The sequence below is a fragment of the Pinus tabuliformis genome, chromosome Q, assembly GCF_031772625.1.
Source record: "Pinus tabuliformis cultivar Carrire ecotype Pingquan chromosome Q, CPIR1, whole genome shotgun sequence".
NCBI lineage: Eukaryota > Viridiplantae > Streptophyta > Pinopsida > Pinales > Pinaceae > Pinus > Pinus tabuliformis.
The window spans coordinates 682172523-682316701 of record NC_142296.1 but is presented as its reverse complement, the minus strand read 5'-3'; the positions used below and the strand labels follow the sequence as shown (position 1 = coordinate 682316701).

At 38.3% G+C, this 144179-nt stretch overlaps 1 pseudogene; it reads left to right on the top strand.

Moving 5' to 3' along the window:
• The first annotated feature begins 29819 nt into the window (after positions 1–29819).
• On the top strand, positions 29820–143846 carry LOC149221383 (alcohol dehydrogenase-like 4; annotated as a pseudogene).
• The last annotated feature ends 333 nt before the right edge of the window (positions 143847–144179 follow it).

Below are 144179 nucleotides of genomic sequence, written 5' to 3'. Positions count from 1 at the left end.
TATTTTAGATAGAAATAGGAATCTCGCAGCCTTGAATCATAAATTACTCAAGCTATAGATCCCGATAACTAACTATCGTGGTCAACAATGGCTTACTATCCCTCATTGATGCGTTCCCAAATAAATTGAGCAACCTATATCATGAAAAAACCCCTCTCACTCCTTGGTTCCCCTACACTTGAGTGTAGTGTTCTGCAAACTTCACTTTCACCATAACACCTTGAACTATTGTATGACTACACAAAACCATAAATTTTTCCGCATCAGAGATCCATATAATCATGGTAAACAACTATAGACATAAGGCTTTGCAAACAACCACAACTCTACTCAAACCGTGGACCCTTAGTCTCAGGAACACACCATAGCTTTCCCCTTAACACTACATTCCCTAATGCACTTTATCCCCTACTTATAGTGGTCCAACTGTAGGGAAATTCCCAACGGGTGCATTGGTGCAAAAAAATTGAGCACGTGTCCCCTGAGGACCAAAAATTCCATAATCTAGAAAAATAAATCATTGAAAATGATGAGTAGGGTTAGGCCACCTACTTGAAAGTCATAGATATAAATTCCAACGTATGGTTTGTTCGCTATGAGATCACCAAGGTTTAGGTCCTTCTCCTCCTCTCCAAGTTCTCCACTAGCCAAATCCACAAATGAATTGTAATTGGAGGGAAGATGCCTTAAATAAGAAAAAATTTCCATTTTTCATTTGACCATTCCTGGTTCATACTAGCTTTATTTGATGAACCATTAGAAATATTTGAAATATCTTTGTGTTTTATAATGAGTCTATCTTACTATTTTTTGATTTGATACTTCATTCAGAAGCCATTTTTTCCATGAGTTGTCAAGTCACCTCTTATTTAAATCAAATTCCCATATTTTCCATTCGTACTCTTACACTGGCTTGTCTTTGTACTTGTTGACTCATGTGTTAATTATTTGTTGGGTGTGGAGCCTGATTATCTTCTATATTCAAAGGTATCGCCACATAGGACCCCAGTTCGAAATGGGGGCGGCAACACCGCCCGTAAAATATTCGCTGCAGGGGGGGTCCAGGGGGGGGCGGCTGCGACCTTTGGGAGCCCCCCCTGGCGGGGGGTTTTGGGGGTAGCGCCCCCAAAGCTAAAAATAGCTGTAAAATTGCCTTGTAAAAGTATGGTATTTTCTAGTCAATCTGGGTCGTTCATTAGGCGGATGATCTGACAGTAGAACTTATGTTTAGTTTAGGGTTTTTTTTTCCCTAGAAGGAAACCCCTCTCTTTGTATGAGGGTATTGTATTTGAGGCTGTGAGATAGATGTGTATTCTGTGAGCGAGAAACAGAGAGGTGAGACTGTGAGAGAAAACAGAGGATATTACAGCAGATTTGTTGTAGGTTATGTCTCTTCATTTTGCTGGATAATAGAAAGGAAGGACTGGCTGTTCGGGGTGGACGTAGCCCAAAATGGGTGAACCACGGATATCTGTGTCTCTCTTGTTTTGTGCGTTTTCTGTGTTTATATTTCTGCAATATTTTATGTGTTCTATTGCTCCGTAATATATAATTTTCTAACAACTGGTATCAGAGCCGAAGGTCTATTTGGCTGATAAACTCGTAGGAAAGAAGGGTTCCTGGTTCGAGTGGGAGCAATGGCGGAAGATGGTAAGTTTAGGGTCGAGAAATTTAACGGCCAAAACTTCTCGCTGTGGAAGATGCAGATGGAAGATTATCTGTATCAGAAAGATCTATACCTACCATTGGGCGGAAAAACAAAGATGCCGACGGGTATGAAAGACGAAGAATGGAACCTTCTCGATAGAAAGGCACTCGGAACAATACGGTTGTGCCTTGCTACGTCAGTCGCCTTCAACATTTCGAAAGAAACCACGACAGAGGGTTTGATGCAGACGTTGTCGAAACTATATGAAAAACCCTCCGCCTCAAACAAGGTATTTCTTATGAAACGGTTATTTAATATGAATATGTCGGAAGGTGGATCTGTTGCAAACCATTTAAATGATTTTAATACAGTTACAAGTCAATTAAGTTCTGTAGGGGTAAACTTTGATGATGAAGTTAGAGCTCTGTTATTCTTGTGCTCATTACCAGAAAGTTGGAATGGTTTGGTAATGGCCATTAGTAACTCTGTTTCTGGATCTAGTACTTTCAATTTTGATGATGTTGTCGGTGCTATCCTTAGCAAGGAAATGCGACGGAAAAGCTCTTGTGAGACATCGGGAAATGCTTTGAGTGCAAAGTCTAGAGGAAGAAAAATGGAAAGAGGAAAGAGCTCAGGATATCGCAGTAAATCAAGGAAAGGCAGATCCAAGTCCAGATCGGGGATAGTGTGCTAAAAATGTGGAAAGAAAGGACACCTAAAGAAAGACTGTAGATCTCGGAAGGGAAAAGAAGGAGATGCACATCAAGAAAACAATCATGAAGCAAATGTGACAGGTGAAGTGTTACAAGATGCTCTGATTCTTTCTTTCGAAAGTATTATTGATTCCTGGGTGGTAGATTCAGGGGCTTCATTCCATGCCACACCTGATAAGAAATACTTTCATGACTATGTTCAAGGAGATTTTGGACAAGTTCGTCTGGGTGATGATAAACCCTGTAAAATCGTTGGAATGGGTAAGGTTATTGTAAAACAGCAGAATGGAAACCAATGGCTACTAAAGGAGGTAAGGCATGTTCCAGATCTAAAGAAAAATCTGATTTCAACAGGGCAGTTAGGCGATGAAGGTTGTGTGACAACTTTCACAGATAAAGCTTGGGAGGTCACCAAAGGAGCCCTGGTAATAGCAAAAGGTGAAAAGGTTGGTACATTGTATTTATGCAATGGTATTTCTAACTCTGTTAATGCTTTAACTTCCAAAGGAGTAGATGCAGCATTATGGCATCATAGTCTCGGACACATGAGTGAAAAGGGGATGAAGATTCTTCACTCAAGGAATTTGTTGCCAGGTTTGAAGAATGTTGATTTGGACTTCTGTGAGAATTGCATTTATGGAAAACAGAAGAGAGTCAGATTTCTCAGAGTTGGGAAAGAAAAGAAGAATGAAAAATTAGAGCTTGTGCATACAGATGTATGGGGACCTGCTCAGGTATCATCTCTCAGTGGCTCTCATTATTATGTTACTTTTATTGATGATGCAACTAGAAAAACTTGGATTTATTGTATTAAGAATAAATCTGATGTATTTGATACTTTCAAGAAATGGGAAGCTTTGGTTGAGATTGAGATAGGAAAGAAATTGAAGTGTCTTAGATCAGACAATGGAGGTGAATATTGCAGCAAAGAGTTTGATAAGTACTGTTTAGAGCATGGAATTCGCAAAGAGAAGACAGTTCCAAGAACACCACAAGAAAATGGTGTGTCAGAAAGGATGAACAGAACAATCATGGAGCGTGCAAGGTGCATGAGATTGCATGCAAGATTGCCTTTACAGTTTTGGGCAGATGCTGTAGATACTGTTGTTTATCTGATAAACAGAGGACCTTCAAGTTCCTTGGATGGTGGTGTTCCAGAGGAAGCATGGACAAGTAAAAAGGTAAACTACTCTATTTTAAAGCCTTTTGGTTGTGAGGCCTTTGTCCATATTGATAAAGAAAATAGAACAAAGCTTGAGGCAAAGTCAAAGAAATGTACCTTTATTGGATATGGTGTTAATGATTTTGGTTATCGCTTATATGATTACGAAAATCACAAAATCATTAGGAGCAGAGATGTAATATTCAATGAAAAGGTCTTGTATAAGAATCAGTTACAGGAAAAGAAACAGGAAAACGAAAACAAGGAATACGCAGTTCTTGATGAAATCACTGAAAAAGTAAAGGTGCCTGAAAATAATAATAATCAACAACCAAAACAACAACAACCACCACAACAACAACAGGCACCCCAAACACCTGAAAGTGGTGTTAGAAGATCTACCAGGATAGGTAGACCCCCTGAACGATACTCTCCTTCATTATATTATTTATTGTTGACTGATTCCGGTGAACCCGAATGTTATGAAGAAGCAATGCAGGTTGAAAGCAGGAAGAAGTGGGAGGTAGCCATGGAAGAAGAGATGGACTCCTTAATGCATAACCAGACTTGGGATTTAGTTAGGTTGCCTGTAGGAAAAACTACATTGAAGAATAAATGGGTTTACAGGCTGAAGGAAGAAGATGGAGGAAAACAGAGGTATAAAGCTAGACTTGTGCTGAAGGGGTTTGCACAGAAGAAAGGTATTGATTTTGATGAAATATTTTCTCCTATTGTTAAAATGACTTCAATCAAAACTATTTTAAGTCTTGTAGCAGCTAAAGATTTGCATCTTGAGCAGTTAGATGTAAAGACAGCCTTTCTCCATGGGGATTTGGAGGAAGAGATATATATGTAGCAGCCACAAGGATATGAGGTGAAAGGGAAGGAGAAACTAGTGTGCAGGTTGAAGAAGAGCTTGTATGGCTTAAAACAGGCTCCAAGGCAGTGGTATCTAAAATTTGACAAGTTTATGTTTGAACAAGGTTATACTAGATGTCACTCTGATCATTGTGTTTATTTGAAAAAGCAAAATGATGGCAGCTATATTATATTGTTATTGTATGTAGATGACATGCTTGTTGCAGGATCTAACATGCAGGAAATAAATGTGCTCAAAAGAAAATTGGCAAATTCATTTGCAATGAAGGATTTGGGAGCTGCAAAACAAATCCTTGTTATGAGAATAACTAGAGACAGGAAAAATCGTAAATTAACATTGTCTCAGAATGAGTACATACAAAAGGTGTTGAAAAGATTTAACATGCACAATGCAAAACCAGTTAGTACACCTTTTGCTAGCCATTTCAAACTTAGCAAGGAAATGTGCCCAAAGACCCAAGAAGACATGGATTATATGTCTAAAGTTCCATATGCATCAGCAGTTGGAAGCTTAATGTATGCAATGGTCTGCACAAGGCCTGATATTTCACATGCAGTGGGAGTTGTAAGCAGGTAAATGAACAATCCAGGAAAGGAACATTGGATGGCAGTGAAATAGATTCTCAGATATTTGAAAGGTACCACAAATCAAGCATTATGCTTTGGTGGTTCAAACATCTCCCTACAAGGATATGTTGATACAGATATGGCAGGTGACAGAGATAACAGGAGGAGCACTACAGGATATGTATTTACTGTTGGAGGAACAGCTGTCAGTTGGGTTTCAAAAATCCAAAGTGTTGTTGCACTTTCAACAACAGAAGCAGAGTATGTTGCTGCTACAGAGGCTAGTAAAGAAATGATTTGGTTACAAAGGTTTATGGGTGAATTGGGTAAGGAGCATGATATGGGCACGTTATACAGTGATAGCCAAAGTGCCATTCATCTTGCAAAGAACTTAGCATTTCATTCCAGGACTAAACACATACAGCTCAAGTACCATTTCGTACTATCAGTGTTGGAAGATGGAGAGTTGAAGCTGGAAAAGATACACACTAGCCAGAATCCTACAGATATGCTAACAAAAGTTGTAACCAGGGAGAAACTGAGAATATGCTCAGTTTCATTTGGTCTTCAAGGATGACGATGAAGATGAGAAACAACCAGGTCCACAGAGGAGTCATTGTCAAGCAAATGGAGCAGCAGTGGAGTTGCTACAATCAGTCTCCAAGTGGGAGATTGTTGGGTGTGGAGCCTGATTATCTTCTATATTCAAAGGTATCGCCACATAGGACCCCAGTTCGAAATGGGGGCGGCAACGCCGCCCGTAAAATATTCGCTGCAGGGGGGTCCAGGGGGGGCGAATGCGACCTTTGGGAGCCCCCCCCTGGCGGGGGGTTTCGGGGGAGCACCCCCGAAGCTAAAAACAACTGTAAAATTGCCTTATAAAAGTATGGTAATTTCTAATCAATCTGGGTCGTTCATTAGGCGGATGATCTGACGGTAGAACTTATTATTAGTTTAGGGTTTTTTTTTGCCCTAGAAGGCAACCCCTCTCTTTGTATGAGGCTATTGTATTTGAGGCTGTGAGATAGATGTGTATTCTGTGAGCGAGAAACAGAGAGGTGAGACTGTGAGAGAAAACAAAGGATATTACAACGGATTTGCTGTAGGTTGTGTCTCTTCATTTTGCTGGATAATAGAAAGGAAAGACTGGCTGTTCGGGGTGGACATAGCCCAAACTGGGTGAACCACATATATTTGTGTCTCTCTTGTTTTGTGCGTCTTCTGTGTTTATATTTTTGCAATATTTTATGTGTTCCATTTCTCCGTAATATATAATTTTCTAACATTATTTTCATGAGTAACCACTTTTTACTCATGTTTTTATTGTCTCCTTTGGACCCATTCTTTGTGGCACTTCACATATCAGTAACATTACCCCATTCATTACATTTTCCTATCATTCAGTGGATATTATCTTCGGGACCTACACTTTGGTAGGTGGATCAACCCTTCGATATCTTGCATTTTCCACGTATCGAGTGTTATAGTATTCCTCACATGGGCACTCCAACACCATTACCCCTTTTCATTTTGGTGCATATTATGTTGCATCTCCTTCACATTGGGAGTCTAGTTTGGCTTCACACTAAAGCCAACATCATTTATGTTTCTCATTTGCATAACAACAACCCATGTCCCCTTGGACTCCCACCTCTTATAACCTCTTATTTTACCCCAAGAGGGCCTTGTACCACTTGTACTCGGTTTGGTCAGTGGTAACATCATTGACTCGTCCTTGCTCAAAGAATCATATATGAGTCACCATTATGTCCCATGGAGTCTTTTAAAAACCTCATTGCTTCCTATTATAATATATTAGCATCTCCATGTGTTATAACCATCCTACATTGATGGGGTTTGACCTCTAGATGTATTTATCCACATTTGAAAAGATTATTTTTGAGTAATTGATCAACCCATTGGAACTTTTCTAGTTGTTTCTAGATCAACCTTATATGTTATTCTTTGACAAGGGAAGTCATAAGCTCACCCATCAGACCTCTTTCTTTACACCCTTAGTCTCACTCTTCTTTTGTCACATTATCCTATATTCCTCATGCCTTTGTCGGGGACTCGTCATTACCTCATCTTTGGTTGGCCCTCCTTTGTTGAATTCAACACATTTATTTTAGGAGAGTGGCTTAGAGGGTAGTGTACCTTGGATCAAGTTTCTTCATTACTAGGTTCCTTGGATCAAGAAAAGGGACCCATCATTTCCCTTTGAGTTGGTTATTTCTCGGGTGCTCGACTCCAAATCATTTTTTCATAATCGATAATCATACACTTGATGGTACAATGTTTATACCAACATTCTTTGGGCATGTATGAGATGTTCCGAAACCTTAGGAGGGGGTTTCCCTTTAGGTAGTCCCCCACATGCCCGACCATCGACAATTCATGATCCAGCCTAAGATCTAGTTCAGTGGATTTCATTGGCTTGGTTTCCACCATTGGTAGAGTCCATTGCATGAGTTCCCAATGAGATGGTTCATTCAAATATTCAGACCCCTTTCATATTTAGCAGGGCATTTCCAATTTTTACCTTCCCCTCTCATCAATACGGGGACATTTGGTCCTATGTACCCAACTCGACAGTAGTCGTTGTACTAGTCCTAGCCCTTTTATTCCAAACACATGTATATGGGACTATGTGTTTCATTGTATCATTTTCTGGCCCATTAATTTCAGCACATTATGTACTATACATTATTTTTCTCAAACCCACTTTGTTGGGCACACCATTATTCTTTGTACACAATTATCTTAGTGAGTATGGGTATGCCTCCCTCACCTCATTGAGATCATGCACACCCACTTGCATTAGGGTAATTTTGAGGTAAAAAATGGGCCAAAAAATGGAAAATGTACTAAAAAATGAACTTTAAAATAACCAATATGATTGAAGATGATGATGTCATCCCGAAGGGAAAATAATTTTGAGGGAAAAGAATAAAACTATTTTTTTCATCGTATTTTTAACTTATTGCCTTATAGGGTAACTTAAATTTCAAGTGTGTACACTTGTTGGATGAAGAATTAGATTTCACATCCAACAAGTACCCACTCTGCATACTTTTGAGTAAATCCACATCGATAAAAAATCAAAATACATGAAAATTTATATTTGAAACACATTTTTTTTGTATGTTGATTTTTTGTCGATGTGGATCTACTCAAAAGTATGCATAGTGGATACTTGTTGGATGTGAAATTTAATTTTTCATCTAATGAGTGGACACAATTCGAATTTGAGAAAACCTTCAAGGAGATAAGTTGAAAATAGAATTTAAAAAGGTAGTTTTCATTAGTTTCATTAGTTTCATTAGGAGGCCCATTTTAGACCTCAAAATTTCCCTAAAGAATAATTTTCATTGACAAGTGGTATTACTTCCTCCTCACATGGTTCATCTCCTAACAATCGTGGTTCTCTCCGTCTCTCTCCATGACACCTCCATGACCACTTCTTGTGTCTAGTGAAAGGAAAATCGCAATGTATTTTGGTTATATGATGTGCTCCTAAGACTCATACATTGTGGGGTAATCCGTTATCACCTAAAAGGTTATCACTTAGAAATAATATACTAGATTGATTAAAATACACCATTTATAATGGGTTTTACACATTAAAACCTAGTTTCACCTTAGGAAATAACCCAAGGAACCAATTTTCCTAAGTTATTTCCATTTAATTAATTTAGCCACATGAGAATTACCTGTAAATTCATTAATTTTATGTTATTATTGTATTTTAACCTATTAAAGTAAAACTAATTAAAAAATAATTACTCACATTTCTAGTTTTATAGGAATAATTCAATAAATAATTTATTTATTGGTTATTCCTTAATCCTCTAAAAATTCTCATATTAATAATTTATTAAATCAATTTTTAATAATTATTTCTAACTCATTTGACTATTTCACCTCTAAGTAATTTAATAAACCCATTTGTTTATTAATTATTTCTTATTTATTTTACCAATTTTTATTAATTAACTCAATCATTCATTATTTTTATAGTTAGTTATCTAAATAAAGGTTATTGATAGTGTTGTCTAAACATGCTACTTTTTTGTTTTTGGTCGGAACATGACCAAATCAGTTTTGGATTGATCTTAATTTTTGTTGTTTAAAATGGGTTTTCAATTGCATATATGTATTCAACATCCTGAAAAACCCACGTGGCACTCAGATTATGGAGAGTTTACTACTCAAACTTGTGATTCCAAGAAATCCCTGCTGGATTATGGGAAAATGGCTTTTTGAGTCTAAAACTTGGATTAATCAACATGTAAGAGTACTTTTAACGATTGGACCTAGTTTAGATAATTTCAGTCAAAAACTTTTTGGGGTCATTTTCAAGATTTTTTGTGGTAAAATTTCACAATTAAGTGTTAAAACTCATAATGTTATTCTACACTCGGGGGGCCTTCCAACAGTGCAAGAATCATATCAATTGAAGTTTGTATGAAAAAATTATTCCTCTGGGAATGTAACCTACCATGTTTGACCATTGTGGTTTAAGAGAGTGCCACATCAACCCCAATTGTTCTTATAGAAATGAATATCCATGTGCAGATTTGGAAGAAGAATCTAGAAGTATCACATTTGTAACTTTAGTTTAGAGTTGGTGTCAAACTTAACCCTTAGTTGGCTAATAGGCTATGTTATAACTGGGCCACTAGGAGAAAAAAGGGGCTCCATTCATTTTTCGGTTGGATGTTGTTAGAAAAGAAAAACAACTAGGAGTGAGAATGGAAGTGTATAACATATGGGGTTAGTGTTATGTGATATCCTATTAGGTGAAAAGGCTAAGGGGACTCCATAGAGAGTGTCTTCTCCTTTGTACTTACATTGTTTCAACCTTGAAAAAAGAGAGCAGAGCAACCTTCCAATTGGGTTTTCTCTCATAAGGCTTTCCTAGATAGTATTTTTTGTTCTTTGTGGTTGGTGTGTGATTATATTTTGTTATTCTCTAGTTTTCGCATGTTTATCTATTATATGCATAAGCATAAATTAATAAATAATAATTATTGAATCTAAAGAATTTAACCCTCATAATATATATTTCAGTCTATTTTTATCATATCTATTGTAACAATCTATCCATTAGAACATACATGGTATTTTATAGATCATATTGATATCGAAGTCGTGTTTCTTAAGGGAATCTCGTGGGAAGTTGTAGGTGGTTTAGGAAGGTGTTTAAGTAAAATGTTGCAGAACCCTAGCCATGGCTAATAAATATGTTCACAATAACCCTAATTTGATAAAGAATGTATTCTTGAGGATAAAAGCCAAGGTCATGAAAATCAACCATTGTTATAGGCCATTTTTTCACATCTGATCAGTGATCCTCCAAATGGGATCAATCAACATCCTATTCCCCCTTATCACCATCTTGCACAAAACCTTAAGAATGTTCCCTTCATCCCCCAGAATTTCAAGCCTAAACTGCATCATCTAAGCCAGTTTGAGGACCAACACTCCTTGTATGTCTATTGGGGTGTGATCACCTACAAGTTGCTCCACTGTGACCTACGTTGGTCACCAGCACGTTGCTCCCCTTTGCACCTGCATTGGTTTTATAAGTACAGGAGAATGATTGGGATTCTGAAAGCTTCCTCTTCTAGGAGTTTCGAGAAGTTGTTTCAACTACTTACCTTGGATAAAACATTCAGGTCCTATCCTTCCCTACTTTGGAGTTTTCACAACTTATCCTTTGATCATATCCCTCCATCAAAGGTGGATCTAAAACCCTAGATTGGTAATTGAATAAGAACTCCCAACTTACCCTACTTCTCTATATATTCCAAGCCTTGTATCTGGTTGGGGGTTGGCTTTTGGAGAGTGATTCTACCTTTATGCTGTTGTAGTAAGTGGTCATCATCTCATGTATTTAGGGTGATTGGAGGTGCATATTGTGACAAGGAAAGAACAAGTCAACAACTTGGATGAGCTCTTATACAAGATCAACTACTATTTATGGTTGTAATCTCCTTCCATTTATATTAATGAAAATAATTCATTGTTTTCCTATATGTGATGTTGTTATTTCATATATTTCAATACCATGTTGATCTATTGAATGAAGTACTTAGATTATACTCCATAGATCCCGTAGTTTTTTGGCATGTGTTATCTGACCATGTAGGTTCTAATTTTGGCATACAAAGTTGGAATTGGAACTTCCAATCTAAAGAAGGAGTGAAGTGTGTGAAGGATTCCAGGTAGGCCTCACTAAACCATTTATTTACTTTAAGGAAAAGCATCGAGTTCCTCGTCTCTCTGTTGTTCTAGGTTAGCCACTGACCTAGGGGAGATACTTTTGTCCATAATCGTAAATCCCGTATAACAAATTTGTGACTCTACTGGGGATCAAAGTATTCCCTCGATGGATTCCATGTCCATTGTGTTTGATTACTTCATTAATAAGCCTTTTTTGTATCATCCAACTAAGAACATACCTAGGAAGTGATTTCATTGAACCCTTTTTACAATTTTTGTGCTCAAATCCTATTTCCCAGCCCCAACGCACCCCTTGTGCCTTTGAAAGAGCATTGCACCTCACCTAGGCCCACTTTTCACCTACGTTGCAACGCACTGGTGCCTCGTTTGCACCACCGTTGGCCCCTATTTTTGCATGAATTGTGCCTTGGTTCTTGAGCCTCTCTTTGGTCAGCATACTTCGAGTTGAGCTTACCTAAGTCTTGAGTGTCTTGTGGTCTCTCTAAAGCCTCCACTTGGTTCTCATTTGTGTTTTTTTCCTTTGGTAATAAATCGTTTTGATTTTTCTTTGTTCTTATCATTTGGTCTCTTGCAAACTGATTTTGTTTGATTACTGATTTCTTATATGAATTGTTGTTTTAGTCCACATTTTGAAAAGTGCAATTGAATCAATAATTGAAGATTTGCATCTTAGTTTTATCATTTTTAAAATTAAGTGTGGTGAAAAGAAAAAAATTGAATTGGCATTTAGGGTTTTTCATGTGCTTTAGCATAGGAACAGTTGCATTGAAGGGTAAATTGCATCTTGCATCTTGTTTGCTATGTATTGTGTGTGGCATCTTGATTGTTCCTTCCCTTCCTCGGCTAGATTTTCATTGAGATAGAAAAGATTTCTATTTTCTCATGGTAGATTTCCATTTTAGGATATTCAGGTGACATTCACGGTGAGCCCTACAACTGAAACATAATCAAAGATAAACAGTAAAATGTATTGAATCAACCTAAGGAGCATTTGTAACATTAACACAAACATTTAGAGGTCGAGGTTAGGGACATGTTCCAACGTTGTTAAATGTAGGAGGAGTCATTATTTTCCAGCGTTACATACCAGGGGTGAAATCGTGTTCCATGTATGTGAGTGTATAGTATTTTACTCCACAGACCTTTAGGTATATTGGTGGCACTCCACACATGTAAAGTATATGGGAATGATCTCATCGAACCATTATGCATTAGAAAACACTACTACTGACTACACTCCCACTTACCGTCGTGTATATTTTGGGAGTCCCCAATAAGTTGCTATCCATCCATAGGTAACCGAGTTTGGTGCCTTGTATACCGTGATACACTGAACGCAACATTTAGGGAGATTAGATTGTGTACATTAATTCCTTGGTTCGCCAAGGTGTATATTGTATTTCATGCTTTCTTGGGAATCCTTTATGCATATATTGCCCTCTTTTTTATTTATTTCTTTTTGTGTTAATAAAATTTATTAGCCAACGTGGAAGAACAAAATCCCCCTCCTCGTCATTCGCATAGAATGCAAAATAAGCCTCCTCTTCCTCCAGAGGCTACTCCTAACCATAATCCAAAGCATAAGAAAATGAAAACTACTAAACCAGGAAAATAAGGAACTATTTATGGCCCTCCTCCCAATATTGATCAGCCAGAATCATCTTTCCCTTTGAGTTCTGAACCTAAGATTACATCTATTCCTGTTGGTGAAACTAACACAATTGAAACATAAGGCCCTGAAACTTTGTTACCTAAGGTCGTTAAATATGATCTCCCTGAGTTAGAAACTTGGTTTCCTAAGGTTATTGAACCCAAGGAACCTCAGCCATCGTCACTTGATTATTTTGGACCTTCCTCTTCCTTTCCTTTGTCTCAGAAAAAACTAATATACCTTAGGGTTGACGGTGAACCTCTTCCATATGCACTTGTAGGTATTGAAGAGATCCCTCAAGAAGAGCCTCATCCTTCTACTCTTGTTCATTGGGAAGGACTTTATTTTTATCAGACTAATCCTCTTTAGTCTCTTCAACCTCCAACATAATCTCCTTTACCTAATTCTTTGGGCCTATCCACTGATCTCTCACGACAATCTTCATTGGGATTGTTAATCATGACTGTAACTAATTCAAACTCACAGACCATGTCTACCACTATGTTCAAGACAGTGAGTGTCGCTTCTTCATATATATTGTGACATCACTAGAAACTCATTTGTATGGTGGCCCGTTTATCCTGCCTACCTATTAAGCATTATCTGGTACCTTTTCTAGTGTGGCTTCTAGTTCTTCAACCTCTCCCATGTCATCTAATTCGAGAATAATGTCTGGTACTTACCTTATGAATGCCACATAGTCTGCTCCTTTCCTTCAAATTATAACTACAATAGACCAAAAGGCTTGCCCTTAGGTCAGTGGCAAAAGTGCCCCTTAATAGCCTAACCCTCTATATGTTGGGTACCCTCCATCTAGATCGCAGTCACCTCCATCATCCCCTCCTCCTACAGCTGGGGGGAAACTTGTTGTTGGGATAACTCAATATGGTAAACCTCCTAGTTATAGTCCTCCTTATCCTGGAATGGCTACCTTTTTTGGCAACTTACTTTACCCATACAACCTGGTTCTTTCTGGGATTGATTGTTGAATCCTCAAACTGTATCGTCTTCATCACAAATTCCTACCTATCCATCAACACCTCAACAAGCTCAAATACATGTGAGCCAACCTTTACAACCTATTCCAACGATGCTTGGTTCTCTGAAGATATTGGTTAATAAACCTATACAAGGTCCCTCACCTTCTCAATTTCTTGCGCAAGGTACTCCTCAATTTTTGGTAGGTTAAATTCTTCAACATTTGGCACAGTCTCAGTCAAATCCGTACTAGGGGGAAATGCAAACCCCCACCAAGCAATAGTATGGCTCACATCAAGTGCCTTTTCAAGGCCATCAAATCCAAACCCAACCATTCCAGCAGCTTTATCGCCATCCTGGGGTTGGACAAAAAACTCACTTGTATGCTGGTTATCAAAACCCTCCATATTCTATTAACTAGGTTCCTTATTATCAGAACCCTCCTTACATAGGAATTCAAGTGCTTCTTTCCCAAGCTATCCCTTCATATCCAAGTCATCCACCTCTGGAATTTAATCGGCAGTTTCCTTTTGTGGCTACTCTTGAATTACTAGATTTAACTCAGCTTACTAATGACCCCATTTCTCATTCACCATGGTGGTCGATTATTCCCACTAAGTTGCCTTATGATATCCCAAAATTCAATGGGAATCCTAGAGAAGACCCATCGATGCATGTTATGACGTATCATCTATGGTGTTCATCCAACTCCCTTAATGATTATTCCATATGAATTTGTCTTTTCCAACGAACACTTACAGGTACTACAGTTAAATGGTATATTAAATTACCTAGAGCTTCATTTCACGACTTCAGCACTTTAGCCACCACCTTCCTCACACATTCCTAGTTGTCCAAAAGATACGAAACTGGAACAAAGCTATTCACTAAGTTAACACAATCAAACTCTACTCACATTTCATATCACATTCATGAGTGGAGGCACTGTCACCGGTTGGTCAAGACTTATGTTCCCAATCAATTGTCAGCAGAATGCTTTGGCAAATATCTATTAGCTCCCATAACAAAATATGTGGCCTATTATCTCAAAATCAGGCCCTGATAGGCTGCTGTGATCAGGCAGACTTTAAGTAACTATTTCAAACCTACTTTAGGTAGAGGCTTAGCCTCCCCAACCAGAGAGGGCTCTCTCAAAGGATTAATGTTTTTTATTATGATTAAGATGGCTAACTCTTGTGAAACAAAGGTAAAATGTGACTGGTGGAAACACAATTAGAAACTATCCATTGGGCTTATGGAGTTAACATCATTTCAGTATAACAAAGGTATCAACCTTACATAGAAGTCAGGGCATTCAGGATTCAACACATTTAGAACATACCAGAAACATATAGGACCACACAGTCTATGAATGTATATAGGAAATTAGAGCACCATGAGTGAGTTCTAAGCGATTACACATTCATACCGCTACAAATATTGGGAAAAGAACAATACAACACATTCTGAATATCGAATCCCTCCTGAGTCCTGAGAAGCAAAGCCAATCTTGTATTACTAAAATAGAGTCTTTACATAAAGCCAAATATCAGAGCTTTTTTAATAAATTTCCCAACCCTTTGATAAATTTAAAAAATTGATGTTTAGAATTTAAAATATTTTTTCTTGAGTGATAACAGGTGGCTCCACTTGGGATAGTGTGCCCAAATAAGATGGTGAATTTAAAACCATCTTCAAACTTTAGCTAAAATAATCATATAAAATAACATTTTGAAACTTTGGCTTTAGAATTTGGCTAAAACAATGAAATGACCATAATATGACCTTTGGTTTTCATGCAATTTTAATAGAAAAAGCATCGACTGATTATTATAGTCCCTGCCAAGCCCTTTAGGCAGGGACTAATAACATGAAATGGTCCATCCACATCATCCATCTATACAAAAAATGGATAATGAATCCAGATTACTTGTCACTAAAATGATTTCTAAAGGATAAACTATCCACTACTAAATATTGACATTAAAAACAAGATAAATACAATTGATATATATATATATATATATATATATATATATGGTAAAAAATTATAAAAAGTTACATGGTAAGTCGACTTACAAGATATGTGTGGATGAGAAATTCAATAGTTTCAAAAGTCTTGGCTACCTCTGAGTGATATGATTTTCAAACGATTAATGATTTCCTTATTTATGATTAATTTTAAATTAAATAATTAGTAAATATTAATTTATAAAAAATATTAAAATATTTATTTTATAATACATTTCATGTTATTAAAATTAAAAAAATCATAAATATTAATAAAATTGTAACTTTATTTTAAATTATTATTATTACCATTAGTAATAATAAAAAAACTGACCATATATAATATCAAGGGGTTTTGTACTAGGGATGGAGAAGATGGAAGTAGCCCAAGATTTAGGTTTTTGTTCTTCTTGCAATCCCTCACTCTACATTGCCACATGGTATAAGATAGAGTTTCTCATTGATGGTGGACAATGGACTAGAGATGTAGAGCTCAGCTATTTCCATGGTTATGATCGACAAATGTTCTGGGCTATGCTTTATGAGAAATGGCCTTTCATTGGTGGCGGCTTGTCGTTGACTTCTAAGTGCGAGCCGAGGGTGCAACCATGTGAAACCATCTCTTGTTTGTGCTCTCCTTGCGACCAATGATGTGATTCATTTGTTAAAAATGGGCTTCATAATGTGTATTTATAGCAGTGGTTGGGCTAACCTGAGTTGTTTTCAAGGGGTATGCTCACTAGAATCAACTTTTATTGTCCCCTTCATATCAACCCCTGCATCTCATGCTAACACGAGTGATGAGCCCCAAATTTGGTAACTTGTTGGGCTCATTTGGCCTAATTATCCTTGTTCAATCCTTCATTTTTCATAGCTTATGCATTATTTTTCAGTATGTTTATGTCATTTGTATGAATAAGAATAGTCACTCTTCCTAGGTGGCTAACACGTGCTCATTTCAGGCTTTTTGACACATGTTGGAGCAAAACTGAGCAATCATGGGCTAGAAGACACCAAGCTTGAGGTGAGGATTCGTAGGGGGGTTTTCTATGGCATTAAATAGCCTTCCTCGGGATCTTCACCCCCAACTCCGAGCTCCAAAGGCCACCAAAACCGGATCTAGAAGGCAGCTAAGCAGATTTTGGAAGGGGTTGTCTACTCACAGTTTGGACAGCCAAGTCCCATAGATTTAGGAGGCCAGCTAGGGCCCTCGTAGTGTATAAATGTTAAGGCCTCAGCCTTCGTGAGGGACTTTTGGAAACCATTGCATATTTTGCACTACAGTGCTGTTAGCTCTACTTTGTTCTCTTGTAGCCATTTTAGGCATAACTCTTGACTTATGATTATTTTTTGATAATGAGAAGCAGTCTGATTTCATATCAACTCTGAGTTTTCTATAGGAGCCATAGCTCTCAGGGTTGGGTCCACCTTGAGAGCCTAGGGCTTCCTTTTTGTACTGTTACCTTTCCTTTATGCATCGTTGTTTCCTTTTATGCATTCGAAACGTATTCCTGTTGGGCAGATTTAGTTGTGTTGGTTAAATAGGTCACTGGTTATGACTGGAATTGCTTCATATGTTTAAAATGGATTGGTAGGGTAACAACAGGAAAAATCTCCAAGAAAAGGGTCAACAACACTCTCTGTTTCGCCTCATCCTTGTTGGATCAGGGGCTGGAATTGAAGAAACAGTGCTGCCCCAACAAAAACACTAGTTTGCTTGACCATGCAATCCTTAGTGTACTGTTTTCATTTGCAGAAGTTAGTTATGGGTTCAAATCTCTGAAATGTTTCTTTGCATGATTGATGTGAATGGTTTTCTTTCCAAATAAAGCTGTTGTTCATTCGTTTTATTGATAGTTAGATTAGATTAGCTAGGACTTTGATTATTTGTAAGACGTTGTTGATTCGGTTATATGTACACTGTGCAGGGCATCTCTACCACTCTCTCATCTGCCTAAGCTTCACCAGAGCTAGCTGTTCCATCTCCTAGCTAGGTTCCTCGTCTCACACCTATCCTTTTGCCCACGTAACCCTACCTTCTTGCTCCATCATTGTCTTAGCCTTCTTTAAGCCAAGTCAGCCTTCTACACCCTCTCACCACTCCATCCACCAGTCCCTGGGTCACTCCAGGCCCCTATCCTACCTCCCTATCCATTCATGCATCTTCCCTCACTCACCCATCCTCTAAAATCCACGTTTCAAACATCCTGTAGAAATTTCTGAACATCCTGTAGAAATCTTTGAACATCCTGTAGAACCCCTGCAGACTTCCTGTAGAAGCTCACAAATGAGGTTTGTTGATAGCCAAACTTTTTGAAACTCTCTGGAAGGGTGTAGGGACTCCTTAGACCCTCTCTGAACCTTCCCGACCTCTTCCAAGCATTTCTCCTCCTTGATCCACCAGTGCATAGTAAAAAGCGAGTTAAAAAGCACATGCATGATAATTCTAATAACTTATTCCAAAATACAAAAAGATGTTTTCTTCAGATAGAGGTAGTCTAGACACATGTATTTTACCTTCATAGAAGTAATGGCATCTCTTCCAGTAGTTTTCATTCTCTCCTTTGCATCAGTAGGACTAGCTGGTAGAATTAGGGTTTGCTAGGGTTTGCATTACTTTTTGGCTTTTAGTTTCTTTCCGCAAGTAGATTAGCTTCCTTTGAGTTAGCTTTCATCCATCAGTTAAAAAGCTTCTTCTAAGAGCTCATAGAAGTTGGCTTAAGCCCCTAGCGGACTTGTGCCAACTGACCAAGTGACACCTGCGGCAAGAGCTAGTACTTGTGCATACAACGCCGTCGCTTCCAAGTTTGTTACGAACTACCGGGTTGATAAAAGTAAAGAAGGGAGTCCCAGGAGTTGCAGCATTATTGCTGCAATACTGGAGCCCACCAATGAGCCCGGTGAAATTATGGTCCAAGGATAAGACACAGTCTATGCATAGGAAAGACCCTCTTTTCCCCCTCTTTGCCAAGGATAATAAAATGACAAAGACAAAAAAGTGATCTTTTTCAGATTTTCTTAAAAAATATAAATGGATAAACCTCCATCTTCTAGATTAAGGACTTAGACCAAGTGGAAAAATTGAAGCAGTGTATTTAGAGCATTTTGCACATCCATGCAATTTCTCAATGTTTATTATTTGAAGGGAAACTATTACAAGACTCCTTCCAGATGAAGGAGTATTGCATCCCAAGGAATTCCACTATTATTTTAAATCTAAGGTTGTGTGGTGGTGCTTCAGGATCTAGAAACCTGATTGGATCTATCTCTTTAAAGGATGCAGTGAAAAGGATGGGATGCATACCAGCATAATAGATCCAAAACATGAAAGTACCCTATATTGTAAAAAAAACAGAACAAGCACTAGTCATGGAAGATAATTTTCCAAAGATAAATTCCCTCCTTTTTTCTCTCTAATGCAAGGTTGTTATTTGTAGGTTTAATAGTTTCTAGCCTAGATCTGAAGCATTACACCAATGGGTTTTTTTATTCTTGGACACCCAACTATGACATCTATTTATGTTCAAAGGGCTTCTTCATAGTTCAATTTGATACACAAAAAGATCTAGAGAATGTTCTAAATGACGGGCCATGGCTTTTGGGTAGAGTTGAGCTCTTCATTACTCCATGGTTCACAAAATTGGATGCTACTAATATGGTGGTCACAACTATGCTGGTGTGGGTGAGATTCCCAAATCTCCCTCTTCCTTTCTGGCACCATAAGGTCCTAGAAAATATTGGAAACACTCTAGGAAGATTCAAAAATATGGACCTATAAAGGACAAGGAAAGGTATGTTTCCTTTTGCCATAATATATGTACAAATAGATCTTAAGAAATGTCTACCTAACCACATTTAACTAAAATAGACAAACTTTCAATGGACCCAAGTTTTAGATTATGAGAACATGACATTTAGATGTTGAACATGCTTCCAAACAAATCATTTAACACACATTCCCTCAAGCAAAAAAGAATCCAAAAAAGAAAAAAAGGTAGGCACAGAAGCCAAAATGTTGGCAGGTTTCATATCCATTGCTCTCTAAAGAAGAAGAAGGAAAACCCATGGAGACTCTAGCCAAATAAGAAGGAGGCATTCAAGATAAGAATGATAAATATGTTATCCTCAAACAAAATGGGGCATATTCAGTCGTAATTCAAGAATCATGACATCTTGAAAAAGTGGCACACAAAGAGGATGGAATGGTGGGAACAAAGTGAGTCCATGTATCAGAAAGCTCAAATTCATATTTAAAGAACATCCTCTAGAGACATTCATGAGGGAAATGGATATGGTACTAGTTGGCCCCAGATTTGGAGAATGGTAGGAGGTCTAGAAAAAGAAAGGAAAGAAAAGGAAAATAAGTTATTTCTACATTACTTGGTCTTGCCCATTGTATTTTTTTTTTCTCCTTAGTTTTTGTTTCACTTTAGAGCCGTAAAGGGCACCCTTTCTAAATGCTCATAAGCATATGAAAAATGCAATTTTGTTTCCTTTTCTAAATAAAGTTACAATTTTTTTCCTTGGAAAAATTTGATGAAAAAATTAATGCTTAATTTAAATATGGGCATTTGACAGTAACTAGTCAACTTGCATTCCCAAATAGTCGTCCATGATGGTTGTCCCCATTGTTGGGTTAACAACTAAGTTATGACAAGCTTTCCCACAGTGTAAAGTAATATATACATACATACATACATACATATATATATATATATATATATATATATATATATATATATATATATATATATATATATATATACATATATATATATATATATATATATATATATATATATATATATATATATATATATAAAGAGTTCAGTATCTTAAATAAAAATTGAATGAAAATCACATCTAACATATATAGACATGAATTTGTTTTTAAATATGTAATTACCTTTGAAAGAAATATCAACTTTGTATTCCCACTACTATTAAAAATATGGAGGTTAAATCCTTGCCATTATTTAATAATTATTAATAAATAATTTAAAATTCTGAATTTGAATTCTAAATGTGCTATGAACAATTCTGCCAGGCTTCCTTTTCTGGACGATCTGGAAGGAAAGAAACAAAAGAATTTTCAGAAATCAAATCACTACCTTGGAGATCATCTGGACCAATTTATGTCAGAATATTCAAGAAACCCTAGCTCTCCAACAGTGGAGTGTTGAGGACTTTCCCACCCAGGCACAGGAACAGAGCATATGGGACAATTGGAAATTAAAGCTCCCATAGGTTCAAATTGATCCCAACAAAGTAAGCACTATCAACAAGCAGCCTTCACATTGGAGTCCCCCTCCAAAAAATGTGATCAAACTAAATTTTGATGGGGCCTCAAAAGGCAACCCAGGCAAAGCAGGACATGGTGGAATTTTCAAAGATCATGAAGGTCGACCTCTGCTAATATACTTTGGTTCAATTGGATGGGACACGAATAATTCTGCAGAACTGGAAGGATTGTGGCAAGGTATGAACTTAGCGCATCAACATAATTTTCAGCCTATTATAATAGAAGGGGACTCCTAAATTCTGATACACATGGTTGCCAGGTTTTTGGAACTTTGCTTTCTAGTTTTTTTAATGGGGTTCCGGAAGAAAAAAAAAAGTTATTGGTTTTAGGTTCCTTAGTTGGTTTCTGTTTCACTATGAAAATTGATAAAAAATTGTGCGCATTTGCTGGTTTCCCCTGCGTGGGCAGCAAGTTAAATTTTGAAATCGTTTTTTGATTCGGACTAGTTTCCCATTATGGGCAGTCTAGACTTTGTCTCTACTGTTTTTTTCCATTACTCAGGCATGGATAGGCACAGGCTAAGGCCTCAGTGTACAATATTTTTTCAGTAATAAAATTAGCCTAACTTAGAAAAAAAAATTGAATTTGAAATCTCTATTCTAAAATCGTTACACTTATGTACATAATTAAATTAGTTATAAGACATCACAATCATGGGTTAAATTTGACGGGAATTTACCCCTATTTTCCTTATTTTGCTGTCAAATACTCACCATTTTTAAATATTGACTAGTAGCTATATAATTTTTCAAACCATCAATTTGATGAGTGACTTAAAAATTTAGAAATAAAACTAAAATTAAATAAAATAAAAATAAAATAAAATTATAGAAAGAAAACGAAGTTAGTGATAAGCATAAACTCATCCATGGTGGATCTTTGGACTTATTAGAAAAAGTTCATCTATGTCTTTTGTCACACCATGTGATCCTACCTTGTACACATTTAAGAATAAAGCATGAACATTGAAGCCTAAAGCTTAAAGTTTGAGACTCCACATGACATGTCTACACCTATGAGCCATCGGTATTCTATATAAAACACTAATTCACTTTTTTTTTCTTATGTAGGTAAGACAATTATTTTTTCGTTTTATTTTGAGAGGTTTTTGTAGTTTCTTTAATGTTGGCACATTAGCGATAGGTCTTAGTTTTCATAAAATGGGTTTATTTTATTAGTTTGATTAGAAAACAAGTCTATTATGTGCTTGGAAATGGAAATATTAAATGTGTGGTTACCAAGTCTATGATGCTTTCTATACATTCACACTTAAATCTAAACACAACTGGGTTTGTGCCTTTTAGGTGTTAGTCTGTCTACCAGATATATATGTTTTTCTTCCTTCTTACAAGATTATGAATTTCTTCAAAATCCATCTCTACATATTATTACTACTTGAAATGTTAGAACCCTCCAAATTTCTTACTTTAAAGTGGCTTCAAACTTATTTTATTATTCATAAGGTTCTCCTTAAGTCCAAATAATGAAATTGAAAGCTAATACCAATTGCTCCTCTTCAAAATGCATTATAGTTAATGGGTTTGACCAAGCTAATTGAAAACTTTTTAAGAATGGTTTAGCATAATTTGTAAAATATTTGAAATTTCGTAAATAGTCACTATACATAATTGCATTAAATCATTGGTTAGTTTGTCATTAGGAATGAACATGGTTAATATGTTTGATCTTTTTGAAGTAATATAAAATATATATATCTATAATATTACTTGGTTGAAACTTATTTTATGGTAAAGCTAGAAATAAAAAATTACTAACATAAAACACACAACTTATATTAACAAAGTAATAATATTACCTTTACGACAAAAAATTTAGCAAAAACACATTATACATTATTTATAAATGACGGGTAAAAATGAAAAAAACAAATGTCATGTGAAGGGTAATTTTAAAAATTTAATCTGTCATAAAAAAAATTTACTTGATATATAGGAGTGCCCGTCAAATTTTTACCTTAATGCCGATTAATCTTATAGGTAAGTATTGCAGTAAGCTCTACTACCCCATTCTAATGTATATGCATATGAGGGTTAATAAATCAAATATATATGCATAGAAATTATTTGATATTGAATGCAATTATTCAAATAGACAAGATTTTATATTGAATGCAATTATTCAATGCATAAGAAATATGCATAGATATGCTTTTATATTAAATGCAAATATTCAATGCATGGGAGATATGCATATATAAGTTTCTACATTGAATGCAAATAATTGATGCATGAGAAAAATTCATGTGAACATTGCACATAGAAGGTGAAGAAGTCACATTATTCTTTTGAAAAAGATCGTATGATTGCATGCTATTATATTTTAATTCCCGAAAAGAATATGTAAATATGTGATTGCATGCTATTATGTTTGAATTCTTGAAAAAAAATAAGTTCTTCCATGCGTGAAAAGTCAAACAACTATGTTAAATTTCTTGAAAAGAAATGTGTTTGAGTTATATTTCTTTAAAAGAATATATAATTATTCTCATCAGTTTCTTTTAAGGAATAACATGTGCTTAAATGCACATAAATAATTGTTATATTGCCAAGTTTTTTTGGAAAAGAACACATGTGAGATGCATAAAATAATGGCCATCGTGTTAATTTCTCTTAGAATAATATTGTTTACTTTCCACCATTTTGAAAAGAGAAAAGTGTGTTTGCATGCATAAAAAAGTGGGCGCTTTGCATCTAGTCCCTTCGAAAGAGAAATGTGTTTTTTCACCTAAGTTTTAGTTAGCCTCCTTTGGAAAGAAATCTCTATGCAAGATGAATAGCTATCATAACTATTATGATAGTTCCTTTTGGAATAAGGTCATGTATTTGCATGCAATATTTTGTGTTAGATTTCTTTTGGAAATAATATACATTTGCATGAGAGAAATGATAACATGTTATGGTAGCCTTCATTGGAAAAGATTCTTTTGGGAAAGAAGAAGAATCTACATGCAGAAAAAATCATAGTAGTGTGTTTTTTTCTTAGAATATATATATGGATAATGGTGGTTTAGTTTTTGGAAAATAAGACATTTATTTGTATGCTTTATTGTATTAGTTTTTGTAGTGATTTTCCTTGGAAATAATGTGTGCTTATGCAAAGCGAATAATAGTTAATTTGGCATTTATTTATAGACATGTTTTGATAGTTATATGCTTATAATTAATGCATGTGCAATGTTGTTAAATGAAGCATGTCACGATATTTTTTACATTTCATGAATGCACATGAATAGATGATGAAGCGTGACTAGCATAAATTTATTATTGGTTTGATTAATACTTGATCTAATCATGATATCAAAGGTTGTTGATAGCAACAATTGCATGAAAAGACTGCGACATATGCAAAGATGGAATATGTTTACCATTATGGTAGGCAATAAGTCAGTGGTATATGCAGATTGAAGATGATATTTCTTTGTAATATTTTATGACAATGGTCAATGCATGGTCTCCCTTATAACCATTGGGTGAGGGGTGAACATCTTCACGAGCGTTTAATAATAAAATTAGACATTTATTAGTTTTCATCCTATGGGGTTCCTAGGGTATATCGACGTTCAATGATGTGTTTGCTTACTGTGCCATTCTTATGATGTTGATTCCTTGCATGGTGTGATGTTTATATTACCAAGTATGTGGTTAACTAACCAGTTAAAATAATAATGGAAATGATGCAAGATTACATCCGAAAGTTTATAATGGTATGCTGCAATAATGGTTGTTAATGTTATATAACTTACTATTTCTTTACTAAAGTTATTCTATGTGATGATGGAGAGTTTATCTAATAGTCAATAAAGATTACGGAATAATAAATTGGAAAGTTACATGTTGGTAATTATGTAAAAAAAAAAAAAATATCCCCTGATCGTGGTTCGTGAGATAACAACAAACTCGGGGTTAATTGAGATGTGTGACGTATCTCTACTTTCATATTCGCCATCTTATTGCATTTAATGAGTAAATATCGTGGTACGATATGCAGGCAAGTATAGGGATGGTGCCTTGGATGGGGATGCTCGTATCTTATGGTGTATAGATGTGGACGAATGTATCTATGTCACGGTATTGTCAGGCTGACTCTTAGAGTGTCTTAAATAATGTATAGTCTTGGATATATTGCTTGCCAAGAATTACCTAGGTATCATTCCAATATATTATGGATTAATAACTTAAGTACGCAAGTCATATGCGAATACAACATCGTTCGTATCAACCATATAATTATAGATTATAGTGAATAGTCTGTATTAGAGTTCGTATAATTAGCATGGTGCCAAATTACATCAACCAATAAAATCATAATCCTAATAGCCAAGGATCCTAAATACTAATAAATAAAACGGTTATCGTTAAAATAAGACCAAGTGTTCTTCTTCTCTTGATGTGTAGAGAGATGTTTAAAATTTTCTAACACCTAGTCTAATAAAGTGATAAAATTAATCAACAAATTTCATTTATGTGAACCATCCATTTAAAAAAAAATCAACCATAATAAATCAAAATTAAATGTCTCTACATAGGAAAACAAAATGTTAATAAACACATGTAAAATAAATAAATAAATACATATGTGATATAATAAATTTATTTACAAAATGCAAATATCTACCATCAAAAATATATAAATAGAATCAAAATATAGCATTTATAGATATCATTTTTTAATTAAAAAAATAATTATAATTATCTTACCAATTTTATATTCTCATGTTACTTAAAATTTGAAAGCTAAATTTCCACCCTTTATATATTAATTATTGATAAATTAGTTAAAATTTTGAATTTGGAAACCCTATTCTAAAATAAATACACTTATATTAATAATTAATTTAAATAAATTGGTTACCAGATATCACACTATGTCATACAGAAAATTATAAGAACTTAATTATTTTGAAGTACTAAAGTATTGATATTATAAAATATATGTTTATATATTTTTTTTAATTTTAATTTCTTAAATTTTTATAATTTTAATAAAATTTAAAAAAATAAATTAACTTTTAAAAACAAAATGTAAATATATGAGGTTTAAAAAGTTAAAACTTAATTCAAAACAAATTAAAAAAACAAAATTTAATAGCTAAATATAATGTGTCTCTTAAGTAAGTTCATGAGATTGAACAATTTAGATCCAACCATCTCTCATTTTCATTAAAACAAAAAATATATAAACCAAATTAAAAAACTTAATGGCTTTTAATTAAGTTTATAGAAATTGAGCATTTTAGATCCAACAATCGCTTATTTTTAGCATTGATTAGATAAATAAAATCATTTGTTTAATTCTATAAAATATATTACATGATTAATATAGATATAATTATATTAGTTGTGAGGGTGTATTTTGCGTCACGCGTTGTTAGTTCGAACAATTTTTCATTTTCATAAAAACTTCTGAGAAATAATTTTTTTAGAGTGTACAGGCAATAAATGTATTCCATCTTTTATTTATTCCATCTTCATTTTCTGAAACGTATATTTATAAACTATGAACTTATAAATTTAAAATAATTAAAAATAAATATATTTATTTTTCTATAAAATTTATAATTTATAATATAATTAATATTGTATTATTACAAATAAATAAATATTTATTTAATAATAATTTTATGAGTTATTTTTAATGTTATTTTTTAAAGTTTTTTTTTTTAATTTTTGTAAAATCAATCTGAGTTTATTGAAATCACAAGTTTGATGGGTAACTTTTACACAATAAAAGAGTCCTAAAAAATTTAAGAGACTGAATCCATATATACAATAAAAAATCAATTTAATAATACAATTCAAAATTTCACTTCATATTTCATATTTTTCCACGAATTCTGATACCAAAATATCATGCTAAATTTTATTTTATTATAAAATTAAAAAATAAATTTATAATTAAATTTTAAACTATATACTATGAAAATATATCAAATTTCTCTCTTTTGGAATTTTTTAAACGTCCACCTTGCCGGCTTATAAAATATTAGGACATAAAGCATCCAATTTTACAAGTATCCATTTTTACTTGCTTTATAGTATCAAGAGGGGCGTACCAATGTGGGACTCCATATCGAAAAGCGTGAATATTGTAATTTTTAAAGGAATCTTTGCTTTCCATTGATGTGGAGATTTGGATGTATAAGTTTTGTATTAAACATTTTGGTTTTTTTGTTTTTTATATTATAAAAAATTAATTCATTATAAAGTTGAAAATTTATTATAGAATAAATATTTATCTTTTCATATATCCAAATCATTTTATAAAATAATTTTATATAATTTTTCAATCAAATTTTAAAATTTATGATAAAATTAATATTATTCTTCTATATTCATAGCAATTTCAGAATACAATAATTAAATGTATTATTAAAATATTAATATCAATAATTTCACCCATTAAATAAAAAAGCTATCTTTCGACATGCCTTTCCCACATGCTACTCATCCATGGATCGCCATGTATGACTTTTCTTTTTCATGATTTTGTCTCATATGAAGGATCATACTCAAACTTCACATTTTATATGATTTACCCTTTTACTTTTTATTGAGTTGAAGATAGAGGGGAGAGCAATTTTCATCAACGAAATAAATAATTAACTACGTGCAATGATTTGGTTTTTCTATTTCTCTATTCGTAAATTAGATAAAACACAGTGTGTTTTTGTGGTTTTTTTTTACACAAGCAAAAGTATATAAGAGAAACTAAAAATATTGAAGTTAGTTTCTTACTATGAAGATATGATTAGATCTAAAAATTATTTTTCTTAAGAAGGGGAGGGTTAGATCTGAAAATTACTCTTTTTAAGGAGGGGAATGTCATTTAATTACTAGGTGATTCAAAAGTAAACATAACAAAACATGTACATTGTCCAGAATATTATTGAAGTACATAGTCTACAACATAGCAAATAAAACATATAGACATGTTTAATAGCTAGAGTGATCAGACTCTGCCATTTGGATGGGTTCCTTAGAGCTCTCGGATATTTTCTCAATCGAGAGGGGAATACCCAAATGTTGTTCAATTCTTTCTATCTCTAGTCTAAGTTGCTCAAATGTTGGTGTAGGTGCTTCAGGGAGTGGAGAATATCAATTCGGTGCTCATCTCTCTAAAATTCCATCTCCCAATAAAGATCCATTGTTTGTATGTATTGGCTGAAGCAACCTCTCGTGTAACCCAGTCAGTTGTCATAGAAGCTTCTCCTTTTGCATGTATCAGTTCATCCTAAAGATGACCTAGAATGAATTCATGATAGCACAATGCAAAGTCCTCTAGTTGGTGGTGTGTGCCGGTGTTGCCCCTATGGGCTTGCTCTTGGTAGTACATGACACCCCTCCGAACTTGTGCCCTTTGATGAGGCATGGGGAATAATGTAGAGGGACAAAAAACACAGGCAATAGCCACAAAGGGTAACAAAAGATGAGAGGACAAGGGAGGAGCCATGTCAGGCAAGCCAGGTAAAACCATCAATGTTGCCACCTTCGAGTAGGAGAGAAAAGAATTGCCATACAAGAGAAGGGGGCTAAGAATGTGGCCCATTTAAGAAGATGGCCGCCAAAGGATAACCGCAAGGAAATTTACAGCTAGCAAACATCAAAACCACAACTTGAATTAGAAAAATCTCGACAACCATGGAGAGAGGAGGCTAAACATGAACAAGGGGAGTGCAAGTTGCTACAACATGAGGCCACAATAGACAACCAAAATGGGTAATGGCAAAGGGAAGAGGGAATAGAGGGGAAGCCTTGAGAATGGAAGAAGAACACAAGGAAGTCATAAGAATGCATTGTTGAGCTGGCCCCGACCTGCACAGATGTTTGAACCACAATGAATAACAAGTTAGAAAGAGTGAGAATTCATTACTAGTTCCACAATAACATTCCCACACATAGATTAACACATCATCACTGGTAAGATAGAATTTTGGCCTTGCTAGTAGAATACTACCTCTAAAATTTGTGACCTAATTCCCACCTTCAAAATTCCATCTTAACCCAGCATTGTCCAAGTTAATCCAACCCTATGTGGGTGTCACTAAAACCAAATATATTGAAAGTGAACCAAATCTGTTAAAAGATGCATGCCAATTCCCATGGTTAAAAGCTTAACGCGCATTACCTCCTGATGCTTGAGGCTCCAACAATCACTCAAACCAAAGGCTAATCAACCCGAACCCATTAAGCAAGTTCACTTAGAATGACAAACCTTAATGACCATCCTCTTGCCTTAGTACATTAACATTAGAACATTATCTCGAACGTGCTACCACATCTTCAGTCCATTGAACAGGTGGTAGCCCGTCCCCCTCCTCGTAAGTCAACTGATCCGGGTGTTGCTGTTGTAAATTATTATTATGCAACCATAATTAAATAAAAAAATTAGTGGCCCGATGCTGACCGAACCATGCGCCTATTGTGGAATAATTTATACGCCGAGCAAGCAATTTGTATTGCAATGAGGTTTTAAATATTCAAAATCCATCGGCTTCTGCGGCGAGCTTTCCTCTTACCTAAGATGGCTGAAGAACCTTCCCGTACTGTTATACGAGGTCCTCCTATAAATGATGTTGAACTCCCTGTTGGGTGAGAGTAGTATATCCAGTACTGTGATGTGTATTGATCCTCTCAGTTGCCATGGAAAGTAAGTGTGAAGAAAGTGTTCGTCTTCTCAGCGACGGGATTCAAAAGGTGGGCACCGGCTGCATTGACGAAGGTTGTTTCCTGCCCGTCAAAACGGCTGGTAAAGTCATCAGTTGCCGAGGTATAGTTTTGGTCCCATGTTTAACCCATCTCCATTTTATACTTGTTTCTATTCTCTTCCTATAAGTTTCAAATCAACTGTAACGTCGTTGAGATTCACAGTGTCATCATGTTTTGCCTGATAAGCAGCTGCAGTAGCATGGGGGCCGAAGCAGCCCCTTGTTATAGAGGAAGTGCAGGTGGATCCTCCCCAGTATATGGAAGTCCGTATCAAAATCACCCACACCTCGCTCTGCCATACTGATATTACAGTCTGGATGGGCACGGTAATATATAACTTCGTTTTCTAGCTTGTTATATTCATCTACTGTATTCATATGGTAAATTAATTTTTTGATGGTCCTCAACAATCAATTTTTTTCCTTTTTTATGAGTGTAAATTTGGTGATTTTGTCCAAAAGACATTTTATTTTTTATTTATATGTTTTGTTTTAGCAAACAGAGTCATTTATCTGCATGTATAGCAAAGAGTCGGGAAATCATACTTTTCAAACCTTAGCTGTAAAATAATGATATAGTATTAAAAGGCAATAAACTCTATTTTGGGTATAAATTGGGTATAAATTTTTGAGAATAAGGTTCAATGATGGAAACTTTAATTTACAGGATTTAAAATATGTATTGTTTTAAAAAATCAAATTCATGATTTTTCACATAATACGCTTATGTTTACAGGACGGAAATATGGAAGCGTTTCCCCGCATATTTGGACACGAGGGTGCAGGGTAAGTTCTCATTATGGGGATTGTAGATTTTAGTAATATCTTTGAAATTTAACAGTGAGCACAGGGTTAAATAATTATTGATGGAGTTGTTTTTCTCTGGTTTTTTTGGATTTTTGGTTGTTTGAATTTGGTTGAAAATTTTGAGGTGAAATTTTGTTTTGTGTTATTTGTATTAGTTTTAAAAAAAAACCTAACACATTTAGATTATGGAGGGGTTATCTATCAGACTAGTGATTTCAATAAATTTTTGTTGGATTTTAGAAAAATTAGACCAGAAAATCCATGAAAAAACTCTAGAAGTCTCACTAAAAACAACTCAATTATCGACTTTTATAGTGACCATTACATTCTGGGAATGTTTGTTTGATCCTTTTTCTGATTTTCATGTTATTGAGATATTCTTGAAATCTGCCATAAATATAGTTAAAACACTTCATTATCATGTTTTTCTTTATAATCTTATATTTTTTTTACCTTTTAATTTTATTATAAATTTTGAGAATATTTAGAAATCCAATAAAGGAAAAAAATTAATTAAATGAGCGTGCTCCTAATCATTTGATTATTTCTGAAATCCACAATCTCAACTAAATGATACAGATAATTTTGGTGATTACAGGATAGTGGAGAGCGTAGGAGAAGGCGTTACAGATATTAAAGAAGGAGATCATGTAATCCCGTTGTTCACAGGGGAGTGTGGAGATTGTGTGTGCTGTAAATCCAAGAAGACCAATCTGTGTAAGAAATTCCGTATTGAGTTCGGAAGAAAGGTGATGAGAAACGATGGAAAATCGCGTTTCTCGATTATGGGAAAGCCTGTTTTCCATTTCATGTCGACTTCCACGTTTAGTGAGTACACAGTGTCGATTATGCGTGCGTTGCCAAAATAAATCCAGAGGCACCTTTGAATAAAGTATGCCTGCTCGGCTGCGGCGTAACCACAGGTATATTTACTCTCGATGCTTGTTATGCACTTTGACAGTAATATAGTTTTCTTTCAATAGAGTGGTGAAACTAAGGTAGAATGAACGAGAGATATTTGTGGTGGATATAAATCAGGTGTTGGAGCTGTTTTAAACACAGCGGACGTTGAACCTGGATCAACAGTCGCCATTTTTGGCCTCGGAACTGTTGGCCTTGCTGTCAGTATTCTTTGCCCTAAAATTAGTGTAGTTTTATGCATTAAATATTGATTTCAGAGATGAATTCTAGAATCATTTTTATTCTAGATTTGTTAAATATAAAGGAGGGCATCAGTTGAAATTTAAATCTAGAATAATTTAATCCCTCCCTGTCCATAGTAAGTTTAAATAATACCTCAATACGAATGAAGATGGAAAAAGTCTAAACACAGTATCAGTGACATTTTGAAAACTGTGTGCAGGTTGCAGAGGGTGCGCGGATGAGAAAAGCCTCTAAGATAATTGGTATAGATATAAATCCAAGCAAATTCACCAAAGGTAATTGCCGAAATTCTGTGAATGGGAATTGTCAAACTTTTAATATTATGACATCAATTATTATATAAGCAACTCTTATTATTATTATTATTTTATTATTATACAACTAAGAACGTGGAATTAAGCTAGAAATTCGCATTTACTTGATTTACGTTGCAGCGAAAGCCTTGGGAGTGACAGACTGCATAAATCCAAAGGACCATAAAAAGCCCATTCAAGAGGTACTTTAAGGAATATTATTTTTCCAAAGAAAATTTAATTATGTTCTCCTTAATGCTAAATATAAAACATGATGTATGATAGATAATAGCAGAGATGACAGATGGAGGTGTGGATTACAGCTTCGAATGCATTGGAAACACAGAGGTGCTATATCAGGCCTTCTGGGCTACTAGCGAGGTAATGCAATCCAATTTCCATCGCTCAAATTTCAGTGCATTTAATACCATATTAATTTTAATATTAATATTAATATGATGGCATTGCAGCCATTGGGTTTGACAGTGTTAGTGGGGATGGATGCAAGTCCACGTAAGATAAGCTTTCATCCAATCGAATTATTTACAGGCAGGAGATTAGTGAGCACGATATTTGGCGGTGTCAAGGGGAAAACCCAGTTGCCTGCTCTAGTAGACAAGTATATGTCTAAGGTACAAACTATATCCATTACTTGTATTTTTATTAATTTTTTTATCATCTCCTTATCATGTTATTAGTTTTTTTTGCAATTCATGTCTGGTGTTTTGAATTTCAATGGACAAGAGTGTTTCACCTCGTTCATGTTCCTAAAATAAAAATGACTTTTCACATCTCATTATATATATATTGATGGCAGGAACTGAGAGTGGAAGAATATATTACACATGAACTACCCTTTTCGGAGATCAACAAAGCGTTTGATTTGTTGTTGGAGGGGAAGTGGTTGAGATGTGTTCTCCACCTGTAGCTGACATTAACAGTCAGTTGATGATATCGTCCATCGTTGTTCAATGCGCTCTCTCATCTGGATGCTATATGAATGTTGTCATCACGACGACCAGTTCCATTGCATATGTTTCCCTCAATTGGCCGAGATTTATTATCCGCGTTGACGGGAAGGGTGATTCCCTGACCAAATAAATAAATAAATAACCATGTAGTGGAGCATCTTTTTATCTCAGAAAATAATATTATGTATCTTAATATTTAAACTCGTTTTCTCATATAATATTATGTAACTTTATTATATTATTAAATCACTACCGAGCACCATTAAAATGTATGAAAGTTGATTCTCTAAACTCGAAACCTGACACGAATAGATTTCATTGTTAAACTTCTCAAATTACATTTCAATCTTCGGGGTGGTTTGATGGACATATGTATTTTTGGGCTAACTAACCGATGTTTTTTTTTCCTTAAATTAAATTTTATTCTTTTTATTTAATATTTTTAAAATGCATAAAATAAATTCATTATTTCAAAAAAATTTAATTTTATAAAAAAAAAATAAATTAAAATAAAGACTATTTTTAATTTAATTGTAATTTTATTTTCTATAATTATTTATGATGATGATGATGATGGTTAACATTCACTGAGACCAAACTTTGGTTTATCAGACCTAAAGAAACAAATTATTTAGTTTGACTTAAGATTTTATTCCTATGCTCAAAAAGCTTGGAGAGAAGCCCCCTGAGCTCATTATAATTTTGACATTGTAAAAGGCTAGGAAGGTTAGTATTGCAATAGAGATTATGAAACTGAGATCTAATGTGGTTGTACGCGGGACACTCTAAGAGGAAGTGATTTTCATCCTCGATGTTCCTATTCTCACAGAGATGGCAGATCCTTTTCATCCATGATGTTTTAGGAACTGCCCAACGACCTGTTTCACTATGGAGCTCATGAGAGTTCATTCTAATCTTCGCTATATTAATTTTCTTCTTTGAGCTAGTTAAAACAGAGAGATACTTTTGATCTTCTAGGGTGGGGTTGATGACTTTCTTATAATAACTTAATTTTCTTTTAGCTGCTAAATCTTTCTCACACCACATTTCTTCTTTGAACTTAGGAGTAACAATATTTTTAATGTTATTAATGTTTTGCAATGCATCATTCTAGTTGATCTCCCAATGGTTTAACCAGGCCCTCGTGTCTTTATACCACCCCTGCTTGAGCCTTAGGTGGTTTTGGCTAGAATTTAAAGCTAGCATAGGAAGTCTATGGTCTCCTATGTTATTGAGTTTGTGCTTGTACACTAGAAGCCTAGTCATAGCTAGGCTCTCAATAGGGGAAAGACCTACTTCTATAAGGAGAATAGGATAGGGTGTGTTGCTTTTAATTTTCAGGTTATACGTTATAAAACACTTCTAGATTCGCTCAATCTTTCTCCAAGATTCTCTAAAGATGTTGCAGCCCCGGACCTCACATCCATATAAGATAACAAGAGTGACTAAAGTTTCAAAGAGGAACTTCTTTTTATCCCACATTACGAGGTTTGCTATTTTACAATTATTTTCAAGACCAAAATAAGCTTTCCACCCCCCATTAATCCTTTTCTCAATGCTATAGTTCCAGTTGAGCTTGTGATGAATATCAATTCCTAGGTACTTGTAAGAATACACTTCCTTCAAGTTATTATTTTCATACATAAAATTAGCATAAGTGTCCTTCTTGGATTTGATAATCATAACTTTGTTTTGTCAATGTTAACAGTCATACCCATGATAGAGCAAAAATCCTTAAGAAGCCTAAGTTTCTTATCAAGATCAGATGGGCACCTTGCGAGAAGAACAATATCGTCAGCATAGTGAAGAAGGATGATGACTATCCTAGCTAAGATCGTGCCAGCACATCCTACTTCCTCTAAATACCCTTCAGGCTTGTCGATGTAAATGCCAAATAGGGTAGGGGAGAGGGGGCAACCTCGTTTAACTTCGATATTACATTTAATATCTTTCGACCACCTCTCATTGTTTTTTAGCTTGGCAATTACATTCTCGTATAATCTTATAGCAGAAGCTCTCAACTCGAAAGGAACCTTTAGCTCTTCTAATCTATTCCAAAGGTTGTTTCTAGGAACTGTATCGAAAGCCTTTCTAAAGTCCACAAAGCAACAAAAGAGATTGGATTTATCATTACGACATTCCTCCACAATGATCCTAAGCATAACGAGGTGGTCTGTTGTTGAGTGATGCCTTCTAAAACCCGCTTGGCCTTTAGCCCGCTTACCTTCAATTTCAAGCCATATGCTCAACTTATTTTCCAAAATAATACCATATAACTTGGCTAAGAGATGGCTAATCATAATTTTCCGATAATTAGAGGGGTTATTTTTTTTTAAATAAGGATAATGAGGCTTTCAGTCCATGGTTTAGGGAACCCTTGCTTGACTGCTTGATTGAAAAGCTTGTGAATGTGGGGGATGAGGAGAGGACCTCCAATTTTTAAGATTTCTGCCTGGTAACCTTCAATGTCCTTAGCTTTCCCATTTGCCAGGCGATTAACCCCAAAATCAATGTCTTCTAATGAGAAAACTTCTTTCGTTGTGAGCAGGGTTTCAAAGTTATTCATGACATTTGGAGATTCATAAAGCTTTTTAAGATAGGAATTCCAATTGTGTAAAGAAATTTTAATATTATCTTTAGTTTTCCTATTCAGAATCTGCCTCCAAAATTCCTTAGGAGCTAGAGGTCTTCTATGTTGTCTATACTAGATAAAGGAAGCAAAATAGTTTTTAATTCATTTAGAAAGAGATCGTTTTTATTTCTATCAAATATTAAGTTCTTTTGATTATAAGGATTATTTTCTATGGGATCTCTATGCATGACAAAATTGAGAGTTATAAGTAAAGGCCTATGATTAGAGTCAGGCTCGTGGTCGTTTAAGATGTCAAAATTTATTATTTCGTTGTATAAAGGGAGATCGGAAATAACATAGTCTATCACACTGCTACCAAGCCCATGGATGTAGGTCATCTGGCTAGAGTTAAGCCACTTCTTTAGACCATTACAAATTATGAGATCCTGAGCACTATAGAGCTTGACTAGCTCTGACCTAAACAAATTCTCCCTGAGGTCTTTAGAGCTCCTTTTCTACCTACTAGCCAGAGTAGGGTCTTTGTCTAACCAAAGAGGATTAGGGTTGGAATGATTGCTTAGAATAATAGCTTGGTTGCTTGAAGTTTGAGCATTAAATTCACATATTAAAAGGATATTACCTTCATTCCTTAGGCTAGAAATATCATTCTCTAAACAATTGTAAGGACTATTTTTATCTAGATTCTTTTTCTTATAGAAGTTAGAATTGATGGGGGGAAAATAACTTATTGCTATGCAGGTCTTTTTATTATTAATTTCAGTGATCTCTATCCAACTATATTGGTTGTAAGGGTCGTTTTTATAAATCCTAGCATGGGGGGAGATGTTCTTCTTAATGTAACAAGCTATTCCCCCAATGCCTCTACAGGAGAATCACTTGTTCCAGGTAGACCATAGCGTAAAGCCATCTATGTTAGGGACCTTAGATTCTTTGTGCTCCCAAGTTTCAACAAGAAAAATAATATCAACATCATTTGAGATCCAACTTAGCCTGGGGCCTTTGTTCCATGGAAAACCCTGGCAGTTCCAAGAAAGAATCCAGAGCTTGTTGAATTGCTATTTATTACTATCTTTTTGGTTTCTATCTCGAATAAAGGCTTTTCTTTTTCTGATTATTGCCCATTTTCCTTCCTTCCTAGCTTCTTTTACCTTTTGAACCTCCTTTCTTAATTCTACTTGATCTTCTGGAATGAGATCTTCATTTATGAATATTCCCGTTCCTTTTAGACTTGAGGTTTTACTAGGTATTTCATACTTATGATCAGTAGAGCTCACCTTTATTTAGATTAGTCTTCCTTTATTCTCAGTTAATTTCCCCAACCTTGTTGCTTCTGTGAGACACGTTGTTTCAATTTGTAATCTATTATGTAATTCTATCTGGGCTATGGCTAAAGTATCCTCATCTACCTCCTCTTTTAAATCGAAGATTATAAGGTTTAAGGCCCTTTTATTACGCTCATGTTCTAATTCTATTAATTTTTTCATTTCATCTTTAATTGGTTAGATATCTAATTTAGCTACCACATTATTTAGGGTGAGGTGGCTATTAACTTTTTCTTATAGTTCTTTAATCATGTCCTTCATTTTAAGACTCTCTAAAGTATCAGCATCTCCTTACTGGGATGTTTGGTTAGTATCTTGGTTTTGTTTTTCTATGACTTGCAACCTAGTCTCCATTGCCACCATTTTATTCTCCAATAGTTCTATTTTATTTTCTATTTGTTTTTGGATCGTGTCTTCAAGAGATGCAAATTTATTTTCCAGCATGGCTTCTAACTCTTTTTGTAGCTTGACTTCTCTTTCTTCTCTACGTTTCTCTAAAGACTCTATATACTCATAAAGGCCTTGTAGAGTAACTGCGCTAGGTTTTCCTTTGGTAATATTTGGTAGCTGTGGTGAAATATTCATACTTGAAAATATATGAGAAAATATGTATTAGAAAAAGATAAGGAATGTGTGCACCTGATATCAACAAACCTGACTACAGATCACACTTGCCCCGGATTGGATTGACCATATATCCAAAGGTAAAAACCCATGAGTTTCTAGTCACAGCAAATGGCTCGTTATAAAAGTCCTCCGCGCCTAGTGCTGATAATTCTTGCAGATCTGTATTGAGTGTGGTAGACCCAATACAAATGTATATGATTATTTGACGAGCCAAAGTATATTCAACAACCCACCTAGACCACAGATTATTCAACGAACCACCGAGACCATATAGTATTTGACGAACCACGAAGAAATTGTGCAAAGTTCTATGAATACACCACCGCAACCGCAGATTATATAACACTTCAAAATTTATGTGCCATAGATATTAGGGTTCACTGCAGAGATCTACAAATACAACCTAGCCAAAAGTTCCAGATACTACAAATTCTTTAAATTCTACGCAAAAACTGCACTGCTCAGGATCCGTGTATTATCCCAATGTCGATCCACGTCAACAAATTTGATTCTGTCCCATCAAAATCATCTACAGGTACCGCTTTTAATTTCTAAAGTTCAGACCTGGTATAGGAGTTGAATATACTATAGAAGCTTGGGTCTGTTCATATTTCACACCTATTTGACGAGCCAAAGTATATTCAACAACCCACCTAGACTGCAGATTATTCAACAAACCACCGAGACCATATAGTATTTTGTAAAATTTGAAATATATTTATTAGTGAGATATTACTAGCACAATCATATAAATTAAATGACGACCATCAATCTCTCAAAACACATATCAAAACACTTCCTTCGTGATACATCTCACATTGTTAAAATAAAAAATTAATAATAACTAAGTTAATTACAACATTATTTTAGATTATTTAAATTATTATTATTAAATATAAAAAGAATTAATATATAAGATAAACATATATATACATTTAAAAAAACATGGAACAAGGTTCTTATCCATGGATATTTATCCCAATTTGCCATGGATATTGTTAATTTATAAATAGTTTGTGTTACAATACCATGGGCCAATATCATGACTTATTCATACCACATGCTCAAAAAACCATAACTTCCTCTATATGGTATTTGCTCATCTGACATATTTTTAATTAATAAATTCAATTAAAAAGGCATAACTACTTTGGAGACAAACTTCAAGTTTTGATTCATCTATATACTATGAAGAATATTTCATGGAGGTTAAATCCTTACCATCCACCTAGTAATCATTGATAATTAAATTAAAATTTTGGAAACTTTATTCCAAAATAGACATCCTCATGGAATGACCTCCTCTTCAACTTCTATCCTACTACATTCATTCAGGAGCTAATCACTACCTAACTTAGGGTTGATGGCACTTCATATGTGTGGGATCCCGAATAAATCACATGAAGCTCGATATCTCACTCACCCACTACTACACATAGGGGGCTTTTAAGACAATATTTGAGACAATTTTTGGGTAAATTGTCTTAACTTGAGACAAAAAAAAATTGTCTATTGTCTCTATGCAAGTTTCTCAAATAGAGTAGTCTTTAATTGTGACTTTTTGAAATTTCTCACTAATTTTTTTCTGGAATCCGATGAAATTTTTTTTGGTCAAATCTTTATTTTTGTTTTTTAAACTGGTTTTTTGACTACATATATGGATTCAACACCCTCAAAAATCCCTTGGGTACTTCAATTGTGAAGATTTCACCTGTCAAACTTGTGATTTCAGTGAATCAGGATGCCAAATTCTAGACAAATTAGATCAGAAAATAAATCAGAAAACTTTCCAAAATGTCGCACTTAAAGACTACTCAGCCTCAAATTATTGTCTTAAAACAATGTCTCTGTAAAGACAATATAAAACACAAGCATTATTGTTTCTTAGGAGATAATTTCATCTTTGTCTCTCCAGAGACAATAGTTGGGATTAAAGACATATTGTCTTTATATAGACAATACGTCTTTAATCCTAACTATTGTCTCTTTAGAGACAATAAAAAATTATCTTTAAAGACAATACAATATCACTTGTTTCTTTAGAGACAATATAAGATAATGAATCCAGGAAAATATCTCACCATTGAAATAAATCAATATAAAAATTATTTAATTAAAAATAAACTACAATTTCATTAATTAATTCATGTTAAGGCATAGTGGAATCGAACCACCAACTTCCTACTTATAAGACAAGTTCTTCTCCATTGAGCTAGAACCCCTCAAAAAATTATGTGAGTTATGGCATTCCTTGAAATTGCATAAATAAACATTGATTTTTAAAAAATGCTCGAAACATAATGGCATAATCTTTGTAAATTCTATATTCATGCATCCTCTATTTTTAAATCAATAAAATATACATTATCTAGACCATAAATAACTTATCAAATTCACAAACCAACAATGTATCACCATGTTCAAATTTTGTTTCCCATTAATACTCACCTTTTTTTATCCATTTTGTGGTTTTAAACAAGTTTGTGCAAACACAAGGAATTTGATTTTATGTTAAATTTGATTTGGAAAAGAATAAGATTTGTTTGGAATTCTTCACCCTATAAGTCATAAGCGAACTTGAATAAATCGTCACCTATTTAAATAGAAAAATTTAGATGAATTCAATAAGCTAGCATGAAAACATAATTTGCAATTGGATTTATAGTTTGTCACAAGTAATCAACAAAGACCATGGAAAACATCACAAACTTTTCCTCTTTTCAAGGAAAGAGAGAAACTGTGCTCTTTTAGTGAACCATCTATAGTATCATTATGAGATGTAACTTTACTAGGTTGGCATTCTTCCAACAATTGGAAGTTCTTCCTAGTTGGTTGGGAGGAAAGAGCCTTGGCTGAAGGGGCATAATGGGATTTATGAGTATTTTCTTTGATTAGCTTGTTATTACCCACATTAGTCAATGTCATAACGCTGACAACACTGGTGACCATAAGCATAGTTATTGTTGCTAAAGAAACAACATGACTTACTGCCTTTTGAAATCTCTATATGTTATGCCATAGAACTATGAATTTTTTTACCTTGGACTCTATTTGGTCATTTTGTATGCATACATCAGGAGTCACTCCCTTGCATGTTTGGTTTTCCTTTGTGTGTAGATCTTGTGTATGGGCCATGGTTCCATGCATCTTGGTGGATTTGGAAATCCTTTGGAAGTTATCTCTAATTTTTTATATGGACAAGGAGATTAGGTTGAATTCGTTACAAAGTTCAACAACCCTTGCAAAGTATTGACGTTTTAGTTTTGGGCAAGTTTTCTTACTAATTGTTAAAATGTGGTGATAAAAGTTTTTCCTAAATTTAAACATCGAGATAGTGAGGACTCATGTAATGTTCTGGTCCATTTTTTTGGTTACAAACAAGTTTATGCAAACACAAGGAATTTTATTTTTATATTAATTTTGATTTGGAAAACTATAAGAATTGTTTGAAACTCCAAAACAAAATGAATAAAGATAATCATAATCATGAATTCCATGGGAGCAAGTCAAAAATAAATATACCATTTAAAAAAATACGCAAGTGAAAGTGTTGGGTAGAATGAAAAAAAATGAAATGCAAAATAAATAAATAATTTCATTATTGATAAAAGATAATTATTGAAGTAAGTGCGCAAAGTGAGTGTGGACCTTGACATAAAATAAAAATAAGACCTTTATAATGCATAATAATTCTACCCATAAATTGAATGGGCATTTAATCCATCTCTATAATTAGATATAAAAAATACATCCTGGTCATCACGATCGTGAAAGGATAGGCATGGATTGGTTATGAAATACTTAAAAAACCAAGAATATAAATGTAATGGAAATTCTAGACTTCTGTTTGGAGAGGATCTATATCACATATGCCCCCAAAAAAATTCAGAAATGTTTAATTGTCTCGGTTAGAAATAAATGGTTCTTTTATCCAATGAATCAATAAATGGGGGATGCCTTAACATGTATTATAAAACACAATGATTGAACTCCTCAAATGAATAGCGCACTGCAATGCTGAATCAAATGGTATAATCTATAAGAGCATGAAGCATGTGAAGGAACCAACGGATTATGTCTTAGGAAGCAGTAGAGTTTATTTTGTTCTCCAAGTAATAGAAACAACATCAAAATGAAAATAGGAAGATATGTCTATTTTGTGGCACTTAGGATGCTATACATTAAATAATAGATGGAGCTCACTGAATATTCACTTGATAGGCACATTCTTTTAGTATAACAATGGATAGAAATCACTAGTAAATTTCATTGTTGAGACATCATCAATATCATTAACTAACTTTGTTGACTTTGTTGCCTCAACGTTATGAGCATTGCAACCCCATACATGAATTTTTAGTATATGACACTTGGAGGAATTTTTGTTTAGAAATGAATTATAGGAATCAATAACATTTGATTTCCATAAATTGATTAAGTCATCCGTGTCCAGCTTCAACATTTCAAACAAATACCTAATCAATAGAACATAATATATGAGGCAGATTATATTGTAAACATAGATATCATCCTGCATTGGAAATCAATTGAAACATAAAATTTGTTCGTAGCCATCCAATTTGCATCACATCATAACCATAAAATCAATTCCCATGGTTCCTAATCTGCTCCTTAATATTTCTCTATTAGCATGTTTTAAATCAAAACCACCTTCAACAGCTTTAAAGATAAGTTGATCGACCTATGGTGGCCATTTTCAAGTATAGAAGTAAGACTCTAAGAGCACATGGTTGTTGATTGAGAGTGTTCTTTCCATAAATTATTAGAACTAGATCTTAAGAATTGGATATAGATGTCTAATGAGTCTCCTTGGAATCAATACAAATTTTCAAATTCCAATGTGGTGGACAAAATTCATTAAGAACTTAAGACCAAATACTTTTCGATATGGAACCTACACCAAAATTCCAAACTGTCACAGTCGGCAAGGTACCCACATCATTGGTAGAAAATCAATCCATGGAGCTGCATGTTGTGATGTTTTAAAATTTAGGAGGGGTTCATATTACCAACCATTAATTCTAAGTTCATTAGAATAATACCCATATGAGCAATGTGTTTCCATTCTTGTGAAATGTAGTAGACTAATGCAAGCATTTTATCTAGAAATAGAATCGATGTAATATCCCTTATGGCTTATTAGACTATGCCATTATCATTGAGGAGAATATGCACCAGTGTAATATGTATTACGTCAGTAAGTTAATGGCATTACTGCATTATGAGGCTCTTGGAAAGTTGTACAAAATCTAGAGCAATATTTTAAAGATAAATGTTTAGTCGCTTGAAGAGAATCTTCTTGTTAAGAACACACAAATTATCTACCATTAAGGCAAAAAGTAGTTTAAGAATTACATTTTAATCTATATAACCTCACAAGTTAGACAATTGGTAAGTATGCATAAAAATTGGTCATTAGTAAACAATACCCTTTTTTCCACAACTTGACTCCAGTGATAATTAGTCTCATCAATTAGAGATAGATATTTCTCTATTTATTTTGCTATCAATCCAACTTTGTAGTTTTCAAATTATTTATCATACATCTCACCCTCGAACAAGGATACCCCAATAAAATAAATACAGCACACTTTGCAATTCTAATTATATCCAAACACCACTGAAATTTTGAAGGGGACAATGATAATGGCTCTCTAAAATAGCATGCTCGACATTTACTCAATTTTCAGAGTGCAATATAAGATGGTCTCAACCCTGTTACTAAGGAGGTTGAGTGATTAGTACTCTCTACTTTGCACTTGTATGATTCACATGAAAAGACACCATATAGAAAATTTTTGAAGCCCAAAAAATGGGCCATTTAGGCAGACTAGGCCACTAGCTTCTTGGATAATCAAGCAACACCCAACAAGTTTTGTACCAGAAAGGCATAAGTTGTACTAAACAAATTAATTCAAGATGGAAAATGAAATCAGAAAATTAGAAAGCAAGAGAGTTATGAACATACAACATATATTTTAGAGACAACAAATACAAAAGAAGAACAAGAAAGTTCACAACTTATTGAACTTAATTCAGGTAACAACTACAACATAAGAATTTAAAGTTCTTACCAATATTTGTTGCAATTTATCAATAAATTCATCTAGTATTTCCTATAAATAAGGTGGGCTATGCTTCAAAGATTGAACATAAAAACTCAATCCTAGTACATGGTGTGTCATCCTACTACCTCAATCCACAACATATCCAAGTTGTTCCTTTATTCTATAGTTTGAAAAATGTAAGTGCAGTTAATAATAGTTATACAATTAAATTTTGTGTAATGTAAAATGCTAACATGATACTTCAACATACCAATTTTTATACTAGAATTTTAGTTAAAAGTTATGATGAATTCCTAAAACGTTTTATAATCAAGACTGAAATATATGATCTAAGTTCAAGATACACCTACACTACCTTGGGTAAACAACTGCGTAGTCGTATGAATATCCTATACCCACTTCAGGAGCGACTACACACCATTTAGTACCCACCCTATCTAATTATGACTAGGTACCTCTCACCTAGAAGACCAAAACATATACTCATATGGAGATAGGAACCCTAAAATTCGGGTACTCTTATGGGTGACATTTGCATGTCGAAATGTTTTTATAAGAAAAAGAAAAGCAAATGATAGGGACCTCCTCCCCCATAAAAAAATTACACTCCTCGATTTAGATGTGAACACTAAAATCAAGTACTCTTAAAGGCAATTTCTACATGCCAATTAAAAAAAATATTCAGTAAAAGAAAAAAGAAAAAAAGAAAGAAAAAAGATGTACCCTCGTGCAAAACTTTAATCCATCACTTCTCAAACACTCTTATGAACTCAAAAGAACAAAAAGACACTTCAGTTTTACCTTTCCATTATCATATTGAAGAACGAAACAATGCAAAAGTGAAGAAGAAGAAAAATGGGGATTTCAATGCCATTTTTCATACAACAAATTCATGGACAATAGTAGATAGTGAAGAGGTGAAGTGAACAGTTGTTTTTGATGTTCAAATCTTCCATGATGGGAATATTTTCTAAATGTTTTAAGCAATTTCAATTGGTGGAATTTCCACTTCAATTTTTTTCCTTGAAATCTTCACTCAGATTTCTCCATAATGTCTTTCTCAAATTCCTTGTATCTACTATGGAAATACATATAAAGGAAAAGAGGAGTCAAGGATGTTACGGGAAATAACATTTCATCTAATGCAAAGATTTTTCTTCCACATTAGATGTGCAACTGCACTAGAGTTAAAACTAATTTTATGCATCTTCCCAAAAATAGTGTTCAGTTTTACTCTGGCAAGTTTGAAGACCTTGAGAAACTGCCTAAAGAATAAATAGAGCAGCAAAGGGTAGATAGTTTGGCACCCAAGAAGGAAATCTGACTATCACATGTTAGAAACTAAATAACAGAGCAATGGAACACATAAAATATTGCAGAAACACAAATATAGAAAAGCATAAAACGAGAGAGACACATATATATGTGGTTCACCCAATTTGGGTTACATCCACGAAGAAACAACCATGCCTTCCTTTTATATTATCCAGCAAAATGAAGAGATACAACCTGCAAGAAATTTGTTGTAATTTCCTCTTCACTCTCACACAATCTCCTCTCTCTCTGTCACACAAAATAATCATTTACAGTTGTAATGAAATTCCCTCATATAAACCGAGGGTTTCCTTCTAAGTAAAAAAACCCTAAATTAACATAACTTCTACGATCAGATCTTTCGCCAAATAAACAGCCTAGATTGACTATGAAATTATAGTATTTCACAAGGAAATTTTTATCAAAAGTCTGCTTCGGGGGGCTCATAAAATCATCACCGCCCCCCTAGACCCCCATGATGGTGATCCTATGGGTGACTTTGTTGCCCCAATAGGAACAAGGATCCAACACAGCTAAAACAAGACGTATGAATCAAGAAGATCATCAGGATCCACACCTAATAAATTGTATGTTGAATTATTGAAGTATCATATGTTTTCAGGTCAGCATAGCTCCACGCAAAGAAATATTTTTATATCATAATAAAATAAATGAAGCCAAGCCTTTCATCTGGAGAGATACCTAGCCCTAGATTAATGTTTTGAGGTTTTTCAGTAGTACCTAAATTGGTAACCTCAAACCTTAAAGTAGAACTTTGAGATTTGCAGTTAGTTGGCCAATTGAATTGTCTTTAAGGTCATATAGATCGTCCAACTTAAATATTTATTTAGGTAATGAATTTTCTCCATAAGTCTTATTAAGTCCCTTATCATGCATGTCCTCATCTCTAATTTGTTCATCGTAGGTCTCTTCAGATGTGAAGAAAATTATAATGTCAGTATTATCCTTAAAAACTCTCCATTTGGTGAAATTATCAGGAATAGAAGGTTGAAAAATCAACTCAATTGAGAAGTGATTAGGACTAAATTCTTCTCGTAGAATTATCTTAGATGCAATGTTAGCCAATAAGTTGGCACTAGCATTTTGTAATATGGGAATAAGAGAAATATTAAATGCTAAAAAGTGGGATGTTATGTCCTGAACCAAATATTGATAGAGTTTCAGATTATTAGAAACACAATGAATGTTGTGTCAACTTGTTTAATGACTAACTCAGAATCACCAAAGACTTTCAAGAACTTGACATCAAGAGTAATTATTTTTTGAAATCCCTACACAAGTGCTTGATATTGTTCCATGTTAATTGTGCATTCAAATTCGAGTCTACAAGTAGGCATGGAATTTTCATTTTTTGGACTAACTAGAATACAACCTGCTCCTGCACCATCATTAGACTTTGATCCATCGAAATAAAGGGTACAAAATAAACTATCTATAAAATTATCTACAGAAGAATCTACAATATTTACACATCTAGATGAATATGTCTATGATAATTTTTTTATTTGAGATTAAATATATTTTATAGGATGAAGATATATTTATGCAGGAAAACTACCAAAGAAGGATTCAACAGAATAATTACCAAGGATATTTTTCATCAAGGAAACATGTTGAATTTCCTCATCAAGATCGGTCTTTATATGCTTCATGTTTTTTTCTCTGTTTGTCCTAATCTGATTTGGTTTTCCATTTGCTGACGGTGTTCAACTTGCCAACATTCAGGGGATCTCCTCGATGTGAAGTCCCAATTAGACCTTAAACTTTTTGGTGTAGGATTTTCATGAGGTATAAAGGCCTAGTTTTAAAATCCTTAAATATTTTCCTTGGCTCTAACTATCAACAAGAGAGAGGGATGCAATGGTATCTTTGAAAAGAAAGGATGTGTGCCTAGTGAGTTTTCAGTTGTAAATGTGTCAAGGTTCTTCTACTCCAGAAAGGGGAGAAATGTGAGCCTCTAAGTGAGAGGTAGTAGTACCACCCAACAAGAGACACATGTGAACCAGAAGAATCTGTCTAACAGGCAATGGAATATTCCATAGAGGATGCGATGATCGTTACAACCAACAAATGAAGAATTATATGCCTAATATCCTGCGGAATAGTCCAGAAGGATGTGACAATAATAAAAACCATTACAACACATTCTAAATAAAATAAGTACTAAAATAACCAAAATATTTCAACTATCTTAGCACATGTGAAAGAAATGATGAAATACAAACATCCGCAGCATAGTCTTAAAAACATTCATAATCCATGCATGAAGAATGCACTGGCCTTGAAGGCTTCTATTATTAAGTAAAAGTTCCAAGACACATGTTTACAATGTACATCACTAACTCCAGTAGTGGAGCGTTGGAGCCACTCCTTGCTCCTTAAGGAACTAGCTTATCTTTCTAATGACATATGGGAGGAGCCAAGGTGAAAAGTCCTTTACTCATACAATGAGGGAGTATATACAACCAAGGGTGACTCTTTGACTAACCTCATGATTGTTTTACTTCCTATGACTTTTAAACTTACATGACTCTTTACATTCCATGTGTGTCCTTTGGAATTGCACTTTACAATAAATTTTGAATACAATATACATGATCCACTATAGTGATGTGGCAATTTCAAGACACCATTGTTGCTGAGTTTTGGATGTCTTCTTGAAGATGCTTTCTTTTCACCTCCGCATAGCTTGGTGATAAGGAATATTCAATGGTATCATGTCTTGGATAGTGGTTGCAAACTAGTGTCCCTTCGCTTTCTCTTGATTGATCAACTTGTAAGTTCATATATAAGAGATTATTTAAGCATGCTTCCCTTCTTCTTCTCCTTCTCCATCATCTTACCATGACATGATAGGGTACATGTTCCTGCAATTCATTCATGATGAGATGACATCAATACGAAAACCCCCTAGTCTAAAATAATGCATTCTAATCCAGGGATTGAGCCCAAAACAAGTGACAAGCTGGGAAGAGGGACTCATTTACGGCGCAGTGCATAGTTCCAGAAGCCAGGGGAAAATATTGAGCTTTGAGACTGCGAAGTGTGCAACTTATGCAAGTTTGAGGGATAATACTGCCTAGTTTCCAGAGCCAATGGAACAGGATGAGGGAATGGGCATTACGAGAGCTACTACGCAGTTCTGGGAGTCAAGGGTGGATAGGATTTTGTGCAGCTATGAATTTCAAGGGATTAGGGAATGATATTAAGGCACGAGGATGCAAAGTGCACAATTTATGTGAGGATGGGGACATAATTGAATAATTGTGGAGGTCAAGGTCAGGGCTTGGGCATAAAAACTACGAAGTGCGACAGTCTTGGGAGGCAGGAACTTCGCATTGTAAAGTGCCAAGTAGCAAGTTCATAGCTAGAAGATTGAGACTATGCTATACATAGCTCAAAAGAGGCCCAGTGAAGCTAGGTTTCTCAATCGGGAATTTTTTCCCAAAATGGCTAAGTGTGGGATCAGTGAGATCGGTGTGAATGGTAATGAACTTTGAACGTGATCACACTTGTATAATATTTTTACAACATGAAAACATAGATCATTTGAACACATGAACAAATCATTTCCCTCCGGGTGACATCTGTATGGAAAGTTACGACAAGTACGACACTTAAGATAGAATTTGGGACGATTGTGATGACACTTGTGCGATAGTGTTCAAAACTTTGTGGGTGCATGTGATAGATGTTTACATAGTTAGAACAACTCATATACACAAAGAAAGATATTTGAAACTAGTATAATATTCTTATGCACATTGCACAACAGCCAAACATGCCAAAGATGACAATTTACCCAACATGCAAAGGGGACAAAACACTTTAAGAAAGCTCATGAAATAAGCTTTGATGTTTGTGAGAACAATGTACAAGACCAAGGAAGGCTCTAAAATTGAGTGTAAGCCAAAATTTTGGAGGGTGTTGTAGTAGCTACAACACTTGGTGACACACTGGTTGAATTCCATCTTCTCTATCTCGGTTAACTTCTTCTGTGCGGGTCCTTGGTTCTTCTGGGAGTATTGATTCATCATACAGATTACTTTGGTCTTCCCACTTACCCCATGAATAGACACGGTCCCCTTTATGCCTTCTCAGTTGAACACAACATAAGATTTAGTGATATCACAATGTTTTGAGTTGGGAAGGGTAGCGTGGCACGTGAGCTTAGGATTTTCATAGTATAATTTTTCATCTCTAGTGTTTCTTTGTTGCTAACAAACCTATAAAGTACCCTGACAGAGTCATGTAGGAGCACAAACATTTCGTTGTTACTAGAAAGACTGGATAGTACCTTGGAAGAGTTGCTTTCTTCACCTCTTTGCGCATGAAGCCTTTCTCTTCTTTCACCTTTATTTATTTATTTTAATTTAGAGAAATTTGCATCGGGACTTATTTATTTTGGGGCAGAAGAGGGACCCTGACTTATTGAAATTAAAAGAGGTCGTTCCTTCAGAGAAGCATATAGAAACTTCTTATTTACGTTTTCTCGTTTATATTTTTCCCCTTCTTCTCTTCTACTAATTGGATAAGCATGAAGACACCGAAACGTAAAGACCGAGTGTAGGCATGAGGTTTTCGGAATAGGCATGGCTTCATGGTTGGACCAAAAATTTCCTTACGAATGGATCGTATTTTCCTTCGGAACTTCATCAGCCAAAATATATAACCAACACAAGGAATATAGAAAAAAGGCTAGCCAAATATTGAAGTGTCACAAGACTCTTTAGAGTTCGGCCCCAAACATACTTAGAAGCCACAACATGTACATGCACAACACTTATTCACATGACGAAAACAAAAATAAACTCAAGCAAACAAGAAATAAAAGACTATGTACATAGTGTAGGGCACAACCCCCAAATTTTCATTGGAAATAGTGTTTTAAGTCTTGCCAATTGATAGGGAGAGTGTCAATCTTCCCATCAAGTGATTAAAGATGATAATTTTTCTAGCTAAGCCTTTCGTGTACTGTGAATGGCCCAATCCACAGGCACTGAAACTTATTGTGTTTTCCTTTTTCCTTGTGGGATTTATCCCACTTCAAGGCTAAGTAATCCACATTGAAGTTGTTCTTCCCTATAGACTTCTTGTTGAAACACCTCTTGATACAATTCTAGTTAAGTGAAAAATTTTCTTTCACTTTCAACCTTTCTTCCTATAACTTGCAAAGGGTGTTCATCCTATGTTGCACTAACAGACACAATTTACCTTGGGATTCTTGTGAGAGTTGGAGGGAAGACAAGTAGATGTTGGGTGAGAAGATGGCTTCATTTCCATATACTAGGAAGTAAGGGGAGGTGTTTAGGGAAGGCTTCGGCGTGACTCGGTTAGCCCATAAGGTATTTACCAAAGCGGAGTGCTAGTTTCACTACTCAGAGAATATAGTCTTTTTGATCATGAGATTAGGTTTTAATTTATGGATTCAGCAAGACCATTCCTCTGCAGATAATAATTAGTTGAATATTTCAATATAATACCATTTTCCAATGCAAAATTGTAAAGTATTAGCGATGAGAAGTATGTTGCATTGTGAAAAACAATTGAAGTAGGAATGTTGAACCTGGAAATGATGTTCAGTTGCAAAAAGCTAATGACTTCCTAATCATTCACCTATTTGAGCGGAACTACTTCTGTCCACCACGTGAAGTAATTTGTGGCAGTAAGAATGTAGCGGTGTTGCTTCAATGAATGCAGAAATATTTCTCCAATAATATCCAAGCCCCATCGTTGAAAAGGTTCCTCCACTGCAACGGGATGCAATGGGGTGGCTGACTTCATGTTTACGTTGGCACACCTCTGACAGACTCGACACTTGTGGGAGTAAGCATGAGCATCTCTGAATGGTGTAGGCCAGTAAAAGTTGGCCCGCATGACCTTATGTGCTATTGTATTTCCGACAAAGTGACCCCCGACTGGTTCATCATGGAAATCACACAATTCATTTTTTGAATCATGTGCTTCCAAACACCTGAGAAATACTTTGTTGTGGTGATTTCTAAAAAGAACCCCATGCACCAACTGATAGGATAATGCTTTAAATCTGAGTGCCCTATTATTCTGTGCAGAAAAGTGGGAGGGCATGGCGTCGTGCTCAAGGTATTGGCCCATATCAATGTACCAAGAGTTTGTACTAATAGTGGGGGAGGTTCACTCGACATTGTACATCTCAATTTATTGCTCCCATCCTGAAAGATATTATTATTCTTCCTTTGCATTCATTGCTTCTACCACTAGTCAAAAAAGTCCATGGCCCTTGATTGTGTGAACTAGTTTGATCTCTAAATCACATTCTTGCAACCTAGTCATCCAGATGGCTCTCCTTTCACCCAGCTCTTGTTGAACAAGCAGTGATTTGATTGTTGGGTGTAGAACAAAGATAATGCAATTATTTTTCAATAGATAGGGTTGAAATTTATTTACTTCCTTCTATACTGCACAAGCTTGTTTATCCACGATGGGGTAGTTAAGTTCCGGTCCTTGCAGACTCGCGTACATGAAAGAGATAGGTCGCTCATTGTTCAGATCATCCTTTTGGGTGATTAGAGTGGTGAGAGAAGTGTCAGAAGAAAAGGTGTAGAGAAAAACCTCTTTATTGAATTATGGGTTGTACAATGTGGGTGCTTCTATGATAACCTGTTTAATATGGGAAAATGCATCCTTTTCCCTTTTATCCCATTTATAAATTGCATCCGTCTTCACCATATCCTATATCATCTTAACAATCTGAGCATAGTCGGAGATGAACTTGTGGAGGAAAATTATTTTCCCTAAGGATTGCATGGCCTTTTTATTCACTCGGAAGGGAATCTGTGTGATTTTTTTGACCCTGTCTAGGTCTACCTTAATCCCACTTTTGGCAATAATTTGGTCCAAGAGATTACCCTCAAACACTACGAAGATATGTTTCTTAGTATTTAAGGATATCCAGTACTTGTAACATCGCTCGAAAATTTTCTTTAAGTGGTGAATGTGGTCTGACCTTTGTTTCAAAAATATTTTTATGTCATCAAGATAGACCACTATGCTCTATCTAATCAGCCGTGAAATTGATTTCAATTGAGCGTTGAAATGTTTCACCATCATTGATGAACCCAAATGACATTCTCCTGAATGCGAACATGCCACACTTTGTGCAGAAGATGGTCTTAAGTCTGTCAAGATCTGAAACCATAACTTGGTTGTATCTTGAGTAACCGTCTAACAATGAAAACATTTCCAACCTTGACACTATTTGCAGTATTTGTTCCATGGAAGGAACTGGGTAGTTTTCCTTGTCCGAGCAGTGATTGAGATTTCATAAATCAACACACAAGCGGATCTCCCTAGACTTATTTCTTACTGGGACCAAATTTGACACTCAGGTTGAGTGTCACACTCTATATATGATTCAGGCATCCAGTAATTTCCTTAACTCTTCTGAATAAGAGGCTCAAGCATTGGATTTACTTTTCTCAATTTTTGTTGGAATTTCTTGGCCACATCTTTTTTTGGTATAACATGCTGGATGATTTGTGTGTCATAAGTTTTAAGTTCATCATATATGCACATCTCGGTACTGCTTGAATAGGTGAATAAAGGCTTTCCACTATTGTGGTGTACAACAAGTACCAAGAATGACATACGTCAGATAGTTTTTTATTCCCAAGTTAATTTTCTCGTGCGACAATGTAGAACTATGGGGTTTAGCATTAATGGGTCCCTAGAAGCGATTTTGCAGGTCATACAACTTTTCCAATGATACCACACCCTTTGGGATGATATTTCCTTTATTTTCACTGGTTGTATCCTGTAATGCATTTGCGTGCTCGTCCTCATTGATCATTGCGTCTTTGAACATATCAGCGTTTTCCATGAAGCACGGTATCTGTTGGTCATCATAAAAAATGGGTAAATTAGTGATATTATAGGGAACGAATGGCTTATAAATAATTTCAACAAAAAAATCGTCCCTCAACGGTGACAACTTAGCAGTGACATTTGTTAATGCATCTGCAACTGCATTACGCATTCTTGGAATATAAATGATATTAAAATCTTGTAAATGTGAAATTAGACACCATACCTCTTGTTGATAGCTTCTAAGATGAGGTGACACAATGTATGGTATTGTGTAACTGTTGCACAACAATTTATGAGTCACATACTACTTTAAGGATGGAAACATTGAGGTCAATGGCTATTTTCAAAGCTAATATGAGTGCTTCATATTTTGCAGTGTTGTTTGTGCACTTAAATTCCAAGCGGATAGAGGTCAAATGCTTTCTTTGTAGCTAGTCTATTAAAATGCAAAAATTTCAAGAGCCCTCTTGTGTTTTGCAGTTATCGAAGCACAAAGTCCACATATAATATGTACAAGGACTGGAACTACACTAGTATTATTATTACTATTACTGACTGTACAAACGTCATTTTCACTAGTTGGCCTACAAAGGAGCTCCAACTATGTATCTAGTGGGATTGGGGATGGTTGTGCAAGATAGCACTAGTTGGGTTTCCAGGAAGAAATTATCGAAGATAAGTTCTGCGAAAGCCAGCAGTTCATTTTGCCCATTCAAGGGAGTGACATTATGTTTCATGTATCTTTCTAAATTCACCCAGATCTGATTATTTCTTCCCTTATACAGAAGCCATAAATGTGAGCAATTTGTATCAAAGAACCCTTGTAGCTTGTTGGACAAGTATCTGCTCAACAACAATCCATATGCTTCCGAAATGTCCATAATCACTATGTTGATACATTGGTGGACTCACTGATCGGATGATAAACAGATGATCACATCTCCGAGTTCACCAATTGCATGGACATCATTTATGTCCAGCTGAATAATTTGTGCATCTTTTTCCTCCCATTTTGTGTTAATTTTCTTGGTTATAGATAATGGCATTACGTCCACCGATGCCCCAGAATCAACCAAGCAATTATGTACATTGAATTTAAAGATTTAAAAAGTTAACAAAAAAGGGGGGAAAAGTGTATTTTCATCCATTATTAAAGCATTAAGTACAGATTTGAGGGAACTAGAAGACGTACCAGATCCCTTGTCAGAATAAGCATCAATACTTATGATGGACTTCCCAAGTGCGCGTAAGAGGATGTCCCATTGGCTCGTGATATTTGTTAGCTCAAACATTGAAATGTTCACACAAACCTTCTTCATGTCGTTAAATATGTTGTAATCTACAATAGGAAGGATTGCTTAAGTGTCTAGGGGCGTAGCTTGGTTTGTGACTTCTAGAATGTCGATAGTATTCTTACTACTTATGGAAGCACTTTTCATTGTAGATGGGTTCGCAAACTTGCTCTAAGTGTTCTATGCCAAGTTGATCGGTGGAATGATCTTTCTTAACATTTTTTCTTTGATTTTCTACTTCATCAACTTTGGTGCAATAACTGACCCTTGGCTTCTCAAATTATACCGGTTGGTTTGCTTTTGGGCTAGACCATCACTCAAAGGTTGATTTTCGACAGTACTATTTTGGATTGTGAGTATGCAGTTGAACATGTTTACTACGTGCCCCACACTCGGAGTCTCTTTATTTGTAGCAAATTCTAGCTTTTCTTCTACAGGCTCAGTTTGCTCCTCAACCATTACCACATCAACAAGATGCGTAGCAAGAATTCTCATGGCCCGATTCAACTGTGGCACATTTTCTCAGAATGATATTCTTGATGATACGAACAATATTGATCTGTGCCCAAGTTTTCAAAATACAATACAACATTGGAGTTCTACGTAGACTTAGCGAGTTTATTGCTACTACTACCAAAAGTTGTAGTCCTTATAAACATGTTGAACATAGGAGTCTTGTTGCTCACAGTGGTCTCGCTTGACCTTTGGTTTAGTTCTACTAACTCGTTTGACAGAGTCTTGACTGTATGGAACAAGCTCTCAAGATCAATAGTTTCTTTCTCTTTGGCCTTACTTACACAAGCCTGAGACCTTCTACCCATGTCCTTGGAGTCTTTATCTGGTTCATCATCTAAAATTACTCTAATCATGCACAAGTCCTTTTCAAACGCGATTGCCTCTTCATAATTTTTGGTTAGTGTTTTTTTCACAGTTCTCTTTACAAATTGTGTAATGTTGGTCGGAAAGGCAGAAGTGTAATAATCGATGGTGATGGAGTCATGAGGTTTATTGTTTTTTGAGAACTTGTTTAAAATGTGGTTAAACCTCTAATTAAAATCTTTCACTTTTTCCCTTTTGTCCATCTTAAGAATGCCCAACTCTTTCAATAACATGGAAGGGGTCTTGTCATCAGCAAATTTCTCAAGGAAAATTTTCTTAAACCCCCTCCAGTTTTGGATGGAATTCAGAGGAAGACTATGATACCACATAGTTTCTTTACCATCTAAGGCATATGAAAATAGTCTACATGCAACATCATCATAGCGTACTTCAAGTGTCTACAAATGTAGGTAGAAGTTGTCTAGATGGGCCTCTGCCTTTACTTCTATGTTTGTTAAGTCCCTATACTACTAGTGTAACCCCTTATTGTTATTAGTGCAACCCCCTTATTATATTGTTGTTCTCTTGTAGTCCTCATATTGTTCTTATTGTGCCCCATAAAAGCCCACTATTGTTATTATTGTGCCCTTACATTATTATTGTTATGTCGGCTCTCACTATATTATGACCACTTATACTCCTATATATAGAAAGGAGGTCTTTTCATTTGTATCATCCAAGAATTGTTCATTTGTGTAATGTAAAGGAGGTTTCCCCCTTGAAGAGGCTGATTTCTAAGGCGTTGATATATCTTTTCTATCTTTTTGTGAGCTAGTTTCATAACATTTGCTATCAGAGCTTTGGATTCTAGGGTTTCGCTTCTCCAAACAAGTCTTCATGGATTTTTCACTGTAATGTTTTTTTCTACGAAGTTTAAGAAGATAAACAAAAAACCCATTTGAGAGGAAGTCGTTCTGAACCTTGGGTCCGAATTTTAGATCTTTTCTTGCTATATTTTTAGAGATTTGATTTGAGGAAGTTAGGGTTTTTGCAACCTTCAAAATTCAATATCAAACAAGTCATCGTGGAATTTGCGCTATACTTTGTTTTGTACGAAGGTTCAGACTCTAAAATTAAAACCCATTTGATCTGAAGTCATGGGAAAGCTCGAGCCCGAGTTTCAAATCTTGTTTCACTATATGTTCGTAGATACAGTCCAAGACATTTAGGGTTTCTCCAAGCTCCCGAACTACATCCCAAATAGGTGACCAGGGGAAAATCATCATAATTGCCTCTCCAAGCATCAGTTTGAAATTTCATAAGAACTTACATAAAGAGGACGGACTGTAGTTTTCTTTATATCTTTTTCAAATCCGAAGGTAAAAACAGTGACATGTGGAACTTTGTAAAAGTTCGCTCTTCTAAAAAGGTATATAATCAGGTCATCTTGGGATATTGTGCATAACTCTTTCTTGGAGAATCCAATTTCCCTCAGACTGGTGGCATTGCAAAGAGGACGCAGAGAGCTACCACAGGTCGCAATTTCAGAACTGGGAGATCTGAAATTATAGAGTTACAGTCATTTCAAGATTGAGCTCCTAAAATCAAGAAAAGGAAATATGAGGAAGTTTGATGGCAAGGATCTGGTAAATTGGATACTACAGTTGAAGCAATATTTTGATCTACATGAGGTGAAATTTTTACAAAAGGTACGTATTGCATCTTTATATTTAGAACCGAATCAATTTTTATGGTATGAAGGGCTTTTTTTCTCGTAAACCACTTGTCACGTGGTTAATTTTCACGGAGGAAATGATATCACATTATGGGGATACAAAGAGAAACACCTTCTTTAGCCAATTGATAAATCTCAAACAAAAAGGTTCAATGGAAGAGCACATTGAGTACTTTCAAAATTTGAATATAAGGGTAAATGATATTCCATAGAAGTAAAGGATTGATGTCTTCATAGGGAATTTAAAGGATAACATTCAGCATGAGGTTCGTCTTTGGGAACCTGATTCATTGGAGAAGGAATTCAGATTGGCAAGAAAAATTGAAGGCGGAATTATGGAAACAAGGAATCCCACCAATCAAAAATATAAATATGGAATTGTTTTTTCTCCTAGCCTTCCACAACCTACAAGGTTTACACCACAACAATTGGAAGAAAAAAATAGAAAAACTTTGTTACATTTGTGATAGCAAATACACTAAAGGTCATAAGTGTGCTGAGAAGAAATTATTTTACATAGATTGTAAAGAAGAGGAAGAAAATGATCAAGAAACATCAAAAGAAGAGGATATGCACCAGGAATCAACCCCAGAGAAACAAGAAATGAATCCTACCATATCTTGTAAAGCATTGGCAAGAATTACCACTCCTCAAACTCTCAATATAGAAGGACATATCAAGAAGAAAAAGGTTTGAGAAGTGAAAGATCACATCGAGAAAGAAGAAATGAGTCTGACCACATATTGTAATGCATTGGCTGGAATTACCACTCCTCAAACTATCAAGATAGAAGGACATATCAAGAAGAAAAAGGTACTAGTGTTGATTAATTCGGGCAGTACCCATAATTTTATTCATTGTAAGATAGCGAAGGAATTAAATTGCTTCCTATATCCAGCACAAGAGTGTCAAGTGATGGTTGCAAGTGGAGGAACCATAAATTTCTCTGGAAAGTGCCATAATATCAAGCTATCCATGGGAGAATATGTATTGAATAGCCCAGTGCTTTACATAACAATGCGTGGTGCTGATGTTGTACTGGGAGTCCAATGGCTACAATCCTTGGGTACAATAGCTTTTAATTTTCAATAACTTTTCATGAAATTTTCTTTGGAAGGAAAGGAAGTTGAATTAAGGGGTATCATAGGGAAACAGGGAAAGATAATAAGATCTAACAGAATGACAAAGCTTCTAAATAAAGAAAAAAGAGGCGTAATTTTACAATTATGTTTGCTAGAGGTTCCCACATCGAAATCATTTATTTCTCTAGATCTCCAAAATGTCTTGGACAATCATTCCAAGGTATTTGAACTCCCAAAGGCCTCCCACCTATTCATGATCATGATCATTCTATTCATCTGATTCCAGGAAGTGTTCCTCCAAACATCAGGCCTTACAAATATCCCTATGCCCAAAAGAGTGAAACTGAACGTATGGTTGCAGAAATGCAAGAGGTTGGTATAATTCAACCTAGTCAAAGTTCTTTCTCTGCTCCAGTAGTATTGATGCACAAGAAGGATCGGCCATGGCAGATGTGTTTGGATTATAGAGAGCTCAAAAAACTCACTATTAAAGATAAATTTCCCATTCCTGTCATTGATGAATTATTTGATGAATTGCATGGATTAATTTACTTCACCAAGTTGGATCTTCATTCAAGATATCATCAAATAAGAATGAAGACTGAAGACATTCTGAAAACAACATTATTGAAGAAAGATACATTTTCATGGACTCCAGAAGAAACAAAGGGCTTTGAACATCTTAAAGAGCCAATGTGCCAAGCACCAGTCTTAGCTACGCTAGACTTCACAAAAACCTTTATTGTGGAATATGATGCATCAAGAAATGGAATTGGTGATGTTTTAATGCAAGAAGAAAGGCTCATTGCTTTCGAAAGTCACCCAATCAAAGGAAAGTATTTACACAATGATATTTATGAGAAGGAAATGTTGGCAAGACTACATGCACTTAAGAAATGGCGACCTTACATAATGAGAAGATCCCAGTTCAAACAATATTTCTAGAACTTAACGAGGAAGGAAAAATCGTATTGGAACCTGCAGCAGTCACAGAAACAAGAACTCGACAGCTATGAAATCAATAAATTTCAGAGTATCTCATCAAGTGGAATAAATTACCCGCTAAAGATTCCACATGGGAGGACAAGAATTTTATACAGAAGCATCCAGAACTACTCAAGCGTTTAGGACAACACTTTTTGAAGGAGAGGAGCATGTTAGGTCCCTATACTACTAGTGTAACCGCTTATTGTTATTGGTGCAACCCCCTTATTATCTTGTTGTTCCCATGTAGTCCCCATGTTGTTATTATTGTGCCCCATAGAAGCCCACTATTTTTATTATTGTGCCCTTACATTATTATTGTTATGTTGGCTCTGATTATATTATGACCCCTTAGACTCCTATATATAGAAAGGAGGTATTGTCATTTGTATCATCCAAGAATTATTCATTTGTGTAATGTAAAGGAGGTTTCCCCCTCAAAGAGGCTGATTTCTAAGGAGTTGATATATCTTTTCTATCTTTTTGTGAGCTAGTTTCATAACACTGTCAGGGTCATACTTCATTAGGATATTTTCTGGATGTCTTGGTATCTTGTGTAACACATACGGTAGTGCAAGTGGGCCCTAAGACATCCACTCTAAATCTTGGTTTGCCATGTTGTCTTTACTGTCTCCCCCTTCTTCTTGATATTCTGATTGGTATTCTTCTTCTTCTTCTCCACCAAACCCATGGGAAGTATCATATAAGAGAACTACGTTATCACTGTCACCATCGTTGAAGGTTATCAGATGTTCTGGTTTTTCTATGTTTTCTTCAGAGTCTACTAACTCTTCAAGGGTAGCAAGAACCAAATCTTCAACTGTTGAAACCATTATCCTAGTAGAAGAGTTTCTATTCCAAGTATTATTCCAATAGATCTCGCAAATGTTCAGGTGATGGGGCAGATGGCCCAAAGTTGTTCGTATGTGAGTTTCTAAGGTTGTGCAGTCTTGGGCTGAGAAGAATTGCTAACTTCATGAACATGTGCATGGGAGTTGCTGGGAATATTACTCTCTTGACCAAAGGAAGTGAGACTGGGTTTGGTGGGGTTATCTACCATAAAATTATGTCTTCCCTCCTTCTAGTGCCAGAAATGTTGACAGTGTTGGACCTGCCAACATTCACGGGATCTCCTCGATGCAGAGTCCCAATTAGACCTCACATTGTTTGGTGTAGGAGTCCCATTTGGTATAAAAGTCTAGTTGTTGAATCCTTCAAGACTTAACTTGGCTCTAGCTACCAGTAAGAGAGAGGGATGCAATGGTGTCTTTGAAAAGAAATAAGGTGTTCCTGGTGAGTGTTCAATTGTAAATGGGTCAAGGTTCTTATATTGTGTAAATGGGAAAAAAGTGAGCCTCTAAGTGAGAGGTAGTAGTACCACCCAAGAATAGGCACACGTGAACTAAAAGGATCCATCTAACATCCAACAAAATAGTCCAAAAAGGATGTGATGGTCATTACAACCAATAAATGAAGAAAGATCTCTCTAATATCTTGTGGAATAGTCCACAAGGATGGGAAAACAATAACAACCATTACATCACATTCTCAATAAGATCAGTAATAAAATAACTGAAATAGTTTAATTATCTTAGCACATGTGAAAGTAAGAACGAAATACAAACATTTGCAGAATAGTCTTACAAACATTCATAATCCATCCATGAAGAACGTGTTGGCCTTGAAGCCTTATGTTATTAAGTAGATGTTCCAATACATATGTTTACAATGTACATCACTAGCTCTAGTAGTGGAGCATTGGAGCCACTCCTTACTCCTCAAAGAACTAGCTTATCTCTCTAATGCCTTATGGAAGGAGCCAAGGTGAAAAGTCCTTTTCTCATATAATGAGGGAGTATATATAACCAAGGGTGACTCTTTGACTACCCTCATGACTATTTGAATTCCTATGACTTTTCAACTTACACGACTCTTTACATTCCATGTGTGTCCTTTATAATTCCACTTTACAATAGATTTTGAATACAATATACATGATCCACAATAGTGATGTGGTATATGACCACTCATGACATGACATGACATGACACTGCTAACATGGATTGCTTGATGATGTGGCAATGTCAAGACTTTGTTGCTACTGAGTGTTGGATGTTTTCTTGAAGATGCTTTCTTTTCACCTCTGCATGGCTTGGTGATAAGGAATCTTCAATGGTCTCAAGTCTTGGATAGTGGTCGCAAACTAGTGTCCCTTCACTTTCTCTTGATTGACCAACTTGTAAGTTCAACTACAAGGGAGTCTTTAAGCATGCTTCCCTCCTTCTTCTCCTTCTCCATCATCTTTCCATGACATGATAGGGTACATATTCCTGAAATTCAATTATGACGAGATGACATCAATCCGAAACACCCCTAGTCTAAGATGATGAATTCCGCTCCACCAACTGAGTCGAGAACAAGTGACAGGCTGGGAAGAGAGACTCAATGACTGCGCGATGTGTAGTTCTAGTAACCAGGGGAAAAGCTTGAGATTTGCGACTGCATAGTGCGCAGCTCAGGTAGGTATGAGGGACTATTAAGGGATTTTTGAGGTGTAAAATGGGCCTCCTAAGGAAATTATAAAATAATAGTGGAAATAATAAAATAATATTACATTACATCATTAAATTTTCAAGGGAAAAAAGAAAAATCTATTTTTTCAACTCGTATATTCAACTGATCTCCCTATGGGTTTACTCAACTTTCGAGTGGAAACACTCGTTGGATGTATAATTTGATTCCTCATCCATGGATTACCCATGTTACATACTTTCGATGGACCATGCTACACGAAAAATGAGAAATACATGAAAAACGTGATTGCAACCATATTTTTTCATGCATTTCTCATTTTTCGTGTAGCAAGGTCCATCGAAAGTATGCAACATGGGTACTCCTTGGATGAGGAATCAATTTTTTCATCCAACAAGTACTCCCACTCAAAATTTCAGTATAACCTTAGGGAGATAAGTTGAAAATACAATTTGAAAAAGTTATTTTATTATTTTTTAATATTTTTACTTTTTTACTCCAATAATGGTGAATCATCCCCCATGGTTGACATCATCATATTGAACCCTATTGGTTCTTATAAAGTTTATTTTGGTTGTACATTTTTATTAGGAGACCCATTTTAGACCTCAAAATTATCCTAATGAAGACTGTGCAGTTTTCAAAGCCGGTGGGACACGCTAAGGGAATGGGAACTGAGAGAGCTAATTGCACAGTTCTGGGAGTCAAGGGAGGTGGGGCTTCTACATAGCTACGTAGTTCAAGGGCTCAGGGGATGAGATTGAGGCTTGAGGATGTGAAGTGCACAGTTTAAGTTGGGTTGGGGACATGATTACATAATTCTAGAGATCAAGGTCGGGGGTTGGGCACATTAACTGTGCAATGAAGCAGTCTTGGGAGGCAGGAACTACACATTGCGTAGATCCAAGTAGCAATTTCCTAGCTAGAGGATTGATTATATGCAATTTGCAACTCAGGAGAGGCCCAGTGAAGCTAGGTTGCTCGGTTGGAAATTTTTTCCAAAAATGGCAAAGTGTTGGATTGGTGAGATCGGCGTGAACGGTGATGAACTTTGACTGTGATCACACACTTAGAATATTTTAATGACATGAAAACATAGATCATCCAAATAAATGAACAAATCATTTCCCTCTATGCGACAGCTTTATGGAAAGTTACGACAAGTGCGACACTTAAGATAAACTTTTGGAAGACTGTGATGACATTTGTGTCACAATGCTCAAAATTTTTTGGATGAGTGCGGCAGATGTTTACATAGTTAGAAAAACTAATATACATAAATACAGACCTTTGAAACCATCATAATAGGTTTGTACACATTATGCAACAACCAAACGTACCAAAGATGAAAGTTTACCTAACATGAAAAAGTGGACAAAAAACTTTAATAAAGCTCATGAAATAAGCTTTGATGTTTGCGAGAACAATGTACAAGACCAAGGAAGGCTCTGAAATTGAGCGTAAGCCAAAATTTTGGAGGGTGTTGCAGCAGTGACAACACCATTATAGGGTATCCAAATATTAGACCAATTGGTAGTGAAATAACCATTAAATTTTTTAGACCAGTCTCATCTCAATATAAGACCATAGAATTTTGGAATGTCCACAACCAAGATTTCAATTATTTGGAAAACCTTTGGATTGGATGAAAATCTAACAAGAAATTCATTAATTTCTCCTAAGACTATGAACTTTTTCCTATCTAGTTGAACTATTTGAGTGGCAAATTTATGAGGGTTCACATTCAATTTTAAGTAAACCGAATAGGGCATAATGCTTGATGAAGCACCTAAATCAACTATAAAATTATGAACATTCTTGTTAAAGACTTCAAAGTTTAAGAGAAAAGGAGGTGTGTTTGAATTTGACCTATCTCCAATGAGAATAGCATTTGTTGGATCAATCTTATCCGAAGATGAAGTAAATGGCTTAGATTTAGCCTTACTCTTAGGAGCCTTAGTTGTAATAGTAGTTGATGGAAATTAATAAGTCGGAACTACGTCCAAAGCATTAAGAAATAATTATTGTTGTTGTTTTAATTTACTGACTTCATAGACAGATAAATTTGCCTCGGTTTCCTTAATATCTTCAACAATGTTATATTTGATGTTATCAAATAAAATCAAAGTTTTGGAGGAAGGTGAAGCTGAGGAAGATGCTTTAGGAGTACTAGGAGAAGAACCAGTAGTTTGATTATAAGTTTTCTTAGGCATATTGTTTTTAGCTAAAGAATCACTTGAAACCTTTTGAATTTTTGAAGCTGGATCTACAAGTCCTTTACTTATAGTTGTAACCGAAAGAGTTTATTCCTCTTCCTTAACTAAGGTACGTAGAATAAAATCCCAAATTCCATGTGCTTCAACTATTTCTTCTTCTTCATTTTATTCTTTAGCAAATTGTGTTTCTTCTTCTTCTTCCTCTTCATCATCTTCACTAGTGGCTGATATTTGTGCATGTGACTGAGCAAGGCAGCTTGTTGATTCTTTCTAAGAGTACTAAAGGACCACTTTGAAGAAGAACTTTCAACTATTTTTTTCTTTAACTCAACCATTTCGTTTGACATTGTCTTAAGAACATTTTGTAATCATTCCATGTCATATGTATCCTTAGTTCTTTTATTCTCTTGTTCATCTTTAAATGTCACTATATTTGTAGGATTCATTTCTTCAGCAACAAATTTCTTCTCTAATTCTAACATTCTATTTTCAACGACAAAATCTTCTTTCATGTTATCATTGAGTGTTTGTTTCTATGCTTCGTCGACAAACATGGCTATACAGGAAGGAAGAGCACCAATATACCACTCAACCCCTACTTCTTCGCTTGGCCTAGATGTAAATGGGATTTTATTTAAAATTATTAAATATGGAGTTGAAATCTTTAATCTTTTCATTATTTCTAACTTTGAGATTAGATAAATCATTAATTAAAGTGGTCAGTGTTTTGTCTTCTCCAAATTTCTCAAGGAATTATTCTTCAAAGGTATCCCAGTTAGTTATTGAACTTGTGGACAAAGAAAATTACCATGACCCAGTTGATCCTTAAAATGTATAAGGGAAGAGCCTACATATGACATCCTCCTCAGAGAAACCATTGAGATTAATGGCCAACTTGAAATTATGGAGATGTTCCTCTGCTGGAAGACCATCATCCAGGTTGTACTTTGGTAACCATATGCTTTGATGTTTGACAATAGGATGCAAAGGAGCTACCATATTTACAACTCCAAGGGAGTTCGAAGGTCAATTTTCCATTCTAGTGATTATGATAGGACCTGTGGTGGAGGAGCTAGCGGCAAAAGTGGAAGAAATACGAGTATATAAGGGTGGGGGGATAAATGAGGATGAGGATGGATAACTAGAAGTTGTAATCGATGCAGAAAAAGGAGAAAGTGGGACAACATGAGATTGTAATGGTTTTGAAAGGATCAATGGAATAGTAGGAATAAGAGGAGGTGAAGAAGCTGTGATATTCTCACTAGGATTAGAATTAGTGCTAGAGGTGAACTTCTTTTTTTGATGATTTTGCAAAGGGAATTTAAATGGATTGATTCCTAATTTTTTGCTCTACGCTTTATTCAAGAGTCAAGAATATTTTAAAGAAGATGTAATACTACCTTCATAAGGTTCAGGTTCATTAGTCTTCTCTCTAGAAATTGAGAATCCTTCAAGTTTACGAATAATGGTTTGAGTCTCAAGAGGCTCAACTTATTGAATAGGAAGAGGAGTATTTACTGAGGGTTCACTAGAAGATCTTCTTACCGGGCTAAGGTATTTATGGGAAGGTTATGCAACTCTAGATATTAGAGGTGGAGACTTAGAATCGGATCTAGAAGTTGAAGGAGATCTTTGTGGAGGAGATTGACTCTTGTGATGGTTGATTGTTTTAATATGTGACCTTTTTTCCATTCACAGTTTAATGGCCTTCCTTCTAGTGCCAAAAATGATGATGACTAAAAATAATTGCATCAACGTTTACGAATCCACCTAGTAAGAGCCCCAAATTAGACTATTTTATGTTTGAGATGTTGGTTTTGATGGGTATTTGGGTCCAATTACATGTAAAAATGAATTATAAATGAATATGGAATGGGTGGTGATGATAATGGATAAACTAATAAAACAATTAATATAAAATCAAACTATTCTAATCTATTTGATTTACCCAGTTATATCAATGATATGTGCTAAAAATAATTTTATTTCATGAAAATGAAGATTCTCATAAATCAACATTCTTAATATTGATTTAAGAAATATTTTGATTAAATAGTTAATCAAATTAATTTCAAGCTCATCACATATGAAAAAACACTTTCATTGTTCACTATATTTTAATGAATTGATTCCCACAAATCAAAAGTGATTATGTTTGAGTCAATAGGGACATATACATGAACAATCCTTGAGAAATTATAAATAATTCTGTTTAAAAAAAGAAAGCAAACAAAAATGATAAAAGTACCTCATCTATAAACAATCTATTCATGCTAGAATTGGAGTGGTTCAAATATATTATTAACAAAAAATTATGTACAAAAGTGCAACAAAAGTTATCCTTTTCTCCAAAAATCAGAACGCTTTGCAATGAGTTTGAGAGGGATATTTATAGCTTTCTTTACAATAAAGGAGTAAAACTAATCCTCCTACAAACACTCAACTTAGAAATAACCAAAACTATCATAAAAGGGTAAATAGTTACAACAACCTCAATCAGGTAAAGTCGAACCAATAATCTGTTTCCATTGTCGTGAATTTCTAGAAGTGGTGACAACTCTAGAGGTGATTGAGGCTTGATGTGCACCTAGAAGCTAAACATAGAAGCCTTCAAGGGTGGAATCGTTTGAATGGGTGTATTGGTAAGTGACTTCAGGACTAGTCAATGACTATGAGGCTTGATTAGGAATTTTCAATTAAGTTCAATATTGACCATGGCTAATTGGTCAATTCTTTTATTTGAGAAATGAACCTATAATGGATTTGATCCGGATTTAAACAGGAACGCAACAAATTACATATATAGCCATAAATACAAAGATGCAGTAGAAATAACACTTTATTTCATTAATATCAAATATTGAAATATGCTTACAAACAAAATGGAAATAAGACTAACTCGGGTGATGGTACCTTATCTCTGAGAAGAGATGTGGCAACTACATGCCTCTGAACTGTGTTACAATGAGGCTCAAAGGCCTATTTATTATTCAGAAGCAATGGAAAATCCTAAACATCCAAAAACCTAACCCTAGGAGATGAAGTGCCAAAACTGTGGGCCCCGTTTGGGTAAATTGGTACATCAACTTCCAGGGGTCGTAACATTGGCATACGATCTTTGTTTGGCAATCATAATACCTCGTTTCGAAGATTTGAAAGAGAAAGAAAAAATAAATTGCCAAGCCGATTTGGAATGCTTTCAGTATCTATGTTATCCCTAAAAACATCGTTTAGGGTCTCAAAACAGCTTTGGAAGTTCAGGACCCGAAAAATTGCCAAAACTAGTAAATTGTGCTACAATTTAGGAAACTGAAAACCTGAAAGACACTGTGTTGGGGGTCCAAGTGGAATAGGCTAGTGGCCACCAATATCCACCTGGATTAGGATTCTACTATGGCATTAGAAAAATCATGTGCATCGTTCACTAGTTTCTTTACCAAACAAATTCTAGCTTTCCAACTTTTAAAACAATGGATTTTTGCATTTCATTAGCTTTGGGAAAATCATATTTCTTTCTCTCAGTTTTGTTTTTCTATTTCAGTAGTTTGTTAGGTCGCATTTGGTCTCATCATAGTAGGACTCCATGTTGACTAGCTTATTGGTCAATGCATCTCCTACCTTGCATTGGACTTGAATCAAACTTAACTTCTCACAGAAAAGTTTTTGTTTCTTTTCGAGATGAGTATTAATCTCATAGGCATCAATCTTAAATTTGATCAAATGAGGATTTTTGGCCTACATCTTCTCCAACTTCCATTGCAAATCCCTAAGTTTTCCATCCTTGAGCTTCTTTTCTTCAACATGCTAGATTTGGAGCACACTAAACTACTTTTGTAGTTATGTCATTGTGATATCCTTTTGGTTTAAGTATGTCTACCACTACGCTTTCAATTGTTATTTTTCTTTTAGAAATCCATGTTCCATGGTGGCTATTCTTTAATCCTTCTCTTTAAATAATTAATGTACCTCAATTTCCTTTTCCATAGCTGCAAAGGCCTAGGCACCTATAAATTAGGTCAATTTGCCAAGCTCATCAGCAAAGGCAACAGAGAATCCCTTCCAAAGGACTTCAAGAGAAATAGCTTGAGGGGCTTTCCCTGAGACTACTACCTGAGTTTCATTTAACGTTCTCTTCTTTATGCCCCTCTTTACCAGAAACTTATGCATTAGACAATAAAAAAAATCCATAGGAGGAATTTCCTCAATGTTGAGGAATATTTTAGAGGTGGGATTAGCAATAATAATCTCCACATCATGATGTGTCACCATTAGTGTCTTCTCAGAAACTATAAGACATGGTGGAGACTTTTTCATAGTACTGGGATTACTCTGTGTATTTTTCTTTGAGAAGAAGTTTCTCTTTCTATTATCATGTTTTCTTGTGCCCGTGCTTCGACTGTTCAATGATTTGGTCAAACTCTTACCATACATTTTCCCACTTTGGGTCTTCTCCTTAAAATTTTCGTTTAGGATTTGAAGAACTGACTATTCCTACTTGTTTTGGTTGAGGGGAAACCACTTGCTGAGTGTTGACAGTGTTAGACCCACCAACATGTCAGGGGATCTCCCCAGTAAGAAGTCTCAACTAGAACTCAGACTGTTTGGCATAGGAGTACCAACTGTGGTTGTACGGTATCACCTTGACTGTGGTTGGGTGCAAAGGTAAGTGAGATGTCCTTGTTGGTAGCAAGGGTGTGACATGTGCAGCAAGCCAAGTAAGGTGCATGAATGGCTCTAACACACGGAAGGTGGAATGAGTGTGCCCCTTGGAAACATGTGTAAGCACACAGCTTGGAAGGGAACACACGAGAAAAGATGCATCAAAAACTTGAAGGAAGGTGAACCAACAATCCAAAGTGATGGTTAAACCAACAACACATTTCAGTAAGATTCATACATACATATACATAAAGAGTCTATACATACATGTGTAAGAAAACATATACATATATCATTAGAGTAACCAAGTTAACTGAAATACACTAACAACATATACATGAAAAATGTTGGATCTGTTATATTAAGAAGTGAAAGCTCCAATCATACAGTACAACCATGACCAACCACTAGTCCCGATAATGGAACGTTATAGTCACTTTTGCCTTCTCCTACAAAGAGATATACTAGCTCCGCACTCAGGAGAAGCCAAGGCTCGTTACAATACTCTCCAAGCTTTCTCTCAGATAATCCTATCAAAAGCTTGGCTTACCAAAAGCCTCTACAATGAGTTATGAGGTACTATAAATAGAAAAGGGTGGGGTGACCCTTAACATTCCCCTTTATGATTGTTCACCTACCCTCATGGCTCTTCAACTACTCTATGACTATTACATTCAACTATCCAAGATGTTACATACAATCTGCACATGTACCCATGTGAGACAAAATAGGTTGAGCAAGACATCAATATGACTCGGATGACTATGGGAAGACCAACTTTTCAACATCCTTACAAAGGTTGACGGTCGCGAACTGTTGCCAAGCTTTGTAGTCCACGATGGTGTCTGTGTACTCTGTGATGACATCTTTCTTGAAATGAACTCTTGCCTTTGTTGCATCTGGGTACACTGCTTTGGCTCCTCTGTCCAACTTGTCTCTTAAAATATGCATCATTGTCTTGAGTGCGGTTGGACCAACAACATAATGATGCATAGTGTCTGCACTAATCGCCAAGTCTGCACTGGTGGCTATGCACATCAACTCGTCAAAGTACGAGTCTAGCTCCTATCAGAATTGACCCTTTTTCTTTCCCTCAATGAGTGTCCCAATAGATTGGATCGCCTGTGCATGCACAACAACATCCATGATTCTGAACACCTATGCATGGGAAGCTTGCAAACTAGTGATGAGATGTGGGAGTTCCTCGTAGTTCCGGATATGACTTTGGATGCGTGCCTTCAACTCAACCACTATGGGATTCATCATCCTGGGAAAGTGTAATGGGGCTCCCTTGTATCTCATTGTCCATGTTTGCATCCAGTCGACAATAGTATATAAGGTGGACAAGATACGTGCTCTCCTAGCACAACAATGTTTCCAACCGTTGAGATGGAAAATTGCCTTATGCATGGTACCAAATCTGGAATACAATGCCCACATGACTGTCTCAAGGGACGATACTTCATTCAGTATCATCTTCTTCAGCTCTGCTCAGGCAGATACTATAACCAGTTCTCCCCCCTGCTTGGTCGTCTGTAACTCCTTATCCATTCGCTCGTTCTCTGCTATCAATAAGCGAACACTCGAGAAAGTGGCTTTGGCATATGCTCTCATAGCATCAACCAATGTTGTTGGATTCTTGTGCACATCAGATATGATCACTTGTTCCTCAAAATTCACAGGAGATGTGTGGACATCCAGAGTAGACACTCTGCGTGATTTCAGAACTCTATGGTGTGACTTGTCGAATGATATGTTGTGCATCTCTTCTTCCAGATTATGTCTAAGGATATTAGTATCTCCTTGGTCACTAAGGACTCTTTCTGCTGCCTGATCCAGTGAAGCTAGTGGGACAAACTCTTAGTGGTAAGGAAGGAGGTCGATGTCTCTCTCTAACTCTAGCTACTCCATCTCTATATCCATTTGCTCAAGTAATCATTTGATCTCTTGAGTGAAGTCCTGCACCTGCGACTACTCACCCTATCTACTTTGTGCCAGCTATTTGGATAAGTCTACCACCTGTATGGCCACATTTTCATCAATCTGTGCATGTTGCACCCCTTGTTGTGTCTATCCCTGATGTGCTTCCTTCTCCTATCTCCACATCTCTTGTTTCTTCTAGAGTTTCTCCTTCAACTCTTGCAACTCTTTCAATGTTTCCTCCATCCTTTGTTTATCTCTCTACCTTTGCACATTCCTCTTGTCGTGCTATCACCTCTTCACCTCTATTTCCAAAGCTACTTTCTCCACAAGTTGGTCTACTCTAAACTTGTAGCTTTGTTCTGCCTTTGTGGTGTCGACAATCTTTATCTTTCCTTTGTCACGCGTAGGTATGTTACCCTATGTTGCTACTAATGTTGCAGCTCTCCTAGATGTTGCTTCGCATTGCTTGACTAACCATTCCACAACAATGCCAACCTGTTCATTGGGCTTGGAGAAGCTATGAAAATATCTCCATGGGTCTTCCTCAGCCCAATCACATGCCCTGTGGATCCAAGGAAATTGCACTCTCGTGCAGTGATCCTTCACAAAGCAATATGAGTCGTACGGATTGAAGCTTCTGGTGTGGAAGGTAAATTTTTTGAACTCTTCTATCTCGGTATGGCACGCTTGAGATTGTGTGTCTCATACAACCTGATCTACAATGGAAGAGTGGGGTAGGGTGCCTTCTTCTTTTGATGCAGTCTAGCTGACGACCTTGCCGAGATGTGGTACGACACTTCTTGCATGATGAGCTTGTCCATGGGAAACTTCTGTAGAACATGTGCATGCTTCTCCACGATATACATCCATATGAAGGTTCCAAAAGGTGAGGCATACTAATCTTCTATGTTGATCAGTTCCTCCATTGTTTCCTTGAAAATACAAGGTGGATCCTTCTCAAATATCATCTTGTACACCAGGTTGACAAAATGGTCTGCCAGCTGTGTGATGACTTCACGGAAGCTGCATCTGGAAAACAGTATGCAATAAGTGTTTATAGAGGTTTCTACTAATGTCCATGCCCACTTCAAGCCTATGAATTCTTGACAGGCATAGATTACATCCAATATGTATGCGGACATGTAGATTTATGCTTACTTACCTTTGGGCAACTGTTGATCTATTTTTACCTGTTCCTTCAACCTGTGAGCCAACATGTCGAACCAGTTGCATGCCTTTACTTCACTGGCCAGTTGGTCCAACGTGATCACCCAACTCTACAGGAAGGTCTCCATGCTCTCTTGGTATTACAAGTGGCATGCAAATATGACCAAGTACTAATATGCCTTCTGCAGAATCTTCATCTTGTAAATCTAGTTGGGTGTCATTCTGAACTTGGCTAGCTCCTTCACCCAGTTCTTCAAGATATCCCTGGAGTTGGCATTGCTGCTGGGTATGTTGAAGGGTGTCTCCATGGTGATCACTAGCTTCAACAAGTGGTACATATGCTGATAGTCTTGTACCCTGAAGGTAGCAATCTTTGTCCCGCTGACACTTCTTAACACTATCGTCTCGAGATCAGTGTGTGAGACAATCCAATGTATCATGTCTGCGCATGGAAATGTGGGTTACCTGCATGAAATTCGGTACAAGCTGGACTTGTGAATGTTTACATAGACTTTGCGGTCTTCAAGATCTTCCCTAAATGTGCTTGAGAATGCATCAATCATCTCCTGCCATATCATCTTGATGTCTTTGTCTATGATCAGCTTGGTGTCTTCGTAGATTGACAAACTCATAGACACTCGCTCAACTACATCTACAGTTGTGCTTTCGTCGGTGTCCTTTGACCCTGCTCTCTTGGAGGCCATTGACCCTGAACTACTGAGAGATGAACGAACACCTGCTATATCTAGAGACATGCAACATACTCGAGAGATTGATGGCAAGGATTGCGCAATTTTCACCAGGAGGCCAGGAGACTAACTGTCGGAATTGTGTAAAAGGCAGTCCAGACTATCAGGAGGCTAGTTGACTGCTAGAATTGTGCAATGCACAATCCAGGCTGACCTCCTGGGTGTTGATATTGCACAATGCACAATTTCAGTTGACAAGTCATGTAGGCCGAGGAACTACATGACACAATTTTCTAGGCCAACAAACACTGCCTCTTAGAATTGCGCAAAGGAAGTCCGGAGGACACTGTTTGGCTAGATTTGCACATTTTCTGGGAGGAAGGTAGAGCCTCACATCTCAGAAATGCCCAATGTTGTTTGGGCAAGGCAGAGTCCAGGCCAAGGTTTCCCAGACCCGCCGACGGGAGATTGAAAACATATGGAGATTTGAATGCATGGCGAAACTGAGTGTAGGCAAGAGTGAATGATCATGCATGAAAACATCGAATGCAAGATTCAAAAAACTGAAAAAAATGCTTGTGTGTGAAACGAGTCGTCGAATCGGTGGCCGTCTATGGAAAACAGTGTCATGCATGCGACAACAGTGAGATGCAAACAAAAACTAAAACGGTGCTTGTACAGGCTAACATGCATGCAAACAATAACAAGTGTTCATAGAAATCAAGCAGAAAGCACTCACACAAGCCAAAACACAAAAAGCGATAGAAATGCTGCTAAAGACAAGTAAAGCGAATTTACCCAGAAATAGTTGAGCTGGATGTGCTGAAGACTCCTAGATGTTCTGCGGGATTTCATAGCTCCAAGATTGATGTGAAGAATTAGCTCTGAAGCATCGAGTAAATAAGTTTGAGGCTTATGACGCGCATGCCACAAATCTAGGAAAAAACGACACTTGGAGGGAATTTTCTAAAACAATCTTTGCATATAACCTCCAACTGCTAAAAATAAATCCCTAAAGTCTAGGGATGTTTTTCACATGTTTCGTTTTCCTATCTCAAGAAAAACAACCCATTCAAGCAAATCAATTTTTCTGGGTCCCAGGTGGAACCGGTCAACCTGAAGGTACATCCAACAACCTGCTTGATTAAGAGAGGGATTTGCGCAATTTATGGGAGGACCTGGGCTGGCTGTTCTAGAGGGATTTTGCAATTTTTGGGAGGAGCACATGACTGTTGCCTAGAATTGCGCAATTTTTGGGCTGAGTTGTAGTGTTGGGCCAGATTGCGCAATTTTATCAAGGAAGCTTGTCTAACTGCATTGCCCAATTTCTGAGCCCAGCGGGCTATCTAGCAGATTTGCGCAATTTCTGGAGGGAAGGATGGTTCCCCTCCAAAATTGCACAATTTTCTGAGGGAGCTGCTCAGCTAGCAACTAGTTTAAGTCTAGAATGGAAGCCTATGAAATAAGTGAAGCAAACTGACATGCACAGGCTAGCAAACCACTGAAAAACTGATGAAGCTTATGTACTTGACAGTGCAAGATAGCTGCTAGGATGTTTGGTAGGGAGGCTCCAAGACGAAGCTAAGGCAAAATTTTGGAGGGTGTTTGTGGCTGCTACAACACTTGGCGACACATTGGTAGAACTACAACTCTTTGAATGGACCTTTTTCATGAAAAGCAAGTCTAACAACTCCAGAAGTATTGTTCGGTTCTCTGTTCGTCTTGGTTTCCACACTTGCTTGATTGTAAGATGTATCATCTGCCAAGCTCTTTGTCAGTCAGCAAACATTCCAAGCCAAGCCAACATAGTTCTTTTGCTTGGGATGATGGGTATATCGGTGCACAAGTCATATGGTCATTAGAATTTTAGTTTCACCCCTGGTGTTGCCTTGCTATCAGCAGGGCTAGACAGTACCCCGACGGAGTCACGCAGGAACACAAGCATCGCCCTGCTGCCAGCGAGCCTAGTCAATACCCCAACAGAGTTACTTGCATCACCTCTCTATGTAGGAAGCCTTTCTCTTCTTTCGCCTTATCCATTTTTCATTTTTTCAAAATTTTTCACATTTTCATGTTTTTCATTTTTCATTTTCGTAACTGTGCATAGCACTTATTAATTTCAGAAGTGGAAGAGGGATCCCGACTTATTGAGAGCAGAAGAGGTTGTTCCTTTAGAGAAGTATTTTATATATACCTCTGACGTGCTTGTTAAGGTTTTCCCCCTCACCTTACTCTACTTGATTGAGCTGAAAAGGATTAACCCAAAAACAACCGACTAGAGTAGGTGACACTAGTTAGCGCGCAAGCGTTGTGTTTTCACCAAGGTTCACTTCGAACAATACGTATTTTCCATTGATGTATCATGGACTGAAGATAATAAATTCTTCATGCAGAGGTCAGATGATAGATAACCAAGTATTGATAACTGCACAAGTCCTCTTGTACTTTACCCATATTGTTTCAAGAGTCACACATGGTTCCATGCGAAACTAACCTACGAACATAAACAAGCAAACAAACAACAAAACAAATCAAAAGAAGAAGTAAATACGTAAGCAAAGAAAGTAAGCAAACAAGTAGGCAAGCAAGAAAATGAACAAAGTAAGAAGCAAACATGCATGCAAGCAAACAAACCAAAAGCAAACATTACTCCTACTCCTAAGCTAACGGTGCATGGGTCTGCTCACGTGAAGTGATACTTCCAATGCAGCCACCGGCGCATTGGTTGACCCATGTTGGTGAAGGTATGGTTCGCGAACAACATAGTTGTGCAAACCAACAAACATGAAAGATATAAAAATGAAGACAAACACACTTCGAGTTTATATGTGTCCATAGAACATAAGTGAGTGCAAGTGCATGACATGCAATCTGTGGACTTACCATGATGTTGTGTGACACTACGTGCAGTCGTTAAGCATATGCATACTCTTTACTATGACATGAAAACAAACGAAAGAAACAAAGACAACTTATGTCATGCACATGTGCTTTCTATGTAAGATTCTTCCAATGCATGAGCGATGGGATCATTTAGTTCGAGTGGAGGAAGCATAATATGTGTGTGACATTGATCTTCAATGTATACAGCTGAGTTATGAGGACCCTTGCGTGTTACATCAATTTACCGATTGGAAGTGAAACCAACCTCAAGATAGCAAGGGCATGAGAGAACCATCAGCTCGAGCTGAAGTGCCTCGACAGTCCATGGGGTTTCGACTTCAACAACAGATAGATCATCATAAACAGGTGGCTTCAAAAAATCAACTGCGTATGATCAAATATGGGCGTAAATAGATCACAATAGTTATGATCAGAAAAATCAATGATTTTATCAACATCCTCATGATCTGATGAATCAACCAAAGGGGTAGATGAGAAGCAGAAAAATTCACCCTTTGTGTTTCCGGAAAAGGTGGATGAAAAATCTAGTGGATTTTCAAAGAATGATTTGTCATCTCCATTGTCAGATGATGGACTAACATCTGGTGTGTTCTACGAATGATTAACAATGGGTGCATCCGTAGACAAAGATACACATGCGAAATCATGGATGTTAGAATCACCAAAGATGTTCGGAAAAAATGGAGGTGCAGACAGAAGGGAATCATCCTTCACCATGGGTTGATGCCCAGGCTCCCAGTCATACTCTCCATGAATGACAGTGTAGGTTGGTTGTGCAACACCAACTCTATCGATAGCTTGATCCTCGTTCACAACAAGTGTAGAGTTCAGAATGGAAGAACACAAGATAGTTCAATTAGGAGGATTAGGAGAACATGAAGATGAAGGTTGAGGTAAAACATGCAAGTGACAACACATGGGCTTCGCAACCAAATCCACGAGAAAATTGAGAGAAGTGATGTTGGGAGGATGTGATAGTTGAACAGATGTGTGTGCATGTTCTCCCACATCACTTTGCAGTGGTGGAGCTGTTTGATGACGGGATGGCTGACAGTCACGTGTGACAGTGACTGTGTCCATCTGTGATTGCACAGCTCCAACACCAAATTATGCTGAGAGGGGCTTGAGCTTGAACTCCTTTTTAGGATTGACAAATTTTCTAAGACAATATTGAAATCTATCCATGAGATACTAGAATTTCATCTTACTTTTCGGAGCTTAAAACTGCAATACACGAAAGCAATCCCAAAATTCCATAGGCGATTCTTGCGAGGTATTCTGTTGTTGGAACATTTTTTGGTCAAGAGGTTCTGGATCAAAATGATGGAAAGTAGATTCAATGAGATCACAGAACTGCTCAAGTGAGTGTATGTTGCCAGGTGGCAGACTCTAGCACCACCGTTGTGGGGATTCACGAAGTGTGTATGCAAGCAATAGGTTGGCCTCTTCATTAGAGAATTCATTTGCATTATCAAGAATTGCAAATAATTCTTTCAAGTACGTAGGCCAGGCCACCTCGCCTTCACCATTATACGTGAATTCAAACAAGACATCGGAAAACTCCCACATGATGGTGAGAGGTTCCACATGGGAAAAACATCGCGGAGGGCTGAGTGTGACAGTATCCATGATAGACGTGTGAAGATTCAAAATAGGATGAGAGGACACAACATGTCATCTGGCCCTCCTTCTAGTGCCAGAAATGTTGATGGTGCTAGACCCGCCAACATGTTAGGGGATCTCCCCAATAAGAATTCCCAACTAGACCTCAGAACGTTTGGTGTAGGAGTCCCAGCAGTGGGTCATAAGGTATCTGCTTGACTGCGGTTACGCGCAGAGGTAAGTGAGATGTCCTTGTTGGTAGCAAGGGTGTGACATGTGCAGCAAGCCAAGGAAGGTGCATGAATGGCTCTAACACACAGAAGGTGGAATGAGTGCGCCCCTTGGAAACCTGTGTAAACACGCAGCTTGGAAGGGAACACACGAGAAAAGATGCATCACAAACTGGAAGGAAGGTGAACCAACAATCCAAAGTGATGGTTAAACCAACAACACATTTCAATAAGATTCATGCATACATATATAGAAAGAGTCTATACATACATGCCTAAGAAAATAGATACATATATCATTAGAGTAAACAAGTTAACTGAAATACACTATCAACATATGCATGAAACGTGTTGGCTCTGTTATATTAAGAAGTGAAAGTTCCAATCATACAGTACAACCATGACCAACCACTAGTCCTGATAACAGAATGTTATAGTCGCTGCCGCCTTCTCCTCCAAAGAGACATACTAGCTCTGCACTGTGGAGAAGCCAAGGCTCGCTACAATACTCTCCAAGATTTCTCTAACATACTCCTATCAGAAGCTTGGCCTACCAAAAGCCTCTACAATAAGTTATGAGGTACTATAAATAGAAAAGGGTGGGGTGACCCTTGACATTCCCCTTTGTGACTATTCACCTACCCTTATGACTCTTCAACTACTCTATGATTGCTACATTCAACTATCGACACTTGAACTTCCACTTTACAAGATGTTACATACAATCTGCAGACGTACCCATGTGAGACAAAATAGGCTTGAACAAGCCATGAAAGACATCACTATGACTCAGACAACTGTGGGAAGACCAACTCTTCGACATCCTTATGATTGTTGATGGTGGTGAAGTGATGCCAAGCTTGGTAGTCTGCTTTGGTGTCCATGTACTCTGTAATGACATCTTTTTGGAAATGAACTCTTGCCTCTATTGCACTCGAGTACACTACTTTGGCTCCTCTTTCCAACTCGTTTGATAACATGCGCATTATTGTATTGATTGTGGTTGGACTAGCGGCATACTGATGCATAGTTTCTACACTGATCGCCAAGTCTGCATTGGTGGCTATGCACATCAACTCGTCAAAGTATGGGTCCAACTCCTGTATGACTTGGCCCTTTGTATTTGCATCGGTGAGTATCCCAGTGGATGGGATTACATGTTCCCGCACAACAACATCCATGCTTCTGAACACCCATGCATGGGAAGCCTGCAAACTAGTGATGAGCTACGGGAGTTCCTCATAGTTCCAGATCTAACTCCTGATGCATGCCTTCAACTCAACCGCCATGGGCTTCATCATCTTGGGAAATTGTAATGGGGCTCCCTCATATCTCATTGTCCATGTTTGCATGCAATCGACAATAGTATGCAAGTTTAACAAGACACCTGCTCTCCTAGCACAACGCTACTGGCAATCGTTGAGATGGAAAACTTCCTTATGCATGGTACCAAATCTGGAATACAATGCCCGCATGATTGTCTCAAGGGACGATACTTCATCTAGTATTTCCTTCTTCGACTCTGCTCAAGCGGATGTTGTAACCAGTTCTCCTTCTTGTTTGGCTATCTGTAACTCCTTAGCCATTCGCTCATTCTCTGCTATCAAGAAGTGAACACTTGAGCTAGTGGCTTCAACATATGCTCTAGTAGCATTAGCCAATGCTATGGATGCTTGCGCACATTAGATATCATCACTTATTCCTCAAATTGCACATGAGATGTGTGGACATCCTGAGTAGACACTCTGCATGATTTCACAACTCTATGTTGTGACTTGTCGAATGATATGTTGTGCATCTCTTCTTCCAGATTATCTCCAAGGATCTCAATATCTCCTTGGTCGCTCAGGACTTTCTCTGCTTCCAGATTCGGTGAAGCTAGTGGGTCAACCTCTTGGTGGTAAGGCATGAGGCAATGTCTTGCTCTAACTATGGCTGCTCCATCTCTGTATCCATCTGCTCAAGTACTCATTCAATCTCTTGGGCAAAGTCCTGCTCTTACGACTGCTCACCCTGTCTTCTTTGTATTAGCTGCTCGATTGAGTCTACCACCTGTATGGGCACAATTTCATCTATCTGTGCATGTTGCACCCATTACTGTGTTTGTCCCTATGGCTTGTTGGGGCCTAACATAGGTTCAGAAGTGATTTATCCAAACAAATCCCGAAACTACCGGCCCTTTCGGCAACAATCCACGGAGCGCAGACTGAGGTCTCACCCGAGGTAGTATGGGAGGGTGCTGGAACCAGGTTTTTTCACCCTAGGGATGTCTTGATGAGGTCTAGGAAGTTCACGAACCAATCCTGCGCGCTTGCACTATTTCATGCAACCGTCCGACCTTTGCGTAGCTCTGGTACAGAGCGCGAAGAGGCGCTGTCTAGATCCTTTACCCTTACTGTGTTATTATTATAGATATGACTTAATTTTGTGGGCCCAGTAGTCTTATCAATCATTCAACATTCATAACAAGTGCGCACAATCATAAATTGTAAAGAGATGCATAAAAATATAACAGAAGTATAAACACTCAGATCTACGAGCCAATGCACAATATTTCAGAATCAACTTATCTTTCATTAAACTTATGTTCAGTTACAATCCCAACTCCTCCCTGCACACTCAGCTGCAGGGGTCTGTGCACATAGCTGCGGACTCTACCAGGCCTCTGCACACTTAGCTGCAGAGCCTCTTCCTACTACTACGACCCAAAACTCGGACTTATAGACTTGGAGCAAATTTCTCATTCAAAAACCCATATCACTTAAGATCAGGACTAAAATCTTGCCTCTACACTTAGAGCCTTGCTATATTTATACATTCCCATGGTTCGTGGACCATGGGTAGGCTGACACATTCTATATTAAATTACAATAATTTTAGGGTAGACAACCCTAGACTCTCGCGCTCCGCGCCCGCATTTCATCAGATCTTACATTACATTTGACCAAAATTTGGGCTAAAATCCCCAAAAACCTGCTATGGGGGGATCCGTTGCCCAACAGGCCCCCAACACAATCATCGTGACTCGTCCTTGAGTCACTCGGCTAGTGCAGTGATCTTCGCTCGGAGTCCATCTAGTAACTTCTGCGCTTCGCTGATGTCTGCCACACATTCCTCCGCTATCCACTGTATCAATTGTGCACAACTTGCTGATGCATCTTTCTCAGAGGCACCTTCTTGCCTTAGCGCATATGTATCCTGCATCTGGGCCAGCTCCCCCTCGATCGTGGCGGTGACCGTGAACGCTTTCTCGAGCCAAGGCTGGATGTGTGCTTTAAGCCCTACTTCTTTCTAGCTTACAGCATCCACCTGTTCTTTTAGAGCGTGGGCCTCCCTCATCTTGGCCAATCGCTGAGTAAGGGTGATCATCTACGTGATCCCCCCAATATTTTCATAGGCCTACTGCAACTCTTGCGCTTCTGTCTCTAATTGTTGTAGCATCGGGTCTTCATGCAGTGAAGTGAGCATGAAGAGGGACTGATCCAACAATCCCGTGCAGTCCTGTACAGCATGCTCTATCACTTCCAACGTCGATTGAATGGCACAGTGGCACTACTCTTTGACTTTCAGGGGTCTAGAGCATTATGCCTTCAGTCGCAGCTCCGCGATTTGCATGTCCAGCTCCAACTGAACCTTCACGGCCTCCTCCTGGTTCTTGCAGACTCCAGTTGCTAGTTGGTGAATATTTTACACGGTGGGGAGTGCCGTCGGCATGGCCAACTCCAGTATACTACTACAGGCCTCCTCCACATCCTGTTCTAATCCATGGTTTTGTACGATCAGGTTGTCGAGCTACAGGCCGAGCTATACGAAATTTAAATTCTGTTTTCTCAAGACTTGGAGGGCGCGACCCTCCCTGGCACGAAGCTCAGCAATTACCCCATCCTGTAGCTGGTACAGGGTTTCTCTGGGAAGGGCGTCCAATTCAATCCCCAGCCCCTCATATCACCTTCAGCTTCTGCTAAGACGGCGCCTTCTGGTAACACCAAAATGTTCGTTGTGTGGGCACGCAACATCTGCTCAACTTCAGATGCACCTTCCGCAAGGTGCGGTGTCATCATTCCTGGGGGTCGCACCTGTAATGCCTGCAACTGTGCTCTGAGTGCCCCCAACACAGTTGTCTGCTCCATCATTAATTCTTCAAGAGCATCCTTAGTGACATCGTGAACTAGTTCGCCACTGTCAAGAAGGGCTCCCTTAGAGGTCTTCATTGCCTTTTTCTTCTTCCGTGTAGTTGGCTTCTCCTGGACGCGCGACCTCTTGAGTTGGGTCAATTTTGTTGTAGGGTCTGTGCATTCCTCTGTCTCAGCCTCCCCTGTATGTCCTACTCCATGGACATTTCCTTGCCTTCCTTGGTCTCTTTAGTGGTCGCGGCTGTGGTTTGTGCCATTTGCGCTGTCGATGCTGCCTCAGACGCCTTCTGCTGCATGGATCATTTCACGCCCAGATATATAGATTATCCATATCCGCCTTGAATTCTGTCGCGCTTTGCAAACTGTTATATACTGTCGGGGACAAGAATGGCCTGCGGTTGATCCATGTTCGGATGCTCGCCTCCATGAACACCCAAAACACCTTGATCTCATGAACCCTCATCGTGTCTTTCGTCGCCGAGAGAGGTGTACCTCACGGTTTTGGGTAGGTTCTTGCTCCTGGGCCTCCCTACAATTATTCAAAAACTCATCGCAGAGAAACTGCGCCCAGTTGAACTAGACCCCCTCTGTACACTGCTTTTCCAGCACAATTACAGATGCTGGTACCTTGTCTGCGTGGCATTTCCTCATGAGCTTTTCGACCAGAAGCTGGGTGGCTACGCACACCCCTTGGTGCTTGATCCTCATTATTACATACCCTTGCTTCCTCTTCTCTAGCTTATATTTGGCCTTCATAGCTTTTGTGAGGGCCAGGTCGGTGCCCTTCCCTACTATGGCTGCAGGATTGTTTCCTTTGATGGGCAGCCTAGAAATCCAGTGAATTAAATCAACTGTGATGGGAATCGGCTCCTCTAGCTAGAGATACTCATCATGTACTAGACACAATAGCTTCCAGATGAAAAAAATTGTGATGGGTGCACAGTGGTAGTGGGGTATCCACCACAGATGGAGTAACCTAGCCTTCTCCACACCACGTAACCATTTATGCTGCAGTAATTTTTCCGTGGCCAACTGTGGGAACTTCTCACTGTCTGCAAGGTCCCAGTCTTTGAACTTTATATTAGGTACCCATCCCAGTGACAAACCTTCAAACCTTATTTCATTTGAAAGAAGCGGGGTCTGGAGCGCACTCTTCGTGGCGTCCAGGTACCTCGGTATCTTGGCTATCCCTTTCCATGGGGGGATGTAGGGGGTAACTTTATCACCAAAGGTACTTGGGAAACATTCTCCACCTCATCGTCCTGTGCTTCAACTTGGGCGATCAGGGCCTGCAAATCTTTCTCCTCCTCCTTTGTTTCACCGGTGACAACTTTGCCCTTTTCTGCCATTGAAAATTTACTAAATCATGGGTTCCATGGTGATACCCGGACTAGCCCCATTGTCTTCTTGTCTTTCTATGGTCATAGCGTGCATGGGGACTTTGGAACCTCTAGTGTAGCTACTGGCTCTCCAGGCTCCTCCTGGGTCACACAGGGCTTTGGGGTAACTTCCGCGAATCTTACTCTAGTTCTTGCAACCGTCATCGTTTCTATATTGGATCCCTTCGGTCGCATACTCACGGGTGGCAAGGTACCTTGGTGCTCAATGCTCTGTATTGCCTCAAATCTTAAATAACCAAGTGTTGTCTCGAGTTTGCCCGAAGGGATTTTATAGTAATGTTTGAATTTGAATTCGACCATTCCCTCCACTTTTGAGTCATTAATACCTTTTTAGCGGCAGATCGTCCTGAATCTAGCTCTTAATTCCTGTCTTAATGGCCCACCACCCGCTCCTTTCTACCTTAAATTAGACCTCTTGTCATGAACAATGACATCAACAGTCACCTCCCAGCCTACCCGTGCAGCAGCACAGCCCCATACATGCGACAATGACCCTTGTGACATACTGGCCCTGCGCAGAACCTTCTTCCCACGTAGCTCTCCTACAGACTCGTTTATAGTCTCGCACCCTCTTTCAACTGCTTGGAGCACTGAGATTGTGCTTCCTATAGATAGTCAAGTGGTTGCACCCCCAGTGCGAGGCTTCAACTTTCCTACTAGCCCAGGCCGCGAGCACCCGTCAAATACCCTTGCGTCTGTTAGTGCGTCACATTCTTCTTTGTATGGTACACTCCCTTGTTTAGTAAGGTGCGATCACAGCCATGGTAATAGGGCCGCAACTCCTTCTAATGCAGTAGTAGGGCTGGCTAGACTTGGTCCCATCATGCTTAGTTTCTCGCGGCCCACTTGCATGACTTTGGTTTCTAGTTCGCTGATTTCTTCGTCTAATGTCACGTTTTTCTTCCTCAGTTGTGCCCAATCTTTGTCGAGTTCACGAAGTTTCAATCTCCCTCTCCGAATGGCTTTTTGTAACTACCTAATTCCTTTACCTAGGTCCTCATGTATTGTCCCAATTGCGAGAGTTGTAGTCTGGGGATTCTTCTCTGCTCACCTGGTTTCAACTCTTCTTGTCAGTGTTGGGGTCATTTCAATGCTCTGATTTTTGGTTATGGTCTTATAGGCCCATCGAACCGCTGGTATGCGCAGGTCCCAGTCAGTTTGTCTTTCCTGGTGAACTATGTTCATGACTCCGCATAGCTTTTTGAATGCTCCATCGCGGAATAATTGTGGAGTGCGTCGCCTTCCCTGCTGCCACGTCAGGTTCTAATTTTCGATCCTTAGTCTGGGAGGTGCTTGCACAACACACGTCTGCACCCATCAACACAAGTGGGCGCACAAACTGTTGCGTCTTGGCTTCCCGGCTCGCATTCATCACTGGGGACTTCCAAATCGTAAGTGCATCCATCTTCTACATTCGCGCCAGTTTCCAATATTCTTCTGGTGTGTATTCCACCATCGTGTGGGTGTCGCGCACAACGCCCATTCCAGCGCACCGTACCACTGTTGTTCTGGTACTGCACTTTCAAATTTGTCTAAGAATTCATCCACTACTGTTACCCCATCATATGTTGGCAGTTCCCTTACTTCAGTCGTCACGCACCACAGTGATCTAATCATCATGTTGCAATTCAACGTCGTTACTTCAGGCAACCGGTTCTGCCAGCATTCTATTTCTTCATCTGAATCCAAAGTACAGGAATTGTCATGCTCCCATGAGATTCTCCCATCTACTGTTGGGTTCACCAGATCTTGGTCTTGTGCCGTTATATGGTAAATGTAATCCAGCTCATTGTCGCTATCATCGTCGCACACAGGTTCAGTGTAGTATGCTCCCTCAGCTAGATCTAGCGGAACTACTATGCGTAGAGACTTTTTCTCGAATATCATCTTCCGCTTCTTCAGGTTGATGACTCCATTCATATCAGTGGCCCAGTCTATTCCTAGCAATGCAGGGTAAGGGTTGCTGTCATCCACAATCTCTATTACCTCAAAGTCCGTCTGCATGCTCGCGCCTTCGATATCCACTGTTACCCCTTGCAACCTCCCCATGGGCAAGATATTTGGTTGGTTCGCCATCCATCATTGAATAGGGAACCACTGTAACACGAGCCTGCCCATGCATTCCCATGTCTGCTTTGGTAACACATTCACATCGGAACCCAGGTCTAAGATTACCTGATCCATTTCATATTCGCCAATCTACACTGTCAATCTCATTTCCCTCCCGGTGCACAATGCATGCTTTCCTAGCTTCTGGACTACGCGTGGTTCCCCTGACCCTGCGCACCTAGTTATCAACTCCTGTAGTCCTTTAACCGCCTTATTGTCACGCAGCAGTTTTATGCATGTCTCTAAAAAGGTAGTTAGCATAAAAGGATCCATTCCTCACTCTGGTTGATCCTTACTACCTGAAGTAGAGGCCTCCGCGAAGCTCTTCTTAGCTTCCATAAATGCCTCCTTTGCGTGTTCCAATTCAAACTCAGGTTCCTTTGTAGGTGCCTTGTGAACCCATGTATCTTTCTCGGGCTGCTTCCCCTTATCTTCCCCTGTAGTTGCGCCACTTCAAAGCACCACATTCACATTTGGGTCTTCTTTGCGTGGTTGAGACCTCATCATTTGAATATTCTGCGTTGGAGTAGGCTAAACTACCCCTTTCTCGTGCATTTGCGCGATCAATGTAGGACAATCTACTGCTTCATGATCGAATTGAGCACAGTATGAACAAGATAGTCTTGTCAGGTTCATACAATCGCAAGCGTAGTGCCCTGATCCTCCGCAATTGTAACAAATTAACTGTCTGCAGCCCCTTCCTGGCCCCATTCCTCCTCGTCCTCGACCTCGACCCTAAAATCCAATGCGCGCCATCCCTGCAGCTGGTTCGAGGCCTCGTGTTTCTATCTGCATTCTATATGTTGGGGTCTGCTCCATCATTAACTCGTAGCTACGACAAGTATGCTCGTCGTGGCCCACCGATCTACAAAAATTGCAAAACAACTGCTGGGGAGTCTGTGTATACTTCTGCAACAAATGACAGTTGTCCGTCGTGTGCTTTCTTCCCACCTGATAGATCGCGCACCAGAGCGTGGGTGCCACACTTGGCCTTGCCTATGCCTCTGATCTCAACGACATTGGTCCCCCTCCTGCCAAGGAGTTTGTGAATACTGGGCAGTGATCCTTGTTGTGGCCCTAGCCTTTGCATTTTATGCACCACTCTTCTTCGCGTGCCTCTGGCCGTGGCACCCTATCCTGCTTCAAACTCTGCATCTCCAAGCATAGATTTTGTAGTTGCGCATGGATTTGTTGGACTCCCAACCCCAGATCTTGTATCGGTGTTTCATGCAACCTCATCTCCATTTCCAATGCTTTGGCCTGGGTTGAAAGCTTCTGTTGTGAAAGCGTCATCCTCAAGTGTGGTGTCAAAGACACCAAAAACCATACGCGGTGTTGTGCATCCATTAGCATCATATTAGCCTTGCAGATCGTGCTCTTCAATCTCTGATCCAAATCCCAGGGGGTCTCGCCTGGAAGCATCGCTATCTCTTTAAATCCGATTATTGATTGTGTCTCTGATTTTGGTCGACTAAATTCTCTGTTCAACGCATTCTGGATCTTTGTTATTCATGCATTTGGGTGATCATTTGAGTGCTTGATATACCATGTCAGTGTGTGATCCTATAGCGCGCTTACCAATGTGGCCTTCTTAATGTTGTCATCTGAGACCCCTTGTGCTTCCCACACTTCTCTTACCACGAACCAGAACTAGTTTGGATCCTCATTCCCTACTCCTCTGAATACGGGTAGCTTGACCGTAGTCGCCGTGCTGAACCATGGGGGTGGTGGAGGTGGGGTGGGTGAAGATGGAGGTGAAGTAGGTGAAGCGGGTGATGGCGTAAGTAGAGGTGATAACTGCGGAATGGGATGCCTTATCAAACTGACCGCACTTCTTGGAGAAACCTGAGCGCGCTCTTCCTTGCTCTTTGACGAGGGTGAAATTAAAGGATTGTTTCCTGATCCCTTGGTACCTTTGTATATCCTTCCACTCCACGTTGTTCCAAACATTAATGTATTCGCATCACCCGTTTTTCACATAACAACATCTTAATCCAGGTATTCAGGGATTTAATGTACCTACCTCGCAGTCCCTTAAGAAAACATCGTTTTGCTTCATTATAGCTCACGGCCATGTCTATCGCAAACTTAGTGATAAATCCCCCTATTATGCGGTCGAGCCAATGGTCCACAGCTTGTGCGATCTTATCTTCTAATGCCTCTAATCTGTGCACTAACTCCAGAGTCCACACTATCGGTTGATCGAGCTTGTACCTTCCTTGGCTGTTGGCTAACCTCGTGATCCAATCATACAACTCTGAAGAGAAGGAAGCAAAGAAGATCTCTTGGATTTTTGTATATACGTAGCGATCCAGCCACCTCTTCTTGGATACCTGCGGAGTTCTGTTTTCCTGTGTCACGAACTCGTGAAGCTTTTGATCTAACCACTCTTAAATTTCCTTCTTTGTGGGGTTCCAGTGTTCCGACATTAGACATCCCTTAGGCAGATCCCGGTCCCAGCAACGGAACCATTTGTTGGCTTGTTGGGGCCTGACCCAGGTTCAGAAGTGATTTAGCCAAACAAATCTTGAAACTATCAGCCCTTTCGGCAACAGTCCGCGGAGCGTGGACTGAGGTCTCACCAAAGGTAGTATGGGAGGGTGCTGGAACCAGGTTTCCACACCCTATGGATGTCTTGATGAGGTCTGGGAAGTTCGCGAACCAATCCTGTGCCCTTGCACTATTTCGCGCAGTCGTCCGACCTTCACGTAGCTCTGGTACAAAGCACGACGAGGCGCTGTCTAGATCCTTTACCCTTACTGTGTTATTATTATAGATCTGACTTAATTTTTTGGGCCCAATAGTCTCCTACAGACTCATTTATAGTCTCGCGCCCTATTTCAACTGCTTGGAGCGCTAAGACTGTGCTTCCTACAAATAGTCAAGTGGTCGCATGCCCAGTGCGAGGCTTCAACTTTCCTACTAGCCCGGGCCGTGAACACCCGTCAAATACCCTTGCATCCGTTAGTGCATCGCATTCTTCTTTGTATGGTACACTCCCTTGTTTAGTAAGCTACGATCGTAGCCATGGTAGTAGGGCCGCAACTCCTTCTAATGCAGTAGTAGGGCTGGCTAGACTTGGTCCCATCATGCTTAGTTTCTTGCGGCCCGCTTGGGCGACTTTGGTTTCAAGTTCACTGATTTCTTCGTCCAATGTCACGTTTTTCTTCCTCAGTCATGCCCAATCTTTGTCGAGTTCACAAAGTTTCAATCTCCCTCTCCGAATGGCTTTGTTTAACTACCTAATTCCTTTACCTAGGTCCTCATATCTTGTCCCAACTGCGAGAGCTGTAGTCTAGGGATTCTTCTCTACTCTCCTGGTTTCATCTCTTCTTGTCAGTGTTGGGGTCATTTCAATGCTCTGATTTTTGGTTATGGTCTTATAGGCCCATCGAACCGCTGGTATGCGCAGGTCCCAGTCAGTTTGTCTTGCCTGGTGAACTCTGTTCATGACTCCGCATAGCTTTTTGAATGCTCCATCGCGGAATATTTGTGGAGTGTGTCGCCTTCCCTGCTGCCACGTCAGGTTCTGATTTTCGATCCTTAGTCTGGGAGGTGCTTGCACAACACACATCTGCACCCATCAACACAAGTGGGCACACAAACTGCTGCGTCCTAGCTTCCCGGCTTGCATTCATCACTGGGGACTTCCAAATCGTAAGCGCATCCATCTTCTACATTCATGCCAGTTTCCAATATTCTTCTGGTGTGTATTCCACCATCATGTGGGTGTCGCGCACAACACCCATTCCAGCACACCGTACCACTACTGTTCTGGTACTGCACTTTCAAATTTGTCTAAGAATTCATCCACTCCTGTTACCCCATCATATGTTGGCAGTTCCCTTGCTTCAGTCGTCACACACCACAGTGATCTAATCATCATGTTGCAATTCAACATTGTTACTTCGTGCAACTGGTTCTGCTAGCATTCTATTTCTTCATCTGAATCCAAAGTACAGGAATTGTCACGCTCCCATGAGATTCTCCCATCTACTGTTGGGTTCACCCGATCTTGGTCTTGTGCCGTTATCTGGTAAATGTAATCCAGCTCATCGTCGCTGTCATCATCGTGCACAGGTTTAGTGTAGCACGCTCCCTCAGCTAGATCTAGCAGAACTACTACGCGTAGAGACTTTTTCTCGAATATCATCTTCCGCTTCTTCATGTTGATGACTCCATTCATATCAGTGGCCCAGTCTATTCCTAGCAACGCAGGGTAAGAGTTGTTGTCATCCACAATCTCTATTACCTCAAAGTCCGTCTGCATGCTCGCGCCTTCGATATCCACTGTTACCCCTTGCAACCTCCCCATGGGCAAGATATTTGGTTGGTTCGCCATCCATAATTGAATAGGGGACCACTATAACGCGGGCCTGCCCATGCATTCCCATGTCTGCTTTGGTAACACATTCGCGTCTGAACCCAGGTCTAAGATTACCTGATCCATTTCATATTCGCCAATCTACGCTGTCAATCTCATTTCCCTCTCGGTGCACAATGCATGCTTTCCCAGCTTCTGGACTACACGTGGTTCCCCTAACCCTGCACACCTAGTTGTCAACTCCTGTAGTCCTTTAACCACCTTATTGTCGCGCAAAAGTTTTATGCATGTCTCTAAAAAGGTAGTCAACATAAAAGGATCCATTCCTGGCTCTGGTTGATCCTTACTATCTGAAGTAGAGGCCTCCGCGAAGCTCTTCTTAGCTTCCATAAATTCCTCCTTTGCGTGTTTCAAGTCAAACTCAGGTTCCTTTGTAGGTGCCTTGCGAACCCATGTATCTTCCTCGGGTTGCTTCCCCTTATCTTCCCCTATAGTTGCGCCACTTCAAAGCACCACATTCACATTTGGGTCTTCTTTGCGTGGTTGAGACCTCATCATTTGAATATTCTGCGTTGGAGTAGGCTAAAGTACCCCTTTCTCGCGCATTTGCACGATCAATGTAGGACAATCTATTTCTTCATGATCGAATTGAGCACAATATGAACAAGATAGTCTTGTCAGGTTCATATAATCGCAATCGTAGTGCCCTGGTCCTCCGCAATTGTAATAAATTAACTGTCTGCAGCCCCTTCTTGGCCCCATTCCTCCTCGTCCTCGACCTCGAACCTGAATTCCAATGCGTGCCATCCCTGCAGCTGGTTCGAGGCCTCATGTTTCTATCTGCATTCTATCTGCTGGGGTCCGCTCCATCATTAACTCGTAGCTACGACAAGTATGCTCGTCGTGGCCCACCGATCTACAAAAATTGCAAAACAACTGCTAGGGAGTCTGAGTATACTTCTGCAACAAATGACAGTTGTCCGTTGTGTGCTTTCTTCCCACCTGCCAAATCGCGTGCCAGAGCATGGGTGCCACACTTGGCCTTGCCTGTGCCTCTGGTCTCAACGGCATTGGTCCCCCTCCTGCCAAGGAGTTCGCGAATACTGGGCAGTGATCCTTGTCACGGCCCTGACCTTTGCATTTTATGCACCACACTTCTTCACGTGCCTTTGGCCATGGCACCCTATCCTGCTTCAAACTCTGCATCTCCAATCATAGATTTTGTAGTTGCGCATGGATTTGTTGGACTCCCAACCCCAGATCCTGTATCGGTGTTTCATGCAACCTCATCTCCATTTCCAATGCTTCGACCTGGGTTGAAAGCTTCTGTTGTGAAAGCGTCGTCCTCAGGTGTGGTGTCAAAGACGCCAAAAACCATGCACGGTGCTGTGCATCCATTAGCGTCATATTAGCCTCGCAAATCGTACTCTTCAATCTCTGATCCAGATCCCAGGGGGTCTCACCCAGAAGCATCATGATCTCTTTAAATCCGATGACTGACTGTGTCTCTGATTTCGGTCAGCTAAATTCTCTGTTCAGCGCATTCTAGATCTTCGCTATTCATGCATTTGGGTGATCATTCGAGCGCTTGATATACCATGTCAGCGTGTGATCTTATAGCGCGCTTACCAATGTGGCCTTCTTAATGTTGTCATCTGAGACCCCTTGTGCTTCCCACACTTCTCTTACCACGAACTAGAACTGGTCCGGATCCTCATTCCCTCCTCCTCTGAATACGGGTAGCTTGACTGCAGTCGCCATGCTGAACCATGGGGGTGGTGGAGGTGGGGTGGGTGAAGATGGAGGTGAAGTAGGTGAAGCGAGTGATGGCGTAAGTAGAGGTGATAACTGCAGAATGCGCTGCCTTATCAAACTGACCGCACTTCTTGGAGAAACTTGAGCGCGCTCTTCCTTGCTCTCTGGCGAGGGTGAAATTAAAGGATTGTTTCCTGATTCCTCGGTACCTTTGTATATCCTTCCGCTCCACGTTGTTCCAAACATTAATGTATTCGCATCACCCGTTTTTCACATAACAACATCTTAATCCAGGTATTCAGGAATTTAATGTACCTACCTCGCCATCCCTTAAGAAAACGTCGTTCTACTTCATTATAGCTCACGGTCATTTCTATCACAAACTCAGTGATAAATACCCCTATTATCCGGTCGAGCCAATGGTCCACAGCTTGTGTGATCTTATCTTCTAATGCCTCTAATCTGCGCACTAACTCCAGAGTCCACACTATCGGTTGATCGAGCTTGTACCTTCCCTGGCTGTTGGCTAACCTCATGATCCAATCATACAACTCTGAAGAGAAGGACGCGGAGAAGATCTCTTGGATTTCTGTATATAAGTAGCATTCCAGCCACCACTTCTTGGACACCTGCGGAGTTCTGTTTTCCTATGTCACGAACTCGTGAAGCTTCTGATCTAACCACTCTTAAATTTCCTTCTTTGTGGGGTTCCAGTGTTCCGACATTAGATATCCCTTAGGCAGATCCCGGTCCCAGCAATGGAACCATTTTTTGGCTTGTTGGGGCCTGACCCAGGTTCAGAAGTGATTTAGCCAAACAAATCCCAAAACTATCGGCCCTTTCGGAAACAATCCGCGGAGCGTGGACTGAGGTCTCACCAGAGGTAGTATGGGAGGGTGATGGAACCAGGTTTCCACACCCTATGGATGTCTTTATGAGGTCTGGGAAGTTCGTGAACCAATCCTGCACACTTGCACTATTTTGCAGCCGTCCGACCTTCACGTAGCTCTAGTACAAAGCGCGACGAGGCGTTGTCTAGATCCTTTACCCTTACTGTGTTATTATTATAGATCTGACTTAATTTTGTGGGCCCAATAGTCTTATCAATCATTCAACATTCATAACAAGTGCGCGCAATCATAAACTATAAAGAGATGCATAAAAATATAACAGAAGTATAAACACTAAGATCTACGAGCAGATGCACAATATTTCAAAATCAACTTATCTTTCATTAAACCTCTATTCAGTTACAATCCCAACTCCACCCTGCGCACTCAGCTGCAGGGGTCCACGCACACAGTTATGGACTCTACCAGGCCTCTGTGCACTCAGTTGCAGAGCCTCTTCCTACTACTATGACCCAAAACGTGGACTTACAAACTCAGAGCGAATTTCTCATTCAAAAACCCATATCACTTAAGATCAGGACTAAAATCCTTCCTCTACACTTATAGCCTCACTCTATTTATACATTCCCCTGGTCCATGGACCATGGGTAGGCCGACACATTCTATATTAAATTACAATAATTTTAGGGCAAACAACACTAGACTCTCGCACTCTGCACCTGCATTTCGCGGGGTCTTACATTACATTTGACCAAAATTTGGGCTACAAGCCACAAAAACCCGCTATGGGGGGATTCGCTGCCCAACAGTCCCTGTTGTGCTTCCCTCTCATGTCTACACAACTCTTGTTCCTTCTGAAGTTGCTCCTTCAACTCTTGCAACTACTTTACTATTTCCTCCATCCTCTGTTTATCTCTCTACCTTTCTACGTTCCTCTTGTTGCAGTGTCACCTCTTCGCCTCTATTTCAAAAGTTGCTTTCTCCACAAGTGGGTCCGCTCTGAACTTGTAGCTTTGTTCTGCCTCTACGTCATCGACAATATTTCTCTTGCATTTGTCACATGAAAGTGTGTTACCCTCTGCTACTGTTGCTATTTTTGCTCTTCTAGGTGCTGCTACATGTTGCTCAGCTAACCATTCCATAGTGATGCCAACCAGTCCATTGTGCCTGGAGAAGCTGTGACAATATCTCCATGGGTCTTTCTCAGCCCAATGACACACCTCGTAGATCCAAGGAAATTTCACTCTCGCGCAGTGATCCTTCATAAAATAATGTGGTTCATACAGATTGAAGCTTCTAGTGCCGAAGGTAAATTTTTTGAACTCTTAGGTCTCGACATCCACTTGTTTGAGGTTCTATATCTCGTACAACGTGATCTGCAACAGAAGAGTGGGCCTAGGTGCCTTCTTCTTCCGATGTAGTCTAGCTGACAGTCCTGCCGAGATGTGGTACGACAGTTCTTGCATGGTGAGCTTTTCCATGGAAAACTTCATTAGAACATGCGAAGGATTATTCACGCTGTATATCTGTATGAAGGTGCCAAAAGGTGAGGCATACCAATCCGCTATGTCGATCAGTGCCTCCATTGCTTCATTTGACAAGCAAGGTGGATCCTGCTCAAATATCATCTTTCACACCGGGGTGACAAAATGATCTGACAACTGTGTGATGACTCCGTGGAAGCTACATTCAGAAAACAGTTTACAATAAGTGTTTACAGAAGTTTCCGTTGATGTCCATGCCCACTTCAACCCTGGGAATTCCTGACGGGTACAGATTGCATCCAGTATGTATGCAGACATGTAGATTTCTACTTTCTGACCTTTGGGTGGCTTCAAAGCTCTTGTTACCTATTCCTTCAGCCTATGAGCCAACATGTCGGACCAGTTGCATGATTTGCCTTCATTGGCCAATTGGTCCAACACGATCACCCAACTCTGCGGGAAGGTCTCCATACTCTCTTGGTCGTACAAGCGGTATGCAAAGATGACCAAGTACTAATATGCCTTCCATAGTATCTTCATCTTATAAATATCGTTGGGTGTCATTCTGAACTTGGCTAGCTCCTTCACCCAGTGCTTCAAGATATCCCTGGAGTTGGCATTACTGTTGGGTATGCTGAAGGGTGTCTCCATGGTGATCACTGGCTTCGGTAAGTGGTACATCTGCTAATAGTCCTATGCCCTAAAGGTAGAAATATTTGTCCCACTGACACTGCTTAACACCATCGTCTCAGGAGCAGTGTTCGAGATGATCCAATGTATCATGTCAGTGCATGGAAACACGGGATACTTGCATGCAATCTGGTACAATCCGGACTTGTGAATGTCCACATAAACTTTGCAGTCTTCAAGATCTTCCCCAAATGTGCCTGAGAATGCATCATTGATCTCCTCACATTTCATCTTGATTTCTTTGTCTATGATCAGCTTCGTGTCTTCATAGATCGACAAACTCATAGACACTCACTCAACTGCATCTCCAGTTGTGCTTCCGTCGGTGTCCTTTAACCCTACTCTCTTGGAGGCCATTGATCCTGGACTACTGAGAGATGGACTAACACCTGCTATATCTGGAGACATGACGACATCCATGGAAAGAAATATGTTAGCTTAAAACAAATCAAAATTGAGGACTGACATGCAACATACCCAAGAGAATGATGGCAAGGATTGCGCAATTTTCACTGGGAGGCCGGGAGGCTAACTATAGGGACTACACAAAAGGCGGTCCAAACTATCAGGAGGCTGGTTGACTACTGGAATTGTGCAATGCACAATCCAGACTAACCTTCTAGGTGCTGAGATTGTGCAATGTGCAATTTCAGTTAGGAATTCATGCAAGACGCATTGTGCAATTTTCTAGGCCAGCAGAAATTGCCACTCAGAATTGCGCAAAGCAAGTCTCGAGGACACTGTCTAGCCAGATTTGTGCATTTTCTGAGGGGAAGGAAGAGCCTTCCCTCTCAGAAATGCGCAATGATGTCTAAGCAAGGCAAAGTCCAGGCCAAGGTTTCCCAAACCTGCTGACAAGCGACTGAAAACATATGGAGATCAAAATGCGTGGCAAAATTGAGTGTAGGAAAGATTGAATGACCATGCATGCAAACAACGAATGCAAGATTTAGAAAAAGGAAAAAAATGCATGTGCGTGAAACGATTCGCTGAATCAGCGACCGTCTGTACAAAATAGTGTCATGCATGCGACAACAGTGGGATGCAAACGAAAAATTAAATGGTGCTTGTACATGCTAACATGCATGCAAACGACAGTAAGTGTTCACAAAAATCAAGTAGACAACACGCACACAAGCCAAAACACAAAATGTGATAGAAATGTTGCAAAAGACAAGTAAAGCGGACTTACTCGGAAATAACTGAGCTGGATGTGAGAAAGACTCCTAGATGTGTTGTGGGATGTCATAGCTCCAAGATCGATGTGAAGAATGAGCTCTGAAGCATCAAATAAATAAGTTTGAGGCTTATGACACGCATGCCACAAATATAGGAAAAGCAACACTTGGAGGGAAGTTTCTAAAATGATCTTTGCATGTAACCTCCAACTGCTAAAAATAGATCCCTAAAATCTAGGGATGCTTTTTGCATGTTGCTTTTTGCTATTTCATGAAAAAGTAGCCCATGCATGCAAATCAAGTTTGCCAGGTCCTGGGTGGAACTGGTCAACCTGAAGGCACATGAAACAACATGCTTAATTGAGAGAGAGATTTGCACAATTTCTGGGAGGAGCTGGGCTGGTTGTCCCAGAGGGATTGCACAATTTCTAGGAGGAGCAGCTGACTATTGCCAGAAATTGCACAATTTTCTGGGCTGAGCTGCAGTGTTGGGCTAGATTGCGGAATTTTCTTAAGGAAGCCTGTCTGACTACATTGCGCAATTTCTGAGCCTAGTAGGCTGTCTAGTAGATTTGTGCAATTTCTGGAGGGAAGGTTGGTTCCCCTCCAGAATTGCAAAATTTTCTAAGGGAGCTAATCAACTAGCAACTAGTTTAAGTTAGGAATGGCAGCCTTTGAAATAAGTGAAGTAAATTGACATGCACAGGCTGGCAATCCACTGAAAAACTAATGAAGCGTATGTACTTGACAATGCAAGACAAGCTGTTAGGATGGTTGGTAGGGAGGCTCCAAAATGAAGCTAAGGAAAAATTTTGGAGGGTGGTTGTAGCTGCTACAACACTGAGCAAAAACCATCGTTCTCTTTAGAGAGACACATTTTTCTAAGGGGGGTTGTAATAAATCCATCGGCAGAGGAGCCAATATTGAATTTTTGAAAGTGAAATTTTTTTCATGTTCCTCTACTAACAATGTTTCATCCACACTATTTAAGATTGTACTGTATGAGGAGGCTTCAGCAAACAAATCATCAAATTTATGTTCTTCATGATGAAACCTTCTTATTTCATAGGTTTTATAAACCTATCATGCTACTCTTCTAGGATAATATGCCCTCACAAGGATGGTGGCTAATTTTAAGACTTCTATAGATTTCACCACTTTCTCTTCATGACCATAATTATCTCGGGAATAAATGTCGAGAGGTAGGGGAAACTGGGGCCAAACCCTTTTATTTCAGTCTCTGAGAACCTTGGTAATTCCATGGGCTATAGTCTGGTAGGCCACTTCTCCGCACAGTAGTTTGTTAGGAATGTAGAGGGGTAAGATGTGAGGTGTCACATATCTTCCCCAAGCTTTGATGTATGTAAACAATTCTTCACTAAACTAGTTCCAAATCTTCTTAAGGTTTTCTATGGCTTTTGGGGACATTCTAGGAGGCTTATCTTCAAATACTATTTCATAGATAGGCATGATGACTCAGTGGTAAATTTCATAAAAATGATCAAAATAATTAGAATCCTAAATAAAATTATGATAAATATGAATTGGAGGAAGATCAGAAGGGGTTCATTTCCATCCTCTGGTTGGGAAATACAAAGAAAAACAAAGACAATCCATAATGTAAGTAGACATGTAAAATGGAGGAATTTTGTTTTTAGAAACGCTTCGGGAGGTGTGGAAAGAAAAAATGTGCTTAGTCAGGTTATTGGACAATAGGGTGTCCAAATCAAAGTTATAGCCCTAAAATTCCCCATCAGTTAGGGAAACCCAAGGATCATGAAATTCAAAGACGTTGGGATAGGCATATAATATGCACAACATGGTAGAAACCTGACTGAAAGAAGTTGTTGGCATTACGGCTAATGTGTTGTTCTTGATGGAAACCTACTTGACAAATATGTCCTTGATGTCAACTCTCTTATAATATGATGGTTATGTAACTAATGTATATATTAGAAATATTGGTATAGAATGCATGGAAATTGTTCATATTGAAAAACATACGCAACCCTTATGAAGCAGAGTCACGTACATACGTAGGTAGTATGAAGAAAAGTTGTGTGCATAATCCAAACCATGGAAAGTTGGATACCAGAGGCTATTAACATAGTAATTTCCCATTGTATTTTTTCAGCAACATCTATTTGATCCCGTCAAAAAATAATAACATTACTAAGGGACCTACCTAAGGTATTTGCAAAGGAAAAATCTATATAAGGTGATGGAGATCAAGGTGTTACGTGTGCAAGTGAATGGTTTGTTCATATATGATTTTATATGGACCAAGTGTGCACCAATGAGCAAGGAAATGGCTCAAATATGATAGATCAGAAAGTGCAATGAAGGCTAATGAATGTATCTTCTTAAGATAATTATGTCTGTGTAGCTAAGTGTTTGTCAACTTAATTGTCTTAAATTGATTACATAAATTATCAACCAGAGTTGGTAAACTTGTGAAGTGCAAGTGCACTATATATGCTAGAAGCCTTTTTATTAAGTTGGATTTATTAATTGATTGAATTATTGGAAATGTGTCTTTAAGTTTTGTATTCCTATTTGAAAATGAAATTAACATTTTTATCTAGTGAAAAATAAAATGATTGTGAATTTAAAGCAATATTCCTTACTTAAAAAACAATGAAACCATAAAGACTTCACACTTTGCAAAAATAAACTCACACTTGCAGAATAAAAAATAAATTAACTTACACTTGCAGAATAAAAACTAAATTAACTCTCGCTTGCTGAATAGAAACTAAATTAACTCTCGCTTGTTGAATAGAAACTAAATTAACTCTCACTTGCTGAATACAAACTATATTAACTCACTCTTGCTTCAAAATTAAAATTTCAAGAAAGTAACTTCAAACAAACCACTCTTATTTTAAAATTAAACTAAGAAAACATTTAAATAAAAATGATTTGAACATAAATCTGAAAGAAATCTATATACCCAAATCTATAGAGAGAAACATCTTTATGCTATGAAGTTGAAATGTTTTTTAATGAAACTCCAAAGAAATCACAAGGAAATCATTAGTATTTTGATGATTCAAATCAGCTTCAGAAACTATAAAAGAGAGTTAAGATCAAACTAAGATAAGAAATAAATATATGAATTACGAAATAAACATATGTGAAAATTCTACAACAAATAATAACACAAAGGAAAATCTTCAAGTTAAAAACCCTCATTGTTTGTAGGGGCCCTCCACAAACAAGTGGTCTAAAGCTCCAACAAACAGTTAACTGTACATCAATTCTTCAAAGGCACTTCCATTAAATAAAAACACAGAGTTTCAAAATGATTACAGTCACAAAATATTTATTCACTATTGTCCCATGTTTTTTCCTACCTTATGGTATTTATAAAAGTCATTTAATAAATGTTTGAGGTTTTCATGCCTAGTTTTCGCTAACAGAGTTCTAATTCAAACTTATCAAACTAATATTACTAATTTTATCTTCTAACAGATAGCGATCCGCTCATGATTTTCTATTCGGCAAAGCAAATCTTCATGCGTTTTCATCTTGGATTCTCGCTTGCTTTCTCCAGCTACGTGTTGACATTTTCCTTTGACCACATGATTCAGGCTTTCTTCTAATGATTTTGTGTAGATATATAGGAGGAGATCATTGAGGGGATCAACCTCTTTCTACCCATATCTTTCTTTCCTTGAATGGCACCTCGGGCCCCGTTAAATAATGGAGTTGGCTATAGAAATGGATGTGAGCTGCAGAATTGCATGAATCCGGTAGCCAATGAAAAATTTAACTTAATAATAAGGAACATTTTTGAAATATGAAAAATAGGATAATTAGTACCTTACCTATGTCAAAAACATGTAATTCGATGCCTATCAAGTCAAAAATAATGGTCAAGGAGAAGGAAAATGAGTGAAGAAGAGTGTCAAGATGAAGCATTCATGAGGCTCTACATTCCCCACACGGAGGTCATTGCACGTCCTCATGAAAAAATGCAAGAATTAGTGCCCTTTTCAACTACTACATCTCCATTGAAACTCGATCTAGCACATCTAAATTTGTCTTTTTCACCTTTTTCCTTACCATTGTCGTCCTTGGCTTATTCATCATAATTTTGTATTTTAGATTTATCATTTTTATTTTAAGGACCTGATTCTTTTGTTTCAACTTCTTATTTTTCTTATACCACTAACCCAAATGGAAGAGAATATTGTCATTTTGGGTTCTTTGGATTTCATTCTACATCTTCAAGGCTTCATGTTCCTTTTGTATGTATCTATTTAGCATCTCCAGCTGAAATATTTCTTGTTTTAAAATATTTATAATTGGAGGTTCTTGTGGGCTACTAGCCTAGTCTTCCTTTTCATGCACTATTGAACCAGATGTCTTTTCTATGGATTTATTTTCTAGAGATTCGATATAATTGTGTATCTCTTATTGTATTGAATCTATCTCTGGTGTTCCTCAACTTGGGCTTTGAATGGGTGAAATGGTAGTAGGTGAAGGAGTCTTATGCTTCTCTATTTCCTCATATTCCATGAATTTTAGAGATGGTTCCTTCAGTGCTTGATTAAGAATGACACTTCTTCTCACATTTGATGGAGGAGGGTTTTTTATTTGAATTCTTTTCTTTTCTGTTTTGACCTCCTCTATCTCCTTGGATGTGTTTTCTTCTTCTTTGTTGACTTTATTTCTTCTAACAGTTTTCTTTTTTATGCTTCCTAAAATTTTTGCAATAGGAATTTCATCCTCTGATTGTTCCTGGGACTATTGTTGAGGTAACTTTTGAATAGGGATTTCAGATACTCTTTTTCTCCCTTTTTTTCCTTTACTACTACTGGCATCTTCTTCTTCTTCTTCCTTAAAATGGTTTCTAAGTAATAAGTTTTCCCAATCATCTCCTAACCCTTAAGGTCGAATTCAATTATCATTTTTATGAGGCCATGATACATAGTAGTTTCTATAATTTGAATCTTTTTTTGTACATTTCCTGACATTTTTGTTAATCTATTCAACAAAAAGTATGAGAGATTGATCTTATTTCGTTCCAGAAAATGAATCATTAGGGGAATGTGATAAAATAACATGCAACCAAAGCTCCCTTCACAAGACATAAATTGTTGAATAACCAATAATAGATTTCTCCATTTACTTTTAAGTGTAGCGCTCGGGATTCCTTTCTAAAAAATGGATATGTCCATACATAGATTCTTTAAGAAAATCTCCATTATTGATTTTATAAGCCTTTGTTTTTAAACCATTGTTCTCCTCCTCTAGATAGGCCGGTAGCTTTAGCAATAAGGGACTATGTCACTACGAATTTAACATCTCCAATCTCAACTTATACTCCATCAAAATCTCCAGCAAAGGATTTGGTCACCTCTTTGTTGAAACCATCAAATTTCTCCACGAAATGTAGCCACTGCTCTTTCTGCAACATCTCTTTCACTCCATGGATTCTATTCCATTCGGTTCATACCTCACAATGATCCCCACGATTGGAAATTTTTTCCTCTGACTTGCTTCTTGACAGAAAATGGATCAAGGTTTCAGAATTAGTGGTTTCTGCAAGGGTATTAACGAAAATGAGGAAGAGAGATGAATGAGTGAAGTGATTGTTTTAGAGTATTTAATGAATGTGAGTTGGTGATTTTGGCGATTGCTTCAATGAATTCGAATATGAATCGGGAGTATTGTGAAACGATTGGAGATAAATGGCTGTGTTATTGTGATAAGACCAAAATATCTTTCAACCTTAGGCAACGATGTTTTTAACTGGAGATACAATCATCATAAAATTTATATACTTAATGTTTTATCCTTATTACTAACTTAAATGTTTTCATACCTTTGCATACCCGTACTTTCATATTTGTGACCTTTTTTTGCTCCTTTCTTCATTGTCTTCAGGTGCTTTCAAGAATGAATTTGATCACTGCTTCAATTGCTCCAATTGGTTATTCTTGTTAAACATCAGCTATATAATTATGTGAAAGATGCATATTTCTTGATATTATGTAGCTATTTTATTTCTAAAAAGAAAAAGAGGACAAAAAGAAAATGAGAATGGGAAAGAAAAATTAGAATGCAAAAATTACTTGGTTTTCACCCTAAGTTTTCTATATAAACATGCCAACAGTGTTGGTTTTCATGTTTATAGAAATTTTATTATATATATTTATTTTTTATCATACATATATATATATATATATATATATATATATATATATATATATATATATATATATATATATATATATATATATATATAGATATATATATTAGAAAAGAAAAAGACTTATAAGTCAAGTTGGAGGAGAAGGAAAATCCTTCTTAACCAACTAGAATTCAGTGTTGTCTTGCAAATGTTTGATAAACTCCTCCTTTCTCAATAGATTATGATAGATTCTTAATTGATGACCATTCACAAGAAAATCGGTTCTCTTTTCATCAATAGTTCTGATCCTAACTACACCATTATCAAAGATTGTTTCAATCTCATAGGGCCCAAGCCAATGAGTTTGAAATTTCCCTTGGAAATATTTGAAATTTAAATCAAAAAGTAATGCCCAATCTCTTGGCTAGAATTTTCTTTCTTTGCTATATTTGTCATGCCATTTGGATCTTTGTTGTTGAACTAGGCTGGTTCTTTGGATTTCATCTTGTCTTATTTCATCAAGTTCATTTAACTGCTCCATCCTTTGTCTTTGTGCTTCTGAAAGGTCAAGACCCAATTTAACTATTGTCTTGAAAGTTTTGACCTGAAACTCAATAGGAAACATGACTTTCTTCCCATAAAAAAGCTCATAGGGAGTGTTCCCTATAGCGTTTATCCATGTGGTACGGTATGCCCATAAAGCTTCTAGAAGCTTTTTTGCCTAGTCTCTTCTATGTAGATGCACAGTTTTGGTGAGAATCGCTTCAATTACTTTATTGGCAGATCCCACTTGTCCATTTTCTTGTGGATGGTAAGGAGTGAACTTCTGATGTTTGATTTTGTACTCCTCCATTACCTTTTGTACCAACTTGGATGTGAATTGAGTACCTTGATCTGTTACAATTTCCCTTGGGACACCAAAATGAGTAAAGATATCCTCAAAAAGAAATGAAACTACAACATCTTCAGTAGAAAAAGGAAGTTCTTTAGCTTCTACCCATTTTGTAACATAATCAGTGCAAACAAGAATGTACCTTTTCTGTCTCGATGGTGGATTGATTGGACCAACGAAATCCAGAGCCCATTTTTCAAAAGGATGAATAGGCACCTGAGGATGTAGAGGCATTTCCTTGGAGGTAACAAGTTTCCCCATCCTTTGACACCTATCACATCTCTTGACATACTCCTTAGCATCCTTGAAAATGGAAGGCCAATAGTATACTAAGACAAGGACTTTGTATCAATTTCTTTTGTCAGTGAAGTGTCCTCCACATGGTTCATCGTGACAAGATTTCAATATCTCTGGTACTTCATATTCTCTAACACACCTTCGGATGATCAGATCTGGCCCTGTTTTATAAAATTCTTCATTTATCCATGAATAAGATGCACTAATTTGAATTACCTTCCTTTTTTCTCGAGGAGATAAATAGGATGGTAAAATCCCTATAGCCAAATAATTAGCAATATCTGCAAACCGAGGTGATTTAGTAGATACTGCAAAAATATATTCATCGAGGAAATTGTATTCTATAGGTTCATCATTATTATCATTTTGAATTATAGACAAAAAGTCAACAACTGTATTTTATTTCCTACGCTGATCCAAAATAGTGATGTTAAACTCTTGCAACAATAGCAACCATCTTGTAATTATGCCATTAGTGACAAGTTTATTCCTGAGGTACCTAATTGCAAAATGATTTGTATGTAAAATTGTTTTGTAGCCAGTAATGTAATGTCTGAATTTATTGATAGCATGGACAACACCTAAAAACTCCTTTTCTGTTATAGTATAATTTAACTCTGCAGGAGTCAAATTTTTACTGGTGTAATAAATGGCGTACAGAATTAAATCCTTTTGTCCTAGTATAGCTCCTAAAGTTGTGTCTGAAGCATCAGTTGAAATGTGAATAGGTAATGTCCAATTTGGTCCTCGAAGAATGGGTGCTTCAGAGATTTTATCTTTTAATGTCTCAAAGGCCTTTTGGCAATCAAAATTCCAATTGAATTCATAGTCTTTTGTGAGTAGTCTGAAAAGTGGAGATGCAATTTTTGTAAAGTTTTCTATGAATATTCTATAATAACCAGTGAAACAAAGAAAAAATTTAACATCTCGTTGACGGGTTGGAATTGATAATTTAGAAATAACTTCTACTTTAGATGTGTCCACTCTAATTCCATTTCCTAAAATATGGTGTCCAAAAAACATTTCCCTTGGTAAACATCGTAAAACATTTTTCATGGCTTAGTGAGAGATTTTCCTCTTTACATCTAATGAGAACTTTTTCCAATTTTTTAAGAGCTTCTTCAAAATAATTTCCATAAACTATACGATCATCCATATACACTTCCACATAATCATGAATTTGATCAGAAAAAATGCCTAATATTGCTCTTTGGAATGTTGTAGGTGCATTACATAATCCGAAAGGAAGTACTCGGTAAGAATAAGTTCCCCATGGGAAGGTAAAGGTAGTTTTATCTTAGTCTTATTGGGCTACTTTGATTTGATTATGCCCACTAAATCCATCTAAGAATGAAAAATATTTATTTCCTGCCAACACATCTAAAAATTGGTATATGAAAGGAAGTGGAAAGTGATCTTTTAAAGTGGCTTTATTCAATTCCCTATAGTCAATACATACTCTCCATTTTCCATTCTTTTTAGGAACAATTACTAAGGGTGAAACCCACTAACAATCTCATACTGGATAGATGAAATTAACATTCAACATTTTTTGCAGTTCCTCCTTAACAATTCCCCTTAGATTTGGATTCATTCTTCTTTGAGGTTGTAGAATTGTTTTAGCATTTTCTTCAATGCAGATATGACGTATAAAAGTATTAGGATCAATTTCCTTCATGTCAGTATATTCCCATGCATAGGCAGAGGAATGTTCTTGTAACATATTTATTAATTCTTTCCTTTGAAATTCTCCCAAATTATTATCGATATTCAAAGTTTTTCCTTGAAAGATTTCAATTGTAGAATTGCAAAATTTTTCCATAGAATGCAAGGATAGTTGACGAGATGATAAATATTCAATATTGTATTGTTCTTGAAAACTCTGACTAGATTCACAATATGATGAAGATTCATTATTTTCTATTAAATTCAAAATTTTATCTTCCTCATCTATTTGTGAAGTAGAAAATATTGGTCTTATATCAATGTCATCATCTATCCATTCTTCATTTTTAACCTCTATTGTTGTTTTTTCAAGTGGATACAATGTGAATTTGTTTGTCAATCTCCCATCAGAAATGAACATATCACCAGATCTACAACTTATAAAAGCATCGGTTGTAGCTAGCCATGGTCTTCCTAGAATCAATGGATGTCCTCCTAAGTTATTCTTGGATGTTAAAATCATAGAATCGACAGGGTATTGCCAAGAATCCAAGGATACATATATATCTTCTAATACACCCTCAAGTTTGATTACAGATCTATCTACCCATTGTAACAGTGTAGCTGTATATTGAAGATTAGAAAGTTTTAATTGATTCATAGTTTATTTACTCATTATGTTTATCGTTGCTCCTAGATCAATCTATGTATTTGGGATCTCTACACCATTGATGTGTGTTTTCACAATCGGACTTCCTGAATCAATATATTTCTGAATTGTTGTCTTACCCATCATGATATCTACAATTTTTCTAACTAGTTGAATTCTTTTGATTTATTTTCTTTTTCTTCCTGGTATTTTTATGCTCAATTACCTATTTGTCTTTGCGAAAATTGGTATTTCATTAATGTCTTGTAGCAAAGGAATATTTATGCAAACATTCTTCAGTTCATCTAACATGTCATAATTAGGAAATAATTTTTTTTTTTTCTAGCTCTTCATCAATTTTTAATCTCTCATGAAAAGGTGGTTTTGAAACAAGTATTGAAGGTTGTTCCATAATAGGAGTTGAGTTATTTGAATGTGTTGTAGTAACTTTTTTTTTAGTTTTTTATTTTTCATTAAGAGGTTTTTCTACTATAAAGATCTTTTCTTTTTCACTTTCTTGAATAACAACTGATGGGGACTTCTTTTCTAATATTCTACCAAATCTAAGTTGAACATTTTTTATATCTAGTGGAGTTATCATGTAAGTTTGAAAATTGTGTCCTTCCATATTGTAAACAGGTTGTGAATTTTTATTATTGTTCAGATTTGGGAGTGGCTGGGTAGGAAATTGGTTTGGTCTTTGACGAAACAGTAATGAAAGTTTTGGATTCAAATTGTGAGGTTGAGTTCATTGAACGGGCTGAGGATAATATTGTGGAGGAAATGTAGGATATGATTTTTGAAATTGTGGAAATTGAGAATATTAAGGATACTTTCCATAATGATTTTTCCATCCTTGTGACCAAGTTTGTGGCCAAAATTGCCAAGGCATTGGGGCAGTACAATTACTTTGTGATTATTGTGCAAATGGTTGAGTGTTTGAGTTGTATTTGGTTGTGGATTCTGCCAAGGTCTTTTAGCAATAAAACAAAGAGGATCTCCCTAATTTGGTACTCCTTCTTCTAGATAGATAGCTTTAAGACCTGGTATTGAGGGACATTCTTTTGTATCATGATTTTTTTCACATATAACACAAGTTTCTACACTCTTTAAATCAAGAGGACATTCTTTCAAGGCATGTTTTTTTCTGCAGTTAGGGAAAAAATTGGACAATGCATCATTTTCATATTTTTGCTTTTTTTTTAAGGGTGTCAATTTGGTCACTAAGAATCCCTAAGATATTTGTTTTAAAATTATCAAACAAATTTCCTAATTCTTCTCTACTTACTGTACCAGTTGCAGATTTATTAATCCTTGATAGAAGAGGATCTCTTAGATTTTTGTCGACTCTTGCTTTGCCTCTTGAAATGTGTATGCATAACTCACAAAATTTCTCCTAGTGACAGTTGAGAAATTTATCCCTTACCCATTAGATTGAGAAGATCAATCCACTCATCTCTAAAGGATTTCAATAAGAGATCTTTCAAAGTCTCCTCATCTAGATTATTCATTTTTTCCCTTTTAACATTATCAACAAATCTTTCATGAAGTCTTCAAGATTTTCATCTTCTTTTTGTACCATTTTAAAGAATTCATCCTTAATATTATGGGGCATAGAGTACTACTTATATTTCTCTAAGAATGTAGTTTTCATTTGTTCCCATGTTCTTATGGAGTTTATTCCTAAACTCATAAACCATTTTAATGTTGCATCTTTAAGGGTTGCAGGGAATAATTTCAACTTTTGAGCATCATGCAGATAATCATATGATCTACACAAGACTTCAAATTCAAAGAGAAATGTTTCAGGATCTTCACTCCTTAGTCCATGAAAGTTTGGAAGGATATAGGGTGAGATATTTTTCATTGTCACAATTGTATCTTCATTGAGGATAGGAAATCCAAAGGGTTTTGGATTTATATCTTCTCCTCTTCCTCTTCCTCTTCCTCCACCTCTTCCACCTCCCCTATTTCCTCCTCTTCCTCCTCCAATCCTAGGTTGTTCACCATTCAAATTATGTACCTCTCCTTCCCCTTCTCCAGCCATTGTAGATTCTTTAGAACTAATATATGGTTTTGGTTCCAAGATTGGGTTTTCAATTTCATCTAGTTCCTTTAGTTTTTCTATCAATGGTTTGTTAAAATAGGCTTCTTCTTCCTCTTCTTCAGTAGGAACTTCCAACTCTTGAGCTAGAATTTGTTCTCCAATTGAAGGTAGGAAAATTACTCCTATTATTGGGGATATGGGATCTTCTTCTTCTAGGTAGGATTTCAGATATTAATATCTCATGGAGTTTTTGTTTGCTTGTTATGGATGGAATTCGAGTTTGTGTGGGTGGTGTGGCACTATGAGGTGATGGTGGGGTAAGTGATGTTGTTGGAATTAAACTCTTTCCTCTACCTTCAAATCTACCCCTAGAACCTCTTTCCCTATGCATATCATGTTTTTATTTTTGTTGTTTGTTTTTTATTATTATTATCCAAGAGGAATAAAGACTTCTATTTACACTTCCCCAGAAACAACACCAAAATGTTTGTCAACTTAATTGTCTTAAATTGATTACATAAATTATCAACCGTAGTTGGTAAACTTGTGAAGTGAAAGTGCACTATATATGCTAGAAGCCATTTTATTAAGTTGGATTTATTAATTTATTGAGTTATTGTAAATGTGTTTTTAAGTTTTGTATTCCTATTTCAAAATGAAATTAACATTGCTATCTAGTGAAAATAAAATGATTGTGAATTTGAAATGTTTATGCCCAATGATTGTGACCCAAATCTATAGAGAGAAACATGTTTATGCTATGAAGTTGAAATGTTTTTTAATGAAATCCCAAAGAAATCACAAGGAAATCTTTGGTATTTTGACGATTCAAATAAGCTTCAGAAACTATAGGAGAGAGTTAAGATCAAACTAAGATAAGAAATAAATCTATGAATTATGCAATAAACATACGTGAAAATGCTACAACAAATAATAACAGAAAGGAAAATCTACAGGTTAAAAACCCTCACTGTTTGCAGGGGCCCTCCACAAATAGGTGGTCTCAAGCTCCAATGAATAGTTAATTGTGCATAAAGTCTTCAAAGGCGCTTCCACTAAATAAAAACATAGAGTTTCAAAATGATTACAGTCACGAAATATTTATTCACAGTCATCCCCTGTTTTATCCTACCTTATGGTATTCATTGTTGGGAGGTATCAATTCTAGATTTCCACCAATATTTAATTTGTCAATCCGGGTAAGTAAACTTAGAGGCATAGCACAATATATGCCAGAATATGATCTCAGGGATTTGTAAAAAAAACCAAGCTTTTGCAAGAAATTCAAAAGAAGCACCATTCAGGAAAAATGAACGAGACTCTTTGAAGGCAAAGTAAACACACTCCAGGAATATACTTATGGGTTGAGTTGACTCTTGCAGAAAGTCTTCCTCAGTTGTCCAGGGGACAAGGGAATGTAGGCCCCATTCAAAAGAAAGAAATAAAGAATTCAAAAACCTCTCAAAATATTACTGCTATGTTGAAAAGATGAAAAGGCATGAAATAAACCAGTAATCATAAAGCAACTTCCTTCCAACTCATCTACAGAAACAACCGAATGCTTTTAAAAAGAATCAACATAATAATGCACTGCTTCTCTTAAAGACAATTCATAATTTTTTTTTGTGTAAGATTGGTAGATACCTTTTTCTATTCATATTTCATGAAAATAAGTTTGATTTCAAATAAACTGCAGGTGGCCTCAACCTGCCTGCAGGAAACCAAGTTTGTTGGCCACCTGTCTGCATCAAACACTGTCCAAAATTTGTAAATAGTTTTTCTTACCATCCATGCTAAATTGGTGATTTTGTCAGCTATATAATTCTTGCTAAAAAATTAAATGCACACTGTCATCTAGACAAAAATATATTGGCTATATTGGCTGATCTGCTTCATTCATCTGAAGAATCAATTGGGTTGGGGCTTTCGTGCTTGAACCCAGAACTTCACTTCTCATCATATTCTGGAGACTCTGTTCGATCCTATTTAGACGAGGTTGTTGTGGTACAATTTCATTTTGACAGATTGTATCTCCCTCTGCAGGTCCTTCGTACTTGGTTCTGCTAGTCCATCCTCCTTTGGGTCTTCTCTTTCCTTATAGGTTTTCATAGCATGGGCCAGGATGTTTTTCATGACCCAATATTGTTGGATGGTTTGCCGACCTCTGGTATTACCTGGATTTTTGACAATTATTTCCCATTCCTCTGCCTCGATCTCTTGATTTTCAATGTTTGTGTTTAGTTCTCTTTCCCATTCAGAGATTATAACTTTCACCCTAGCCAGGGTTCCTACATAATATGTGTTGATAAGGTTTTTCATACTCTCCTTCCCTATTTTCCCACCTCTTTTTGATCCGGATTTAAACAGGAACGCAATAAAATACAGAGATAACCATAAAGAAAAATATGCAGTGGAAATAATACTTCATTTCATTACTGTAAAATACCGAAATATGCTTACAAATAGAAATGGAAATAACCCAGCTAGGGCGATGGTAGCTTATCTCTGAGAAGAGATGTGTCGGCTACATGCCTCTGAACTGTTCTCCCAAAAAATTTGTTACAATGAGGCTTGAGGACCTATTTATTATTGAGAAACAATGGAAAATCGTTCACATTCCAAAACCTAACCCTAGAAGATGAAACGCCAAATTGTGGGCCCCGTTTTTGGGTAAGTTGGTACATCAACTTCCCGGGGTCGCGAATTGGTCGTACTATCTCCGTTTGACGCGCATGAAGCCCATTGGAAAGATCTCTCCGAGGACTACAACAGAAAAGATGATTTTTAGGCATGTAGCCCTAGCTGGGTTATTTCCATTTCTATTTGTAAGCATATTTCGGTATTTTACAGTAATGAAATGAAGTATTATTTCCGCTGCATATTTGTCTTTATGGTTATCTTTGTATTTTATTGCGTTCCTGTTTAAATCCGGATCAGTGGTATCAGAGCGGTCCGCTTTTTCTCTGTTTTTCTTTGCATGTCCCCAACGAGGTCAGGATATAAGGAGTTAGGTCTGGAACTAGTCGAACCTTTGCAAGACCAGCCTCGCAAATCTCGACATCCTCCCATGGCGGATGAGAAGAAAAACGAGGGGGCAGGAGATCCTATCAAAATCTTGCTCGAAGAAGCCCTCGAGCGACAAAGGAACGCGATGATGGATAGCTTTGCCCAAATCCTTCAGCGGCTACCTAGAGGCGACACATCGGCTTCCAACAGCTACTCTGGAAATGCCACACCGTTTAAGGTACAAGTTAATTTTGAAATCCCCATCTTCGAGGGTCAAATAGACGCAGATGCCGTAGATAAATGGTTAAATCTGCTCGATGGGTATTTTCCTGTTCATGAATTTTCAAGTTCGGAAAAGATTGTTTTCGCTCTTCTCAAAGCAGCCCCCCACATCAAGGACTGGTGGGAAACCTATTGTGAACAGAAGGATGAAAGTACAGGCTCACTGTTTTCAGCTGCACCCACTTGGAATGACTTCCGGGATGCCATCAAGGAGCAGTAATACCCTGTCAAAAGCTATGAGGACAAATACATCAAATGGACCACACTGCGGCAGGGACGAGACCAAGATGTGCCGGCGTTCACAAACATTTTTCATACCCTTCGCACACAATTGGGTATCAAAGATTCTGAGCTGCATCTGGTACTCAAATACTGCGGTTGCCTACACAGATACATCCAGGAAGAGATGGAGTTCTTGAACATCTCCTCACTCGGCACAACATAGCGATACGCTGTCAAAATCGAGCAAAAGTTCAAACAGAAGAAGCGAGACTTTGGATCTGCAAATTCAAAGCGCAAAGGACAAAGCCAAGGCAGGGTGACCCAAGACAACCCGTCGAAGCCGCAAGAAAAGAACAACACCACGAAGCCAAAGAAGGACACAGGAAAGTGGTGTGAGTTCCACAAGAGTCCCACTCATAACACAAGTGAGTGTCGGACCAAGCAGTCGTTGGTGGCCGAGTTGAAGGCTTCCAAATCAGATGCATGTTCCAACTCTGAGTCAGAACCCGACAAGGGGAATGAAAAAGGGAAGCAAATCATTGATGCGGATCCTAGCGCCACTGTTGCTACTGCCATGATCCAGAAAAATGAGCCCGAAGATCCAGAGGAGGGGGAACGTCTTTTCCACTCACAGATGTGGGTGAAGGGTTCGCCGCTACAATTCATTGTCGACAGTGGCATCCAAAAGAACCTCATTTCAGCAGAGGTCGTGAAGCGGTTGGGCCTACCAACTACACCACACCCACAGTCGTACAGTATCGGTTGGCTTCATGAAGGATGAGATCTCAAAGTTCGCCAGCAGTGCCGCCTTCCCTACAGCATCAAGCCCTTCACAGACGAGGTATTGTGTGATGTTACACCTCTGGATGTTTGTGACGTACTATTAGGCCAGCCATACTTGTGGAGGCGACATGCTGTGTATGAGTCAAGGCCTCGCACTGTCATCATTTATTTAGATAATTCATTATACAGGATACCGGAGGTAGCCCCACCTACCACCACCTCTTTGATCACTGCTAAGAAAGGCAACAAGCTCATCTCACAGACTAGGAAATTTATTTTCTGTCTGGTTCGCTCCCAAAGTAAGGGGAAGATCGTTGCTACATCCATGACCCCCGCGAAGGGTTCCTCCACACAGCAGCAGCAACAGAGGGATACAGTCGTGACAGAACATAGGAAAAACTTCTCCTTACCCAGAGGGGTGCCACACAAGTTTCAGGTGGGCGACAAAGTTTGTTTACATTTACAGAGGGAGCACCTTACCAGAACCCATCAGAAACTCAGACCACTTCGACATGGTCCTTACACCAGTAACAAGGCTACGGGAAACAATGCTTTGAAGCATAGAATTCCTCCATTCCTTCGCTTGCACCGAGTGTTCAATGTGGATCATCGCCGACCATGCTCCGCACCATTTCTGGACACATCATAGATTGCAAAACAGCTCACCAGAGACCTAGCTCAGCAGAAGCTTCCTCATCTCAGGGAGGAACTCAACGCAATGGGGACCATTGCTTCCTAAGGGGGGAGGAATGATCCAGGTGGATGTTGGTGGCCACCCACCTATCCCATTTGGACCCCCACAACTGTCTCTTTCAGTTTTTCCGTTTCCTTAATTATAGCATAGTTTACTATTTTTAGCAGTTTTTCGGGTCCTAAACTTTCGGAGCCGTTTTGAGGCCCTAAACGATGTTTTTTGGGAAATCCACCGCTAGTGATTTTCCTGTTTAAAAATCGCCTTTTCCTTCGTAGTCCTCGGAGAGATCTTTCCAACGGGCTATCATGCGCGTCAAACGGAGATAGTATGACCAATTCGCGACCCCGGGAAGTTGATGTACCAACTTACCCAAAAACGGGGCCCACAATTTCGTGTTTCATCTTCTAGGGTTAGGTTTTGGAATGTGAACGGTTTTCCATTGTTTCTCAACAATAAATAGGCCCTCGAACCTAATTGTAACACAGTTTTTGGGAGAACAGTTCAGAGGCATGTAGCCGACACATCTCTTCCCAGAGATAAGCTACCATCGCCCTAGCTGGGTTATTTCCATTTCTATTTGTAAGCATATTTCGGTATTTTACAGTAATGAAATGAAGTATTATTTCCGCTGCATATTTGTCTTTATGGTTATCTCTGTATTTTATTGCGTTCCTATTTAAATCTGGATCACTTTTGCTCAGTGCTTTTCTTGAAGTTGGTTCCAGGCCTTTCATCTTTTTTTCCATCTTTCCTGGTCTTTTGTTTCCTTTCCTTCCTAGTTGGTTGCCTTCCTTCGCCATCCAATTCTTATTTCTACTTTTTTATTTCCTATCCATGCGGATCACCTGGACCGGGGTTTGGTTCTCACTAGTGTGGTTCAAGTGCCGAGTCGTCAGAGTCCTCTCCACTCTGGCTTTTAAGCTACCTATAACAAAAACTAGAAATAAAGCATTATAAACCGTCATCAAATTTACCATAGTGGAATCATAATATTTTTTGCTCTGTAAGTTGGTCTTGTAATTGACATCATTCCTTATGTTCTTGTTTTGATACTTGGCCTGAGAATTGGCCTCGATCCTTTCAGGATTCCCCACATACTTTCCCCATTCTAGGTGAGACTTCTCAGGAGCAAGCGCTTTCATCCACTTCATGCCCTAAAGACTGTGATGACCCCCATCTACACCCATGTTCCCCACTCTCCCCATAGAGATTTGAAGGATAGTAACAGCACCATTGTCCTAGGTGCTTATCATGAGAATTTGAATAGCCCCTCTTTTCGGCTCCTGCAAGACTTCCCTGCACCTCCACCCTACTATAATCCCAACCCTGCCACCTGGTTTCCCCGGTTCTTGCTTCCCTGGTATGCACCACCCTAGAGGGAAATACAATGCTTCTAATTTTCCCACTAGACTACAATCCTTTTTCTGGTCCACGAAAGTGCTACCCTTCACCATTGGGTCCCCTCGATGGAGCTAAGAAAAAGCCCACTTTGGGCAGTTTCCCTTCCCCCATTTCAGCCCCAGTTAATGTACCTTCTTCTGCGTACCTTTTCCAGGTCTAGGATTGACTCTGGATTGAGGAAAAGCAAGCCAGTCTATCTCACCCCAAATTGACAGGCCAATTACCCAAGAAGACCGGGATGCCTCAGCATTTAAATCAATTAGGGACACCATTAAAATTAACCATTTTTCTTCTTCCAGATTCACTTTAGTGCCTCTTTCTAAATGAATTCTTTGCAAGAGCCAATTCATGTTTCCAAACAATCGTAAGTGAAAGAAGATAGCACATACCAATTTTTACAATCAAAATCTGAACATTGTCGACGTCCTCCAACCCTCGGCTCTTACCACCTTCAGATGCACGTCCTGCTTTTTCTTTCTGCATGTGAATGCTCCTCATCCTTACATTCTTTCCATTTTTCTTTCTCGTCCACCTACCTAGCATGCCTCCTGAAAAATCCACCACGTGATCTCTTCCTCTATCCACCACCCTTCCTCTTGCATGAGGGTCTCAGGATGGGGTTCCACTAACTTTACCATAAATGTAGATCATTAAACTTTGCCTACCGCCGGATGCTCTTGCCGCGAGTTTTCTTCTTCTACCTCACCACTTGCCAACTTCTGTGCCAGCTATCCTTGCCTTTGTCCCTCTGCCATTCGTGCCAACTGGCCATCTTCTCTTACCTCTGCACACCTTGACGACTATCCCTGCCTTGTATTTCCCATTGCTCCACTTCCATTTTCCAGCTCTCATGGCCCTTGTCCAGCCTCTCCTCCCTCTGCTCGCTGTGCCATCTGCCTGGCTTCTCCATCCTTGGCCCACCATGACCTTTGACTGTCTCCTCTCCCCTCTAATTTGGAAGGTCTGTCACACCTTGATATGGGGTTTTCTCCTTTTTCCTTGTGTATTCTCAGGATTTCCTCTAGACTACTCATGCCTACCATTTGACTTAACTCATTGCCCATTATATCAACGTTGTTGCCTGCCTTTCCACGCCCTCAGTTAACTAAGTTATCTGTTTCCATGTTCCCCGATCTGCGGACATGCGTCGGGACAATGTAGTCTATCCTTTGTATTAGATTTCCTATTTCTTGGACCAGCCATGCCATCCTCCAAATTTGGCTTATTTTCTCCCATCTAGTTCCTTGCTGGAGTTTTTGTACCATTTCTATTGCCAGTTTCAAGTCTCCTTCCACCTCTATACTTTGAAACATTTCTCTCCTTGCAATTTCTAGCCCCTGCTTCAACGCATAAAGATCAGCTTCATTATTTCTCCCTATACCACAATCCATGGCATACAAATGGATGGTATTGCCTTGAGAATCTCTCAACACACCTCCTGAGCCTACCACCCCCGGGCTCCCTTTTGCTGCTTCGTCGAAATTAATTTTGATGAAGTATTCCTAGGGGAACATGAAGATGTTTGGGGATTCACTGGGAGGAGGTTTCTGTTTCCATTAGTTATTATTCAGCATGTTGGGATTTAGGCTCAATCTTTCCAATATACAACCTTACTAAGGGTTGGTTTCCCACTCTTCTGCATACATGTTCTTTGCTAAGATCGTTTCTCTGGTATTTTGGACTGTCATTCGCCATAATTCTACTCTTGTTCTCTTTTCCCCTTTGAAAAATATTCTATTTCTTTCCTTCCACACCACCCAAAGTATGAATCCAAGGGATATCTGCTAGGTACAATTCAGAAATGGATTCTGGTAAGGCTTCCTTCTCCCTTTTTCCATTGTTAATTTCATTCTTGCTTGATCCCTGTTGCTAAGGCTGAACAGCTACTCATGATATTTCCATAGCACCTCACTGTAACTGTAGTCGTTTAGTAGATGTTCCATTGATTGTGATTTTCCTTCACATGTACAACATGGCAATGGTCCATGCATCCCCCTTATCTATAGTTGGTCCCAAGTGAATGCTCTACCATGCTAGATTATCCACAAAAAGAAAGTTATTTTTGTCCATAGTTTGTCCTTCTAGATTCGATCCCATATGGGTGGCCCTTGCTATTGTTGGTGTGCTGCTTGCAGGTGGTATCCTTCTTGTATGGTGAACATCCCTTTTATTCTGTATCCCCATCTTATTATATCTGGTCCTTCCGATATCACTATTTTCGGGACTCCATCTCCTTCTCGTAGGTTGCCCACTGAATAGATTCTGGAGCATCCAGCCAATCTTGTTTCTTCTTCCATTTTCTCCAATGTTCCCCTGTGTCTAGTCCCCAATAATTTTTCACTATTTGATTTCCAAGGTTATTGGAAAATTGTCTTATTTCCACCAGGTTTGGTCTACTATGTAATTTCTCTCTCTGCTGCCACGCCTCATTCCAGAATCTGGCTTTGTCTCCTCCCCTTATTTCCCAGAAACTATGAGTTCTTATCAGTTCTCTATTTTCTGATGCCAGATTCCATATGGCTGACCCCTTTATGTTTTCCTGGACTCTTAGCCTTCCTTTTGTCGATCGTGGCATTCCATATTTTCTCCCCCATATTTCTTTCCATAGGTTTGTTCCTCCCTGAATCCATCTCCACCATAGCTTGGCCCCCATGACCTGGTTTAAAATATAGGGGTCTCTGAGTCCCAGCCCTCCTACTTTTAGCATTTGCTAAGCCAATGCCAGGATAGCAGTGCCCATTTTTTATCTATGTTTGGCCCCTGCCACAGGAATTTCTTAAAGATGTCAATCATCCCTTGGCACACTGTTTTAGGGACAACTTGACTAGATAATTGGTAGATTAGAATTGACTGGAGCACTTCTTTCAGCAATATTACTCAACTTGCCATGTTTAGAGTTCTGAAGGTCTATTTTTGCAGTCTCCCTTGGATTTTCGCCAGAAGAGTCTTCCAGTTTGCCACTCTGATTGGGTGAAGACTTAGCGGGATCCCTAAGTATTTCGAGGGGAGATTACCTATGCAGAATCCCATGATTCTTGCTAGAAAATCTTGGGATTGGGTTATTGTATTGAAAAAGAAGATGTTTGACTTATCTTTATTAATCTCTGCCCCAGAGGCACTCATGAAATTGCTCAAGATTTCCATCAGGTCTCTGGCTTCCTTGAGGGTTGCTTGCCCAAACATCATTATGTCATCGACAAATTATTGATGTGTCAAAGGAAAATCATTACCCCACATTCAAAGACCTGTAAATTGATCACCCTACACTTTTTCTTTTACATATCTTCCTAATCCTTCAGCAGCCAATATGAACAAGAACGGTACATTGGGTCACCATGTCTTAGCCCCTTTTGTTACAGATCCATTTGGGCACATCAAATCCCAACATTCAGATCAGTGTTTTAGGGCTCATCAAACCCTAAATTCAGTTGTTTCATGCCCTAAACAAGTCAACCCTTTGAATGCCTCCTTCCCAGAAAGTTTCATGACTTGAAGACATCTAGAAATTTCCTCTAAAGGGACCAGCGCAGGTAACCCCTTATGAAGGTGCACTGCAGAGCAGTTGAGTCCACTGCCAGGGTGCTTTGCAAAGCACTTAGACTTCCTTTCACTTGCATTGGGCGAGAATGAGCGAAATTCACATAAGGTTTGTGGAATATTCTTATATTTTGGAGTCATCTAGAAGTTTCCCTATCTTATCAACGCCTATGAGCTCGAAAATGGATGAGGAATGAGTTAAGGAGCATCCTATCCTCTCATCCCTTCCTCCATGGAACTAATTCTAAGTATGGAAAGCCATTCAATGTCACCATTAATGACAAAACCTCCTTCATCTTCCTATAAATTGACCACTCATCTAAGTGATTAGGGGCTGGATTATGTTGAATTGTAAGGAGATAATGCTGCTATGAGACTTGACTTTGAAGCAAATGATGTGATGCCACAAGCTTGTCTTGATTTTGATGTGGTGTGGATGGGATCCAAGCTGGAGGAATAAATTTGAATCAGACACTAATGGTTGTAATTCATTCTTCTATCTAAGAAAGTGTTTGAGCCTTTTTCCATATGTTGTGTTCTTTCATAATGCTTATATGTATGAATTTCTTCTGATTCCTTTCATTTATATTCAATGGATCGTATGCTTTGATCAGTTTTTGTCTTCTGTTGTGTTTACAAGGTACTTCTCAAGCGGATTAAGTACGGGAAGGAGTGACGGAATCGATACAAGGGAGACGAGAGGAAAGCGGAACTATAGGTAGGCTTCTATCCACTCTTCTTATCTATTTTTCATAGGGAAAGTTTAAAACACTTTAAACTATTGTTCTAGGCACAGTTACTTGTCTAGTGAATTAGTATTTATCCGTAGATGCTAAATTCTCCAAAACAAATTGGCGAATCCACTGGGGAAGAATCCTCTTTCCTAGTAGCTTATCCACCTCCTAAGACATCCTTGTAGACTTTATTTTTGTTCATCGATTGTAATTCAGCTATTTACATTGAAAAAATGGTCAAAATTGTGTCAAATTGCCTCTTGAAATGGCTTACTGTCACTAGTGTAGGCTTGTGAGGGACACAGTGCACTACAAAACATCCCTAGCTTAAGGACAGTGCTCTGAAGCACACTGTCTCCCACTCTGGGTTGTGTTGATCCTCCTAGGATCAGTTTCCCACCTTTGGAAGAGTTTTTTTTCCAAATTTTCTCTGTTTGACTGTTTGTTGATTGATCAATGAATGTTATGTCTTAGAAAAAGAGTTTTTATCTCCTGGTCTAGCCCAACTTTGATAGGATTGATTAATGTTTCTTCATTTTTTCTTTGTCATTATCGATCAATAGTCAAAGTTAGGATATAATTGATTAATCTTCATTTGAAAGAAAGTGTCGTAAAGTGTTCTCTTCCTTTGAATTTGAATTGTCATAAAAGTCTTCGTTCATTTGAAAGATTGATTGATTGTATGTGCATATTTCCTTTTTGTTCATATTCACTTTAAGGGAATCAAAACGAAATACATGCATGTTGCATTGAAAAGAGTTTGTGTGTGCTGATAGGAATAGTGTAGGGAGATTTCATTTATATTGTGCTCTTTGCTCTTTGATCAAAAGAAATTTGATTGCTCTATCCCTAAGTAACTAGGATTTTCATCGTTAAATTGAATGGAAAGAATGCTTATCATGATAGTTGCATTCCTAGGAATTTCAGAATACATCGCGTAATGAACTTGAAAGGCAAATTCCTCAGCAATATCAACTTAAAATTAACATCAATTTACCTAATGGAGCATTGTCATTAACGGGAATATTTAGTGGTTCTAGGCTAGAGACGTATTCTAGCATCGTCAAACAAAGCAGTTGTCGCTAACTTGTCTGCAATACATCCCGAGTGGGATACCGCATTCTACGTACATGAGTATATCGTAGCTCATCCACGTACCTTCGGGTATATAGGGCGGTGTTACAGTACATAAATTATATGGGAATGCTCTCACTGTGTGATTTTGCATTAGATAGTGCTTATACGGACTAGGCCTCCACATACCTTTGGGTATATATGGGAGGACAACTCTAGGTTGCTATCCATCCTTAAGTAACCGAGTCAGTTGCCTTGTAAACTGTGATACACCGAACACAACATTCGGGGAGATTGCCTGCCTGTACTTCTTGGTTCGCCAGGAGGTATTTTGCAGTTCATAGTTGCTTGGTAAACCTTTTGCCTAGTATAACCCTTTTTGTTTATTTATTTTTTGATAATAAAACTAGTCAGTAATTGTGGAGGAACATCAACCCCTACCCTGTTGTTCGCAGAGAACAGCGAGCAAACCGCCTTTGCCTCCGGAAGCGACACCAATTCGGATAAAGCAGTCTTGCTTAACTGAGTCTAGTACATCAAGAACTCCTAGTTATTCATCTGAATTACCTAAATCATCTATTTCAGTCAGTACTGAGACTCTAGTTACTCCAACTATTTTTGGCCCATCTGTTTTTGAAGAAGAAGTTTCACAATTACCTGAAGACATTAGCACTGATCCTAGTGAAACAGTAACCAACGTTATTCAACAACAAGTTGATCCTCAACTTGAAATTGCTCAACAAGAAAGTACTTCTGAACTTGAATCAGTTCAACCAAAAGTTAATCCAGAATCTATCCCAGTTCAAACAGAAGTTACATCTGAACCTAAAGTTGTTCAAGAACCTCTTTCTGAAACTGTTGTTCATTTACTCGAACATCTGGACTTCGAATTTGAACATTCAGAAGTTGTTACTTTATCGGAAGACGATCAACTGGTTACCCCTCAGACATCAGTAACTATTGAAACTTCAACTTTATCAACACCAGAAATCTTTTATGGACCTGATGGTGAAGTTCTTCCACCAGGTTTAATTTCTATAGAGGAGGAATTGGAAGAAGATTCCACGCCTGGAACCCCATTTCACTTTGGAACTGGGCCTTAGCTTTACCCTCATACTCCTGATTTTTCCGCTCCATTTGATCCTGCTTCTTTTCAAGTACCCGTTCATTCTTTAGGACAACTTTTGGGTCAGTTAACTATGGCTGAACAACCATCAACATCTCAGAATGGATCATCTGATGTAGCTGCAACATAATATTTTGTTGCAACCTCTTCAATGTTTTCTACCACACCTGAGTCACACCTGTATGGTGAATCGTCCATCCTGGTTGGTTACCAATCATTGTCTGGAACCCACTCAGGTGTTTCTTCTACAACATGGTCATAACCCATGTCCTCAACCGGAATTTTACCTAGTTCTTCTCTAACGGGAACTCAACAATTTGATCCCGCATATTAGTATCAAGCTAGGAAATTTGGTCAACAAAGACCTATGTATCCATTAAATACTGGATTGCCACCATATGGAGAGAAATATGATTATTCACTGTATCGTCCTTATTCTGGAGAACTACCATATGGTAATATCCAACAGTATTCAGGTCAATCTGGAATTAGAGTTTGTCAATGGAAATCAACAATGCCAGTTCAACCGAGGCTTGTGTATCCAACACAACCAATGCAAACTATGTCAGATATTCCTACTACACCTATTGTTACTACCATACACAAGTTCAAACTGTTGTATCTCAATCGGTACAAATTGATCCTTCTACCTTGCAACCACAAGTTTCAGGTCAAGAAGTTCAAGTTCCTCAGGTTGTTGTACAACAACAACTTATTTCTGGGGTTCAGCAACAACCTCAGGTTAGTATACCTTTATCTGGACTGACCCAAGCTTACACTGGTATAATTTATTCACAACCTGGCCAACCTTTCATTGCTGGACAACAACAATTGTTAAATCAACAATAGTTGTACCAACAACAACAATAGTTGATTCAACAACTGTGGTAGCCTCAATTTCAACAACCCCAATTCCAGCAATTCCAACCCCAGTTTGGACTTGTTCCATAGGCTCAACCTGGTTTTTGTCAATCTCAAGCTTACCAAGGTCCTGGTCAACAAGGATTTGCAGGTTATGGACAAACACACATTCAACCTGGTTATCAACAACCACCTTATGCTGGTTTCATTCAACAACAACCATACCAAGGTTACCGAATGCAGATGCCCTATGTCGGTATGCAAAGACCTATTTCTCAGGCAATTCCATCATATCCTGGGTATGCTCAACCTGACTTGGATCGATAGTTATCATTTGTAGCAACTTTAGAATTACTAGAATTAAATCGGCTCACTAATGATCCAATCTTATATGCACCATGGTGGCTGATAATTCCGCATAAGTTACCATCTGACATTCCAAAATTTAACGGAAATACTGGAGAAGACCCATCAAATTTGTGGTTTTCATCAAACTCCTTAAATGATGATTCAGTTAGATTTCGTATTTTCCAAAGAACACTTACTGGTCCAGCTGCTAAATGGTACATTGAGTTACCAAGAGCTTCTTTCGATAACTTCACCACTTTAGCCACTACTTTGTTGACCCACTTCCAGTTACCCATCAAATACAAGACTGGAACGGAACTCCTAACCAACTTCAAACAAACTACTACTACCCATATATTAGATCATATTCATGAGTGGCGGCGTCATCGTTGAATGGTTAAGACATATGTTCGCGATCAGCTTTTAGCTGAGTGGTTCATAAAATCCTTGTTTCCATCAATCACCGAGGATGTGGCAAAAGGTGGAGTTGTCACAGAAGAGCAAGGTATTGCTCGTGCCCAATACTTGGATTTGATTTACACACAATCCATCACACTTTATGATAAAATACTATTATGAAACCAGCTCAAGAAAAGATAGAAAAGATAGATCAACGCCTTAGAATTCAGCCTCTTCGAGGGGGAAACCTCCTTTACATTACATAAATGAACAATTCTTGGATGATACAAATGAAAAGACCTCCTTTCTATATATAGGAGTCTAAGGGGTCATAACATAATCAAGGCCGACATAACAATAATAATGTAAGGGCACAATAATAACAATAGTGGGCTTCTATGGGTCACAATAGTAACAATATGGGCACTACATGGGTACATCAATATAATAAGTGGGTTGTAATAATAACAATAAGGGGTTACACTAGTAGTATAGGGGCCTAACATGCCCCTCTCCTTCCAAAAGTGTTGTCCTCAACGCTTGAGTAGTTATTGATGCTTCTGTATAAAATCCTTGTCCTCCCATGTGGAATCTTCAGTGGGTAAGTTCTTCCACTTGATGAGATACTCTAAAGTTGATCGATTTCGTAGCTGTCGGGTTCTTGTTTCTGTGACTGCTCCAGGTTCCAATATGATTTTCCCTTCCTCTTCAATTTCTGGCAATATTGTTTGAATTGGAATCTTTTGCAACTTTTGAATAAGTGGCCATACTTCTTCGTCCTTCTTCCATTCATCCCTTGCTTCTTTTATCCAACCTGGTTGGATAATAGAAATACCACAGAACAATTCTTCCACATCCTCATCCTTGAAGAGTCTTCCCATTCGGTAAGGTCGCCATTTTTTAAGTTCATGTAGTATTGCCAACATTTCCATCTCGTAAATAGCTTGCTTGAGATGTAGCAATAAAAATACCCAATCACCTACATCAAAACATTTTTCACTACGATGTTGATCTACCTGTTGTTTCATTTGATTTTGCACTAAAGTGGCGTTATCTTTTAAAATTTGGAGAACTTGTTGTTGATGCTCGATGTGAACTTTCACTACTTGAACTTTTTTCTTCTTGATATGTCCTTCTATATTTAGAGTTTGAGGAGTGGTAATTTCTCCCAATCCTTTACAATATATGGTCAGATTCATTTATTGATGCTCGATGTGATCTTTCACTTCTTGAACATTTTTCTTCTTAATATGTCCTTCTATCTTGATAGTTTGAGGAGTGGTAATTTCGACCAATGAATTACAAGATATGGTTGGATTCATTTCTTCTTTCTTGATTTGATCTTTCACTTCTTGCACCTTTTTCTTCTTGATATGTCCTTCTATCTTGAGAGTTTGAGGAATGGTAATTCTTGCCAATGCTTTACAAGATATGGTCTGATTCATTTATTCTTTCTCTGGGGTGGGGTCCTGGCACATATCTTCTTCTTTTGATGTTTCTTTATCCTTTTCTTCCTCCTCTTCATATTCTATGTAAAATAATTTCTTCTCAACACACTTATGACCTTTAGTGCATTTGCTATCACAATTGTAACAAAGCCATTTTTCTCTTTTTTCTTCCAATTGTTGTGGTGTAACCCTTGTAGGTTGTAGAAGGCTAGGAGAAACAACACTTCCATCTTTATAGTTGTGAGGGGTATGCTTCCTAGTTTCCATAATTTGGCTTTCCACTATGTCACAAAGCCCTTTTACTCTTTCCAATTGTTGTGGTGTTGCTATAAAGAAGGTGTTGCTCTTTGTATCCTCATAATGTGCTATCATTTCCTCCGTGAAGATTGACCACGTAACAAGTTGTTTACGAGAACAAAGCCCTTCATACCATAAAAATTGATCCAGTTCTAAATATGAAGATGCAATACATACATTTTTTAATAGTGGTACACCATGTAGATCAAAATATTGCTCCATCTGAAGTATCCAATTTACCGGATCCTTGCCATCAAACTTCCTCATCTTGCTTTTTCTTGATTTTAGGAGCTCGATCTTGAAACGACTGTAACTCTGTACTTTCGGATCTTTAAGTTCCGAAATTTCGACCTATAGTATCCCTCTGTGTCCTCTTTCCAATGCCTCCAGTCTGATCCAAATTGGATTTTCCAAGAAAGAGTTATGCACAATCTCCCAAGATGACCTGATTATAGACCTTTCCAGAAGAGTGAACTTGTATGAAGCACCACGTGTCACTATTTCCACCCTTTTCTCTGAAAAATATCTACAATAAACTACAGTCTGTCCTCTTTCTGTACCTTCTCACGCAATTTCAATCCAATGCTCAGAGAGAAAGTTATGACGATTTTCCCGAGGTCACCTATTTGGAATGTAATTCAGGAGTCTGCAAAAAGACCAACTTCCTCAGATCATATCTCTGCAAATGTAGCACAAAAATCTCTGAAATTTGGACCCGAGATTCAGCGAGATTTCTTTGCAAATGGGTTTTTTTTTTTAGCTTTTGAAACATCACAGAAAAAAAGTTATAGCGAAAATTCTACGATGACCTGTTTGGAGCAGCGAAACCCTAAAATCCAAAGCTTTGATACCAAATGTTATGAAACCAACTCAAGAAAATATAGAAAAGATAGATCAACGCCTTAGAATTCAGCCTCTTCGAGGGGGCAACCTCCTTTACATTACATAAATGAACAATTCTTGGATGATACAAATGAAAATACCTCCATTCTATATATAGGAGTCTAAGGGGTCATAACATAATCAGAGCCGACATAAAAATAATAATGTAAGGGCACAATAATAACAATAGTGGGCTTCTATGGGGTACAATAGTAACAATATGGGAGCTACATGGGTACATCAATATAATAAGTGGATATAAGGGGTTACACTAGTAGTATAGGGGCCTAACAAATACCCAATGCACCTCAACCAGCGTTCACTGTTCCCCCTCCTCCACAATCGAGTAAGGACTCTCATGCCAATGATGGTGCATTCGGTTGTTCGAACACGCAAAAAATAGGAAGACCATCTGGTCAAACTCTTGCTATTTCCAATCAAACTACCAATGCATCAGAAAATACTCTTGCCTCCGAGATTAATGCCATGTCATCTGACAAGGGCAAAAATCCAAAGCAACCAGGGAGCAAGAAAAAGGGGAAAAACAAAAAGAAGCAAGATAATTCCCCTCCAGAGAAATCATTTGATTCCTTTACTTCAGCAAGGAAACCTCATTATCCATTTCTGATCTGTAATGACGAGCATTTTACAAGAGATTGTCCACAATGCTCTGAGCTCTCTAAACTTTTAACGACTTCAAACACATCGGTAGTGTTGACTGATCCGTTTCCAAACCCAGAGACACATTTGGTTGCAACAGACCATGCTTCCACATCCAAAGTACTCATGTTATCCATCACAAAGCCACAAAACGAAGTTTTGGTGTCAACGAGAAACAAAGCTTATGGAAATCCATTGTCATCGTCGAATAATCAGGGCACTGATCAACCTAATCCTTCGATTTCAACTTCAACTAAAAATTTTCCACCTATTGTACCTGAATTGACAATAAAACCACCAAAGGGATTTGTGCACAAATCAACATTTAACCCTCAGGCTCGAGTAGCTCAAAATTATAACATAGTGGAAGATCTTGCTCAGTCACCTTCTGCTATGTCGACACTCGAGGTGTTGCAAAATTTTCCCTCCCAGAAGCAGGCTTTATTGTCAGCAATAGGTGGAATAGATCCTACCAATTCAAATCTTGCGGTTTTTAACCATGCGGGATATACACCACAGTTACCGACGCAGTTATCTTTCCTGATTCAAGTAAAATCTCTCAATAAGAATGTTCACCAAACTATTATTGATGAGGGGGCATCTACTTGCATTATGTCCATGAGCTGCTGGAAAATACTTGGTTCACCGTCATTGTCACGATCACTGACCACGTTGAAAGCTTTTGATGGAAGAACATATACCCCATGTGAGATTTTGAGTCACCTGCAAATCGAACTAGGGGGAAAAACAGTTACTATTGAAGTTGAGGTAGTTGACGGACCCCTCGATTACAACATTGTAATGGTAAGGCCTTGGGCATGTGCTATGGCTGTTGTGGTTTCCACGTACTTTCGTACTATTGCATTCCCTTTTAAGGGTGGAATCACAGTCATTTATCAGCTAGCTTTCTTTGCCAATATTTCACAGGCTACGGGAAGCATTCCGTTGGTACACAGACCCCCACTGTCACTTCAAAGTGTTGGAGTAGGTCTCTTTAAAGATCCTTCCCTAATAGGTACTTTTACCCTACCGTCACCATCTAATTTGGCAGAAGTGGCAAGAGTAGAGACTTGCAACATGATTTCCTCCACCTCATATGATTTAAGGAGGATTACCAACAAAGTTGAAGTTGATAGTAATATTGAGGTGATGCCATTAAGCCCCATTGAATCATCATAGCAATCAATTTTTCGGGCTTGTGCTGCAAACCCAAATCCACACTCAACAATTGTATGGGAAAATTGGTCGTTAGAATATGGTACCTCTTCGAATCCTTTTTCACATATACATTCTACGGATGAAGGAATCATCCAATCAATGATGATAGGAGGAACCATGGGAAGATTATCATCATCATTCCCATCTTCCAGATGACATCGAAGATTATTCAAATGAACTAAACCACCCATCAGTCGTTGATTTCCTATCGAATTTAGTTTTCATAGACATAATAAAATCTGAGCAAAGCCTGTCAAATATTGAAGAAATGATTTCTATTAATATTTCGACCAAGCCTAATATTGTAGATAACATTCATGTTGGCAAATCTTGTTCTCCATTGTAACTCGATAATTACTGTACTCTCTTTCGTGAATTTAGAGATATTTTTGCATGGTCTTACGAGGAGATGCCAAACATTGACTCTAGTATTGTTGAACACGAAATCAAAATGTACCCTGATGTCAAGCCAGTTTGACAGCGGCTTCGACCTGTTCATCCAAAGAAAGTTGTTGCAATTAAAGCAGAAGTTGAAAAACTTTTGCAGACTGGTTCTATTTATCCTGTTCCTCTTACTGACTGGGTTTCCAACATTGTTCCTATCATGAAGAAACAAAGAACAATACGAGTGTGCATCGATTATAGGGATGTAAATCAGGCATGTCCAAAAGAAAATTATCCTACTCCTTTTATCGACCAGATTATTGATGAATGTGCCAGATGTGAAATATTCTCATTTATGGATGGATTTTCCGGCTACAATCAAATCAATATACACCCACAGGACCAATAAAAAACAACTTTTATTTGTCCATGGGGCACATTCGCCTATAGGAAACTCCCATTCGGTTTGAAGAATGTTGGGGCCACATTTCAGAGGGCAATGAATTATGCCTTCCATGACATCAAGCACATTTTTCAACCTTACCTTAACGATTTACTTGCTCATTCACGAAAGCGGACTGATCACCCGCAACACTTGAGAGCAATATTTTTACGATGTCAACACTACAAGATTCGACTCAATCCACACAAATGTGTTTTTTGCATTGGTTCTGGTCACTTGCTTGGATTTGTAGTGTCTCAAGAAGGGATTCAACTAGATCCATTAAAGGTTCAGGAAATTTGGGATTTGCCTCCACCTTCAAATCTTTTACAGTTATAGAGACTCCAAGGGAAAGCCAAATTTATGAGGAGGTTCATTCCTAATTACGCTGAAATGGCTAAAGGTTTTACACGTCTTTTGAAAAAGGAGATACCCTTTCATTGGGATCAGGTTGCGCAAGCTTCGTTTGACACTCTTAAAGATACCCTGATTAGAGCTTCATTAATGTATTTTCTAAATTACCAAAATGACTATTACATGTATCTCGCCGCTACAGATACAACCATTGGCATGGTTTTACTGCAGGAAGAAAACGGGATTGAACATCCTATTTATTACTTGAATCGTAATCTCAACGATACAGAAAGTAAGTACTCTTATGTAGAAAAACTAGCTTTGGCAGTTGTTCAAGCTGTTCAAAGATTTCGCCATTATATCCTGTTACGAAAAACAACTGTCATTTTAGATTGCAACCCTATGACATACATCTTGTCACGTCAATTGCTAGGGGGCAAATATTAAAAATGGATAGTTATTATATAGGAATTTGATTTAGAATTCATCAAGTGTAAATCAAACAAATCTCTAGTTTTCGTTGAGTTACTATGTGACCTTCCCTTGACCTCCATCGATTCAACATCCAAACCATCAATTTTGGATGAGTCTCTATTTCTAATTTCGTCATCTGATGCCTGGTATGGAGATATACTGATTCATCTCCAAACCCAAACTTTCCAGTAAGATACCTCTTGCTCACAACAGTGACATATTCGTTACCAAGCTAAAGATTATCATATCATTGGCAACACACTTTACCATCGTGGTATCAATACGGTTTTATGGAGGTGCCTCACACATGAGGAGGCCAAGAAAGTATTGAATGATTGCCATTCAGGTGCCTGTGGTGGACACTTATCTGGATATGCAACCGCACAAAGAATTCTTCGTGCTGGTTACTTCTGGCCAACTATATTTAAATATTGTATTATTGTTGTCAGAACCTGTCATGCATGCCAGATATATGACCAAAAAACCAGACTACCACCTACACCATTGCATCCAGTCATTGCTGTTGGCCCATTCGCCAAATGGGGAATTGACTTTATGACATGTAACCCCACCTCGGCTGGGGGGCATGGGTATATTATAGTCGTCGTTTACTACTTTACCAAATGGGCCAAGGTGATGCCAAAATTGAACAATAATGGCGAAACAGCTGCTCTTTTCTTTTTCAACCATGTGGTTGCCTGGCTTGGTGTACCACAAGCCATAGTTACAGATAATGGGTCGCATTTTTGTAATCACATGATGGTTGAGTTGACTGCTAAGTTAGGACTGTCACATGATAGTTCTACCCCGTATTACCCGTAAGCGAATGGACAGGTTGAGGCCGTCAACAAGGTGTTGAAGCGGATGTTGCAAAGAGTGATAGGGGTTCATAAAAGAAACTAGCACTTAATCATGTACTCTGCCTTGTGGGCATATCGAACCTCGGCGAGAAATGCAACTGGATTTACACCCTTTCAGTTGGTGTATGGTTTGGAAGCAATCTTACCAATACAATGCGAAATTTTATCGCTCAAACTCGCGATTGACCTGTTACCTGACACTTCGGAAGAAGAAGCGCTATTAGTCTCCTATACCAATAGGTTTCATTTTTTATGATTGACAGTAGAAGTGCCAAAAATGTTCATCTTTGATGCTACAAAGGTTCCATATTTTGTGAAAAGAACAGAGAGTTAAAAAATGTAAAGAGGGTATGCCTTAAAAGAATGATCAAAAGGCAAGAAAATGAATTGGTCAGAAAAAATAATTGAAATGAACCCCAAAGAAAGACCATGAAAGTGGCTGACCAAAATGCCACTGCTATCTTGATGGATGGCCCAACAGTTCAAACTGGACCATGCCATGTTTTAAATTGCTTGTTCTAGACTAGAGAATGAATATCTGCTCAAACAGTTCAAGCTTGGCAGATGAGTAGCTAGATAGAGAAATGAAGGAGCCCAACTGCTTAATCTGGGCCCTTGGAAGACATAAGGGTAGATTTAGATAGGAGGGCAGCCAAAAGAAAAGAGGATTATCAGGGTTTGCAAGGCTAAGTGCACCCATTCAAAAGAAGAAAAAAATGTTAGGTGTATTAGGCAGGGTAGGTAGTTGGAGGTTGCAGAAGCAAGGTATGACCACCTGATATATTGAAAATCATATCTTATCTCATCAATAAGAGAAGGGTAAGAACAATGGTCTAAATGGAAAAACTATCAAAGCATGTCTAACTTCCCTCATTCCCCTCAAAAAGTTTCTTACTAATATCCCCTTGAGGACTTTAGTTTCTTACTCCTATGAATCCACCAAACAAAGAGCTTGAAGACATGCCTCTTGCTGATAGAGATTACCTTATCCAAAATCTTGTTGGTGACAGAAATCACTTGCAGACCATCCGCCAGTTGAGAAACAACTATCAAAGCAACTGTGACATGTATGGTATATGGGAATCCAATTTGCCTTATTACTTCCTTCCATCTGTTAATATTTTTCCAGAGATCATCCGCTTATGTGCCGAGAACTATGAGCCAACTCAGAGAGCTGTTAAGTCTCCATCTGGGAGCATACTTTTCCACATTACTCCCGACTCCATCAACCAAATGCTCAACTTCAAGCAGACTCAGCTGTTGTTTCCCTTCTCCATGAACTATTTGCTGGATGCAGGCTCCAAACTCTCTAGTGCTGACATTGAAAAAATCACCAAGACATTCATGAGGGCAGACCGCTAGCCTACAGGGCCACCTCCTTTCTTATATGTCCATTTCAATGAGGTGGGCAAGCTTCTAGTTGATATGATCTCTTATGTGCTGGGCTTCAAAACCAGTGAGCACATTGATGAAACAGTGTTGGTATTATTAGCTGCATATAGTCCAGGCCAGCCCCCTGCTTACAAGTATAACTATGCCAAGTTCATAGCCAATAAAATACATGATCAGCTATTGAAAGTGGATAGGGAGGGGGTATTCAAATATTCATCATATATCTACCACTTATTCATGTATTACCAGTCTGAAAGCTTCCAATGCCCCATCAAGAAATTGGATTCTAGGGGTGAAAAGAGGTCTGTCATCTTCTGGTCATCAGTTTTCCATGAAGTTCAAAACTCTCCATTTTCTTACTGTGAGTTTATTGACCAATTTGTATACCCAGTCTCTTGCCTCCTAATGAGATCCCCTCCTCCCAGACTATCATTTGAGATACAGAAGACCTTGCAACTGTCCAAGAGCTACAAAATAGGTGATTGGTACCTATATCAAAATCACACTGTCATTAGAATCTATGGCTGTGAGCTTTGTCCTTACAGGCTTCCAAGGTATGTACCAATGAGACTGTTTGCCTTGGAATACTATAGGAAACTCATTAGTTCTGATCTTACCCATTTTCATAGTGCCAAAAAGAAATCTCACCTAAAATTCAAAGACCATCTAGGCCCCTTCATTATGAACAAGAAAGAAGGTTGGCAAGATGCTGATCAAATTCTCAGGGACAAATATAAGCTAAAGAGGAGCTTCTGGTGGGTCCCTTATGACCCGGAAGGTTTTATCAGTGCCAAAAGAGTTAAATACAGGCTGCTAGGTTATGACCACTGTAAATATCCACAAATTGAACAATACGCCAACCAAGATGAGTGGTTGCAAGGCACATTAGTTGAGGAATTGACTCAAGAGGAAATAATGGAGAAAAATGTTAAGGATTTAGAAAAAACTCTTGACTTGGATTCTATGCAGCAGGTAACATTCAAGTTGCCACATCAAATTGGAGAAGGCACATCCATTGCTGTAGCCACACAAGCTGCCCAGGGACCATCTACATCAGCAGCAGGTACAGCAAAAGGGAAGGAGATAATGGATGCAGAAAAAGAAGTGGTCACTGAACAGCCTGCCTCTTTAATGGAGCAACCTCAAGTACAGGCTCCTCTACAACAAACAGAAGCACCAACAGTGCCTGCCTTGCAGACTCCTGCCCATTAGGAAAGAGGCAGAAAACGAGACCGAGATGACTCCACACCTGCTAGTGGGTCCACTTAGCAGCCTGAAGCCAAGAGGCAAAAGGTTGATTCTCCAATTGTGGAGGAAGTCAGTGAAGAAATCCTTGGAAGTCCAAGGAAAGATAGAGAAGATAGTCAACAAATAGCTGCAAGCTCTTTTCAACAAGAGTAGGAAAGACAGCATGGCATGGAGGTGTCCTCCTCCACACAGCAAAGCAAGAGGCCAGCTAGCATCAAGGCCACCTTTAAAGAAATTAAGGCACAAAATGAACTGTTAAGAGTGCAGTTATATGACCAATTTCTTAAGGCAACACCTGCCAAGCAAGAAAGGTTGATGGCGGCGTATGACATCAAAGAGGAAAAAATGATCCTCAGCCATTTTAAACCCAAGGTTTAGCAGCCTTAGTCAGCTGCAGATTATGTCAGGACAAAGTTAGAGGTTATGGCAAAAGACATTCACCCCATGGATCAAATAGAATTGCATAAGCAAACAGGGGAAATGGTCTATGCCACATTGGTAGACAAGGCCACAATGGCCCATGAGTTAAAGAAATCTCTGAAGAACACTAATACTCAGCTTGATTTAGAAAGAATGTTCTCCACGGCCAAGGACAATAGAATCAAAACATTGGAGGACATTATTGTAGACCTGGGGCATGATCCTAAGAATCCCAAGGCTATAAAGGCCCTAATGAAGAAAAAGGAGGATGATATTGTTGCTCTAAAAAAGCAAATGAGGCTCTCCTCAACCATGCATCCATAAGCGGGAGATCTGGTAAAAGAGAAAGAAGCTGAGAATACATTGGACCTACTCATGCAAATGAATCAGAGAAGAGTCCAAATGGAAGGAGAATTAGAAAAGGCACTGCAAGACAAACAGGGAGAGTCGACCTCCCAGCCACCTCAAACTGCCCCAACCACTGCTGCAGCTACAGAAGCAGCAGTGACCCCTCCTATTACTACAACGACTACAACAACTACAGATGCTGCAGCGGTGTCATGCGGAAAGAGTCAATTTTGCGGACAAAACCGACCTCCCTAGAAGCTAAGGCTTTCTAGTGACAAACAAAACAATCAAGCACTATCTTTCCCTAAATATGCATTTAAAATAAAAGCAACTAGGTGTTTAAGGCTTACCTTTAGTCCAACGATGTTTGTAGCAGCCAAGCCTCTCCGATCTAGATGAGCTCCTTCTCCTTGAAGCCTGCATTCACTAATAGGCAAACGATTACATAGCACCTGAATAACTCATATAATAAAACATATTCATCATAAAGACCAAGGAGTTTATGAAACAAATTATATATAACAACTTGTTGAGAAAAATGAACTTAATTGTATTAATTGGAAACAAAAGAAACCATTACAACCAGTGCCTTGGTGTTGTGCAGGTCCCTCCCAGGGTCCAACAAGAGTTCTCCTTTACTTTGATCAGCTCACCCACTTCCAAACGAAGCTAAGAAAGGATGGGAATCTCTCCTCTCAAGCTCTAAAAGGGAGTCCTAATTTCAGTAGCATCTACCCTTAGGAATGTTCAGCTTTCAACCTCTCCTCCCTTTGGCCCAATGCCTGTATTTATAGTGCTTTGGAGGAAGTTAATCAGGTCCACCATTAATGGGATTAGCCCCTCTTTCAAAGGGATAGCTCCCCTCTTCATGGGATAAGTTCCTCTTTCATTGGGATGCATGAACCATCTGGAGGCGCTCAATCCACGTCAAACCATCTTCTAGAATGCTCTAGAATCGACCACAAGTAAGTTTTTTGAAGTAAAACTTGCGCCTTTTGACCTTTACAAGAGTACGCACCCACCCCTTTACAGACAGAGCGTACAAGTACGCAGGTATTATGTACTTGAGGTGCATACACGCAGGTAAGGGTAAGAGAAACTGCGTAACCAGAGTTATATTGACTTTTAAAGGCTTTCTCTCTTTTTTGGAGTTTGACATGAGGAGCAGAGGTATAAGACTTGCCAAGGAGGACAGTATGTCTATTGATGGAGCCATACTAACTGCAAATAGTCATGGTGACAAATTTTAGTGTAACAGATTGCCCCCTAAAGTGCGAAGCCTATAGTAGATTAGGGTTTCATATCATCTAGGAAGGGTAAAGCACTTTATCATTTCAAAGATTATCTTGTGGAGAGCCCAGTCGGAACCTGCAAATATTCAACACAAAATACATATATGAGATCATATCATCGCTGAGGTAGGCATTCCCATACTCAGATCAAAAACTTTAACTAACAAACTAACTACTGCTCTGATATAGGAATGATTTCGCAGTACATCATAATCATAGACTCATGTAGACACAGTATGGACGCAGCCATCTGTTTATAATTAGTCTACTATATAATGAATACAAAACTCCTCGCAGCCTAGATGGCGGAAACTAGATCCAGGGTCTTCATTTCTACTTCCCGAAATAGTACGATTCTATCCATGTGAATAAATGAGTTGATGTCGAACATGGTAGAAACTACTTGATTACCAGTCAATGATGTAAACTGTTAACAAGTGTGAGAGAGACCACCAGTGATGTCAATGGCTCTCAAAGTACCCAGTACAATCCATGAGATGTGAATGAATGTGTTGATGTCAAACATGTCACGGAATCCTTCGATCGAAAGTCAATGATGTAAATTGTCGTCAAAGGCGAGAAACCTGCCATTGAGGCATGTAGATCTCAAGGTACTGACGATTTCTAGATCATCTTTCTAGATAATGTGCTGATGTCGATAGAAAGTGACCCGTTGCAGGCAAGCCCACAACACGAAATCATAAATCAAGTTGAAGAAATGTAGCTGTAAGGACTGACTCAGGGATGGTCAAGATGGATGACAGATATTTTGCAGATGAATGGTTTATTTGCAGTGACCTCTTGAACACATAACGACACAACAGATGGCTTGGTGAAAATTGACCCAAAGTTAATACCCGGAAACTGGCTGAAGACTTTCAATGTGGTTTTATCAACTATTAGGCAAAGGATTTCCCAACCCAGGTGAATGAAAAGTGTCGTGTTCAAGAGGGGTGATAAGGTTTTTCTGAGACAAAGGATAAAAAATAGGCTCATTTTTCTCTCTTTTCCCCCACCATTTCTGGCAAGTACCTCTTTATTTTTTTACAAGCTTGAGGAGGATAACATTTGCTTGATTATAAGTTCATCCTTCGGATGAGTCCAACTTAGTTTAGATTTGAACCCTAAGAAGGAGTGGTCCGTTCCTGTTTGTAATCGAACAGGTCCTTTACTGTGAAATTTTAACGAGTCCAGTATAGGAGAAACTCGGCGTTCTTCAATTTTAGAGAGTCTGAAAAAACTTAAGAAGACTCCAGGATTGACCTTTTTCGTAAATTTGTGTCTCCCAAGCCCGAAAAAGTATAAAATAATACTTGAGAGAACCGCTTGATCTTTACGACCAAGGAGTACTTTCCTGATTAGTGTCTCTGATCTGAAAAGTAAAAAGCGATCAAGGACACATCGTTTTATTTCCAATACCGAATTTGAAACGACAAAAATCTGGCAATCTTTTCATGTTTTTACTGTCAGAAAAGAGCTGTAAGACGACTGTCTTTTAATTCCGTTTTAACGAGTGTAAAAGAAACGCTCGGCAATCTTTTCATGTTTTAGGAGTCAGAAAAGGGCTTAAAGATGACTCTGATGTTTTTGTTTGTAAAAAATGACAATTTTCCCTGAAAATCCTTTATCCTGCACAAAAACCAACACATTACTCATACCTATTGAAGATAGATAAAAATACTTTGAAAAACACCTTTTCATGGTGAAAAATAAACAAATTTACCATTTATTTACCCAAAAAACCTATAAAAAGGGCTTTTACCAATTCATTTTTACCATTTTATTGTTGAGGAGAGAAAAAGGGCTTTTGGCAAGAAACTTCCCGTGGACATTGCGGAGAATCCGACCGTCAAAACTGAACGCCTTCTCTTCCAGGTAATTTTCAACATCCTCCTCTTCAATTTCATCCGTTTAGAATTCTTTTTTAGGCCCTAGATTTCATTTTTTGGAGGTTTTGGGGTTTCAAGAACCGCCTCTCGGGGTACGCAGTTGCCACACTAGGGACCTGCGTACCCCGACATTTTCTCAGTTAGAAAAATGTCGGGAGTACGCACCTTGCCTTCAGGGCACCTGCGTACTCACGCTCTATTCCTAAAGGTGGGGTGCGTACTCCGCGCAACAAGTTTTTAAACCCCAAATTCTCCAAAATGGACCAAAAAATTTTGATTTTATGGAATCTAATGGATGTTTTCTGGTGTGTAGATTGTTCACCATGCTTGATTGGTGCGAGAGAGAGCACGAAGATGTCGATTTGGCCGCCATTAATCATCAACCGTCAATTGATGCTTTGAAGGCATGCGGCCTTTATAAATACTGGGCCATACCTGGCATGAGGGCCCAAGTGAGATTTCTAGAGTGGCTGGTAGAAAGATGGAACGTTCAGGACCGATGTTTTTATATTGGAGGGCACCAGCTCGAGATGGAGCCCACAGATATTTACTTTCTCACTGGTTTGCCCAAGAGAGGCGAACACTTGACTCTGTTCGGGACTAGGCCGGGTGGCCAATCCATCGCTAGTCTCCGACTAGAGTGGTGTAATACTCAGACTCAGAAGAAGGGGATAGAGATCAAAACTATATCCCACCCTGAACTTATGGTGATTGCCTTTACAGTTACCAGACTTTGCGGGGCTACCGCTTTACACATTTCCACTGGATCCCAGATGCGGATGGCGATTGATTGCTATCGAGGTACCATTTTCAACTTGTGTGATGCTGTGTTGGCCAATGTAAAAGGCCAACTGACTAGAGCCAAAAACAGATAGCTAAAGACTTTTGGTTATGGGTCTTTAGTTGTGAGTTTTGGCTTAGAGAGGGTTCTGATGCTGATCCCACAGCATCTCACTATTGGTGTTGGGCTTCCTCGAGAGCCCAAATTGATGCGATGGGTTACGGTTATGGCCCGTCATCCTGATGAGGGAACGGAGGTTGTTCGATTTACTCCGGAGTACTTTCACTGGTTAGAAGACCAGGTCTTTTCTATATAGGATTTTCCTTATGCCGGAGTTGATTTTCATGGAGATCCGGACATGGTTCTTCCACCGGGAGAACAATGGGATGATACAGGTGACTTCATTTTCCACAAGTTTTTTAAACTATCTATTTTTTTTGTTTGTTTTTATATCGTCTCAAAACTGATAGTAATAATTTTCAAAATGCAGATGTAGGCCCATGACGTCCAGCCAATCTCTGGCCTTTTGAGAGGAGACTACCAGTTGCAGTGGCACCGGCCCCACAGGACGAGGCCACAGAGACTTTAGCTGAGTTGGAAAGTGACCTAGAGCGTCTTACAGCAGATATACCAGAGACTACCATAGATGATATTCCTATCAGGCTTCAGTGCTATGTAGTCGGGGTCCCAAGACCTTTTAGGAGGTTCTTGTGTAGGGTAGCCCATGCAGTGGTGTCATATAGAGATCATCACCAGTGAATGGATGGTCGTTTTGTAGACACATGTGACATTTTGGTTTTTTGTACTTATCATTTTTGCCGATCATAAGGTGTTTTTCAACCTATGATCAAAGACGATGTATTCTTTGACACACTCCTATCTATATATATCATTATTACCGGCCTATCTTGTAAATCATGTTATGGAATGGTTTTAAATTTACATGTATGATTATTGCAAATGTCTATTTAACATTCGAGAAGCAATTGCATCTGCTAATGTATTTAAAGACCTTGGAATATGTTGATATGCAATGTAATCAAACTCACGTTCCAAGAGACGCACTCTCAAAAATAACCTTAATAACACTGGATTTCTAATGGCATATACTCTATTAAGCTGTAATACAACGAGTTCAGAATCTAACCTCACTATCAAACTCCGAATCCCAAATGAAATAGATTCAGACAATAACTCAATCACTGCACTGTATTCGGCAATGTTGTTTGTTGTTTGACCGAGGCTCACCCCATGCATAGATACTAACTCGTCAGAGGGCGAATAGATAACCCAAGCTGCGGAAGAGATATTCCGTGTACTACGACAAGCACCATCAGCGAAACCAATGTATGTTTGGAGAGGCATCGACATCTGCATCATCAAGAGTAAAACCAAGATAAGCCAGAATAACGACGAAAACACACTCTCTAAGCTAAGCACACTGTTTAAACTAACAAACACACCAGCTAGAAAGAAAACTATCCTAACTAAAAATCTCCATACCCATCTTTTAAGCATAATACCTCTTTAGGTAAATTCCATTTCTGGGTTTACCCAAAGAGTCCCCGTCAAAGTCTACCAACTCATAGGCCCCTTTTGCTAGCTTTCGCTTGACAATATAGGGCCCATGCCACATAGGAACGAATTTTCCAGCACCTAATTTATCATTAGCTTGATCATACAATAACTCTAGGTCTCCTTCCGAAAAATTTCGAGGGGTCACATTTCGATCATACTGAGCTTTTATACGTTTTGCGTGAGTCTCGATTGCCAATGCAGCATCACGTCGATTCTCATCTAATTGAGCTAAGTATAAAAAACGCTTTTCCTCTTCGGAAGTAGCTAGAAGTAACTCGATGGCCATTTGCAGTGACGGGATTTCGCATTCAATGGGTAGCACAGCTTCCAAACCATAAACTAGTTGGAAAGGAGTGAACCCTGTTGATGTTTTAACTGAGGTTCGATACGCCCAAAGCGCTAAAAATAACATGTTGTGCCAATTCGACCGATGAATACCAATGATTCGTCGGATCATGATAACTAAAACTTTGTTGATGGACTCAACCGGACCATTCGCTTGTGGATAATAAGGAGTTGAGCTATCGTGACGCAAACCAAGCTGGCCTGTAAGTTCTGTCATCATAACGTTTTGAAAATGGCACCCATGGTCAATGATTATCGCTTGTGGGACACCAAACCTAGCAATTATAAGATTGAACATGAAAATTGCAGCTGTCTTGCCGTCTGCCTCGAATGTAGGCATCGCCTCGGCCCACTTAGTAAAATAATCTACCGCAAGGATGATATACGCATGCCCCCCAGCCGAGTGAGGGTTACATGTAATAAAATCAATACCCCATTTGGCAAAAGGACCAACGGCAATTATAGGGTGGAGAGGAGCAAGTGGAGCGCGCATCTTTCGATCAAACACTTGACAGTTGTGGCATTTTCGGACCGCAGTAATACAATCTTTAAGCAAGGATGGCCAGAAGTAGCCAGCGCGCAATATCTTTTGGGCTGTGGCATACCCAGACATATGACCGCCACACGCTCCAGAGTGACAGTCATTCAAAACCCTTTCAGCTTCCTCGTGAGTTAAGGAACGTCTAAAAATAGAGTCCGCCCCATGGCGATAAAGAGTATCTCCAATAATTTTGTACTGTTGGGACTGGAATCGAATTTTCCGACGTTCCATCTTTGAAACTTCGGGCCGAAAGGATTGGGTCTGGAGATAGACGATGATATCCCCATACCACAAATCTAAAGTGCTGATTAGAAACAAAGATTCGTCCGCAATGGGCTCCTCTGCCACAATTTCTGTGTCAGCACGCGGGAAGTCACACATTAACTCTGCAAAAACTAAAGATTTCTTAGACTTAGATTTCTCAAACTCCAAGTCGAACTCTTGCAGGATAACAATCCATTTAGAGTACTTGCCCCCTAGCAATTGTTTGGTCAAAATGTAGATCATAGGGTTGCAATCCGAAATGACTGTAGTTTTATGAAGTAAAATGTAGTGACGAAAACGTTGGACAGCTTGAACGGCTGCCAATGCCAATTTCTCCACATGTGAGTATTTTAGCTCAATTGGATTTAACGTCCGACTAAGGTAATATATCACATGTTCCGTTCCGAATTCGTCTTCCTTAACTAAGACCATTCCAATGGTGGAATGAGCGGTGGCGAGGTACAAAAAGTAATCCTGGTTGTAGTTGGGAGGATGCAACAACGGTGCATGGGTCAACGCGTGTTTGAGTGCATCAAAAGATTTCTGAGCTATCTCATCCCAAGAGAATTGAGCGTTCTGTTTCAACAACCGTGTAAAACCCTTTGTAACCTCGGCGTAGTTAGGAATGAATCGTCGTAAAAAGTTTGCTTTCCCCTACAAACTTTGGAGTTGAAGAAGACTCGAAGGAGGAGGCAATTTGATGATAGCTTCTACCTTCGAGGGATCGATGCGAATGCCGGCTTTCGAAACTACAAATCCTAGCAATCTTCCCACTTCTATACAGAAGACACATTTGTGTGGGTTCAACCGAATACGATAATGCCTACACCTCATGAAGATTGCTCGTAAATGGACAAGGTGATCAGCTCGATGTAACGAATGAGCAGGCAAATCATCAAGATACGGTTGCATAATGTGTTTGATGTCATGAAACGCATAAGACATCGCCCTTTGAAAAGTTGCTCCAGCATTCTTTAGTCCAAAAGGCAGTTTGCAATAAGCAAATGTCCGCCATGGACAAATGAAATCCGTTTTCGGTTGATCGGCAGGTAGAATATTGATTTGATTGTAACCGGAAAAACTGTCCATAAAGGAAAATATTTCGCTGCCGACACAATCATCAATGATTTGATCGATATAGGGTGTTGGGTAGTTGTCCTTTGGACAATCTCAATTAATGTCCCTATAATCGATGCATATTCTTATTGTTCCCTGTTTTTTGTTAACCGGAACAATATTCGATACCCAATCCGTTAACGGGATCGGATAAATGAAACCTGCTTTCAACAGTTTTTCAACTTCTGCTTTAATTGCAGCAGCTTTTCGTGGGTGAATCTGATGCAAACGTTGCCGGATGGGTTTAGCGTCCAGGTAAGTCTTGATCTCATGAACAACAATCGCGGGATCAATTCCTGGCATTTCCTCATAGGACCAGGCAAACACGTCGCGGAATTCTTGAAATAGGGCCTTGTATGTCTGAATTTCGTCATCTGTACACAAGGCACCTATATGAATGTTTTCAATAATTCCAGGCTTAACCGAAATGTCAATGGGAATAGTTCGAGATATGTTTCCCAAATTCAGCTCTGAATCAGGATGTTTCATTGGATTCTGAGCTTCCTTGACATAATCAGCTATAAAAATTGATGAGAAATCATTTTCAAAACAATCATCCTCAGGTAAAAACGAAGATCTATGATGGAGATCCTCCCATGGTAAATCGTCTACACAGAGGACTTCACGAAATTTCTCGTCAGATGACACAACTTCGGGAAACGCTATTAACTCCGAGGTTGATGTGAAAAGTGATTCCTCACAGACCACATTCATTTGGTCGATTTTGGTTGAACGCGGGTCGGTAAAAGACTGCACGGCTTCATAGGCAATTTCATATGGACTCAAAGGCATAGCATCACCAAGTTCCTCCACTTTAACCGTCTCGAGTGAAGTGAACCCCCCAGAAAATCCAAGTGAGTCTAGCTGACGTCTGCTCTAGGTACAGTGGGATCTTCCCTCCACCGTCACCTTAGGAAGAATCCTAAAGATAATAGTCACTAAGGTCACCAACAGCAACAAATATACCTGGGGGAACAGTCTACGATCCGATACACACGCAAGGGCAGAGTAGCAAACTCAATCCCCTTGCCAGCTCCTTGACAATAATCCAAGGTTTACCGACAAGTGACCCCAGGCTCCTCGACAATGGTTAATCTGAGGTTTACCGTTTGTAGTACGTGCATATCTAGCGTCGTTCCCAATGAAGGAGGATTGATTCCCTCACTGGTTCGGACACGATCTCGTGCTTCTCCTTTAAGAGGAGCTTTCCCAGAGCATAAATGTAACAGTTGGATTTATCCTACCACAAGATAAGCTACTTGTTTGTTTTTACTATCTTGGAGAGTTAATTACTCTCCTACTCCAAGACACTAGCCTGATCTATGTTGGTGTATCAGAGCCCTAGTAAATAAAAAGTTACTAAGTTAATTTTACTTTAAGCGTTAATTTTTATGGCTTTTCTTTAGGAAAAAAGGTGGCGGAGATGAAACTGATTGTGTGTAGACTCAACTCAAATCCACTAAAAAGATGCACCTAGGATGAAACAAAACAATTTTTCCTTTTCAATGAATTCCCTAGCTAAGAGAGTTGGAGAATGCAAAATTTATAAAGACAACTTTCTTCGCAATGAAAATCAAAGAAACAATCTCTTTATCTTTTCCAAAGCACACAACACATGACCACTAATTATTTCATGAAAACCTCCTTTCTCTTTTCAAAGACTTCAAATGCTACTAAAACAAACTTTTTTTTCCAAAAGAGATTTTGTATTTTTCCTATTTTAACAAAGCATGTAAAACTACTTAACAAAAATCAATTTTAAAATCTATGAAAATCTAAAAGAAATGTATCTCAAAGAAAATCTAAGAGAAATTTACCTAAAAGCAAATCTAATGAGGTAAAAGCCTACAGAATATAATTCCAGGATGTATTACTCAGTTAAAATTCAACCAAGGACGATTTCATGCAGAATCATAAATCAATCAAAAACAAAAATCGAAAACTCTTGTTCTTTTTCTTAAGAATGAAATTCACAGCTTAACAGACAAGCCTTCTCGAAATTCCGCAAAGAGACAACACAACGGTAGGTTTCTCAAACAAAGGTGATTTTACGAAAGGTCTAACTCCTAAGAAGACTGAAAAGACCAGGGATATCCAAGGTTTTTACAACTTCTAAAGCCAGAGTCACTACAAGACCAATGCAAAAATCAAACCTAGGGCTAGAATTTCTATGAACTTCACTAAAACCCTTGATGCTAATGAAACAAGCTTAGATGAAAACTTCTGACAGGTAACCAGTGGATCTGGGCAGCAATAAACAAACTATAAACAAAATCTAATAGGTAAAAAGGAAAAAATTGAAATTTTCTAAAGTTTTGACAGGGTATGCAGGCAGCATGTTTGCACAGGTGCGGCCACGCTCTGTGTACAAAGTAGAAGTGCGTACAGGTACGCACTGTGCTTAACGCAGAGGGTGCGTACTGCTCTCAAAAACAAGAAAAATAAAAAACTAACTCAATCCTAAGCTATTCTACCCAAATTCACAGTCAATCAGTCAAAAACCAGAAAGAAATCAACTTTTCTCAAATCAAAGTATCAATCAAAAGAGAAATCAATCAAATCCATGGATTCCCCAGTGGAGTCGCCATTTTTTCATGCGGAAAGAGTCAATTTTGCGGACAAAACCGACCTCCCTAGAAGCTAAGGCTTTCTAGTGACAAACAAAACAATCAAGCACTATCTTTCCCTAAATATGCATTTAAAATAAAAGCAACCAGGTGTTTAAGGCTTACCTTTAGTCCAACGCTGTTTGTAGCAGCCAAGCCTCTCCGATCCAGATGAGCTCCTTCTCCTTGAAGCCTGCATTCACTAACAAGCAAACGATTACATAGCACCTGAATAACTCATATAATAAAACATATTCATCATAAAGACCAAGGAGTTTATGAAACAAATTATATATAACAACTTGTTGAGAAAAATGAACTTAATTGTATTAATTGGAAACAAAAGAAACCATTACAACTAGTGCCTTGGTGTTGTGCAGGTCCCTCCCAGGGTCCAGCAAGAGTTCTCCTTTACTTTGATCAGCTCACCCACTTCCAAATGAAGCTAAGAAAGGATGGGAATCTCTCCTCTCAAGCTCTAAAAGGGAGTCCTAATTTCAGCAGCATCTACCCTTAGGAATGTTCAGCTTTCAACCTCTCCTCCCTCTGGCCCAATGCCTGTGTTTATAGTGCTTTGGAGGAAGTTAATCAGGTCCATCATCAATGGGATTAGCCCCTCTTTCAAAGGGATAGCTCCCCTCTTCATGGGATAAGTTCCTCTTTCATTGGGATGCATGAACCATCTGGAGGCGCTCAATCCACGTCAAACCATCTTCTAGAATGCTCTAGAATCGACCACAAGTAAGTTTTTTGAAGTAAAACTTGCGCCTTTTGACCTTTACAGGAGTACGCACCCACCCCTTTACAGACAGAGTGTACAAGTACGTAGGTATTATGTACTTGAGGTGCGTACACGCAGGTAAGGGTAAGAGAAACTGCGTAACCAGAGTTATATTGACTTTTAAAGGCTTTCTCTCTTTTTTGGAGTTTGACATGAGGAGCAGAGGTATAAGACTTGCCAAGGAGGATAGTATGACTATTGATGGAGCCATACTGACTGCAAATAGTCATGGTGACAAATTTTAGTGTAACAAGCAGCAACAACAACAGCTCCTGAGTCTAGCATAAGCATGGATGAATTGACAAAAGCTGTCAAGGAGGTAGAGCTTCAGGCAACAGAGATTAAACAAGCCAAAGAAAAATTGGCTAAGCTAGAAGCAAAATATGACAAGTCCAAAATGACAGTGGCTGAATAGACCAGAGAAATTAAGGCCCTGAAGGACAGAATAAAGGCCTTGGAGAAGGAGCTGAATTTAGAAAAGACTCTGGATGAAATAAAGAAAATTTTGTGGACCAGGATTGACCACTCTATCACTAGACAGTGGAAATCAATCAAAACAGTGCATGAGCAGATCGAATTAATAGGCCAAGCTCAAATTGAAAGCCAAAACGCCAGAGCAGCACTAGGAAATATACCTGAGCAGGCTAGCAGGATGATACATTTCCTGAACACTCACACAAAATAGGAGTTGGCAGCCTTAGACATCAGCAACAGAACAGATACTATTTTAACAGCTAAAAAGGTGCTGACCCTTAGAAATTTTGTGCAAAATTTGGAGAGAAAATGTCAGGAAATGCAGGCTGAGGTAGATGATTACAAGTTGAGAATGGGTTCATTGCAAGGCAAAGGATTGCCCAGCCTACTGACCGGTGCTGGAAGACTGCTCACCCGTGAGCAGTATGCCACTAGGATGACCAATTTCATTTCAAATCAGATCACAGCATCCACAAGTACTTCAGAAGAAGCAGGACCTCCATCAGGGCAGAGCCTCTATGATAAGCTAGAAAATTTATTTTACATTGAGCATGAAATTAATCACTTGTTTGAGGTCCCACCCAATTTTTACAGGTACACAGAGGCAGATGAGACTTTAATAAAAATACGAAGACACCAACTGCCTAAAGAAGATTGGTGGCAAGCAATGCTGCAAATTTTGCCCAAATGATCTCGGTTCTGTCTCTTTTGGTCAGCCTCAGGTCAACGAAATTGAATGCAGCATGAAGACAACAGGCAAAGCGGATGAGAATAATGACTCAGCAAAATACTGGGACAGCAAGCCCAAAAAGGAAAAAACACAGATTTTGGACAGCGCAGCCCCAGCCGACTCAGTTGGTCACAAAAGTCAAAACTCTCTGACAGATGGACAGCTAATGCACTAAATATTTACTGCAGCATTTACTCTTTCAGCTATAATTCCTCAGGGGTTGGCATAGAATTTATGAGCTATTAACTCATCAGCTAGATATTTTGTATCTTATTTTTGTATATATACCTCCCCACAGAACGTATTTGGGGTTGGTGATTTTCTCTCTGAGACACTGTCTTGTAAATTTTCAGACTATCTAATACAAATGGCTGGAAAAGTTCATGATCTCTGCACTGTTTGATGTCAAAGTGATGATCTGCGTTCTGCTACAGAATTCCTGTGTTGTTTGATGGAGCAATAAGTTATTCTAAACCATGTTTTGTCTTTCTATGTTTGCTTAACTCAA